General features: G+C 47.0%; 2 protein-coding genes across 5 annotated transcripts; both read left to right on the top strand.

The window, feature by feature from the left end:
* The first annotated feature begins 4537 nt into the window (after nt 1-4537).
* On the top strand, nt 4538-41913 carry LOC120994177 (neuroblastoma suppressor of tumorigenicity 1). 2 transcript variants are annotated; one of them, XM_040422622.1, is made up of 4 exons: nt 4538-4847; nt 35341-35522; nt 39373-39484; nt 40548-41913. In XM_040422622.1, the coding sequence occupies exons 2-4, from the start codon at nt 35353-35355 to the stop codon at nt 40788-40790; spliced, it is 525 nt and encodes a 174-aa protein (XP_040278556.1). In that variant the 5' UTR covers nt 4538-4847; nt 35341-35352; the 3' UTR covers nt 40791-41913. The 2 variants fall into 2 exon arrangements, with proteins under 2 accessions (XP_040278556.1, XP_040278566.1); XM_040422632.1 differs by lacking the exon at nt 4538-4847 and adding an exon at nt 9941-9963.
* Nucleotides 41914-51281: 9368 nt separating this feature from the next.
* On the top strand, nt 51282-77075 carry DNAJC16 (DnaJ heat shock protein family (Hsp40) member C16). Of its 3 annotated transcripts, none has more exons than XM_040422610.1 (15): nt 51282-51430; nt 56904-57086; nt 58691-58757; nt 58999-59332; nt 68280-68464; nt 68553-68657; nt 69048-69206; nt 69307-69437; nt 69574-69754; nt 70228-70410; nt 70955-71031; nt 71916-71996; nt 72071-72169; nt 72255-72422; nt 76483-76873. In XM_040422610.1, the coding sequence occupies exons 2-15, from the start codon at nt 56920-56922 to the stop codon at nt 76871-76873; spliced, it is 2328 nt and encodes a 775-aa protein (XP_040278544.1). In that variant the 5' UTR covers nt 51282-51430; nt 56904-56919. The 3 variants fall into 3 exon arrangements, with proteins under 3 accessions (XP_040278544.1, XP_040278550.1, XP_040278554.1); XM_040422616.1 differs by having other exon boundaries at nt 51282-51452; XM_040422620.1 differs by lacking the exon at nt 51282-51430 and having other exon boundaries at nt 56920-57086; nt 76483-77075.
* Nucleotides 77076-123949: the final 46874 nt, after the last annotated feature.

The raw sequence follows: 123949 nt of genomic DNA, 5'->3' as shown, positions 1-123949 counted from the left end.
ATTCTGCAGATTATTACACCACTGACCTCTCTAGAGATCTGCAGAACATTGCTCTGTCCTCTCTACCTCCTGACAGATACAGTGATATATTCTGCAGATTATTACACCACAGACCTCCCGATAGAACTGCAGAACATTGCTCTGTCCTCTCTACCTCCTGTAAAAAATAAAATGGTGCAACTAAAACTGCAGCAAGCCACGTGACACAACTGTGCAGCTTCTGTAGCTAAAGTCGGATACAATGGACTTTTTTTTGAAGAGTTTATTAATTACAATAATAATAAAAATGGCCCCCGGACGGCACGTTCCCTTCTGACCCATCACCGGCAATAGTCTCCTATTGGGAGCATTGGCTGCAAGTGAATACGTGTGCTGGCGCCATCTATTGGTGAGGGATGACAACCACATGGTCCAATAACCTGTGATTTCCTCTCCTTGGTCTGTTATGTAGGAGGTAAGTGGTGCAAGCTGAGACTTGTAGTTCTACACCAGCCAAGCAGTCACAATTATCTGCTAACACACGTCGGCTCCATCTCTGACGTTTTAACTCGTATATCGCCAGAGACGTGAGGACTGAATCCAGAAATGACAAGAATCCTAGTATGCGGTGACAGCACGCCCTCCCCAACTATCTGAAATCCTGTCCTAGAAGTCATCGGCCATAGCGGTCATGTCCCATGCATTTGGTGACGCTTTATTAAAGGAGACCTGTCTGCTCTCCTGATATGTCATTCCTAAATAATTCACACCAAAGAGCAATAGCTCCAACCACAGATTAGTAAGTGCCCAAAAAACACCCCAAAATCGATACATGGCAAGAATTGATATAAAATATATATTTTATCAATCACATCTTAAGTCAAATAAATACATTAAAAATGGTGGCATATACAGGCAAGAAATATGAGCTACAATTGTACGTCCTACATCAAAAAGTCCGGACCCCCAGACGTATGATACTGGTGCGGAATCTCCATACCCACAAAAAGAAATACATCTGATATACCGTAACTGGTCAAGAAATGACCTTAAAGGGGTTTTCCTCACCTGCAACCAGCTCTGCTGTTTACTTCCTGGATTCTTGCCTCTAAGGGTCCATTCACACGTCCGCAAAATGGGTCTGCATCCGTTCTGCAATTTTGCGGAACAGGTGCGGACCCATTCATTTTCAATGGGGCCGGAATGTGCTGTCCGCATCCGCACAAAAATAGAACGTCCTATTCTTGTCCGCAATTGCGGAAAAGAAAAAGCATTTTCTATGAGAGTGCCGGCGATGTGCGGTCCGCAATCTCACATCGTCGCTGTCCGTGTTTTTGCGGATCCGCAAAACGCATACGGACGTGTGATTGGACCCTTAGGCTGGGTGCGGGCTTAGGCAGTTTGAGGGAAGCCCTGCCACGCCTCTGTTTTTCTGACATCACACTCCTTGCGTGCTCGTTCATGTGTCTCCTATGGCCACCGCTTCTCTCCCGAATCCCTGGGCGCAGAAGACATTTTTTTTCCCCACCCAGCAGTTCTGAGAGCTCACGCTGCCGCGCATGCGCAAAGCTTATTTCTTTAGTGCTGCGTCTCATACAGAGCCGCGCTGCATACAGGGCATGCGCGGCTCTGTATGAGGTGCGACACTGAAGAAATAGGCCTTGCGCATGCGCAGCAGCGTGCGCGTTCAGGACTGCAATGAGTGGCCAGCTGGGTGATAATAAAGTGTCTTCTGCGCAAGCGCTGCTCTTGAATTCGGGAGGCGAGCGGTGGCCGTGTCATATGACAACAATGAGGTAGGAGGGAAAGAATTTTATCAAGAAGGGTGGGAATTTGCCAATACAATATATTTACAAAAATGATCACTGGCACATGATTAGCAGATTAAACAGTGATCATTGTGATGGGAATACCCCTTTAATATATGTAATAAACTCCGGATGGAGATGCAAACAAGTAGTGGGAATGGATCAAACTACCACATATAGTATAAATATAAAGTGCCCAGCACCTTCTACCAAGACCAATGAGGGAGTATATAAAGAAATAATACCAACCAGTATGGGTCCGACCACGGGGTCCATGCTAGACTGTGTAGGGGCACTTCCATTTAAATAGAGTGATAGTAACACCCAGTTGTAATTCTAGTAGGAATAATAGAGGAAATGTGCAATGCAGAGTTCTAACAATAGATGCTCCAGAATGCTCATTGCATTACAAGTAGTTACAAAAGCGGCGGCCTCCGCGCTTTTGACGCAGGTTTTTCAGCCAACGCTAGAAGTGGATGTCATCCTTGCGGGCATTCCGCAAATTATAGAGCACGTCCTATTCTTGTCCATTTTGCGAAAAAGAATGGATGTTTCCATTATAGGGACCGAGGAAAGTGCGGGACGCATATGGCCGGTATCCGTATTTTATGGATCCACAGTTTGCCCACCGCATGAGGCCTTCTCCTTCTTCCTGTTGAATCCACTTCTGACTCTGGCTGGAAAATGTGCCTCTAATCCTCCTCCAAAGAACTGTGTGAACCTACCCTCAAAATGCTAGCTCCTGTCAATTTAGACCCTCCTACGACATGGGGCCACTTTAGATTCCCAATGCACCCCTGCTAGCGCTGGGGGGGGTGAGGTGTGGGATCATCACCCCCTGGATATCATTGACCTAGCCTGAGGATAGACCATAAGTATCAGGAGCCTGGAAAACCCCTTTGTATTTGAAAGCCTCACTTCTTGCTTGCTGTCAGTGACTGTAAATCCCCTTTTGAAACCTCTAGATCAGGGGTGCACAACCTGCGGCCCCTGATATTATTCTGTGCGGCCCCCAACCATCTGGTAACAGACATGTATGCCTATGTCTTGTGGCTGCTCACATGCATTTTTCATGTATTCTCCCATTAGATGGGAGTCCTGGAGGTGTAACCAGACATTCACAGTATATACTGCATGTACAATATGCAATACATACAGTATATCAGCTGGTAATATCCCTTTAACTTTTATTTTCGGCCCTTGGGATTCCTTCAGTCTGACAATGTGGCCCCCAACCAGAAAAGGTTGTGCCCTCCCTGTTCTAGATGATAACCGGTAGAGCCTTCATACATCTCACAGCTTAGAATTTGCTACAATTGAATCGATATAAGTTTTACCTGATTGGATACATTGTAACAATCTTAGGCCTCTTTCACACTTGCGTTGTTGGGATCCGGCATGCACTTCCGTTGCCGGAGGTGCCTGCCGGATCCGTAACAACGCAAGTGTACTGAAAGCATTTGAAGACGGAACCGTCTTCCAAATGCTTTCAGTGTTACTATGGCACCCAGGACGCTATTAAAGTCCTGGTTGCCATAGTAGGAGCGGGGAGCGGGGGAGCGGTATACTTACAGTCCGTGCGGCTCCCCGGGCGCTCCAGAATGACGTCAGAGCGCCCCATGCGCATGGATGACGTGATCCATGTGATCACGTGATCCATGCGCTTGGGGCGCCCTGACGTCACTCTGGAGCGCCCGGGGAGCCGCACGGATGGTAAGTATGCTGCTCCCCTGCTCCCCGCTACACTTACCATGGCTGTCAGGACTTTAGCGTCCCGGTAGCCATGGTAACTATTCAGAAAAAGCTAAACGTCGGGTCCGGCAATGCGCCGAAACGACGTTTAGCTTAAGGCCGGATCCGGATCAATGCCTTTCAATGGGCATTGATCCCGGATCCGGCCTTGCGGCAAGTCTTCAGGATTTTTGGCCGGAGCAAAAAGCGCAGCATGCTGCGGTATTTTCTCCGGCCAAAAAACGTTCCGTACCGGAACTGAAGACATCCTGATGCATCCTGAACGGATTACTCTCCATTCAGAATGCATTAGGATAATCCTGATCAGTATTCTTCCGGCATAGAGTCCCGACGACGGAACTCTATGCCGGAAGACAATAACGCAAGTGTGAAAGAGCCCTAACAATAGTACGGTGCCCTGTCAGAGCTGATACAGTGTAACAAACACAGCTGGTTGAGACCTTTTATACACGGATTAGCCATAGACCTTACAGGGAAATTTCCCGGTGGGCCAATGCCCGGGGGGGCCGCCCAGTGGAAGTTTTTGGGGATGTATTTTGTGATGCACTGTGGTGTGGGGCGGTATAATGTGCCACAATACGGTATTGCTGGTCCTGCCTTCCATCAATTTGGACCCAACTACAAAACGGGGCCACTTTAAGTTCCCAGTCCGCCCCTGTCTCCTGGATGTAAACAAGAATGTTCCCATTCACTGACAGTAAGCAGTGAACTTGAAAATGAAAGTCAGCCTGTCATTTTAGAACTTTTCAGTAGACCATCAAGTAGGAAAACTGAATCCCTTTAAGTCCTGTGACTGCCCTTCACCCCCATACTGGCCACGCCGCTGCCTGTAGCCCCCCATTATAGGGGAAGGGCGAAGCTCTTGGAGCCAAAGTGTCCAGCCGGGAATTCCTCAGTTATTAGTTTGAGTTTGATGATGAAATTCCTGGAGACAAGAGACCACAAGCAGATCCCACCCCTGTGCTCCCTCCCCTCCAGTGTCAGCCAGTACCTGCACCCTGCAGTCCCAGGGCTGAGAGATGCTGGGACTGAGCTCTTGATGTTGGTCCCAAGGACTGTGCTCACAGCTGCCTGTCCCCCCTTCTCCTCCAGGAGTGGGCAGAGGAGGATTTTGGATGTCTTTTCCCTATTAGGAGAGGCGGGTTCAGTGCTGACTTGGGTTCTGCAGAGGAGACAGCTCTCTCCTTCCCTGCTCACTCCCTCTGTCTCTTTACTGGGGTCCTAGTTTTGCAGCCTGGTACAAGGACCCTGGATGGATTGCAAGCCTTAGGGAAGCACTGTATGGAATTCCCCCTGACTCTCCTTCTGGTAAGTGCCCTTTCCTCCTCCTTAGGATAAGGAGGGAGCAGCACAAGGTTAAAGGGGTCGTCTATAGGCTATGGAGCTGGAGGCTTTTAGATGGGAAGCTCTTGGGGCAAACAGCTATTGTTCCTCCGTAAGCAGATGAGTCCGAGATCCTTCCATGCTTCAACTGTTGCACTTGTCTAAATGTTAACCCTAGGATGACTGGTGATGAGATCCTTGGAGCAAGCCTTTCAAACTTCCAGGTGAACCCCCCCCCCCCCCCCCTTCCCCCTCCTCCTCCTTGCAGAACAACCCCCCCCCCCCCCTTCCCTTCCAAAGTAAGATTTAGGGCAGATCTTCAAACATATAATAATAGTGTCCATGTAACTATAGTCTGTGCCTTTAAGAAGATCCTTTGTTACGTTGTAGCACGGTTTTCTGTGCGTTCATAACAACGTAGGAAGAATTTGCAATAACACTTCATTCATGGGGTCAAACCAGAACAAAATGTTCCCAAAAAGCGTCCAGATGCTCCGCTATAGTGTCCGAGCGAGCGCCTTATAGAAACGGTCACATGGCGATAACTGAGCTGTAATACGTAATAATAATCCACAGTCACTGCTGGTGTCCTTCCTTTGCCTTTCGCCCCCCTTAAAACCCTAAATTTCTATCTTTTACAATTCGTACATGTGACCTCTCAAACTCAATTATCAATGACTCGTAGCGTGGTTACTACCCCAGAATAATCCGTACCCACTATGGCTGCTCCCCAGTAATACCATATTTTATTACCTGCCCCCAAAAAACAACTAAATGCTGCTGGGTCCCCCTTTAAATATTGAAACAATTCCTCCCCAAACTATTAAATGCAACGGCCAGCCCCCCCCCCCCAATATATATATATATAAAAACCCCTTCCCTTAAAAACATAAAAAGCACAGTCCACTTTAAATAGCAAAACCTTCTCCCCCAAAATACGGTATACAGCCCTCTGATGAAAAAGTAACCCCCCCCCCCCCCAAACCTTATATGAACCCTTAAATTTAGAAATATACCCCCATCTCCAGTCCATTCACCACCTTATCTGTGAACTAAGAAAGGAGATCCTGTGATCTCCAGAGGAACTGACAATCACCCCCCCCCCCCCTTAAAATTACCAGTTCATGAAATAAAGGCGTGAGATACCACGAAATACAGCCGACCCGACGCCCACATTGACAGGATCCCTCACTCAATACATTTATCCAATTTGTTAAAAAATTTTCCCCCGCCGATCAAATCGGAGAAGATCCACCACTTCACTGAAATTCCATAAGGGTACGGTCACACGGTCAGGTTTTCGGATGCAGTTTTTGAAGCCAAAACCAGGAGTGGATGAAAAGAAAAGAAAAGTCACATCTGTCCTTAATACTTTCTCACCTTTTGCGTCCCACTCCCGATCTTGGCTTAAAAAAACCTCATCCAAAAACCTGAACGTGTGGCGGCGCCCTAAGCGCATTCTTTATTGGCGGTGCCGATGAACACGGATCTACTAACGGCTTACGCGTTTCGCACGTTACACTTTCTCAGTCATTGCCATTTTCTCTTGGCTGCTGTAGAATTTCCCATTTGCGATCCGCTTCCGGAGGTTCTCATTTTTTTCTACACTCTGAATTATATATATATTTTTTTAAATATTGATAAAAATTTTTATCTTTTCGTAACAATATTATTTTATTCGGGGGTCAATGTTTGTGTCTGGCCCTTTAAAAAATTATCCTGATAAAACATGCGCCGTGATTATCAACTTTTTGCTCCGATTTTCTCGACACGTTTGTAAAATGTGCCATTTTTTTTTTAGGTCCTAGTGATGTATTGGGTTATTTATTTGAGCCCAAAGAATAAATGGTGCCTACAGACCTCAGCCTAGAGCTGTGTCACGGGCTCTCAAAATTGGTGGCATTGCAACGAAAACAGATGGACCTATAAATGTCACACATCTAAGATCAGTCAAAGACAGCAATGCAGGGGGGCACCGAGCCTTTCTGCTGCCTGAGGCGAAAACTGAAACGACGCCCCCCCCCAATGCCAATTTTTTAACCCAAACCCTTGGCCACAATGAGAGTGCTCATTCCCCATGGCCCTTCTGCTGCCTGAGGCGATCGCCTCACCTGGCCTCATTGGTGGTGCACCTCTGCAGCAATGTCATAAGCTCCACGCAGACATTGTCCTCTGGCAGTATCTAACAAGCTGGATGTAGCAGAGCTGAGTTTACTAGGCACTGCTGCCATAGTTAGACGTTCCTTCACCTAGGCGGGCAATGATTCAGTTGGTATCTTAGCCCTTTATCTTTATACACTGAGAAAGACAGAATAGCTCGTTGGCGCCCTGGCACCCATATGCTTTGCCAGGTCAACTTTCCATCTAGTCTGCTATGTTTTTATGGGTTTTCCAAAGTTGTGTTAAACAACCAATCACTTGTGATTTCATTTTTTTTTTCATCATATCTGTACCATATAGGCATCTGGAATAATTGTAGCCTTGTATGAATGAGGACAGTCATATAGCACTGGTAAAGGCTCAGGTCATACACTAGGATGCATTTTAGTGATTGCACGCTATCGCTATTCTTGGTATAAACGCCACTGACTTGCTCAGTGTAATCAGAACAGTTGTTTTTAACCTGCAGTTCTTAAACTACTACTCTCAGCATTCCCTAACGTCCTGTGCTATTTGCTTTTTTACTTACGGCATTTTAGAAAATTCACATTTTGAAATGAATATTAATGACATCTAAAACCTCACATTGTGCAGTCTTTACTGCCTTCAGCCGATCACAGATGTATCAGTATAACAACTCCATCATACGTCACGTAGTTATAACAATGTATTGTAGCTACAACAAAGTCTCCCCATGATTTAATATTGTATCACTGAGTGCATGGAAATATCTGACTCCGTCCTGTGCAGAATGTAAATTCCCAGAAACGTTTGGATGTTTTATACTGAAGGAAAACATGTATATCACCCCAAATATCAGCCTAACCAGAGGATAAACTAAACACTGTGACGCTGCCCTACATATAAGAATATAACTACTATAATACTGCTCCTATGTACAAGAATATAACTACTATAATACTGCTCCTATGTACAAGAATATAACTACTATAATACTGCCTCCTATGTACAAGAATATAACTACTATAATACTGCCTCCTATGTACAAGAATATAACTACTATAATACTGCTCCTATGCACAAGAATATAACTACTGTAATACTGCCTCCTATGTACAAGAATATAACTACTATAATACTGCTCCTATGTACAAGAATATAACTACTATAATACTGCTCCTATATACAAGAATATAACTACTATAACACCGCTCCTATGTACAAGAATATAACTACTATAATACTGCTCCTATGTACAAGAATATAACTACTATAATACTGCCTCCTATGTACAAGAATATAACTACTATAATACTGCTCCTATGCACAAGAATATAACTACTGTAATACTGCCTCCTATGTACAAGAATATAACTACTATAATACTGCTCCTATGTACAAGAATATAACTACTATAATACTGCTCCTATGTACAAGAATATAACTACTATAATACTGCTCCTATGTACAAGAATATAACTACTATAATACTGCCTCCTATGTACAAGAATATAACTACTATAATACTGCCTCCTATGTACAAGAATATAACTACTATAATACTGCTCCTATGTACAAGAATATAAGTACTATAATACTGCTCCTATGTACAAGAATATAACTACTATAATACTGCTCCTATGTACAAGAATATAACTGCTATAATACTGCCTCCTATGTACAAGAATATAACTACTATAATACTGCCTCCTATGTACAAGAATATAACTACTATAATACTGCCTCCTATGTACACGAATATAACTACTATAATACTGCTCCTATGTACAAGAATATAACTACTATAATACTGCTCCTATGTACAAGAATATAACTACTATAATAATGCTCCTATGTACAAGAATATAACTACTATAATACTGTTCCTATGTACAAGAATATAACTACTATAATACTGCTCCTATGTACAAGAATATAACTACTATAATACTGCTCCTATGTACAAGAATATAACTACTATAATACTGCTCCTATGTACAAGAATATAACTACTATAATACTGCTCCTATGTACAAGAATATAACTACTATAATACTGCCTCCTATGTACAAGAATATAACTACTATAATACTGCCTCCTGTGTACAAGAATATAACTACTATAATACTGCTCCTATGTACAAGAATATAACTACTATAATACTGCCTCCTATGTACAAGAATATAACTACTATAATACTGCCTCCTGTGTACAAGAATATAACTACTATAATACTGCTCCTATGTACAAGAATATAACTACTATAATACTGCCTCCTATGTACAAGAATATAACTACTATAATACTGCTCCTATGTACAAGAATATAACTACTATAATACTGCTCCTATGTACAAGAATACAACTGCTACGATATTGTCCCCTAATGGGGATCTGCGTGGCTGCAGGCTTATTATACTGTATACCGTATACTGTTTTGCTTTCAGTATAATTCTGACCTTTGACTTTAGACCAAAAATTCTCAAAAACAAAAAGCTCATAATTTCCATATTTTATTATTGGGGAAGTGACTGCAGGGAATTTCAGTCATGGGAAACAGGTTGAGACTGGAGAATGGGATGGGAAGCGACCAGCCGGGGGATGTAAGCTCAGCTTTGTGCTGCACATCTGTGCGGAGCGCGGTGGTTCCGGTGACTTCTGGGAGTGTGGAGTGTAATGGGGGACATCCTGTCAGATCCCACCACAGCAGACGGGATTAATGCAGCTAATAGATGGGAAGGAATGAAGCCGCGGCGGACATCTTGGATACGTCCCTGGTTTGCTCTGTGCAGACTCTTCATCCGTTATTTATAATGGTCAGTGAATTCAGCAGCTGTGATTGGTTATTATACGGTTCTTATAGGAACTGCGCAGTGATATATAGTACATACTATAAAGTCCCTTTTCCTGGACGTCCTGCGGCGGCACAGTTTCCATATGTACTTGTGCTGCCTGCGGACTACAGGAAACAAAAATTTCAGGTAGATGAATTTTCATGGCTCCCAGTGCTGTATCCATGGCGGTCATTTCCCAGTGTTATATAGCACCTAGTACCCATTACCAATGGACCACCTATGAGAGAAGACCACCAGAGCAGAATTCCTGTGACAGTTTTCAGCTCCAGCATATACTATGCATCCTGGCCATGTTCTTCAAGAAGACCACGTTTCTTTATAGTGTGGGGTGGTCATCTCAACGGGATTTCACTGTATATGTTCCCAATGGTATATACAGCGCTCAGTCCCCTGTTCCCAGTGGTATATACAGCGCCCAGTCCCCTGTTCCCGGTGGTATATACAGCGCTCAGTCCCCTCTTCCCGGTGGTATATACAGCGCTCAGTCCCCTCTTCCCGGTGGTATATACAGCGCTTAGTCCCCTCTTCCCAATGGTTCATACAGCGCTCAGTCCCATGTTCCCAGTGGTATATACAGCGCTCAGTCCCCTCTTCCCAATGGTTCATACAGCGCTCAGTCCCATGTTCCCAGTGGTATATACAGCGCCCAGTCCCCTGTTCCTGTGGTATATAGAGCGCTCAGTCCCATGTTCCCAGTGGTATATAGAGCGCTCAGTCCCCTGTTCCCAGTGGTATATAGAGCGCTCAGTCCCCTGTTACCAGTGGTATATACAGCGCTCAGTCCCATGTTCCCAGTGGTATATACAGCGCTCAGTCCCCTGTTCCCAATGGTATATACAGCGCCCAGTCCCCTGTTCCCAGTGGTATACACGGCGCTCAGTCCCCTGTTCCCAGTGGTATATACAGCGCTCAGTCCCCTGTTCCCAGTGGTATATACAGCGCTTAGTCCCATGTTCCCAGTGGTATACACGGCGCTCAGTCCCCTGTTCCCAGTGGTATATACAGCGCCCAGTCCCATGTTCCCGTGGTATATACAGCGCTCAGTCCCATATTCCTGGTGGTATATACAGCGCCCAGTCCCCTGTTTCCAGTGGTATATACAGCGCTTAGTCCCATGTTCCCAGTGGTATATACAGCGCTCAGTCCCCTGTTTCCAGTGGTATATACAGCGCTTAGTCCCATGTTCCCAGTGGTATATACAGCGCTCAGTCCCCTGTTCCCAGTGGTATATACAGCGCTTAGTCCCATGTTCCCAGTGGTATATACAGCGCTCAGTCCCCTGTTCCCAGTGGTATATACAGCGTTCAGTCCCATATTCCCGGTGGTATATACAGCGCTTAGTCCCATGTTCCCAGTGGTATATACAGCGCTCAGTCCCCTGTTCCCAGTGGTATATTCAGCGCCCAGTCCCCTGTTCCCGGTGGTATATACAGCGCTCAGTCCCCTCTTCCCGGTGGTATATACAGCGCTCAGTCCCCTCTTCCCAATGGTTCATACAGCGCTCAGTCCCATGTTCCTGTGGTATATACAACGCTCAGTCCCATGTTCCCAGTGGTATATACAGCGCTCAGTCCCCTGTTCCCAGTGGTATATACAGCGCTCAGTCCCCTGTTTCCAGTGGTATACACAGCGCTCAGTCCCCTCTTCCCAATGGTTCATACAGCGCTCAGTCCCCTGTTCCTGTGGTATATACAACGCTCAGTCCCATGTTCTCAGTGGTATATACAGCGCTTAGTCCCATGTTCCCAGTGGTATATACTGCGCTCGGTCCCCTGTTCCCAGTGGTATATACAGCGCCCAGTCCCATGTTCCCAGTGGTATATACAGCGCTTAGTCCCATGTTCCCAGTGGTATATACAGCGCTCAGTCCCATGTTCTCAGTGGTATATACAGTGCCCAGTCCCATGTTCCCAGTGGTATATACAGCGCTCAGTCCCCTGTTCCTGGTGGTATACACAGCGCTCAGTCCCATAATCCCGGGTATATACAACGCTCAGTCCCATGTTCCCAGTGGTATATACAGCGCTCAGTCCCCTGTTCCCAGTGGTATATACAGCGCTCAGTCCCCTGTTCCCAGTGGTATATACAGCGCTCAGTCCCCTGTTCCTGGTGGTATACACAACGCTCAGTCCCATAATCCCGGGTATATACAACGCTCAGTCCCATGTTCCCAGTGGTATATACAGCGCTCAGTCCCCTGTTCCCAGTGGTATATACAGCGCTCAGTCCCATGTTCCCAGTGGTATATACAGCGCTCAGTCCTATGTTCCCGGTGGTATATACAACGTTCAGTCCCATATTCCCAGTGGTATATACAGCGCTCAGTCCCATGTTCCCAATGGTATATACAGCGCTCAGTCCCATGTTCCCAGTGGTATACACAGTGCTCAGTCCCCTGTTCCCGGTGGTATACACAGCGCTCAGTCCCCTGTTCCCAGTGGTATACACGGCGCTCAGTCCCATGTTCCCAGTGGTATATACAACGCTCAGTCCCATAATCCCGGGTATATACAACGCTCAGTCCCATGTTCCCAGTGGTATATACAGCGCTCAGTCCCCTGTTCCCAGTGGTATATACAGCGCTCAGTCCCCTGTTCCCAGTGGTATATACAGCGCTCAGTCCCCTGTTCCCAGTGGTATACACGGCGCTCAGTCCCATGTTCCCAGTGGTATATACAGCGCTCAGTCCTATGTTCCCGGTGGTATATACAGCGTTCAGTCCCATATTCCCAGTGGTATATACAGCGCTTAGTCCCCTGTTCCCAGTGGTATATACAGCGCCCAGTCCCTTGTTCCCAGTGGTATATACAGCGCTCAGTCCCATGTTCCCGGTGGTATATACAGCGCTCAGTCCCATGTGCCCGGTGGTATATACAGCGTCCAGTCCCATGTGCCCGGTGGTATATACAGTGCCCAGTCCCATATTCCTGGTGGTATACACAGCGCCCAGTCCCATGTTCCTGGTGGTATATACAGCGCCCAGTCCCATGTTCCTGGTGGTATATACAGTGCCCAGTCCCATGTGCCCGGTGGTATATACAGCGCCCAGTCCCATATTCCTGGTGGTATACACAGCGCCCAGTCCTATATTCCTGGTGGTATACACAGCGCCCAGTCCAATGTTCCTGGTGGTATATACAGCGCTCAGTCCCATGTTCCTGGTGGTATATACAGCGCTCAGTCCCATGTTCCTGGTGGTATATACAGTGCCCAGTCCCATATTCCTGGTGGTATACACAGCGCCCAGTCCTATGTGCCCGGTGGTATATACAGCGCTCAGTCCCCGGTTTCCAGTGGTATACACAGCGCCCAGTCCCATGTTCCTGGTGGTATATACAGCGCTCAGTCCCATGTTCCTGGTGGTATATACAGCGCCCAGTCCCATGTGCCCGGTGGTATATACAGCGCCCAGTCCCATGTGCCCGGTGGTATATACAGCGCTCAGTCCCCTGTTCCTGGTGGTATATACAGCGCTCAGTCCCATGTTCCCAGTGGTATATACAGTGCCCAGTCCCATGTTCCTGGTGGTATATACAGCGCCCAGTCCCATGTGCCCGGTGGTATATACAGCGCTCAGTCCCATGTGCCCGGTGGTATACACAGCGCTCAGTCCCCTGTTTCCAGTGGTATATACAGTGCTCAGTCCCATGTACCCGGTGGTATATACAGCGCCCAGTCCCATATTCCTGGTGGTATATACAGCGCCCAGTCCCATGTTCCTGGTGGTATATACAGCGCTCAGTCCCATGTGCCCGGTGGTATATACAGCGCTCAGTCCCATGTACTCGGTGGTATATACAGCGCTCAGTCCCATGTGCCCGGTGGTATACACAGCGCTCAGTCCCCTGTTTCCAGTGGTATATACAGCGCTCAGTCCCATGTTCCCAGTGGTATGTACAGCGCCCAGTCCCTTGTTTCCGGTGGTATATACAGCGCTCAGTCCCATGTGCCCGGTGGTATATACAGCGCTCAGTCCCATGTGCCCGGTGGTATATACAGCGCTCAGTCCCATGTACTCGGTGGTATATACAGCGCTCAGTCCCATGTGCCCGGTGGTATACACAGCGCTCAGTCCCCTGTTTCCAGTGGTATATACAGCGCTCAGTCCCATGTTCCCAGTGGTATATACAGCGCCCAGTCCCATGTTCCTGGTGGTATATACAGCGCCCAGTCCCATGTTCCTGGTGGTATATACAGCGCTCAGTCCCATGTTCCCAGTGGTATATACAGCGCTTAGTCCTATGTGCCCGGTGGTATATACAGCGCCCAGTTCCAGGTTCCCAGTGGTATATACAGCGCTCAGTCCCATATTTCCAGTGGTAAATACAGCGCTCAGTCTCATGTTCCTGGTGGTATATACAGCGCCCAATCCCATGTTCCCAGTGGTATATACAGCGCCCAGTCCCCTGTTCCTGGTGGTATATACAGCGCTCAGTCCCATATTCCTGGTGGTATATACAGCGCTCAGTCCCATGTGCCCGGTGGTTATATACAGTGCTCAGTCCCATGTGCCCGGTGGTATATACAGCGTCCAGTCCCATATTCCTGGTGGTATATACAGCGCCCAGTCCCATGTGCCCGGTGGTATATACAGCGCCCAGTCTCATGTTCCTGGTGGTATATACAGCGCCCAGTCCCATGTTCCTGGTGGTATATACAGTGCCCAGTCCCATGTGCCCGGTGGTATATACAGCGCCCAGTCCCATATTCCTGGTGGTATACACAGCGCCCAGTCCTATATTCCTGGTGGTATATACAGCGCCCAGTCCCATATTCCTGGTGGTATACACAGCGCTCAGTCCCATGTTCCTGGTGGTATATACAGCGCTCAGTCCCATGTTCCTGGTGGTATATACAGTGCCCAGTCCCATATTCCTGGTGGTATACACAGCGCCCAGTCCTATGTGCCCGGTGGTATATACAGCGCTCAGTCCCCGGTTTCCAGTGGTATACACAGCGCCCAGTCCCATGTTCCTGGTGGTATATACAGCGCTCAGTCCCATGTTCCTGGTGGTATATACAGCGCCCAGTCCCATGTGCCCGGTGGTATATACAGCGCCCAGTCCCATGTGCCCGGTGGTATATACAGCGCTCAGTCCCCTGTTCCTGGTGGTATATACAGCGCTCAGTCCCATGTTCCCAGTGGTATATACAGTGCCCAGTCCCATGTTCCTGGTGGTATATACAGCGCCCAGTCCCATGTGCCCGGTGGTATATACAGCGCCCAGTCCTATGTGCCCAGTGGTATATACAGCGCTCAGTCCCATATTCCTGGTGGTATATACTGCGCTCAGTCCCATATTCCTGGTGGTATATACAGCGCTCAGTCCCATGTTCCTGGTGGTATATACAGCGCTTAGTCCCATGTGCCCGGTGGTTATATACAGCGCTCAGTCCCATGTGCCCGGTGGTATATACAGCGCTCAGTCCCATATTCCTGGTGGTATACACAGCGCCCAGTCCCATGTTCCTGGTGGTATATACAGTGCCCAGTCCCAGGTTCCTGGTGGTATATACAGCGCTCAGTCCCATGTACCCGGTGGTATATACAGCGCTTAGTCCCATGTGCCCGGTGGTATATACAGTGCCCAGTCCCATATTCCTGGTCGTATACACAGCGCCCAGTCCCATGTTCCTGGTGGTATATACAGCGCCCAGTCCAATGTTCCTGGTGGTATATACAGCGCCCAGTCCTATGTGCCCGGTGGTATATACAGCGCCCAGTCCTATGTGCCCGGTGGTATATACAGCGCCCAGTCCTATGTGCCCGGTGGTATATACAGCGCCCAGTCCCATGTGCCCGGTGGTATATACAGCGCCCAGTCCTATGTGCCCGGTGGTATATACAGCGCCCAGTCCTATGTGCCCGGTGGTATATACAGCACTCAGTCCCATGTTCTTAGTGGTATATACAGCGCTCAGTCCCATGTGCCCGGTGGTATACACAGCGCCCAGTCCCATGTGCCCGGTGGTATACACAGCGCCCAGTCCCATGTGCCCGGTGGTATATACGGCGCTCAGTCCCATGTGCCCGGTGGTATACACAGCGCCCAGTCCCATGTGCCCGGTGGTATATACGGCGCTCAGTCCCATGTGCCCGGTGGTATATACGGCGCTCAGTCCCATGTTCCTGGTGGTATATACAGCGCTCAGTCCCATGTGCCCGGTGGTATATACAGCGCCCAGTCCCATGTGCCCGGTGGTATATACAGCGCCCAGTTCTATGTGCCCGGTGGTATATACAGCACTCAGTCCCATGTTCTTAGTGGTATATACAGCGCCCAGTCCTATGTGCCCGGTGGTATATACAGCGCCCAGTTCTATGTGCCCGGTGGTATATACAGCACTCAGTCCCATGTTCTTAGTGGTATATACAGCGCTCAGTCCCATGTGCCCGGTGGTATACACAGCGCCCAGTCCCATGTGCCCGGTGGTATATACGGCGCTCAGTCCCATGTGCCCGGTGGTATACACAGCGCCCAGTCCCATGTGCCCGGTGGTATATACGGCGCTCAGTCCCATGTGCCCGGTGGTATATACGGCGCTCAGTCCCATGTTCCTGGTGGTATATACAGCGCTCAGTCCCATGTGCCCGGTGGTATATACAGCGCTCAGTCCCATGTTCCTGGTGGTATATACAGCGCTCAGTCCCATGTGCCCGGTGGTATACACAGCGCCCATTCCTATGTGCCCGGTGGTATATACAGCGCTCAGTCCCATGTGCCCGGTGGTATACACAGCGCCCAGTCCTATGTGCCCGGTGGTATATACAGCGCCGTCCCATGTGCCCGGTGGTATATACAGCGTCCAGTCCTATGTGCCCAGTGGTATATACGGCGCCCAGTCCCATGTGCCCGGTGGTATATACGGCGCCCAGTCCCCTGTCTTGTGGGTCAGTACCCTGCCTTCTAACAGGAAACTAAACATTACCAAAAGGTCAGAGATCAACCTGAGAACAGAGAGGAGAGTTACTGTCAGGATATTGGAGACAACTAATATGGCAGCCACTGCAGCCGCCCCCGGGCCAGCCAGATTTTTTAGGGTAGGACCACACGGTTCAGAACTACCGCTGAAGACTTTGGTGCAGAATCTGTTCAGATTTTACCCAGCGCCAGTATCATATGCCGCGGATGTAAAGTGCACACAGCAGGTCGGGATACGTGCACTTCGCTGGTATTATAATTTCTGTGCAAAATCTGCAGCATTGACGCCAAGGCAGACGTAACGCTGTATAACTGGTAGTCGGTGTCCGAGCTACTGGGGTGCAACCGGTATCCAAGGAAATGTTTGGGGATCCCAGTCCGATTTTGCATTGGGATCCAAGAACCTCAAGCTTTTACTTTCTCCTGCCGTAAGGTCCCCAATGGCAACCACCCAGCTTTCCCAGGAACAGATATCGCTCAGAAATCAAGGCTTTATACTTACTGGGATTTTTGTAACTGGTCCAGGGTCTGTTAATGGGTTTCGCCTTGAGCAGAAATCTCCTATAAGCGTCTATGGGAAAGTGCTGCTATTCTTCAGACTCCTCTGTAAATCTGGGGTTACGGGCTGGAATTTCGGGTCCTGTAATTGGTGCCCGAGGGACGATGACGTCAAGGTTTTCGGGCTCGTACCTCATCAGCGCGGACATCGAGCAAGAGTCGTCGTCGTCGCAGGGAATGGTTGACATTCTCCGGGATTACTGGCGGCTCAGCTCCATGTGCAAATAATTTACCGGTCAGGGGCCGTAACTACCAGAGTGCAGGGATGGGGGGCGAGCCAGATGGCTGGATACCAAGGCCGCCCGGTTCTATGTTCTATCTTTTTGCGAAACCGAAGTACTGGAGGAAACCCCACGGAAGCACTCCTAAGGCCTCATGCACACGACCGTTGTTGTATTCCGTGTCCGTTGTTCCGTTTTCCGTGATTTTCTGCGGACCCATTGACTTTAAATGGGTCTGTTGAAAACTCGGCTAATGCGCCGTTTGTCATCCGCGTCCGTGATCCGTGGTTCCAGTCTTTCAAAAAAATATAACCTGTCCTATTTTTTTCACGGAAAACGGTTCGCGGAGCCATTCAAGTCAATGGGACCGTGAAAAAATGCGGAGGCACACAAGATTGTCATCCGCGTCCGCGTCCGTTTTTTTCCTATCATTTGCATGGCAAACTTGACTTGACTTTTTTTTACTTTCCTTCATGTCTGGTGATCCTCCAAAAATAACGGAAGACACACGGAAACAAAAACGGAAAAGGATCACGGAACAACGGAACCCCATTGTGCGGAACGGAACACACCAACGGTTGTGTGCATGAGGCCTTAGTGCTTCTATAGGGTTCCGTTCCGTACTTCCATTCCGCATCTCGGGATTTGCGGACCCATTGAAGTGAATGGGTCCGCATCCGTGATGCGTAATGCCCCCAGAACGGCAGCCGTGTATTGCGGATCCGCAAATGCAGTCCGCAATACGGCAACGGGCAGCACACGTTCGTGTGCAGGAGGCCTAACAGAAAACCAGCGGCACTGTTTCCTCTGAGCAGAATTATGATGCTGCTCTGAATGTGACTAGAGCAACACACCATCCTTCTGGATCACACCCTTTCTCTGCCAGGAGGTTATCCCATGATTATCTAGTACATGACAATCTCTTTCTATGGCCTCATGCACACAGCCGTTGTGTGTTTTGCGGTCCGCAAACCGCGGATCCGCAAAACGCGGATGGCGTCCGTGTGCGTTCCGCAATTTGCGGAACGGCACGGACAGCCATTGATATAACTGCCTATTTTTGTCCGGAAAATGGACAAGAATAGGACAGGTTATATTTTTATTGCGGGGCCACGGAACGGAGCAACGGATGCGGACAGCACACGGAGTGCTGTCCGCATCTTTTGTGGTTTTGCAGCCCCATTGAAGTGAATGGGTCCGCATCAGAGCCGCAAAAACTGCGGCTCGGATGCGGACCAAAACAGCGGTCGTGTGCATGAGGCCTAAGGCCTCTTGCACACGACCGTATGTATTTAGCGGTCCGCAAAAAACTGATCCTTCAAAAATACGGATGACATCTGTGTGCATTCTGTATTTTGCAGAACGAAACAACTGTCCCCTAATAGGACAGTCCTACCCTTGTCCGTAATGGGACAATAATGGGGCATTTTCTATTTTTTTATGGAAGGGACATATGGAAACGGAATGCACACGGATTGACTACCGTATTTTTTGCGGACCCATTGAAATGAATGTTTCCGTATACGGTCCGCAAAAAAAACGGAACGGAAACGGAATAAAAATACATTCGTGCCTAAGGCCTCTTGCACACAAAGTTGTTTTTTTTTTCGTTTCTGTTCAGTTTTTGCAGATTCTGTTTGCGGTCTGTATGCATTCCGTTTCCGTATTTCCGTTCCTCTGAAAGATAGAACTTGTCCTATTATTCCCCGCAAATAACGATACGTGGCTCCATTCAAGTCAATGGGTCCGCAAAAAATACGGAATGCATATGCAACACATCCGTATGTCATCCGTTTTTTTTGCGGGTCCGTGCCCACTTTGCCCATGTGTATACTGTTAGAAAACATTACTGTACATTGCAGTAATGATTACAAATTATATGTTTCTGTTTGCGATCCGCAAACAACGGATCGCATACGGAAACCATACAGAGAATTTTTAGCGGAGTTACGGAACGGAAACAGAACGGGAGCGGAAACACGACGGAAACAAAAAACGGACAGCAAAATACAGAAAAATCCATACGGTCGTGTGCAAGAGGCCTAACAAACCTAGGACCAGCCCTGCACCTCACATGGATCCAGAGATCTCCACATTCATTACTCCAATTATTCTGCTAAATGTATTTCAAGCTGTCGGCTTAGGGGGTGTGTCCTTTCTCAGAGGGCGTGTCCTGGCCGCTGCAGCTTTATCTCAGGGGGCGTGTCCTGCCCGCTGCAGCTTTATCTCAGGGGGCGTGTCCTGGCCGCTGCAGCTTTATCTCAGGGGGTGTGTCCCTTCTAAGGGGTGTGTTCCTTCTGCTGAAGCTAGTGACAGCTAAAGGCTGAAACTGAGCGTGAGCAGAACAGAGAAATAAAAATAAAAAAACAAGAGCAAACAGCAGGTGGCGCTATACAGATACATTTTATTTAATAACTCACTGGCTATAATACATTTTTAATTACATGCAATTTAAGTATTCAGATCCAGGTGCTGGTTAGAAAACTGTCGAATATTATTTGTGGGACAACCCTTGCGGATCGGAGCAGTAGACGCGGTGATGTCACCGCATGGGATCCGCCTGCACAAAACTGCTGACAGCAGAGGTGGAGCAGGGAGCTGACGGCTCCTCTTTAGCATTGTGCTCGTGGATCAGGACATGAGGCACGTTTCCCAGGACAGGGCCGAAATCGAGGACTGTCCCTCTAGACCCTGTGCGGTCGGAAGGAATGGCGAATAGGCTATTGTTCTATGTTATCAGCCATTTGGTCGGAGCGGGGGTTACGCAGACTGAACGTTCAGGAACCTGGACTTATGCCCCCTCACCCCTGGCATCTCACAGGACCCCTGTGCACCTAGACTTTCTGCTGCCTGAAGCGTAAACTGAAACGGCGCCCCCCCCCCCCCATGCCAATTTCTTAACCTAACCCCTTTGCCACAATGAAAGCGCTCATTGCCCACGGCCCTTCCGCTGCCCCCCTCTTGCCCCTACCGGGTGCTGCCATCGCCTCACCTGGCCTCACTGGTGGTGCGCCCCTGCTGCAGACATTTAAATCCAGACATTTCCAATATGTAAAATGACAAAAGTCAGGTCAGGGGTCTTGGACCCCCTTCTCTACATGATCCCATTCTGCTGGGAGTTGTAGTCCCCGGAGGATTGGGGAGTGCTCCAGCACCTGCTGCGGATACTAGGGGGTTAAGGAGACATCAGTCTTGTAGATGGAGAGATACTGAAGTGCTTCATGTTCAGCCAAACTGAATTCCAGCCCCGGGCGGCGGGACATTCCTGCGCTCAGGGTGCTGGGGCCGTCTGTACTTGAAGGTGAAGCTCAACTACTGACACGTTCCTCTGTCTGCACAACAACTGCAAATTACTGCCAGGAACCGACATATTAGTGACCCCCGGGGGCCACAGTCTCCACATGCTCGGCACTGAGACCCATCACCACAACAGCGGCGTCTAATGCAACGGCGACTCATCCGCACCATTCACTGACGCACGTCATGTGCGATACTGTCACCTGAGCTGTGTATCTAATCCTATCATGTGTGATACTGTCTGCTGAGCTGTGTATCTAATCCTATCATGTGCGATACTGTCACCTGAGCTGTGTATCTAATCCTATCATGTGTGATACTGTCACCTGAGCTGTGTATCTAATCCTATCATGTGCGATACTGTCACCTGAGCTGTGTATCTAATCCTATCATGTGTGATACTGTCACCTGAGCTGTGTATCTAATCCTATCATGTGTGATACTGTCTGCTGAGCTGATGTATCTAATCCTATCATGTGTGATACTGTCTGCTGAGCTGTGTATCTAATCCTACCATGTGTGATACTGTCTGCTGAGCTGATGTATCTAATCCTATCATGTGTGATACTGTCACCTGAGCTGTGTATCTAATCCTATCATGTGCGATACTGTCACCTGAGCTGTGTATCTAATCCTATCATGTGCGATACTGTCACCTGAGCTGTGTATCTAATCCTATCATGTGTGATACTGTCACCTGAGCTGTGTATCTAATCCTATCATGTGCGATACTGTCACCTGAGCTGTGTATCTAATCCTATCATGTGCGATACTGTCACCGGAGCTGTGTATCTAATCCTATCATGTGCGATACTGTCACCTGAGCTGTGTATCTAATCCTATCATGTGTGATACTGTCACCGGAGCTGTGTATCTAATCCTATCATGTGCGATACTGTCACCTGAGCTGTGTATCTAATCCTATCATGTGTGATACTGTCACCTGAGCTGTGTATCTAATCCTATCATGTGCGATACTGTCACCTGAGCTGTGTATCTAATCCTATCATGTGCGATACTGTCACCTGAGCTGTGTATCTAATCCTATCATGTGCGATACTGTCACCTGAGCTGTGTATCTAATCCTATCATGTGCGATACTGTCACCGGAGCTGTGTATCTAATCCTATCATGTGCGATACTGTCACCTGAGCTGTGTATCTAATCCTATCATGTGTGATACTGTCACCTGAGCTGTGTATCTAATCCTATCATGTGCGATACTGTCACCTGAGCTGTGTATCTAAGCCTGTCATGTGTGATACTGTCACCTGAGCTGTGTATCTAATCCTATCATGTGCGATACTGTCACCTGAGCTGCTGTATCTAAGCCTGTCATGTGTGATACTGTCACCTGAGCTGTGTATCTAAGCCTGTCATGTGTGATACTGTCTGCTGAGCTGCTGTATCTAATCCTATCATGTGTGATACTGTCACCTGAGCTGTGTATCTAATCCTATCATGTGCGATACTGTCACCTGAGCTGCTGTATCTAATCCTATCATGTGCGATACTGTCACCTGAGCTGTGTATCTAATCCTATCATGTGTGATACTGTCACCTGAGCTGTGTATCTAATCCTATCATGTGCGATACTGTCACCTGAGCTGTGTATCTAATCCTATCATGTGCGATACTGTCACCTGAGCTGTGTATCTAATCCTATCATGTGTGATACTGTCACCTGAGCTGTGTATCTAATCCTATCATGTGCGATACTGTCACCTGAGCTGTGTATCTAAGCCTGTCATGTGTGATACTGTCACCTGAGCTGTGTATCTAATCCTATCATGTGCGATACTGTCACCTGAGCTGCTGTATCTAAGCCTGTCATGTGTGATACTGTCACCTGAGCTGCTGTATCTAATCCTATCATGTGTGATACTGTCACCTGAGCTGTGTATCTAATCCCATTATGTGCGATACTGTCACCTGAGCTGTGTATCTAATCCTATCATGTGTGATACTGTCACCTGAGCTGTGTATCTAATCCTATCATGTGCGATACTGTCACCTGAGCTGTGTATCTAATCCTATCATGTGTGATACTGTCACCTGAGCTGTGTATCTAATCCTATCATGTGCGATACTGTCACCTGAGCTGTGTATCTAATCCTATCATGTGCGATACTGTCACCTGAGCTGTGTATCTAATCCTATCATGTGCGATACTGTCACCTGAGCTGTGTATCTAATCCTATCATGTGTGATACTGTCACCTGAGCTGTGTATCTAATCCTATCATGTGCGATACTGTCACCTGAGCTGTGTATCTAAGCCTGTCATGTGTGATACTGTCACCTGAGCTGTGTATCTAATCCTATCATGTGCGATACTGTCACCTGAGCTGCTGTATCTAAGCCTGTCATGTGTGATACTGTCACCTGAGCTGTGTATCTAAGCCTGTCATGTGTGATACTGTCTGCTGAGCTGCTGTATCTAATCCTATCATGTGTGATACTGTCACCTGAGCTGTGTATCTAATCCTATCATGTGCGATACTGTCACCTGAGCTGTGTATCTAAGCCTGTCATGTGTGATACTGTCACCTGAGCTGCTGTATCTAATCCTATCATGTGCGATACTGTCACCTGAGCTGTGTATCTAATCCTATCATGTGTGATACTGTCACCTGAGCTGTGTATCTAATCCTATCATGTGTGATACTGTCACCTGAGCTGTGTATCTAATCCTATCATGTGCGATACTGTCACCTGAGCTGTGTATCTAATCCTATCATGTGCGATACTGTCACCTGAGCTGTGTATCTAATCCTATCATGTGTGATACTGTCACCTGAGCTGTGTATCTAATCCTATCATGTGTGATACTGTCACCTGAGCTGTGTATCTAATCCTATCATGTGCGATACTGTCACCTGAGCTGCTGTATCTAAGCCTGTCATGTGTGATACTGTCACCTGAGCTGCTGTATCTAATCCTATCATGTGTGATACTGTCACCTGAGCTGTGTATCTAATCCTATCATGTGCGATACTGTCACCTGAGCTGTGTATCTAAGCCTGTCATGTGTGATACTGTCACCTGAGCTGCTGTATCTAATCCTATCATGTGTGATACTGTCACCTGAGCTGTGTATCTAATCCTATCATGTGCGATACTGTCACCTGAGCTGTGTATCTAAGCCTGTCATGTGTGATACTGTCACCTGAGCTACTGTATCTAATCCTATCATGTGTGATACTGTCACCTGAGCTGTGTATCTAATCCTATCATGTGTGATACTTTCACCTGAGCTGTGTATCTAAGCCTGTCATGTGTGATACTGTCTGAGCTGCTGTATCTAAGCCTGTCATGTGTGATACTGTCACCTGAGCTGTGTATCTAAGCCTGTCATGTGTGATACTGTCATCTGAGCTGTGTATCTAATCCTATCATGTGCGATACTGTCACCTGAGCTGTGTATCTAATCCTATCATGTGTGATACTGTCACCTGAGCTGTGTATCTAATCCTATCATGTGCGATACTGTCACCTGAGCTGTGTATCTAAGCCTGTCATGTGTGATACTGTCACCTGAGCTGTGTATCTAATCCTATCATGTGCGATACTGTCACCTGAGCTGCTGTATCTAAGCCTGTCATGTGTGATACTGTCACCTGAGCTGCTGTATCTAATCCTATCATGTGTGATACTGTCACCTGAGCTGTGTATCTAATCCTATCATGTGCGATACTGTCACCTGAGCTGTGTATCTAAGCCTGTCATGTGTGATACTGTCACCTGAGCTGCTGTATCTAATCCTATCATGTGCGATACTGTCACCTGAGCTGTGTATCTAATCCTATCATGTGTGATACTGTCACCTGAGCTGTGTATCTAATCCTATCATGTGCGATACTGTCACCTGAGCTGTGTATCTAATCCTATCATGTGTGATACTGTCACCTGAGCTGTGTATCTAAGCCTGTCATGTGTGATACTGTCACCTGAGCTGTGTATCTAATCCTATCATGTGTGATACTGTCACCTGAGCTGTGTATCTAATCCTATCATGTGTGATACTGTCACCTGAGCTGTGTATCTAATCCTATCATGTGCGATACTGTCACCTGAGCTGTGTATCTAATCCTATCATGTGTGATACTGTCACCTGAGCTGCTGTATCTAATCCTATCATGTGTGATACTGTCACCTGAGCTGTGTATCTAATCCTATCATGTGTGATACTGTCACCTGAGCTGTGTATCTAATCCTATCATGTGCGATACTGTCACCTGAGCTGTGTATCTAATCCTATCATGTGTGATACTGTCACCTGAGCTGTGTATCTAATCCTATCATGTGTGATACTGTCTGCTGAGCTGATGTATCTAATCCTATCATGTGTGATACTGTCTGCTGAGCTGTGTATCTAATCCTATCATGTGTGATACTGTCTGCTGAGCTGATGTATCTAATCCTATCATGTGTGATACTGTCACCTGAGCTGTGTATCTAATCCTATCATGTGCGATACTGTCACCTGAGCTGTGTATCTAATCCTATCATGTGCGATACTGTCACCTGAGCTGTGTATCTAATCCTATCATGTGTGATACTGTCACCTGAGCTGTGTATCTAATCCTATCATGTGCGATACTGTCACCTGAGCTGTGTATCTAATCCTATCATGTGCGATACTGTCACCGGAGCTGTGTATCTAATCCTATCATGTGCGATACTGTCACCTGAGCTGTGTATCTAATCCTATCATGTGTGATACTGTCACCGGAGCTGTGTATCTAATCCTATCATGTGCGATACTGTCACCTGAGCTGTGTATCTAATCCTATCATGTGTGATACTGTCACCTGAGCTGTGTATCTAATCCTATCATGTGCGATACTGTCACCTGAGCTGTGTATCTAATCCTATCATGTGCGATACTGTCACCTGAGCTGTGTATCTAATCCTATCATGTGCGATACTGTCACCTGAGCTGTGTATCTAATCCTATCATGTGCGATACTGTCACCGGAGCTGTGTATCTAATCCTATCATGTGCGATACTGTCACCTGAGCTGTGTATCTAATCCTATCATGTGTGATACTGTCACCTGAGCTGTGTATCTAATCCTATCATGTGCGATACTGTCACCTGAGCTGTGTATCTAAGCCTGTCATGTGTGATACTGTCACCTGAGCTGTGTATCTAATCCTATCATGTGCGATACTGTCACCTGAGCTGCTGTATCTAAGCCTGTCATGTGTGATACTGTCACCTGAGCTGTGTATCTAAGCCTGTCATGTGTGATACTGTCTGCTGAGCTGCTGTATCTAATCCTATCATGTGTGATACTGTCACCTGAGCTGTGTATCTAATCCTATCATGTGCGATACTGTCACCTGAGCTGCTGTATCTAATCCTATCATGTGCGATACTGTCACCTGAGCTGTGTATCTAATCCTATCATGTGTGATACTGTCACCTGAGCTGTGTATCTAATCCTATCATGTGCGATACTGTCACCTGAGCTGTGTATCTAATCCTATCATGTGCGATACTGTCACCTGAGCTGTGTATCTAATCCTATCATGTGTGATACTGTCACCTGAGCTGTGTATCTAATCCTATCATGTGCGATACTGTCACCTGAGCTGTGTATCTAAGCCTGTCATGTGTGATACTGTCACCTGAGCTGTGTATCTAATCCTATCATGTGCGATACTGTCACCTGAGCTGCTGTATCTAAGCCTGTCATGTGTGATACTGTCACCTGAGCTGCTGTATCTAATCCTATCATGTGTGATACTGTCACCTGAGCTGTGTATCTAATCCCATTATGTGCGATACTGTCACCTGAGCTGTGTATCTAATCCTATCATGTGTGATACTGTCACCTGAGCTGTGTATCTAATCCTATCATGTGCGATACTGTCACCTGAGCTGTGTATCTAATCCTATCATGTGTGATACTGTCACCTGAGCTGTGTATCTAATCCTATCATGTGCGATACTGTCACCTGAGCTGTGTATCTAATCCTATCATGTGCGATACTGTCACCTGAGCTGTGTATCTAATCCTATCATGTGCGATACTGTCACCTGAGCTGTGTATCTAATCCTATCATGTGTGATACTGTCACCTGAGCTGTGTATCTAATCCTATCATGTGCGATACTGTCACCTGAGCTGTGTATCTAAGCCTGTCATGTGTGATACTGTCACCTGAGCTGTGTATCTAATCCTATCATGTGCGATACTGTCACCTGAGCTGCTGTATCTAAGCCTGTCATGTGTGATACTGTCACCTGAGCTGTGTATCTAAGCCTGTCATGTGTGATACTGTCACCTGAGCTGTGTATCTAATCCTATCATGTGCGATACTGTCACCTGAGCTGTGTATCTAATCCTATCATGTGCGATACTGTCACCTGAGCTGCTGTATCTAAGCCTGTCATGTGTGATACTGTCACCTGAGCTGCTGTATCTAATCCTATCATGTGTGATACTGTCACCTGAGCTGTGTATCTAATCCTATCATGTGCGATACTGTCACCTGAGCTGTGTATCTAAGCCTGTCATGTGTGATACTGTCATCTGAGCTGCTGTATCTAATCCTATCATGTGTGATACTGTCACCTGAGCTGTGTATCTAATCCTATCATGTGCGATACTGTCACCTGAGCTGTGTATCTAAGCCTGTCATGTGTGATACTGTCACCTGAGCTACTGTATCTAATCCTATCATGTGTGATACTGTCACCTGAGCTGTGTATCTAATCCTATCATGTGTGATACTTTCACCTGAGCTGTGTATCTAAGCCTGTCATGTGTGATACTGTCTGAGCTGCTGTATCTAAGCCTGTCATGTGTGATACTGTCACCTGAGCTGTGTATCTAAGCCTGTCATGTGTGATACTGTCATCTGAGCTGTGTATCTAATCCTATCATGTGCGATACTGTCACCTGAGCTGTGTATCTAATCCTATCATGTGTGATACTGTCACCTGAGCTGTGTATCTAATCCTATCATGTGCGATACTGTCACCTGAGCTGTGTATCTAAGCCTGTCATGTGTGATACTGTCACCTGAGCTGTGTATCTAATCCTATCATGTGCGATACTGTCACCTGAGCTGCTGTATCTAAGCCTGTCATGTGTGATACTGTCACCTGAGCTGCTGTATCTAATCCTATCATGTGTGATACTGTCACCTGAGCTGTGTATCTAACCCTTTCATGTGCGATACTGTCACCTGAGCTGTGTATCTAAGCCTGTCATGTGTGATACTGTCACCTGAGCTGCTGTATCTAATCCTATCATGTGCGATACTGTCACCTGAGCTGTGTATCTAATCCTATCATGTGTGATACTGTCACCTGAGCTGTGTATCTAATCCTATCATGTGCGATACTGTCACCTGAGCTGTGTATCTAATCCTATCATGTGTGATACTGTCACCTGAGCTGTGTATCTAAGCCTGTCATGTGTGATACTGTCACCTGAGCTGTGTATCTAATCCTATCATGTGTGATACTGTCACCTGAGCTGTGTATCTAATCCTATCATGTGCGATACTGTCACCTGAGCTGTGTATCTAAGCCTGTCATGTGTGATACTGTCACCTGAGCTGTGTATCTAATCCTATCATGTGCGATACTGTCACCTGAGCTGCTGTATCTAAGCCTGTCATGTGTGATACTGTCACCTGAGCTGCTGTATCTAATCCTATCATGTGTGATACTGTCACCTGAGCTGTGTATCTAATCCTATCATGTGCGATACTGTCACCTGAGCTGTGTATCTAAGCCTGTCATGCGTGATACTGTCACCTGAGCTGCTGTATCTAATCCTATCATGTGTGATACTGTCATCTGAGCTGTGTATCTAATCCTATCATGTGCGATACTGTCACCTGAGCTGTGTATCTAAGCCTGTCATGTGTGATACTGTCACCTGAGCTGCTGTATCTAATCCTATCATGTGTGATACTGTCACCTGAGCTGTGTATCTAATCCTGTCATGTGCGATACTGTCACCTGAGCTGTGTATCTAAGCCTGTCATGTGTGATACTGTCACCTGAGCTGCTGTATCTAATCCTATCATGTGTGATACTGTCACCTGAGCTGTGTATCTAATCCTATCATGTGCGATACTTTCACCTGAGCTGTGTATCTAAGCCTGTCATGTGTGATACTGTCTGAGCTGCTGTATCTAAGCCTGTCATGTGTGATACTGTCACCTGAGCTGTGTATCTAAGCCTGTCATGTGTGATACTGTCATCTGAGCTGTGTATCTAATCCTATCATGTGCGATACTGTCACCTGAGCTGTGTATCTAAGCCTGCCATGTGTGATACTGTCACCTGAGCTGTGTATCTAAGCCTGTCATGTCTGATACTGTCTGAGCTGTGTATCTAATCCTATCATGTGCGATACTGTCACCTGAGCTGTGTATCTAATCCTATCATGTGCGATACTGTCACCTGAGCTGTGTATCTAAGCCTGCCATGTGTGATACTGCCTGAGCTGCTGTATCTAAGCCTGTCATGTGTGATACTGTCACCTGAGCTGTGTATCTAAGCCTGTCGTGTGTGATACTGTCACCTGAGCTGTGTATCTAAGCCTGCCATGTGTGATACTGTCACCTGAGTTGTGTATCTAAGCCTGTCATGTGTGATACTGTCTGCTGAGTTGTGTATCTAAGCCTGTCATGTGTGATACTGTCACCTGAGCTGTGTATGTAAGCCTGTCATGTGTGATACTGTCACCTGAGCTGCTGTATCTAATCCTATCATGTGTGATACTGTACCCTGAGCTGTGTATCTAAGCGTGCCATGTGTGATACTGTACCCTGAGCAGTGTATCTAAGCCTGTCATGTGTGATACTGTCTGAGCTGCTGTATCTAATCCTATCATGTGCGATACTGTCACCTGAGTTGTGTATCTAAGCCTGCCATGTGTGATACTGTCACCTGAGTTGTGTATCTAAGCCTGTAATGTGTGATACTGTCACCTGAGTTGTGTATCTAAGCCTGTCATGTGTGATACTGTCTGAGCTGCTGTATCTAAGCCTGCCATGTGTGATACTGTCACCTGAGCTGTGTATCTAAGCCTGTCATGTGTGATACTGTCTGAGCTGCTGTATCTAAGCCTGCCATGTGTGATACTGTCACCTGAGCTGTGTATCTAAGCCTGTCATGTGTGATACTGTCTGAGCTGCTGTATCTAAGCCTGTCATGTGTGATACTGTCTGCACAGCTGTCGTATCCCTTTCATGTAATACTGTCTGCTGAGCTGTGTATCTAATCCTGTCATGGGCGATACTGTCTGCTGAGCTGCTGTATCTAAGCCTGCCATGTGTGATACTGTCTGAGCTGCTGTATCTAATCCTATCATGTGTGATACTGTCACCTGAGCTGCTGTATCTAATCCTATCATGTGTGATACTGTCACCTGAGCTGTGTATCTAAGCCTGCCATGTGTGATACTGTACCCTGAGCAGTGTATCTAAGCCTGTCATGTGTGATACTGTCTGAGCTGCTGTATCTAATCCTATCATGTGCTATACTGTCACCTGAGTTGTGTATCTAAGCCTGCCATGTGTGATACTGTCACCTGAGTTGTGTATCTAAGCCTGCCATGTGTGATACTGTCACCTGAGTTGTGTATCTAAGCCTGTAATGTGTGATACTGTCACCTGAGTTGTGTATCTAAGCCTGTCATGTGCGATACTGTCTGCTGAGCTGTGTATCTAAGCCTGTCATGTGTGATACTGTCTGAGCTGCTGTATCTAAGCCTGCCATGTGTGATACTGTCACCTGAGCTGTGTATCTAAGCCTGTCATGTGTGATACTGTCTGAGCTGCTGTATCTAAGCCTGCCATGTGTGATACTGTCACCTGAGCTGTGTATCTAAGCCTGTCATGTGTGATACTGTCTGAGCTGTGTATCTAAGCCTGTCATGTGTGATACTGTCTGCACAGCTGTTGTATCCCTTTCATGTGATACTGTCTGCTGAGCTGCTGTATCTAATCCTGTCATGGGCGATACTGTCTGCTGAGCTGCTGTATCTAATCCTATGGTGATACGGCACTTCGCTCCCCATCACTTCTGATGACTGTGCCCCTGTCTCCTCACAATGGCCGCCTGTGATGATTCGCGGCCGGCCGCGGCTCTATCTGCGCAGCACCTGGGACACGGAGGTTTGGAGACACAAACATCCGACATGGGCCACAGTCCAGGGTCACGGAGTCCGTCTGTGCAGGGAGACATCCCCCAGCTGCCGGGAACCTTCCTCCCAGTTATGTACACGTGTGAGGACTTCATGGCCGATCACTTCTCACATGAAGAGCCTGGGAAATGTCACCGCTGGGCCCTGTGCACACACCGCACATTTCTGCCACTGAAAATCAGTTCCATTTATCTGAACGGGATTGTCCTGACAGTGTGAACATACTCTAAGGCTGAGTTCACACGGGCGTGTCCGGATTAGGTCCGGATGCGTCCCGGTGCATTGCGGCAAACCCGCGCGAGTAGGAACGCAATTGCAGTCAGTTTTAAATGCGATTGCGTTCCGATGTTCAGTTTTTATCGCGCGGGTGCAATGTGTTTTGCACGCGCGTGATAAAAAACCGACTGTGGTACCCAGACCCAAACTTCACAGAGGTTCAGGTTTGGGTTAGTTGTAGTGTAGATTGTATTATTTCCCCTTATAACATGTTATAAGGGGAAATAATAGCATTCTGAATGCATAGTACAATAGCGCTGGAGGGGTTAAAAAAAAAAAAAATTAAACTCACCTTAATCCACTTCGCGGAGCCCGGCATCTCTTCTGTCTTGTTCTGTGAGGAATAAGACCTTTGATGACGGCACTACGCTCATCACATGGTCAATCACATGATCCATCACCATGGTAAAAGATCATGTGATGGACCATGTGATGAGCGCAGTGACGTCATCAAAGGTCCTATTGCTCACAGAACAAGACAGAAGAGATGCCGGGCTGCGCGAACAAGTGGATTAAGGCGAGTTAAATTATTATTTTATTTTTTTAACCCCTCCAGCCCTATTGTACTATGTATTCAGAATGCTATTATTTTCCCTTATAACCATGTTATAAGGGGAAATAATAATGATCAGGTCTCCATCCCGATCGTCTCCTAGCAACCGTGCGTGAAAATCGCACCGCATCCGCACTTGCTTGCGATTTTCACACAGCCACATTCACTTCTATGGGGCCAGCGTTGCGTGAAAAACGCAGAATAAAGAACATGCTGCGATTTTCACGCAACGCACAAGTGATGTGTGAAGATCACCGCTCATGTGCACAGCCCCATAGAAGTGAATGGGTCAGGATTCAGTGCGGGTGCAATGCATTCAACTCACGCATCGCATCCGCGCGGAATACTCGCCCGCGTGAAAGATGCCTAATAGTGTGGGGAACATTAGAGTGCAAGCTCTTCTGCAACTGTGCAGCCAATAGTAAATAATACATAAATGCTGGTCTGGTATGAGATGTACTGATATGGACCATGCTGGTATAACCTGGGCATCTCCTGTATATAATTATATATGTACAGCTGGTATAAGTTATACATCTTCTTGTATATAGTGATATGGACCATGCTGGTATAACCTGGGTATCTCCTGTATATAATTATATATGTACAGCTGGTATAAGTTATACATCTTCTTGTATATAGTGATATGGAGCATGCTGGTATAACCTGGGTATCTCCTGTATATAATTATATATGTACAGCTGGTATAAGTTATACATCTTCTTGTATATAGTGATATGGACCATGCTGGTATAACCTGGGCATCTCCTGTATATAATTATATATGTACAGCTGGTATAAGTTATACATCTTCTTGTATATAGTGATATGGACCATGCTGGTATAACCTGGGTATCTCCTGTATATAATTATATATGTACAGCTGGTATAAGTTATACATCTTCTTGTGTATAGTGATATGGACCATGCTGGTATAACCTGGGCATCTCCTGTATATAATTATATATGTACAGCTGGTTATATAGCATAATAACATCTATTCATGGCCATACAGATGAGGTGGTGATGTTCCTCTGCTCTCAGCGTCAGGGTGTCCGGTCCTGTTACACAGCGGAGTGCACAGGAACACTTTCGGGTCACCTGGGGTCAGTGGTTTTGCCAAAAATGTTACTTCCTACTAGAATAGAATGATGAAACAGAAATTAATATATAGTGACCTCTGGTGGGCAGTGTTGTAATTACCATTAAAGAGGACCTATTCTTCCAGACCATCTTTTTTTATGACTCTACCTACTGCTATTATTCCTCCTAGCAGTTTATGAATGAATGGACGGCTGGTTGTTTTCAGTTGGCGCACGTGCCTACACACTCGGACATTGTCCAGTTAGTACTGACAGCATCAGACTGTAGTGACACACACATAGTAATGGTCACACACAGTTGTCCATTTATTTATATATTTCTAATAGGAATAACAAAGAAGAAGCAAAATGCAGTATTATGAGAAAAGATGCCCTGGAATTGTTAAGTCATCAGGAAAAGGCGGCTCCATTTTATATTTGAGGGACTATTTGTGTTTTCGAAAACACACGTTAGCAGAGCCGACAGGTCCTCTAAATAGTTAAAAGCAAAATACTGCCTCCTATGTACAAGAATATAACTACTATAGTACCGCTCCTATGTACAAGAATATAACTACTATAATACCACTCCTATGTACAAGAATATAACTACTATAATACTGCTCCTATGTACAAGAATATAACTACTATAATACTGCTCCTATGTACAAGAATATAACTACTATAATACTGCTCCTATGTACAAGAATATAACTACTATAATACTGCCTCCTATGTACAAGAATATAACTATAATACTGCCTCCTATGTACAAGAATATAACTACTATAATACTGCTCCTATATACAAGAATATAACTACTATAATACTGCTCCTATGTACAAGAATATAACTACTATAATACTGCTCCTATGTACAAGTATATAACTACTATAATACTGCTCCTATGTACAAGAATATAACTACTATAATACTGCTCCTATGTACAAGAATATAACTACTATAATACTGCTCCTATGTACAAGGATATAACTACTATAATACTGCCTCCTATGTACAAGAATATAACTACTATAATACTGCCTCCTATGTACAAGAATATAACTACTATAATACTGCTCCTATGTACAAGAATATAACTACTATAATACTGCTCCTATGTACAAGAATATAACTACTATAATACTGCCTCCTATGTACAAGAATATAACTACTACTATAATACTGCTCCTATGTACAAGAATATAACTACTATAATACTGCCTCCTATGTACAAGAATATAACTATAATACTGCCTCCTATGTACAAGAATATAACTACTATAATACTGCTCCTATATACAAGAATATAACTACTATAATACTGCTCCTATGTACAAGAATATAACTACTATAATACTGCTCCTATATACAAGAATATAACTACTATAATACTGCTCCTATGTACGAGAATATAACTACTATAATACTGCTCCTATATACAAGAATATAACTACTATAATACTGCTCCTATGTACGAGAATATAACTACTATAATACTGCTCCTATATACAAGAATATAACTACTATAATACTGCTCCTATGTACAAGAATATAACTACTATAATACTGCCTCCTATGTACAAGAATATAACTACTATAATACTGCCTCCTATGTACAAGAATATAACTACTATAATACTGCCTCCTATGTACAAGAATATAACTATAATACTGCCTCCTATGTACAAGAATATAACTACTATAATACTGCTCCTATGTACAGGAATATAACTACTATAATACTGCTCCTATATACAAGAATATAACTACTATAATACTACTCCTATGTACAAGAATATAACTACTATAATACTGCTCCTATATACAAGAATATAACTACTATAATACTGCCTCCTATGTACAAGAATATAACTACTATAATACTGCCTCATATGTACAAGAATATAACTACTATAATACTGCTCCTATGTACAAGAATGTAACTACTATAATACTGCTCCTATGTACATGAATATAACTACTATAATACTGTCTCCTATGTACAAGAATATAACTACTATAATACTGCTCCTATGTACAAGAATATAACTACTATGATACTGCTCCTATGTACAAGAATATAACTACTATAATACTGCTCCTATGTACAAGAATATAACTGCTATAATACTGCTCCTATGTATAAGAATATAACTACTATAATACTGCTCCTATGTACAAGAATATAACTACTATAATACTGCTCCTATGTACAAGAATATAACTACTATAATACTGCCTCCTATGTGCAAGAATATAACTACTATAATACTGCCTCCTATGTACAAGAATATAACTACTATAATACTGCCTCCTATGTACAAGAATATAACTACTATAATACTGCCCTGTTCTGGTCACGTTGAGCTAGATGATGATTCTTCTTACGTTTCCTCCTCTTATTATTCCAGTTCTAGGTGTCGATGATGGTCCGGTTTCTGATCGGTTTATTGCTTCCGGTACTGGTCTTCGCCGCTTCGCCTCCCATTAATAGGTTGGCACTTTTTCCAGATAAAAGTGCCTGGTGCGAGGCTAAAATCATCACACAAATAGTGGGGCACAGCGGCTGTGAGTCCAAGTCTATCCAGAACAGGTAAGTGATCCTGAGGTGTAACGATTAGTGACTTTTAAATCCTGAACTTTTTTTCTTTTTTCTAGCTTTTACTTGTCTTGTTTTATGCTCTGGTTACATCCAGAGCTGCAGCGACTCACATCTCCCTCAGTCCTTGTTGAGCTTCAGCAGAAAGCAAGTGGTTTATTATATGGAAGGGCTTCACAGCATAATGTCGTTTGTTTGTTTTTTACTTCTATTTGGGATTTTCACATTGCTATCCACAGTGCCCCCATAGCAGTGCCAGTCCTAGCGTGGCCGTAGTAACATTTTGCCCCATTTCCTTATAACAGTATCAATCACAGAACTTTCATAAAAAAGCTAGCCACGGATCCCCCATAATAGTACCAGCCAACGTGCTGCTAGTGATACAGCTACAGTGCCCCCAAAACATAGTATCAGCCACAGTATTCTAATAACAGTACCAGACTCAGGACCCCCATGTCTATACAAGTGGTATTGTCCTCATAGTATCAGCCACAGGTTCCCAATAACAGTACCAGCTACAGTATTTTAATAACATTAGCAGCCAGTGTACCCTTAACAGTACCCCCATGACTATGCAATCAACAGTGTACTCATAGTATCAGACACGAGATCCCAATAACAGTACCATATACAGTACCCCCATGACTATACAGGGAGTGCAGAATTATTAGGCAAGTTGTATTTTTGAGGATTAATTTTATTATTGAACAACAACCATGTTCTCAATGAACCCAAAAAACTCATTAATATCAAAGCTGAATATTTTTGGAAGTAGTTTTTAGTTTGTTTTAGTTTTAGCTATTTTAGGGGGATATCTGTGTGTGCAGGTGACTATTACTGTGCATAATTATTAGGCAACTTAACAAAAAACAAATATATACCCATTTCAATTATTTATTTTTACCAGTGAAACCAATATAACATCTCAACATTCACAAATATACATTTCTGACATTCAAAAACAAAACAAAAACAAATCAGTGACCAATATAGCCACCTTTCTTTGCAAGGACACTCAAAAGCCTGCCATCCATGGATTCTGTCAGTGTTTTGATCTGTTCACCATCAACATTGCGTGCAGCAGCAACCACAGCCTCCCAGACACTGTTCAGAGAGGTGTACTGTTTTCCCTCCTTGTAAATCTCACATTTGATGATGGACCACAGGTTCTCAATGGGGTTCAGATCAGGTGAACAAGGAGGCCATGTCATTAGATTTTCTTCTTTTATACCCTTTCTTGCCAGCCACGCTGTGGAGTACTTGGACGCGAGTGATGGAGCATTGTCCTGCATGAAAATCATGTTTTTCTTGAAGGATGCAGACTTCTTCCTGTACCACTGCTTGAAGAAGGTGTCTTCCAGAAACTGGCAGTAGGACTGGGAGTTGAGCTTGACTCCATCCTCAACCCGAAAAGGCCCCACAAGCTCATCTTTGATGATACCAGCCCAAACCAGTACTCCACCTCCACCTTGCTGGCGTCTGAGTCGGACTGGAGCTCTCTGCCCTTTACCAATCCAGCCACGGGCCCATCCATCTGGCCCATCAAGACTCACTCTCATTTCATCAGTCCAAAAACCTTAGAAAAATCAGTCTTGAGATATTTCTTGACGTTTCAGCTTGTGTGTCTTGTTCAGTGGTGGTCGTCTTTCAGCCTTTCTTACCTTGGCCATGTCTCTGAGTATTGCACACCTTGTGCTTTTGGGCACTCCAGTGATGTTGCAGCTCTGAAATATGGCCAAACTGGTGGCAAGTGGCATCTTGGCAGCTGCACGCTTGACTTTTCTCAGTTCATGGGCAGTTATTTTGCGCCTTGGTTTTTCCACACGCTTCTTGCGACCCTGTTGACTATTTTGAATGAAACGCTTGATTGTACGATGATCACGCTTCAGAAGCTTTGCAATTTTAAGAGTGCTGCATCCCTCTGCAAGATATCTCACTATTTTTGACTTTTCTGAGCCTGTCAAGTCCTTCTTTTGACCCATTTTGCCTAAGGAAAGGAAGTTGCCTAATAATTATGCACACCTGATATATGGTGTTGATGTCATTAGACCACACCCCTTCTCATTACAGAGATGCACATCACCTAATATGCTTAATTGGTAGTAGGCTTTCGAGCCTATACAGCTTGGAGTAAGACAACATGCATAAAGAGGATGATGTGGTCAAAATACTCATTTGCCTAATAATTCTGCACGCAGTGTACAAGCACAAATGTCCTTTATAGTATCAGCCACAGTATCCCAATAACAGTACCAGTGAGAGTACCCCCATGACTATACAATCAACAGTGTACTCATAGTATCAGACACGAGATCCCAATAACAGTACCATATACAGTACCCCAATGACTATACAAGCGCCAGTGTCCTCACAGTATCAGCCACAGGATCCCAATAATAATATCAATCAGAGTATCTGAATAGCAGTACCTGCCAGTTTACCCATAACAATACCTGCCACAGCGCCCCATGTGTATACAAGTGCCATTGTCCTCATAGTATCAGCTGCAGTATTCCAATAACAGTACCAGCTACAGTATTTGAGTAACATTAGCAGCTAGTGTACCTTTAACAGTACTAGCCACAGCCATGACTACTCAAGCGCTATCAGACTCCCAATAACAGTACCATATACAGTACTTCCATGACTATACGAGCAGAAATGTCCTTTATAGTATCAACCACAGTATCCCAATAACAGTACCAGCGACAGTACCCCCATGACTATACAAGCGCCAGTGTCCCCATAGTATCAGCCACTGTATCTGAATAACAGTGCCAGCTACAGTACTTGAGTAACATTAGCAGCCAGTGTACCCTTAAGACCCCTTTCACACGAGCGAGCATTCCGCGCGGGTGCAATGCCTGACGTGAACGCTTTGCTCCCGCACTGAATCCTGACCCGTTCATTTACATGTGTCTGTGCACATGAGCGTTGTTTTTCACGCGTTGCGTGAAAATCTCAGCATGTTCTATATTCTGCGTTTTTCACACAGCCCTGGCCCCATAGAAGTGAATGGGGCTTCAGTGAAAAACGCAAGCAAGTGCGGATGCGGTGCGATTTTCACGGATGGTTGCTTATAGATGTTGTTAGTAAACATTCAGTTTTTTTATCACGCCCGTGCAAAACGCATTAAAGCGCATTGCACCCGCGCGGAAAAAAAACTGAACAACGGAACGCAATCGCAGACAATACTCACTGAACTTGCTTGCAGAATCGCGCATTTTTTTCGGAACGCATCCGGACCTAATCCGCGACAAGGGGCCTAACAGTACTAGCCGCAGTACCCCCATGACTTTACAAGCGCGCTCAGACACAGAATCCCAATAACACTACCATATACAGTATTTGAATAAGAGTACCAACAAGTGTTCTCAGAGCACTAGCCACAGTGCTACCATGACCGCGACACCCACTATGTCCTCATGGTACCAGCCACAGTACCCCAATAGCAGGGCAAGCCCGTTTGGCCAGAGCTAGCCGCAGTTTTCCCTTGGTGGTACCAGCTGATGCATCTATTGGCAGTAGCTGTGACAGTACCGCCATACCAATCCCATTGTCTCCATAAAATGATAAGACAGTACTAATCCCAGTGCCCCCGCCACTATACAGCCACTAATGTCCTTAGTCCCAGCCGCAGTGTCCTCATAACATTAACAGCCGTGGTATCCCAATAACAGTACCACCCTGACCGCCGGAAGGTAGCTTCACCTTCTTGCACTTGTTGGCACTGGGAAGTCTGTAAGTTATTTTGCACAGTAGCCTGGGGTTGTCCTGCTGCCTGGGGTTGTCCTGCTGACCCCCTCATGGATGTTGTCACCATCTTTGTCCTGTTTGGTTTCAGGGCCTGCCTCGGTCAGTGCTTCAGTTACAGCGTCCCAAACACCTTCCCTCAGTCGACGGAGTCTCTGGTGCACTGCGACTCGTGTATGCCGGCCAAGTCCATGTGGGATGTGGTGAGTGTCTGGTGCTGATGGTGGCCTGTGAACCCCTGCAGTCCATCTACGGGGGTAGGACCCAAAATCTACAAGACGAATGGAGAATATGAACATCCCCTTTTAAAGAGGCAGCTCTGAGATTTTATGGAAATATCTGATGTCAGAAAGTAATTATAGGGGAAATTGCCCTTTAAAGGGGTGACGCCATGACTGATATATCTGTATATATCACTATGCTGTTCTAACCAAGCTAGAACCAGCCCTGTACCTCACACGGATCCAGAGATCTCCCCATTCATTGCTCTGCTAGATTTATATCAAGCTGCCAGCTCAGGGGGCGTGTCTTTTCTCAGGTGGGCGTGTTCTTTCTGCTGCAGCTCTCTCCCTATGACAGCTCAGGGGGCGTGTCTTTTCTCAGGTGACCATGTTCTTTCTGCTGCAGCTCTCTCGCTATGACAGCTAAGGGGGCGTGTTTTTCTCAGGTGGGCGTGTTATTTCCGCTGCAGCTCTCTCCCTATGACAGCTCAGGGGGCGTGTCTTTTCTCAGGTGGGCGTGTTCTTTCTGCTGCAGCTCTCTCCCTATGACAGCTCAGGGGGCGTGTCTTTTCTCGGGTGGGCGTGTTCTTTCCGCTGCAGCTCTCTCCCTATGACAGCTCAGGGGGCGTGTCTTTTCTCAGAAGATGTGTCCTTTTGGCTGTGGCTGCCACATCTTCTAACAGTAGGTACAGTTGAAGATTTAAACTGAGCGCGTGCGACCACCAAAGTGAGATGGGACAAGAAATAAGGAACAGATCAAACAGCAGGTGGCGCTGTACAGATACATTTTATTGAATAGCTCAGTGGCTATGCTAAATTTTTAATTACATGTAATTACAAAAATATTCAGATCCAGAGCTGGTTTGAAAAATGTAAAACCCCTTTAAGTAGATTTCTTTTTTTCATCCATATTCTCTACATGGCTATAGGGAGGTAAGGGAGGGGGCTAGCAGTTGCATACTGGGGTCTCCAAGCAGCAAGACCCCCACCACAATTAGCTCTTCTCCGTTTCTGTTAATGGACTCTTTAATCTGTTTTGGGACAGGTCACGTTGGAGTGTCCAGGGAACGAGGAGGTCCCCCGGGTGGACAAGCTGGTGGAGAAGATCTTACGTTGCAGCTGTCAGGCATGTGGCAAGGAACTGAGCCAAGAAGGCGCTATGTTTAACGTCTACCTCAACACCGCCGAGGAGGCGCTGTCCCCTGCCGAGAACATCGGGCGACACCAGCACCAGCAGGAAGAGGACACCCCCCCTACCGCTCAGCGGGATGGAGAAAGTGAGGAATAAGCGGGTGTCCAGCCAAAAAGACTGCTGCGCCAAGACAATGCTGCGCCCCCATCCAGAGACTAAGCCTGGGACCACCACACGGACTAACCATCCATCTGACTCTTCCATGGTGCACGTCTATAGCCAGTGGTTTACAGTATACGGTCGATCTCTGAACCCAGTGACATCCGTATCCTGGACTGATCCTGAGTGTATGCCTCGTATACTCCAGTCACATCCAAAGCTGCATTCTTCTTCTGAGCTGTAGGATCTTAAAGGGCTTTTCCAGGAAAAAAAAAAAATTGGCCAGAAAGGGTGTAAAATGAAAAAGAATCATTCCTCACCTCACCGATCCACCCACCGCAGCAGTTCCCAGGTCTTCTCCATTCCCCTCTGCTCTCCACTTCCTGGAAATACCAGGAAAGGACCAATGACTGGCTGGGCCGGTTTACCACTACCACCAGTGATTGGCTGAGGAACAGGAAGTGAAGAGCAGCAGGAACCAGAGCAGCAGTGGAACTGAATGGTGGCGGGGGTCAGTAGAGGTGAGTGTGACCCTTTTTTTTAACCCTCAATGGCCTTTTTAAAAGAAAATTCTCTGGAAAACCCCTTTAAATCTCAAAGCTGGTCCAGTGTATGCCAAACAGCAGTGCATCACTGACAACCACTGCAACCATTGCAGCGTTCTTAGGAGTTGTCACCCAGCAATCCACAGACAGATTATTTTTTTACTTTTTGTCTATAACCGCTTATTCCTTCTCTACCACTGCTCTGCTTGCGCGAATGTCAGTCTTCACTGCCATTCCTTTGCATTCTATTCATGAAATGGGAATTTTCAGAGGAATAGTGCTGCTGCATGGCATTGTGGGAGAGCACATACCATAATAACTGGGAATGTAAATTGTAGGAAGAATACATTATTATGGTTGTCATCAGTATGGCGGTAAGTAGTCATCAAGGTGTCAGAAATCATCTTCACTAAATCATTTCCGTTCTTTTCAATGGTTTTGTATGAAAAGTGGGGCCTCCTGCTGGCGGTGCGTAAGAACTGCATACGCCTGCCTACTCCACTGTCGTCAGTGCGGGATCTGTTATAATCACACACCGACTGATTCGATTAAGGTGGCGTCATGGATTCATCCGTCGGGCACTAAAAAAATTCTACTTTGTACATAGGAACCAAGAGTTTATATTAAAGTTTTACACAAGGAACATCATCCATAGGGATATATTCCGATATTTCTGTCTTTGATACAATCTACATCAGATATTCAGTCACTTTGTAAATAGGATGATTTATCAATCTTGTACTGTTCCTGAATTACTTGTCTTCTGCTCCAATCACATCCAAAGCACATCCAAAACTCTTGTGGTTTCCTCTGAGCTTCCAGGATGATGTCTCTCTGCTGCCCCCTGCTGGTTTAAGCATGTCATAACAGAATGCATTATCAGGGCTCCTGCACATGAACGTATTTTCTTTCTGTGTCCGTTCCATTTTTTTGACGGACCTTATGCGGAGCCATTCATTTCAACGGGTCCGCAAAAAAAAACGGAAGTTACTCCGTGTGCATTCCGTTTCCGTATGTCCATTCCGCCAAAAAAATAGAACATGTCATATTATTCTTTTAGGGGCCGGCTGTTCCGTTCCGCAAAATACGGAATGCACACGAACGTCATCTGTATTTTTTTTTTTTTGCGGATCTGTGTTTTGCGGACCGCAAAATACATACGGTCGTGTGCATGAGTCCTAAGGCCTCTTTCACACGAGCGAGTTTTCCGCGCGGGTGCGATGCGTGAAGAGAACGCATAGCACCCGCACTGAATCCTGACCCATACTTTTTTTTTTTTCACGCATCAGTTCTGCGTCACGTGAAAATCGCAGCTTGTTCTATATTCTGCGTTTTTCACGCAGCCCTGGTCCCATAGAAGTGAATGGGGCTGCGTGAAAATCGCATTGCGTCCGGAAGCAAGTGCGGGTGCGATGCGTTTTTCACTGATGGTCGCTAAGAGATGTTGTTTGTAAACCTTCAGTTTTTTATCACGCGCATGAAAAACGCATCAAAACGCATTGCACCCGGGCGGAAAAAACTGAACAAGTGAACGCAATTGCAAAATGGTGCGAGTTTTCCTGAACGCATTCCGGAGCCAATCCGTCACGCTCGTGTGAAAGAGGCCTAATAGAAGGAGTCTGATATTAAAGCCTACACGACCCCGGCTGCATTTAGTATGCAGAGCTCTCACTGACGCCCCCTGCTGGTTCAGAGCATGTCCAGCGGGACTTCTATCAGCAGCTTTGTATGTAACCAGAGACTAAAACCTGAAAACTCAGGATCAGTTCAAAATAAGGATTTACAATATTTCTCAGCCTTCCATAGAGATTCAACCTGAGAAACGATGAAGTGGAGTCGTCCTTTCCACATGGGGGTCATCTGCAATATTCCCAGCTCTACACGCACGCATCAAGCAAGCAATGGGACATTCTCATACATAGGGTTCAGATTCAATTTGGAAATTCTGGCTTTTGTTCACATCATGTTCCTGTTCCGTTATAAATAAAGTTTGTTCTCGCACTCTCTCCGGCAGCTGTGTTATAATCTCTATTGTATTTTCAAATCAACACAGACTATAGTCACACCGCAGTCTGCACCAAATCCTCCAGAGAGCTTGGGCGGTATATATGATGGAATAAGCAATGCATACACAGCACAGAGTATTTCAGGAGAGGAGAATGTTGATTTTCGGTTTTGCGCTAAAACGGCAAACGCCAAAATCTGCAACTTTGTTTCTGCCAGGGAAAGTAAAATGATACATTTAAGGCCTCATGCACACGACCGTTGTTCGGGTCCGCACCCGAGCCGCAGTTTTTGCGGCTTGGGTGCGGACCCATTCACTTCAATGGGGCCGTAAAAGATGCGGACAGCACTCCGTGTGCTGTCCGCATCCGTTGCTCCGTTCGGTGGCCCCGCTAAAAACAAATATAGCATGTCCTATTCTTGTCCGTTTTGCGGACAAGAATAGGCATGTCTACAATGGGCCGCCCGTTCCGTTCTGCAAATTGCGGAAGGCACGCGGGCGGCTTCCGTTTTTTGCAGATCCGCGGTTTGCGGTCCACAAAAAACAGCACGGTTGTGTGCATGAGGCTTTACATAGTAGCAGGATATTACCAGCAGCACAGAGGGGGTCATTTACAAAGACGGACTTATTACACCCGTATTAGTTTCGCCCCTGCACTACCGGTGGATTCGCCCAGTTTATGAGGACGGGCGTTTAAAAAGCCTGAAAAAGGAGTCTTGCGACTTTTTTTTTTATGCCAAAATCTGGTGTAAAAAAATGTTTGTAAATGAGCCCCAGAATATTTCAAGAGTGGAGAGTCTGATCTTGTTGGCGGTCCCAGACTAAGGCCTCATGCACGCGACTGTATCCGTTTTGCGGTCTGAAAATTGTGGTTCCATTGACTTCCGTGGTCTGCATTTTGCGGACATATGTTAGCTCTTTGCGTTGCTGACAAATGGATGTGTGAAGCATGCGGATCATCCGTGCGCTTTCCGCAATCCGTATTTTCCGCAAAAAGATAGAACATGTCCAGTACTTGGCTGCAAAATCTGGACCATTGAAGTCAAGGGGTCCCCAAAAACAATGCGGATGCAACATGGATCATATTCATATTTTGCAGATCTACAGTTTACAGACCGCCAAACACATACGGCGGTGTGCACGGGGCCTTAGGGTAGTCATGCACCTTAGGTTCGCAGCCTGCCGGGGTTCACCGGATCCGGCCGAGCAGGATATTCACAGCCAGACCCTATTGAGTATAATGGGATCCGGCTGCTTTCCAGCATAAGGGCTCATGCACACGAACTTATTTTATTTTTCCGTTTCCGTTCCGTTTTTTTTAACAGGTCCATAGGCAGAACCATTCACTTCAATGGGGCTTAAAAAAAAAAACTGAAATTACATGTCTAATTGTTGTCCGTTTTGCGGATAAGGATAGGCACTGTTACAACGGATCCGCAAAAAAAAAAACGGATGCAACAAGGACGTCGTACGGATGTCATCTGTGGATCGTGCGGTCGTGTGCGTGAGCCCTAAGAGCCAGTTTTCGGCATCCCATTATAGACAGAGAAGCCCAGCAGTGAACGGCAGTATCCGGCAATGCCAGATCCGGTGATCCGTTAAATACAAATGTGACACTACCCATAAACAATCATTTGGCCTGCAGCTATTCCCCCAATTTCCCTGCACAGGTGCACACTTGGCCGAGCATGCAGGTGTTCTGCACAGGGTGCACACTTGGCCGAGCATGCAGGTGTTCTGCACAGGTGTACACTTGGCCGAGCATGCAGGTGTTCTGCACAGGCGCACACTTGGCCGAGCATGCAGGTGTTCTGCACAGGCGCACACTTGGCCGAGCATGCAGGTGTTCTGCACAGGTGTACACTTGGCCAAGCATGCAGGTGTTCTGCACAGGCGCACACTTGGCCGAGCATGCAGGTGTTCTGCACAGGTGCACACTTGGCCGAGCATGCAGGTGTTCTGCACAGGTGCACACTTGGCCAAGCATGCAGGTGTTCTGCACAGGTGCACACTTGGCCGAGCATGCAGGTGTTCTGCACAGGTGTACACTTGGCCGAGCATGCAGGTGTTCTGCACAGGTGCACACTTGGCCGAGCATGCAGGTGTTCTGCACAGGCGCACACTTGGCAGAGCATGCAGGTGTTCTGCACAGGTGCACACTTGGCCGAGCATGCAGGTGTTCTGCACAGGTGCACACTTGGCCAAGCATGCAGATGTTCTGCACAGGTGCACACTTGGCCAAGCATGCAGGTGTTCTGCACAGGCGCACACTTGGCCAAGCATGCAGGTGTTCTGCACAGGTGCACACTTGGCCGAGCATGCAGGTGCTCTGCACAGGTGCACACTTGGCCGAGCATGCAGGTGTTCTGCACAGGGTGCGCCCCTGCTTAGAACAAAAGCACTGGACATGTTGGAATCTATCGGCTCGATCCGTATCTTCCCCATCTGCTGTGAGTCAGGAGATCCCCCGTACACATTAGGTGAGGGATCACCAACCTCCGACGCTCCAGCTGTCAAGAAACCACAGCTTCCATGGGCGTTCCGAGGGGTGCCTGCTGGGAGTTGTAGTTTTTCAGCAGTTGGAGAGACGGTCTGACCAAAATCACCAGGTTTGGCAACATTAAAGGGGTTTTCCGGGATTTTCTTCAACCATCTGACCCCCGATCTGAGATTGATGATCCTGAGGATAAGGGCTCATTCACACGACCGTGTTTTGGTTCTGCATCCGAGGCCCATTTTTTGCGGCTCGGACCTATTCACTTCTATAGGGCCGCAAAAGATGCGGATAGCGCTCCGTGTGCTGTCCGCATCCGTTGCTCCGTTCCGTGGCCCCGCAAAAATTATAGATCATGTCCTGTTCTTGTCCGTTTTGAGGACAAGAATAGGCATTTCTATAAAGGGCTGTCAGTTTCGTTCCGCAAATTGCGGAAGGCACGCGGGCGGCATTCGTGTTTTACGGATCCCCAATTTGCAGACCGCAAAACACGGCACGGTCGTGTGAACAAGCCCTAAGTCATCAATATTAAAATCCCGGAAAACCCCTTTAATGTGTATGGCCTGCTGGAAGGAGCAGGGCATCCACAGCACAGAGTATTTCAGGACAGGAGCGTGTGAGTTACACAGTGGAAGAAGCAGGGTCACTACAGCACAGAGTATTTCAGCAGAGGTGTGCTGATCCTCCGGGACATATTGGCGATGCCACCTAACGAGCGCCAGTCGACGTGTTGTATCGTCAGTGGCGCCGTGGCTTTTTCACAGACCCATAGACTATAATGGGCATCCACAGGGTCCACAGAAGCACAGAGTGTTTCAGGAGAGATATGTGATGATGGGTAACTAGGAGGTTACAGACAGAGCAACTTAATGGAAGCAGCGAGGTGCACAGCAGCACAGAGTATTTCAGAAGAGTTGAGTGCTGCTAGGCTAGGAGGTTACAGACTGACAGTAAATTAATGGACTGAGCAAAGTCCACATCAGCACAGAGTATTTCAGGACAGGCGCAGCTCTACAAGGAGGTTACAGACTGAGAGTAACATAATCAAAGCAGCAAGGTGCACAGCAGCACAGAGTATTTCAGTTCAGTTCCGTTCTGCAAATTGCGGAAGGCACGCGGGCGGCTTCCGTTTTTTGCAGATCCGCGGTTTGCGGTCCACAAAAAACAGCACGGTTGTGTGCATGAGGCTTTACATAGTAGCAGGATATTACCAGCAGCACAGAGGGGGTCATTTACAAAGACGGACTTATTACACCCGTATTAGTTTCGCCCCTGCACTACCGGTGGATTCGCCCAGTTTATGAGGACGGGCGTTTAAAAAGCCTGAAAAAGGAGTCTTGCGACTTTTTTTTTTATGCCAAAATCTGGTGTAAAAAAATGTTTGTAAATGAGCCCCAGAATATTTCAAGAGTGGAGAGTCTGATCTTGTTGGCGGTCCCAGACTAAGGCCTCATGCACGCGACTGTATCCGTTTTGCGGTCTGAAAATTGTGGTTCCATTGACTTCCGTGGTCTGCATTTTGCGGACATATGTTAGCTCTTTGCGTTGCTGACAAATGGATGTGTGAAGCATGCGGATCATCCGTGCGCTTTCCGCAATCCGTATTTTCCGCAAAAAGATAGAACATGTCCAGTACTTGGCTGCAAAATCTGGACCATTGAAGTCAAGGGGTCCCCAAAAACAATGCGGATGCAACATGGATCATATTCATATTTTGCAGATCTACAGTTTACAGACCGCCAAACACATACGGCGGTGTGCACGGGGCCTTAGGGTAGTCATGCACCTTAGGTTCGCAGCCTGCCGGGGTTCACCGGATCCGGCCGAGCAGGATATTCACAGCCAGACCCTATTGAGTATAATGGGATCCGGCTGCTTTCCAGCATAAGGGCTCATGCACACGAACTTATTTTATTTTTCCGTTTCCGTTCCGTTTTTTTTAACAGGTCCATAGGCAGAACCATTCACTTCAATGGGGCTTAAAAAAAAAAACTGAAATTACATGTCTAATTGTTGTCCGTTTTGCGGATAAGGATAGGCACTGTTACAACGGATCCGCAAAAAAAAAAACGGATGCAACAAGGACGTCGTACGGATGTCATCTGTGGATCGTGCGGTCGTGTGCGTGAGCCCTAAGAGCCAGTTTTCGGCATCCCATTATAGACAGAGAAGCCCAGCAGTGAACGGCAGTATCCGGCAATGCCAGATCCGGTGATCCGTTAAATACAAATGTGACACTACCCATAAACAATCATTTGGCCTGCAGCTATTCCCCCAATTTCCCTGCACAGGTGCACACTTGGCCGAGCATGCAGGTGTTCTGCACAGGGTGCACACTTGGCCAAGCATGCAGGTGTTCTGCACAGGTGTACACTTGGCCGAGCATGCAGGTGTTCTGCACAGGCGCACACTTGGCCGAGCATGCAGGTGTTCTGCACAGGCGCACACTTGGCCGAGCATGCAGGTGTTCTGCACAGGTGTACACTTGGCCAAGCATGCAGGTGTTCTGCACAGGCGCACACTTGGCCGAGCATGCAGGTGTTCTGCACAGGTGCACACTTGGCCGAGCATGCAGGTGTTCTGCACAGGTGCACACTTGGCCAAGCATGCAGGTGTTCTGCACAGGTGCACACTTGGCCGAGCATGCAGGTGTTCTGCACAGGTGTACACTTGGCCGAGCATGCAGGTGTTCTGCACAGGTGCACACTTGGCCGAGCATGCAGGTGTTCTGCACAGGCGCACACTTGGCAGAGCATGCAGGTGTTCTGCACAGGTGCACACTTGGCCGAGCATGCAGGTGTTCTGCACAGGTGCACACTTGGCCAAGCATGCAGATGTTCTGCACAGGTGCACACTTGGCCAAGCATGCAGGTGTTCTGCACAGGCGCACACTTGGCCAAGCATGCAGGTGTTCTGCACAGGTGCACACTTGGCCGAGCATGCAGGTGCTCTGCACAGGTGCACACTTGGCCGAGCATGCAGGTGTTCTGCACAGGTGCACACTTGGCCGAGCATGCAGGTGTTCTGCACAGGGTGCGCCCCTGCTTAGAACAAAAGCACTGGACATGTTGGAATCTATCGGCTCGATCCGTATCTTCCCCATCTGCTGTGAGTCAGGAGATCCCCCGTACACATTAGGTGAGGGATCACCAACCTCCGACGCTCCAGCTGTCAAGAAACCACAGCTTCCATGGGCGTTCCGAGGGGTGCCTGCTGGGAGTTGTAGTTTTTCAGCAGTTGGAGAGACGGTCTGACCAAAATCACCAGGTTTGGCAACATTAAAGGGGTTTTCCGGGATTTTCTTCAACCATCTGACCCCCGATCTGAGATTGATGATCCTGAGGATAAGGGCTCATTCACACGACCGTGTTTTGGTTCTGCATCCGAGGCCCATTTTTTGCGGCTCGGACCTATTCACTTCTATAGGGCCGCAAAAGATGCGGATAGCGCTCCGTGTGCTGTCCGCATCCGTTGCTCCGTTCCGTGGCCCCGCAAAAATTATAGATCATGTCCTGTTCTTGTCCGTTTTGAGGACAAGAATAGGCATTTCTATAAAGGGCTGTCAGTTTCGTTCCGCAAATTGCGGAAGGCACGCGGGCGGCATTCGTGTTTTACGGATCCCCAATTTGCAGACCGCAAAACACGGCACGGTCGTGTGAACAAGCCCTAAGTCATCAATATTAAAATCCCGGAAAACCCCTTTAATGTGTATGGCCTGCTGGAAGGAGCAGGGCATCCACAGCACAGAGTATTTCAGGACAGGAGCGTGTGAGTTACACAGTGGAAGAAGCAGGGTCACTACAGCACAGAGTATTTCAGCAGAGGTGTGCTGATCCTCCGGGACATATTGGCGATGCCACCTAACGAGCGCCAGTCGACGTGTTGTATCGTCAGTGGCGCCGTGGCTTTTTCACAGACCCATAGACTATAATGGGCATCCACAGGGTCCACAGAAGCACAGAGTGTTTCAGGAGAGATATGTGATGATGGGTAACTAGGAGGTTACAGACAGAGCAACTTAATGGAAGCAGCGAGGTGCACAGCAGCACAGAGTATTTCAGAAGAGTTGAGTGCTGCTAGGCTAGGAGGTTACAGACTGACAGTAAATTAATGGACTGAGCAAAGTCCACATCAGCACAGAGTATTTCAGGACAGGCGCAGCTCTACAAGGAGGTTACAGACTGAGAGTAACATAATCAAAGCAGCAAGGTGCACAGCAGCACAGAGTATTTCAGGAAAGGCGTGCGCTGGTCAGCGAGGAGGTTACAGACGAATGGAAGTGGCAAGGTCCACCGCAGCACAGAGTATTTCAGGAGAGATACGTGATAGGCAACTAGGAGGTCATGGAATAAGAAGAAACGTAATCGTCAAGGTCCACAGCAGCACGGAGTATTTCAGGAGATATATGTGCTGGTCAGCGAGGAGGTTACAGACACAGAATAACATAATGGAAGCGGCAAGGTCCACAGCAGCACCGAATATTTCAGGAGAGGTGTGTGCTGGTCAGCTAGGAGGTTACAACCTGAGAGTAACACAATGAAGGGAGCAGGGTCCACAGCTGCACAGAGTAATTCAGGAAAGATATGTGACTGGCAACTAGAAGGTTACAGACAGAGTACATACTGGAAGGAGTAAGGTCCACTGCAGCACAGAATATTTAAGGAGCAGTGTGTGAATGGCAACTAGGAGGTTACAGACTGGCAGTAAAATAATGAAGGGAGCAAGGTCCACAGCAGCACATAGTATTTCAGGAGAGATATGTAATGGGCTACTAGCAATTTACAGACTAACAGTAACATCATGGAAGAGGTAACTTCCACAGCAGCACAGAGTATTTCAGGAGAGATATGAGATGGGCAACTAGGGGTTACAGACTGATAGTAACATAACGCAGGGAGCAGGGTCCACAGCAGCACAGAGTATTTCAGTAGAGATAAGAGAGGGCAGCTAGGAGGTTACAGGCTGATAGTGACATAACGCAGGGAGCAGGGTCCACAGCAGCACAGAGTGTTTCAGGAGAGATGATAGGGGGCAGCTAGGAGGTTACAGGCTGATTTTTTTCATTCTAGACATTTATGGTAAATCCAACACAGCAGCCCAGCAGTCGTAGCCCTCCGCATACAGCAGCCGGAGCTCAGCTTCCTACACTCCTGGAGGAAGGTAAGAAGGGGTTAAGATTGGGGACACGATAAAATAGAGACCTGGAGGGGGAGGAAGGGGTTAAGTTACAGCGCAGGTAACAAGGAAGAAACGAAGTGTCAGCTCCATTGCTATAGCAACCAGAGGGCGCTAGGGAAGGGATCACGTGGGACGTCAGGGGCGGGCTCCAGCGGGTATCCATAGCAATGCTGACAGGGAGACTGGGCTGCCTGTCAATGATGGCAGCCGCTGATTGGAGAAGACGGCTGTCAGTCACCCGATTCGGCGAAGGTTGGTGGGCGGGTCTTGCTGTCTGTCTTCCGTTTCCGTGTGTGAGCTGAGGTCCAGGCCGTAATGGGGCTGTGAGCCGGGAGCAACGGGCGAAACGGAGGGGAGCGGAGCCGGGACCAGGCCCTACACACGGGAGGACACCGCTTACTGCCGGGGACAGGAGGTGAGGAGCGGCCGCCGCCTGTGTGAGTGCCTGAGCCGTCAGCTGCCGCCGCCGCCGGGTTACATCATGTCCTGTTATGTCACCTGCAGCCGCCGGAGCCTTTCTCCTCCCTTCGTGTGTCACATCCATGACCGCACCGGGACCGCACCGGGACCATACCGGGACCATACCGGGACATGGCTGTATGTTTGTGCAGGCCTTCATAGAGTCCATGTGTATATAGTCTTATATATACCTCCACACTGGGGTCTGTATACACCGCCATATACCTCCACACTGATACCTGTATACACCGCCATATACCGCCACACTGATACCTGTATACACCGCCATATACCTCCACACTGGGGTCTGTATACACCGCCATATACCTCCACACTGATACCTGTATACACCGCCATATACCTCCACACTGATACCTGTATACACTGCCTTATACCTCCACACTGATACATGTATACACCGCCATATACCTCCACACTGATACCTGTATACACCGCCATATACCTCCACACTGATACCTGTATACACCGCCATATACCTCCACACTGATACCTGTATACACCGCCATATACCTCCACACTGATACCTGTATACACCGCCATATACCTCCACACTGATACCTGTATACACCGCCATATACCTCCACACTGATACCTGTATACACCGCCATATACCTCCACACTGGGGTCTGTATACACCGCCATATACCTCCACACTGATACCTGTATACACTGCCTTATACCTCCACACTGATACCTGTATACACCGCCATATACCTCCACACTGATACCTGTATACACCGCCATATACCTCCACACTGGGGTCTGTATACACCGCCATATACCTCCACACTGGGGTCTGTATACACCGCCATATACCTCCACACTGATACCTGTATACACTGCCATATACCTCCACACTGATACCTGTATACACTGCCATATACCTCCACACTGATACCTGTATACACTGCCATATACCTCCACACTGGTGCCTGTATACACCGCCATATACCTCCACACTGGTGCCTGTATACACCGCCATATACCTCCACACTGGTGCCTGTATACACCGCCATATACCTCCACACTGGTGCCTGTATACACCGCCATATACCTCCACACTGGTGCCTGTATACACCGCCATATACCTCCACACTGGTGCCTGTATACACCGCCATATACCTCCACACTGGTGCCTGTATACACCGCCATATACCTCCACACTGATACCTGTATACACTGCCATATACCTCCACACTGGTGCCTGTATACACTGCCATATACCTCCACACTGGTGCCTGTATACACTGCCATATACCTCCACACTGGTGCCTGTATACACTGCCATATACCTCCACACTGGTGCCTGTATACACTGCCATATACCTCCACACTGGTGCCTGTATACACTGCCATATACCTCCACACTGGTGCCTGTATACACTGCCATATACCTCCACACTGATACCTGTATACACCGCCATATACCTCCACACTGATACCTGTATACACCGCCATATACCTCCACACTGATACCTGTATACACCGCCATATACCTCCACACTGGTGCCTGTATACACTGCCATATACCTCCACACTGGTGCCTGTATACACCGCCATATACCTCCACACTGATGCCTGTATACACCGCCATATACCTCCACACTGGGGTCTGTATACACCGCCATATACCTCCACACTGGGGTCTGTATACACCGCCATATACCTCCACACTGATACCTGTATACACCGCCATATACCTCCACACTGATACCTGTATACACTGCCATATACCTCCACACTGATACCTGTATACACTGCTATATACCTCCACACTGGTGCCTGTATACACCGCCATATACCTCCACACTGGTGCCTGTATACACCGCCATATACCTCCATACTGGTGCCTGTATACAACGCCATACTGGTGCCTGTATACGCCGCCATATACCTCCATACTGGTGCCTGTATACGCCGCCATATACCTCCACACTGGTGCCTGTATACGCCGCCATATACCTCCACACTGGTGCCTGTATACGCCGCCATATACCTCCACACTGGAGCCTGTATACGCCGCCATATACCTCCACACTGGTGCCTGTATACGCCGCCATATACCTCCACACTGGTGCCTGTATACGCCGCCATATACCTCCACACTGGTGCCTGTATACGCCGCCATATACCTCCACACTGGTGCCTGTATACGCCGCCATATACCTCCACACTGGTGCCTGTATACGCCGCCATATACCTCCACACTGGTGACTGTATACGCCGCCATATACCTCCACACTGGTGCCTGTATACGCCGCCATATACCTCCACACTGGTGCCTGTATACGCCGCCATATACCTCCACACTGGTGCCTGTATACGCCGCCATATACCTCCACACTGGTGCCTGTATACGCCGCCATATACCTCCACACTGGTGCCTGTATACGCCGCCATATACCTCCACACTGGTGCCTGTATACGTGCACGGAGGCACGGATCGGAACCCCACGGAAGCACTACAGTGTTCTTTCGTGGCGTTTCTGGCCGTGCCTCCGCACAGCAAAAAAGTAGCGCATGCACTACTTCTTGCGGTGCGGATCGCGGACCCCATACAAGTGAATACCGTAGGTCCGTGATCCACATGCTGCTGCCCCGCGGTCTGTGCCCGTGCATTGCGGACCACAATTTGCAGTCCACTGCATGGGCACGGAGCCCTAACGTTCTTGTGCATGTAGTCTTATTATACGGGTTGCGGTGAACATGGCGGTGCCATATGCTGGTTACCACTTCTACAAAAATAAAGCCAAATTTCATAGAAAAATGGTTTTATTTAGTTTCATTAAACTTAACCTTTTAATTGTTTTTTTTTTTTTTTTTTTTTTTTTTATAGTCCTACAAGTAGACGCATGGCTTTTACAATGCACTGGTACACTTTGTCTGTTAGGGCTGATGCACACAACTGTATGTATTTTACGCTCCGCAAAAAAAAAACAACCTGTTCTCATCCATGTGACGTCCGTGTTACATCCGTTCTTTGGCAGATCCATTGTGACAATGCTTGTCTTTGTCCACAAAACAGACAAGAATAGGACATTTTTTCGTGGAACGGACCTGCGGACGTATGGATACAGAATGCACACAGAGTCATTTCTGTTTTTCCGCCTACAGCAGGGCATGTTGGGAGCCGCTGATTGGCCATCCCTGCCTTAGGCTCAGCCTGCGGCGCAGTCCAATAGGCACAGTCATGGCAGGCCTTGAGGGTCTTGGTTAGGACCCCGGCCTCCATGGCAGTGTGCCTTTACTGGGGGCAGTAGTGACAGAGGGAGCCCCCACGCTCTGTCTAACTGCCTAGATACCTCTGATGTAGTTGACCGTGGCATCTAAGGGGTTAAACTGTTGGGATCGGAGATGACGTCCACTTCCGTTCTCGCAGGGACCGAACAGACTCTACAGAGGCCGACGGGTAGAAAGACGCACGCGACTTCTTGTAAAGCATAAACTTGCTTGTACCGGGCGTCCGTCCCCACATTGTGATGTGGAGAGGGTCTGTGAAATGGCCGGTCTTGTTGGGTGTTCCCGGTACGCGGTGGTTGCGCGCTACCACAAGCGGTCGAATGAATGAGAGCCGGTAAACTGTTCATGGGCACCCGAGGCTCATTGATGTGCTCGCACACCTGGTCCTTTCCCACAGAAGACCTACCATGGAGAAGAGGACTGTAAGGCTAAATGCACATGATCACCATGGAAAATCCGCACTGTAGGTCATGTACATTTTATTCTATGAGAATTTGAAATTCTCAGTGCACACGTTGCAGATTTTTTCCACGCGGATTTTGACCTGCGGTGCGGATTGTCAATTTATTTTATTTTTCCTGACCGGATTTTGTTCATTCACTTAGTAAAATCCGCACCAAATCCGCATGCAAATCTGCACCAATTTGATGCGGATTGACCGCACAGATTTGCGGATTTCAGTGCGGAAGCTCCGCACATGAATCCTGAACGTGTGCATGTACCCTAACAGTTCCTGCTAGGTGTACAGGGCTCCATAGCCACAGACCACCGGTCAGAGCGCCCATACTGACGCCCATAAATTTTAGGTTCGCTGCTGGCCCATATCCTGATCTGCCCAGTAATCCCTGCCTAATTCTGCCGGGTACCTCCTAGATGGGCACATTGACATTGCGTAGTATTGAGTAGTGTTCCCCGTTCCTGGGTAATGACACCACTCCCTGTCACTCAGCATTTTGCAATGACCCCCTCCTCTCCCCTCCCATTTCCTTGATTGGATAATTTGCAAGGTTTGGAAAGTCTTGTGATGGCCCTCATGGTGGCTGTATCTACAGAACTACCACCTCTCCCCCCGAGCAATAGGCCTCATTTATCAAAACTGTCTAACCGGAAAACTCCCTCTTTTTTTTCCCCCAAAGCAACCAATCAGAGATCACCTTTAATTTTTTCAGCATGCATTAAGAAATGAAAGCTGAGCTCTGATTGGTTGCTATGAGCAAATAAGACGGTTCGCCAGTTTTGATAAATGAGCCTAGTCTGTCAGTGCGGACCATTTAAGGGGTTCACAGAGCATCCTTCTTAAGGGGCATCGACCCCTCTCATTGCTGCCAGCCGGCTGAGCAGGGCTCCTAGAGGGGCTCATGCACACGAACATATATTCTTTCCGTGTCTGTTCCGTGTTTTTTTTTTGCAGCCCGTATGCAGAACCATTCACTTCAGTGGGTCCCTCCAGAAAACAGAAATGTCTCAGTGTGCAGTGTGCACTCTTTCCGTACGTCCGCTGGTCCGTTCTGAAAAAAAAAAACAGAACATGTGCTATTCTTGTCCGTTTTGCGGACGAGGAATGGCATTGTTACAATGGATCTGCAAAACAAAAACGGATGCAACGTGGATGTCTTTTTTTTATTTTTTTTAAAACACGGATCCGTGTTTTGCTGACCACAAGATACATACGGTCACGTGCATGAGCCCTTATCTGTGCCTTTTAATAAAACTGTCCTGAATGCAGCTCTGTGTGTGATTGGAGTAGAGACATAGGGAGGAATTTATCATAAGGGCAGATTTGCTTGAGTCTGCGTTGGAGTACCTGATGCCACATTTATCAGATGTCACGTTTTGTTTGATAAATTTATCTTCGGTTTAGGAATAACACTTTTGTCTCGAAGTTTTCACACTCCACCCTCCTCCTGGGGGAAAAAAGTGTAAATCTGGAGTGCAACTCTATAACCTAGCTAACCACATCCGCTTTCCCACCCATATATCAAAACTGGAGTGAGTGGTGTAAAAAACATGCATTAAGTTGCAAAAATTCCAGTATGTCCAAAAAGCTGCAAAAGCCCCATTTTGTCACTTTTTGAAGCCAGAGTTCTGGAGTGGATGATAAATCGGGGCCTTGATGTTTGAGCTTCTACGTTGCAGCTTTGTCACCGATGTTGTCTTCTCTTTTTCAGTAAAACAGTGTCAGATATGGGCCACCGAAGACTGCGCCTCCTCTGGCGGTTTCTGGTATTTCTATTCCTCGCTCTCCAGATCCTCTCGGCAGCTGACTTTGACCCCTACCGGGTTCTAGGTGTGAGCCGGACGGCGAACCAAGCGGATATTAAAAAAGCCTACAAGAAACTCGCCAGAGAGTGGTGGGTACAGTGCACGAGGGGATCAGTAAATGGCGCCAATGTAGAAACGCTGAACGTTTGTCACTCCGGTTATATAAGGATTAGGGATGAGCAAATCGACTTCGGATGAAACATCTGAAGTCGATTCGCATAAAACTTTGTTCTAATACTGTACGGAGCAGGAGCTCCGTACAGTATTAGAATGTATTGGCTCCGATGAGCCGAAGTTATTGCATCAGAGACTTCGGGTAATAACTTCATAAATTTTGTACTGTAAAGAAACATTTTCCGAACTCTGGTTCGGTTATAAGCGGTACCTTGGAACCGAACCAGAGTTCGGGAAATGTTTTTTTTACAGTACAAATGAATTTATGAAGTTATTACCCGAAGTCTCGCGAAGCAATAACTTCGGCTCATCGGAGCCAATACATTCTAATACTGCTCCGTACAGTATTAGAACAAAGTTTTATGCAAATCAACTTTGGATGTTTAATCCGAAGTCGATTTGCTCATCCCTAATAAGGATGTAGTGATTTACACTACGGGGATTGCAGCCCCCCCATGTTTCGCGGGTGTAATGTGATGCTATGTATGACAATGTCGTGACTGATAGCTCCCCATGCTAGTTTTCTATCCTAATGATAGGACGTAGACACCAGACTCCCAGCACCGCTGACCATCAACTGTTTGCAGAGCGCACAGGGAATTAGACACGGCTCTGAGCAGCGGCCATGTCTGGTTACCACAGCTCTCTCCCCTTTCACTTACGTGGGACTGAGCTGCAGTAATCAGGCATGGCCACTATACAATGTATGGCGCTTTCCCGGAATCCTCATAGAAATGAATAGGAGCGCACCGTGCTTGTGTGGCCACCGCTTCCATTCACTTCTATGGAGTTAGCACTTGTATGTTTTTCGATGGCCCCTTAGAAACGAATGGAGGGCTGCTGTGCATATATGGTGCGCCCTCCTTCACGTTAACAGCTGCATTTATGAGCCCACCTCTGGGACCCGCACCTATCAGACAATGGAGGCATATCCTAGTGATATGCCCCAATTGTCTGAGATGTGAAAACCCCTTTAAAAGTCCTGTAAACCCTTTTAAGTAGAGGATGGTGAAAGTGGCACTACACTGTGGTAAATTCTAACACGGGTGCTGTGCTTAATGGGGTAATCTCCCTACCGCTGGCTCATGCCTTGCGCTAGCTTTAAAATGATCCGGCAGGCTGTTCAAGCAGAGGACAGCCTGCCAGAGTTCATCGCATCAGGCATAGCCAGAAACTGGAGCTGGAGCACCGCCAGGCCCCATTGACTATAATGGGAATCCGGCCTGTTTCCGGCATTAGTTCTGCGATTCGGCCTGACAACTACCTTGCAGCGGCTTCATTCTGGAACCAAGCCAGATCCCTGCCGGGTCCTATTGTAGTCAGTGGGCTCCGGCAGGGAACGATAGTAACTGGCTATGCCAGATATGATGAACTCTTGCAGGCCGTTCCTCTGCCGGATCATTTTTGCGCTAGTGTGTAACTATAGCCTTAGTTCCTTTGCTCTTTTTGTGTATTTTGGACATGGATATTGGAGAATGTAATGTCTCCCATGCTATAATAAATGTCTTGTTCATTTTAGGCATCCTGATAAAAACAAGAACCCGGGAGCAGAAGACAAATTTATCCAAGTCAGCAAAGCTTATGAGGTGTGAACTGGTCTGATCGGGGGCATTATTATTACAGCTGGTCGATGAGGACAACTCCTTTCAGTACAGCAGAGAGAGACACCCATGGTTCTTCATATCATGTTAACGGAGGGGGGGGGGGGGGTCCTCATTTAAAGTCACGAAAGCCTCAGGAGCGTAAATGTAGCTTACAAGTTGCGCAGTTTATATGGCCCATTTGAACTTGGTAGAATTAATCCTCTGTAACCTTTTGATCCTTTAGATTCTTTCAAACGAAGAGAAGAGGACAAACTATGACCGCTTCGGAGACGTAGGAGATAACCAGGGTTACTCCCAGCAGCAGCAGCATCACCACTTCCGTCACTTCCACGACAGCTTCTACTTCGACGAGTCGTTCTTCCACTTCCCCTTTAATTCCGAGCGCAGGGATTCCACTGATGAGAAGTACCTCCTGCAGTTCTCCCACTATATCAACGAGGTGGTCCCCGACAGCTTCCGCAAACCCTACCTCATCAAGATCACCTCCGACTGGTGCTTCAGCTGCATCCACATCGAACCTGTGTGGAAGGAGGTGGTGCAGGAGTTGGAGGGGTTAGGTATGTGCTCGCTCTTGGGTTCATTATCCTCCCTGCTCCTCTATTACTTTATCCCCTATGCAGATCTCAACGTACATGCATGTCATAGATGCAAAGGGAATGTACAGAAAGGGCTCCGAAGTTGAGCCCGCTCCATACACAGCAGCTGCCAGCTGGGTTACACAGCCGACTCCTGCCTGCAGCTGTTTATCCCCTTAAATGCTGCAGTCAGTAATGGCTGCAACATCTCACTGGCCAAACAAACAGTGCATTGGACAAGCAGTCAAGGGATGACATGTTGAAATCCCCTAGGGCAGTGATGGCTAACCTCCGGCACTCCAGCTGTGGTGAAACTATGACTCCCACCATGTTCCATTCATTTCTATGGAGTTCTGAGAACAGCCAAGCAAACGGGCATCATGGGAGTCGTAGTTTTACCACAGCGGGAGTGCCGGAGGTTAACTATCACAGGCCTAGAAGGACAAAAAATAGGAGTAAAAAACAGTTAAAGTTTTTAAAAGTATAAAAAAAAAAAAAAGAGAAAAAATGTAAAAAACTGCCTTTTTTCATTTATCATATAAAGGAAAGACATATTAAACCACTCACATAATTGGTATCATGGCATCTGTAAACATCTGAATATCATGTTATTTATTCTGCACAGGTGAACGCCGTAAAAAAAAAATCCCAATGTCAGAATTGCAGTTATTGGTCACCTCGCCTCCCCTCAAAAAATGGAAAAATGAACAAAATGTCATGTACCAATAAAAACGACAGCTCTGTCCGTGAAAAACAAGCCCTTACATAGTTCTGTTGATAATTTTTTTTTTTTAAATAGTTAAGTTTTCAAAATATGGCAAAACAGCAAATTTTTTATTATTTTAAAAAATATTTTCTATAAAAATAACTTGTTTAAAACATAGTAAAAGCTATAAAACAGTGGTATCACTGAAATTGTACTGACCTTCAGAATAAGGTCGTCATGTCATTTGTACCCAAAAAACAATGGCATGAATTTTTTTTGTTTTCCATTCCACAAATCTTTTTTTTTTTTTTTTTGTTCCCATTTCATTAAATGGTGACATTAACATAGTAACATAGTACATAAGGCCGAAAAAAGACACCTGTCCATCCAGTTCGGCCTGTTATCCTGCAAGTTGATTCAGAGGAAGGCAAAAAAAAACTATGAGGTAGAAGCCAATTTTCCTCACTTAAGGGGAAAAAAAATTCCTTCCCGACTCCAATCAGGCATCAGAATAACTCCCTGGATCAACGACCCCTCTCTAGTAGCTATAGCCTGTAATATTATTACACTCCAGAAATACATCCAGGCCCCTCTTGAATTCCTTTATTGTACTCACCATCACCACCTCCTCAGGCAGAGACCTCCATAGTCTCACTGCTCTTACCGTAAAGAATCCTCTTCTATGTTTGTGTACAAACCTTCTTTCCTCCAGACGCAGAGGATGTCCCCTCGTCACAGTCCTGGGGATAAATAGATGATGGGATAGATCTCTGTACTGACCCCTGATATATTTATACATAGTAATTAGATCTCCCCTCAGTTGTCTTTTTTCTAAAGTTGAATAACCCTAATATTGATAATCTCTCTGGGACCTGTAGTCCACCCATTCCAGTTATTACTTTAGTTGCCCTCCTCTGGACCCTCTCCAGCTCTGCTATGTCTGACTTGTTCACAGGAGCCCAGAACTGTACACAGTACTCCATGTGTGGTCTGACTAGCGATTTGTAAAGTGGTAGGACTATGTTCTCATCACGGGCATCTATGCCCCTTTTGATGCAACCCCTTATCTTATTGGCCTTGGCAGCAGCTGCCTGACACTGGTTTCTACAGCTTAGTTTACTGTTCACTAAAATTCCTAGGTCCTTTTCCATGTCAGTGTTACCGAGTGTTTTACCATTTAGTATGTACGGGTGACTTGCATTATTCCTTCCCATGTGCATAACTTTACATTTGTCAGTGTTAAACCTTATCTGCCCAAGCCTCCAATCTATCCAGATCCCTCTTTAGCAGTATACTGTCCTCTGTAGTGTGTGTGTATATATACAGTATACTGTCCTCTAGTGTGTGTGTGTGTGTGTGTGTATATATACAGTGACCCAATCTGAGTGTGTACCACTAATAACCACCCTCTGTTTTCTATCATTGAGCCAGTTACTTACCCACATACAGACTTTTTCTCCCAGTCCAAGCATTCTTATTTTATATACTAACCTTTTATGTGGTACGGTGTCAAATGCTTTGGAGAAGTCCAGATGCACGACATCCATTGATTCGCCGCGGTCAAGTCTAGAACTTACCTCCTCATAGAAACTGATTAAATTAGTTTGACATGACCGATCCCTCACGAAGCCATGCTGATATGGTGTTATTTGCTTATTTCCGTTAAGATGCTCTAACATAGCATCTCTCAGAAAACTTTCAAACAGTTTACCCACAACAGATGTTAAACTTACCGGCCTATAGTTTCCGGCCTCTGTTTTTGGACCCTTTTTGAATATTGGCACCACATTTGCCATGCGCCAATCCTGTGGAACATTCCCTGTCAGTATAGAGTCCGCAAATATCAGAAATAAGGGTCTGGCTATGACATTACTTAATTCCCTTAGGATACTGGGGTGTATGCCATCTGGTCCTGGCGATTTGTCTATTTTAATCTTTTTAAGACGGCGCTGTACTTCTTCCTGGGTCAGACAGGACACTTTTAATGGGGAATTTACTTTTACATTCAGCATTTCATCTGACAGTTTATTTTCCTCAGTGAATACATTGGAGAAAAAAATATTTAACAGCTTTGCTTTCTCCTCGTCGCTCTCTGCGACTCCCCCCTCATTACTCTGTAGAGGGCCGACACCTTCAGATTTATACTTTGTACCATTTATATAATTGAAGAACATTTTAGGGTTAGTTTTTACTCTTTGGCAATTAATCTCTCGGTCTCTAGTTTGGCCGCTTTTATTTGTCTTTTACATGTTCTATTTTTTTCCTTATAGTTTTTCAGTGCTTCCGTGCTGCCCTCCTGTTTTAGTGATTTATATGCTTTCTTTTTGTCATTTATTGCTTTCTTTACAGTTCTGTTTATCCACATTGTTTTTTTTTTTGTTCCTTAACCTTTTATTCCCATACGGTATGTACCTCTCACAATGAGATTTTAGGATACTTTTAAAAATATCCCATTTTGTGGCTGTATTTTTTTTTTTTGAGGACTTTGTCCCAGTTAGTTAGGCCTATGGCCTCTCTTAGTTAGCTAAATTTAGCTTTTTTGAAGTTTGGTATTTTTGTTCCTCCCTGTAGAAACGCTCTTTTGAATGATAATTGGAAGGTTATTACTTTATGGTCACTATTTCCCAGGTGTCCCCCGACCTGCACGTCTGTTGTTCTGTCAGGTCTATTGGTTAATACTAAGTCCAGTATGGCCGTCCCTCTAGTCGGGTCCTGAACCAGTTGGGAGAGATAATTGTCTTTAGTTATTGCCAAGAACCTGTTTCCTTTATGAGATATACAGGTTTCAGTTTCCCGGTCTATATCTGGGTAGTAGAAGTCCCCCATAATAACCACCTCATTAGGCTGGGTTCACACGGGCGTTGCAGGAAAAGGTGCGGGTGCGTTACGGGAACACCCGTGACTTTTCAGCCCGAGTGCAAAACGTTGTAATGCATTTTGCAATCGCGTGAGAAAAATCGCGCATGTTAGGTACCCATACACGAACTTCTTCACAGAAGTTCGGGCTTGGGATCGGTGTTCTGTAGGTTGCATTATTTCCCCTTATAACATGGTTATAATGGAAAATAATAGCATTCTGAATACAGAATGCATAGTACAATAGCGCTGGAGGGGTTAAAAAAAATAAAATACAATTTTTTTACTCACCTTTAATCCACTTGATCGTGAAGCCGGCATCTCCTTCTGTCTTCATCTTAGCTGTGCAGCAACAGGACCTGTGGTGACGTCACTCCGGTCATCACCTGATCATCACATGATCTTTTACCATGGTGATGGATCATGTGATGACCGGAGTGACGTCATCAAAGGTCCTATTGCTCACAGCACAGATGAAGACAGACAGAAGAGATGCCGGCAGCGTGAACAAGTGGATTAAGGTGAGTTAAATTATTATTATTTTTTATAACCCCTCCAGCGCTATTGTACTAAGCATTCTGTATTCAGAATTCTATTATTTTCCCTTATAACCATGTTATAAGGGAAAATAATAATGATCGGGTCTCCATCCCGATCGTCTCCTAGCAACCGTGCGTGAAAATCGCACCGCATCCGCACTTGCTTGCGGATGCTTGTGATTTTCACGCAACCCCATTCACTTCTATGGGGCCTGCGTTGCGTGAAAAACACAGAATATAGAGCGTGCTGCGATTTTCACGCAACGCACAAGTGATGCGTGAAAATCACAGTGAACAGCCCCATAGAAATGAATGGGTCGGTATTCAGTGCGGGTGCAATGCGTTCACCTCCCACATTGCACCCGCGCGGAATACTCGCCCGTGTGAAAGGGGCCTTATGATTTGTCGCCTCGTCTGTCTCGTTTAGTAGCAGATTTTCTGTGGACTCTGGTATATTCGGTGGTTTATAGTAAACTCCTATTAGTAATTTATTGTTGTTTTTAGCTCCATGTATTTCTACCCACAGTGACTCCACATGTTCATGTCCCTCACTTATATCTTCACGGAGTGTGGGCTTTAGACAGGACTTTACATGAAGGCAGACCCCCCCCCCTCCTCCTCTCCGGTTTTGACGATCCTTTCTAAACAGACCTTGTACATTAACAGCCCAGTCATAGCTATCATCCAGCCATGTCTCAGTTATTCCCACTATGTCATAGCTATCATCCAGCCATGTCTCAGTTATTCCCACTATAGTCATAGCTATCATCCAGCCATGTCTCAGTTATTCCCACTATAGTCATAGCTATCATCCAGCCATGTCTCAGTTATTCCCACTATAGTCATAGCTATCATCCAGCCATGTCTCAGTTATTCCCACTATGTCATAGCTATCATCCAGCCATGTCTCAGTTATTCCCACTGTCATAGCTATCATCCAGCCATGTCTCAGTTATTCCCACTATGTCATAGCTATCATCCAGCCATGTCTCAGTTATTCCCACTATGTCATAGCTATCATCCAGCCATGTCTCTGTTATTCCCACTATGTCATAGCTATCATCCAGCCATGTCTCAGTTATTCCCACTGTCATAGTTATCATCCAGCCATGTCTCAGTTATTCCCACTATCCCTCCTCACACATCACTAATTCCAGCTCCCCAGTTTTATTAGTCAGGCTTCTGGCATTAGTATACATACATTTGAGAGGTTTATGTATATTTTTTACCCTACACCTTTCCTTCTGAACTGTTCTAGTCCCTCCTTCCATTCCTCCCCCAGTCCCACTACCTCGCCCCCGGTCTCTATCTGCACTATCTTCTCCTCCTATAATGTAATTACCCTCCCCCCCCCCCCAGTCCCTAATTTAAACACTCCTCCAACCTTCTAGCCATCCTCTCCCCCAACACAGCTGCCCCTTCCCCATTGAGGTGCAGCCCGTCCCTACGATAGAGCCTGTAGGTGACAGAGAAGTCGGCCCAGTTCTCCAGGAACCCAAACCCCTCCTTCCTACACCAGTTCTTGAGCCACTTGTTCCCCTCCATAATCTCCCGCTGCCTTTCTTGTGTGGCTCATGGTACCGGTAGTATTTCGGAAAATACTACCTTTTGAGGTCCTTGCCCTAAGCTTGTGACCTAAATCCTAAATTTTAAGGACGCTCCACCTACCTCTAACTTTGTTATTGGTTCCGATATGGACCATGACCGCTGGGTCTTCTCCAGCCCCTCCCAGTAATCTGGCAACCCGATCCTGGCGCTCGAGTTCGACACATCGCGGAAGACAACACACCGTTTGACGATCCCGGTCTTTGTGACAGATTTCCCTATCTGTACCACTAATAGAGTCTCCCACTACCCGCACCTGTCTGCCCTGCTCTCCTGGTCCCCTGCTTACCGGAGCTGACATTCCCCTGACTGGCAGAGGTAGTGTCCGGCTGCAGCAGTGCTCTCCCTGGACTGACATTCCCCTCATCTGCCAACCATGCAAACTTGTTGGGGTGTGTCAGATCAGGGCTAGCCTCCCTGGCACTCTTCCCGCTACCCCGCTTTCTAACTGTTATCCAGCTACCTACCTGACTTTCCTGAGCCTCCTCGCTACCACCCTCCCCCACATCTACCCCATAGAGCGCCTGCTCAGTGAGCAGCAAACTTTTTTCCAACTTCTCAGTGTTGATACCTGCCCGGTTAGATACACGATATGCGACTCCAAACGGGCAATGTGCTCACATTTTGAACAAAGATATGCACCCTCAAATGGCTGTTCCTGGACTGCATACATCATGCAAGATGTGCACTGGACGGCGCTGTCAATAATGGAACACATACTAAATGGGGATTACGCAAGAAAAGAGAAAAAATACAATATGGTGCAGTGATAAGAATCTGACTTGAGCTACTTTCACACTCCTGTTTTAGCTTTCCGTTTGTGAGATCCGTCATAGGCTCTCCCAAGCGGTCCAAAATGGATCAGTTTTGCCCTAATGCATTCTAAATGAAAAAGGATCCGCTCAGAATGCATCAGTTTTCCTCCGATCAGTCTCTGTTCCACTCTGGAAGCGGACACCAAAACGCTGCCTGCAGTGCTTTGCTGTTTGCTTGACAAAACTGAGCAAAACTGATCAGTTTTCTATTGTGCCAGATTGTGTCAGAGAAAACGGATCCGTCCCCATTGACTTGCATTGGACGGATCCGTCTTGGCTATGTTACAGATAATACAAATGGATTCGTTCATGACGGATGCATGCGGTTGTATTATTGTAACGGATACGTTTTTGCAGATCCATGATGGATCCGCCCAAAAAGCGAGTGTGAAAGTAGCCTTACTGTAGTCCCCTCCTAAAGTCCCTGAATCTGAAGTCACGTACAAACACACACTTGAAATCAAACACGCGAATGCTCACAAACTCGCGTAGTTTGTCTGCTTGTATAAGTGCAGCTCTCAAACCAGACTGCTTTTTTTTCCCTCTGCATTCAAAGTCATTAATAATATATGGCTGTGTTGACCGAAAAAGAAAAGTTATGGCTCAGGAAGGAAGGGAGAAAAAAAACAACTAAAATGCTGGTGCCAAACTGGCCAACTGCTGAAAGGGGTAAAGTGTATGTTGATTAAAACCCATTTAACAGTTTAGAATCAGTCACTGTGTACATACATTACTTATCCTGTACTGATCCTGAATTACATCCTGTATTATACTCCAGAGCTGCACTCACTATTCTGCTGGTGCAGTCACTGTGTACATACATTACTTATCCTGTACTGATCCTGAATTAAGTCCTGTATTATACTTCAGAGCTGCACTCACTATTCTGCTGGTGCAGTCACTGTGTACATACATTACATTACTTATCCTGTACTGATCCTGAGTTACATCCTGTATTATACTTCAGAGCTGCACTCACTATTCTGCTGGTGCAGTCACTGTGTACATACATTACATTACTTATCCTGTACTGATCCAGAGTTACATCCTGTATTATACTCCAGAGCTGCACTCACTATTCTGCTGGTGCAGTCACTGTGTACATAGATTACATTACTTATCCTGTACTGACCCTGGGTTACATCCTGTATTATACTCCAGAGCTGCACTCACTATTCTGCTGGTGGAGTCACTGTGTACATACATTACATTACTTATCCTGTACTGATCCTGAGTTACATCCTGTATTATACTCCAGAGCTGCACTCACTATTCTGCTGGTGGAGTCACTGTGTACATACATTACATTACTTATCCTGTACTGATCCTGAGTTACATCCTGTATTATACTCCAGAGCTGCACTCACTATTCTGCTGGTGCAGTCACTGTGTACATACATTACATTACTTATCCTGTACTGATCCTGAGTTACATCCTGTATTATACTCCAGAGCTGCACTCACTATTCTGCTGGTGCAGTCACTGTGTACATACATTACTTATCCTGTACTGATCCTGAGTTACATCCTGTATTATACTGCAGAGCTGCACTCACTATTCTGCTGGTGCAGTCACTGTGTACATACATTACTTCTCCTGTACTGATCCTGAGTTACATCCTGTATTATACTCCAGAGCTGCACTCACTATTCTGCTGGTGCAGTCACTGTGTACATACATTACTTATCCTGTACTGATCCTGAGTTACATCCTGTATTATACTCCAGAGCTGCACTCACTATTCTGCTGGTGCAGTCACTGTGTACATACATTACTTATCCTGTACTGATCCTGAGTTACATCCTGTATTATACTCCAGAGCTGCACTCACTATTCTGCTGGTGCAGTCACTGTGTACATACATTACATTACTTATCCTGTACTGATCCTGAGTTACATCCTGTATTATACTCCAGAGCTGCACTCACTATTCTGCTGGTGCAGTCACTGTGTAGATACATTACATTACTTGTCCTGTACTGATCCTGAGTTACATCCTGTATTATACTCCAGAGCTGCACTCACTTTTCTGCTGGTGCAGTCACTGTGTACATACATTACTTATCCTGTACTGATCCTGAGTTACATCCTGTATTATACTGCAGAGCTGCACTCACTATTCTGCTGGTGCAGTCACTGTGTACATACATTACATTACTTATCCTGTACTGATCCTGAGTTACATCCTGTATTATACTCCAGAGCTGCACTCACTATTCTGCTGGTGCAGTCACTGTGTACATACATTACATATCCTGTACTGATCCTGAGTTACATCCTGTATTATACTGCAGAGCTGCACTCACTATTCTGCTGATGTCTGGCACTGGAGCAGAGATCAGATAAGCAGTTTCTGCTTCAGTCTTTCCAGTACCTTATGTGACTAATGTTAGATATGTCCTTCCAGGTGTGGGCATAGGAGTGGTGCATGCTGGGTATGAGAGGCGGCTGGCTCACCATCTCGGTGCACACAGCACTCCGTCCATTTTGGGAGTGATTAATGGGAAGATCTCCTTCTTTCACAATGCCGTCTTACGGGAAAATCTTCGACACTTTGTGGAAAGTTTACTGCCGGGAAATCTAGTGGACAAGGTGAGGCCCACTGCTCCCGGAGACCACTGGATGGGCTATAGCCGGGAGCCCCTCACATATTCCAACATCCACCTGTTGTCTCTTCCAGATCACAGATAAAAACTACATCCGGTTCTTATCCAATTGGCAGCAGGAGAATAAACCGCACGTGCTCCTGTTTGATCAGATGCCTCCTGTCCCACTGATCTACAAGGTAAGGGCCAATGCTCAGGAGTCGCTCACACGCTATCTATATTATAAGGTCTACTTCTAGTATATATGAGAATATTACAGGGGATGTATTCCCATCTTCTAGTGTTATGGCATATCACTAGGCTGTGCCCTAACATTCTGATTGGTGGGGTGTGACCTCTGGGACGCCTTCCTGTCTGGAGAATGTAGGAACTGCGCTCCGTTGGGCATCCCTCCCTGCGCAGAGAATTGCATCCAGATGAATTGGGCTGTGTTGCCTTTCCTTGCCTATCTGATGTCTTGTAGCGGAGCCTTGCAGGAAGGAGCCACCACTTGCTATGGTTGGAAAATCCCTTTTATTTCCCTGTTGGGTCCATACGGACTGTGGATTCACCCTTTCTGTTTCTGGCAGCTGACGGCGTTTGCCTATAAGGATTACCTGTCTTTCGGATACGTGGACCTTGGCCAGAGGGAGACGGAGCAGATGAGCAGCCAGTACAATATTAACATGTACGCCCCAACAATGCTGGTCTTCAAAGAGCACATTCACAAGCCAGCTGATGTTGTGCAGGTACGTTCTGGTGCCAGGCTACTATGTGGCACCAGGGTTGGGGTGGTGCACCCCTGACTGGAGTCTGGACTAAATGGAAGCTTCTTTTTATTTTTTCTAGGCACGAGGAATGAAGAAACAAGTGATTGATGACTTCATTTCTACCAACAAGTTCCTCCTAGCAGCCAGGCTGACTAATCAGAAGATATTTCAGGAGCTGTGTCCTGTGAGGAAATCGCACCGTCAGCGCAAGTACGTGTCACTGCTCGGGTCATACTGTAATAGTAAATAAAAGACAGTTTAGGGGTTACTTGACCCCCATAGAAGTGGTTAATGAACTTCACTCTCTGCTGTTGATGAAGTTGCTGTTATTTTATTTTCTTTGCAGATATTGTGTCGTCCTGCTAACTGGGGAGGGGGAACCCTTCAAGAAAACCTATGACTCCTTCCTGGCTTTTGCTTCGGCCAACACCAAGGACACTGTTCGATTTGTCCATGCTTTCAAGGAACGCCAACAAGAGCTCGCCATCTCACTGCTTGGAGAGGATATAAAGCCCGGAGAATCCTCTGTATGTACCGCCTGCTTAAAGGAGATTTTCCCCATCTCACTCAATGGGGGCATATTTCTAGGATATGCCCCCATTGTCTGATAGGTGCGGGTCCCACCTCTGGGACCAGCACAGAGAACTGAGCCCTGAAAATGGTGGAGGGCACACTGCGCATGTGCAGGCGCCCTCCATTTATTTCTATGGGACTGCCGAAAATAGCCAAACACTGGCTCAGATGTTTCCATCAGCCCCATAGAAATGAATGGAAGCGGTGGCCTTTCATGCGCGGTATGCTCTCATTCACTTCTATGGGGAGAGCGCTGGGTGGTGGCCGGACCTGGGGAAACCCCGGGTCCTCCGGGCCACCTCCTTCCCTGTAGAGATCAGTGGCCTGATGTAGCGCTGTAGTATCATAGTAGAAGGGTTGATGGCTGAATCTTCCTGTTGTCTGGGATGCTATTACACATTTATAATCTGATTTATACTCATGGCAGGTGGCAATACTTGAAAGACGGAACTCGGCTGGCAGAATAGTGCACAGGACCCTGGCCAGCGCCTGGAGTGGCAGTGAGGAGAACAAGTTTGCTCTCTTGGATTTCTTAGACCGCTTGAGGAAAGACCCCAGCATCTTGTCTTCTGAGACCATTCTGACTGATCTGAACGATGAGCTCGCACCGGTAGGTTTATGTGCACGGGATGAAGGTAGAAAAATCTTTCTCACCAGTTTTCAGTAACCCGCTTTTCAGTTAATTGGCGGGGGGAGGGGGTCAGTTGGCGGGGGATTGTCAGACCTGTGCGTAAATGGGCAGGGTACTGCATAAGATGTCTCCTCCTAAACATTACTTGGATAGCTCCTTGTTCATAGTGAACCTGCTGAATTGGACCAGCAAGTGCATTGATTCCTGTAAGGTGGCATTCAGGCAGCTGTATCCATTTTGCAAAATACGGATGCCTTCTCTGTGCATCCCTTGCTTTTCGCAGTCCCATTAAATTTTTTTTAAAAAAAGCCTATTCTTGTTTGCAATATGGACAAGCCTAGGCCATTCTATAACTTGTGGCTTGTATGCCTTTTTTGAGGTCCCATAGAAATAAATGCGATCGTCAAAAAATACGGATCCAAAACACCGGAAATATGGTTGTGTGATTGCAGTGGGAGGCAAGACTGATCCCTGTGGCCTCTGAATCCCTGATAATGGCTTTATATCTTATCATTGTTGTCAGGTGTTCTTCCTGCGCTGGGTCTACATTGCAGTTGACTACTGGTCGGATGTATGGGAGAGCGTCCTGCATAATAACTGGTAAGTCTTACCGGGTACTAAACCCTGAAAGGAGGCCATCAGAACAATCTGCTCCTCGGCACTTCAGAAACCATAACTTTATTTAACCCCTTAGACATGCAGCCTATTTTGACCTTCAAGAGCCGGCAATTTTCTTAGGTTTTTTTTTTCTTTTCATCCCTGCCTTTTTGTTATATTTTTCCAGCCATCTGAAAGTGTTTTTGCCGGGCAATTTGTATCTTTTAATTACACCATTTTAGGGTACGTGAAATGCTTGGACAACTTTTAGAAACCCGCCAATTCCGAATTAGTAACTTGTTAGTCTGTGTTTACATCTGATAATTTTTTATTTTTTTTTCCTAAATATATTGAAACATTTTAAAGCATATGCTGACTTGATAATATACTTGTAATACTTCTCTAGTAGTAACAATGAGAGGCATCCTATTGAGTGTGCTATTACAGAATTGGGGGGCCAGTGTTAGGTCGCTGGCTGCCATACGAAACTTTGGTACCATGCAATAGCCTTTTGAGAGGAGTGATAGGGTGGCAGGGAGCACCCTCGCTCTTTTTAACCACATAGATGCCGTGGTTAATGTTGACTGAAATGTAAGGGATTAATTGACTGGGATCAGAGATATCTACGTCACTGTATTATACACCCGACACCCACTGGCAGCGGTGCAGGCAGACCTCCTTGGTGGCAGCGCTGTCTATATACTGTGCATGTTGCCAAGGGGTTTTTCAGGTCTAAAACCTCCAAAGGCCTATCCTTTGGACATGCTTTTTCCATTTTGGTTGCCATGATGGACATGATGTCGCAGGTAAGGAAAGGAATCTGGGCAGTGTTCAGGGCCTGATAACATTTACAAACCCCCCAAACCTAAATGTGACCCTTTCTACAGGAGGGAGATGATGCCGCTGCTGTCTCTGATTTTCTCGGCTCTCTTTATCCTTTTTGGGACGGTCATAGTGCAGGCGTTCAGGTAAGTGTTGGCTTTCTGGGAGCCATGACTTCTCCCGTAGTATCAGGGATAACACTTTTATCTGTCTCCGTCAGTGACTCTAGCGATGATAGAGATTCTGTTCCATCTGATAAAGAAGAGCCAAGTGACAAGGAGAAGAGTAGCGAGACCAACTTCACCAAGGAGAATACCAGGTAAGCTGGTGGTGCCTGGCAGGGCTTAGAGATAGCGAATTAATACTTCTCCTCCATGACTGACGCCAACATTATTTCCTGGCAGGGTTCCTAAGAAAGGCTTCGTGGAGGTGACGGAATTAACAGATGTAAATTATATGAGTAACCTCGTCCGGCTGCGCCCGGGCCACATGAACGTTGTCCTCATCCTCTCCAGCTCCACCAAGGCTAGTCTGCTGCAGAGGTTTGCCCAAGAAGTATATACCTTTACTGGGTGAGTGCAGCACAGTGTGAACACGGGACAATTTCATGCATCAACTGGACAGTTAAGAAATTCTCCATGTGAAAGTTATTTCTGGTAACAATCTGGTTTACGGAGTAAGAGATTGTGAGGAGTTTGCTGTCGGTGTTGGCAGACCTCTTAACCAAGTCTTCACCCTCCGTTCAGTGCCATTTCAGCCTGGTTGCATTTGGCTCGTTGCCTGACAACCCTGCCTGGCTCAATTGCCCCCTTTATTAACAGCTGAGAAGGCGAGAAGCAGCCTGACAGAGGGCACATGATGCCAGCCATCTTAGGCTGCCATAGTAGGTCTCATGCATACGACCGTATCAGCTTTGCGATTCGCAAAATGTGGATGCAGTCCATGTGTCATCCTAATTTTTATTATTTGCGGGTTTATTGACTTCACTGGGTCCCTGGTCCGCGTTTTGCTCGCATATTGTTTTTTTTTTTGCAGTGTAGACCTACGGATGCGGAAAGCACATGGATCATCTGTGTACTTTCCGCATCCATATGTCTGCTCTGCAAAATGATAGAGCATGTCCTATACTTGGCCACAAAACGCAGACCACGGACCCATTGAAGTCAATGGGCCCGCAAAAAAAATGCTGATGCAGCACGGACGGTATCCGTACTTTGCAGCCCGTAAAAATGCATATGGTCGTGAGCATGAGGCCTTAAAGGGAACTTGTCACCTGGATTTTGTGTATAGAGCTGAGGACATGGGCTGCTAGATGGCCGCTAGCACATCCGCAATACCCAGTCCCCATAGCTCTGTGTGCTTTTATTGTGTATAAAAACCAATTTGATACATATGCAAATTAACCTGACATGAGTCAGAGCTTGAAAATATGACTCTTCTCTGGTCACACAAGTAAGATATGACTCTTTTATGTTAATTTGCATATGTATCAAATAGTTTTTTTACACAATAAAAGCACACAGAGCTATGGGGACTGGGTATTGCGGATGTGCTAGCGGCCATCTAGCAACCCATGTCCTCAGCTCTATACACAAAATCCCGGTGACAGGTTCCCTTTAATGTGATTTTTCTAGAAAACATTTAGGCCTCATGCACATGACAGTTGTGTGTTTTGCGGTCCGCAAAACACGGATGGCATCCGTGTGCGTTCCGCAATTTGCAGAACGGCACGGACAGCCTTTAATATAACTGCCTATTCTTGTCCGCAAAGCGCGGACAAGAATATAGGACATGTTTTTATGTGTTTTTTTTTTTTTGGCGGACCACAGAACGGAGCAACGTATGCGGACAGCACACAGTGCTGTCCACATCTTTTGCGGCCCCATTGAAGCGAATGGGTCCGCATCCGAGCTGCCAAAACTGCGGCTCGGATGCGGACCAAAACAACGGCCGTGTGCATGAGGCCTTAGGTGGAGAAAATCTTTAAAGAGGTTGTGCTAATATTTAAACATCCCCTATCCACAGAGTAGGCAATATGAGGAAGTCTTGTCCATATGAATGGAGCAGGGGCAGAGTACTCGTGCTACCACTGCATTCATCTCAATAGGACTGTGGAACAGAAGGCGGGTTTAGCGATCGGCCATAAAGGGGATTGTGGAGTGGCCTTATTGCAGGGCTCGACAAATCCCGGGCGCCAGGTCGCCATGGCGACCAGGAATTTGGTCCTGGCGCTTGGGTATTTGTCAGCCCGTTTTCAAAGATGCGCTCTCGGCGCGCACCATGGTTTCCTGAGCGGCACAGTGGAGGAGAGGAGTCCCTCCCTCCCCACTGTGCGCGGCTGCCGCTGGCCACTAAGAACAGGGTAGGAGAAGGAGGGGAGGGACTGTGGCCACTGTGCCACCAATGAATGTGCCGGCCATATCCCGGCCCCTATGACTGCACGCTGTGATCCGCGCGATTAACCCCTCAGTTGAGGGGTTATTCGCGCGGATCACAGCGTCCTGTCAGAGGTCGGGGGCCGGGTTCTTCAGTCTCGACTCTCTGCATTGGTGGCAGTGGGCAGTTCCGATCGGAGTCCCAGCAGTGTAATGCTGGGGCTCCGATCGGTTACCATGGCAGCCAGGAGTCACGCTACTGAAGTCCTGGCTGCGATGGTATGTTAGTGAGCAGCATTATACTCACGTGCGCCGTGGCCGCCGGGCGCTCTTTCTTCTGTCTGTGCGGCTCATTGCTATGCTTATAGCATTAGCAATGCGCCGCACAGACCTATGAGAAGAAGGAGCTCCCGGCGATCACGGCGCACGTGAGTATAATGCTGCTCACTAACATACCATCGCAGCCAGGACTTCAGTAGCGTGACTCCTGGCTGCCATGGTAACCGATCGGAGCCCCAGCATTACACTGCTGGGACTCCGATCAGAACTGCCCACTGCCAGTGCCACCAATGATGGGGGGAGGAGGAGGAGGGGGACCCTGTGGCCACTGCCACCAATGATTAATACTGGGGAGGGAGGCAGGGTGGGTTTGTTACCAGAGGGGGCTGATAAGAGGGGGGGAGGGGCTGATAAGAGGGAGGCTGGAGGGGCTGATAAGAGGGAGGCTGGAGGGGCTGATAAGAGGGAGGCTGGAGGGGCTGATAAGAGGGAGGCTGGAGGGGCTGATAAGAGGGAGGCTGGAGGGGCTGATAAGAGGGAGGCTGGAGGGGCTGATAAGAGGGAGGCTGGAGGGGCTGATAAGAGGGAGGCTGGAGGGGCTGATAAGAGGGAGGCTGGAGGGGCTGATAAGAGGGAGGCTGGAGGGGCTGATAAGAGGGAGGCTGGAGGGGCTGATAAGAGGGAGGCTGGAGGGGCTGATAAGAGGGAGGCTGGAGGGGCTGATAAGAGGGAGGCTGGAGGGGCTGATAAGAGGGAGGCTGGAGGGGCTGATAAGAGGGAGGCTGGAGGGGCTGATAATAGGGAGGCTGGAGGGGCTGATAAGAGGGAGGCTGAAGGGGCTGATAAGAGGGAGGCTGGAGGGGCTGATAAGAGGGAGGCTGGAGGGGGGCTAATCAGAGGCTGGGGGGGGGCTGATCAGAGGCTGGGGGGGGCTGATCAGAGGCTGGGGGGGGGCTGATCAGAGGCTGGAGGGGGGCTGATCAGAGGCTGGAGGGGGGCTGATCAGAGGCTGGAGGGGGGCTGATCAGAGGCTGGGGGGGGGGCTGATCAGAGGCTGGGGGGGGGGGGGCTGATCAGAGGCTGGGGGGGGGGGGCTGATCAGAGGCTGGGGGGGGGGGGCTGATCAGAGGCTGGGGGGGGGGGCTGATCAGAGGCTGGGGGGGGGGCTGATCAGAGGCTGGAGGGGCTGATCAGAGGCTGGGGGGGGCTGATCAGAGGCTGGGGGGGGCTGATCAGAGGCTGGCTGCCATGGTCAGCTCCCTGCTGTTGTGTGCACAAAGCACAGGACAGCAGGGAGAGTGTAAAGTCCTATTCACCCTAATAGAGCTCTATTAGGGTGAATATGACAAGGGTTCTAGCCCTTAAGGAGGCTAATAGTTATTAAATAAAGTAAAAAAAAAAAAAAGTTTGAACCCCCCCAAATATAGAAAACGATATATTGCGATATACATGCTTAAAATTATATCGCAATATAGATTTTATGACGCGGCTCCGCCTGGCTCCTAACTTTTTTAGCTGGCTCCTAGATTCCAAGGAAATTTGTCAAGCCCTGCCTTATTGCCTATCCTGTGGAAACGGGGACGAGTTGAAACCTTGGCACAACCCCTTTAAGTAATTGATGTTGACAACTTTGGTAATTTCAGACCTCTACAATCCAGGCTATGTTTGGCAAGGCCCCTACACCAGGCACCTGCTGTGACGCTGCTTCTGCCGGCAGTCATACCCTATATAACCATATACAGCAGAGCGGAGATTGTCATTTGGTTGGATGTTCTGGGATATCACAACAGGCTGTCTGCAGTTAGGATATCACAGGGCACTAATACTGTTCTAATGACAAGTTCAGCTCTTCTACACGTGTATATATCTTTCAGCAGACACATTCCAATGACACATGCGCGGCCTTTTGATGGGCTATGCTGTAAGCGTCTGTATAATGCACATCTATGTAGTAACACGCCCGTATCTGCCATCACAGGAGCAGCTCCCTTCACTTCTCCTTCTTGAACCTGGACAAGCACCGTGAGTGGCTGGAGTACTTGCTGGAGTTTGCTCAAGACGCAGCAACGATCGCCTATCAGTACGACGAGCATTTCCTGGAGCGCGACTACACCGGGTACGTGCTGGCTCTGAATGGACACAAAAAATACTTCTGTCTCTTTAAAGCGCAGTCCACGCTGGAAGACGAGAAGCTCTCGGACGAGGGAGAGGTCTGTTCTCCCAGCGGGGACTCGTTAAGGAAGATTTCTCTAGGCTCCGGGGCGGGCCACATCAAAAAGAAATTAAATAAGCTATCGCTGTGGATGGAGCGTCTATTAGAGGGCTCATTACAGAGATTCTACATCCCCTCCTGGCCTTTGCTGGACTGACACTACATGGTGGTGGGGGGGCGGCATCCAGTCCGATGAAACTGTGAACATTTTAGATGTTTGTCCTTGACGTCGGGATCCTACATGCTGTTATTGCGTCATCCAATCCTGCCTGGGGCAAGCATGAGTGGAAGCGGGGTGGGGGAAGCTCGCTTTTTTTTTTTTATTACATGAAGCGAGCGCTCCGTGATGACGCCATTGACTCTATCAGATACTGCCTGCTTATGTCTTAAGTACTCTTCTGCTACATCAAAGAGCTTTAAGCTGCCTCCAAGGATCCAGATATGAAAATCTGCAGTTCTGGAAAGCCTGAACTTTACTCTCTTGCCATCTCCTAACCCCACAGCGACGTCCAGCAGCTCATTTACCTTAACGACGACGACCACTAGAGATCCTTAGTGAGTAAACGCCGCTGTCGCCTCCATATGTGGCCGCTGTGTCCAATCCTGATTCTTTCTTTAGCTCTGAGGTCAACCGTGGACTTAGCAATAAGGCACCAAGTGGGCGGGAAGAGACTCACATCGATACATTATAGATGATTCTCCTCCGATCCTGGAGACGCCACGTAATCACAAAGCCATTATTTTTTTTTTATTATTATTTTTTTTTTATTATTATTTTTTTTAAGAAAGTTCCGTAGGTGTGTCATAGTTATTGACAACCGTGCAACGCCACCTTGTGGCCTCACCCAGAATCTCACTGCGACACAGAATTTTCTTTGTATCAAGGAACAATGGCCTGTGAATTAGAATATCCGTCCAGAGCTGCCACCCAATAACAATAGAAGAGCGTTATATTACAGACTAGCCGGTCGTTACATTTCTGTACACAGCCAGTGAATGTAGATTATTTTTTTTCCTGTCATTGGGGAAGGATGGGGGGGGGGGTACATATTTATCTGCAATCAGATTTTTTTTTTTTTGTGTATTTCATCTTCAATGCCAAAGTTTTTGTCACAGTGGAATGAAGCTGACAATATGAGATGCGCAGATTGTTAACCTATTCATTGCTGGGGTCCCTTTATGTCTCCGCAATAACATCAGAATTCTTAGAGGGCCTTTTTAAATCCAAAATTCTTTGACCTGAGTAAAAAGCTGCATATTATCATGTTGTGTTCTCTGTTATCAGCGGTCAGGTTGAGGTTAATGAAATCTGTGTTTCATGTATGGAGAGTCCGGGGAGCCATGGACTCGCTCCTCATGCCTGGATTAATCTTATTCTTGTAGATGTTTACCCATTTATTTTTCTAGTTTCTAGCAATATTAGGCTACTTGAATTTCACATGTATGGCTCCTTTAACCGGCGCACAATCAATAGCCGATGCTGGGAAACTGCACTTGTAGCGATTACTGCCACCAAGTGGACAGCTTGAGAACGGCAGTTAGTAATGCCTGCAGACATTTCATAGGGGCTGATATGTTTCCGGGGGGTTTCCAATGGGTTTGTTCACTTTCCTTTTAGTTTACGCCTACAGCCCTCCCCTTTTCTTCTTTCCGTCCCTGTGGCATAGCGCACGTCTGTCAGTCCTGCAAGGTCCATGGTATGAAGAGGTTGTCTGGAATTGCTGCATTGCACGATATTTTCCTACTCCTGAAGCACTGAAACTGCCCCCTGCCGAGATCTTTATTTACAGAATAAAAAGTGAAATATAGAAAAATCAATAAAATGCTGTAAAATTCTGTCTGGACGATCGGTTTGCACTTTTTTTTTTTTTCTAGGGAGAAAATAACTTATTTTAAATAGTGTTTTTTATATTATTTTAACTTATCGTCATTTGTATATTTTTTTTGTTTTAATATATTTACTGCATTGGAAACTGAAATAAACTATTTTACTGTGTGAAGTATATGCCATGTTGTGTTATGGAGGGTGGGGGGGGGGGGGGGGGTTAAATTTTAAAGGAACTGATGCGCTTGGTACAGGAACTGAGCCGGAAGCAGGGATCGCCTTTAGGTTTCCTTTCTGCACACTTTTTTTTTTTGTTGAGACTTTAAAGGGGTCCAACCCCTATAATGCCGCTTATACTTGTCATACTTACCCTTCACCTGCGTCGCTTCTGATGCCCTGCTCAGCCACCGCTACATCTCCCCGTCGCACGGATCAAAACATACGGGGAACAGCCTCCCTAGTGTCACCCGCAATGCTAGGGAGGCTTGTTCGCGTTGTGGCCTGCTATTGGGTTCCCTCTCCGTCACTGGATGTTTTGATCTGTGCGATGGGGAGATGCAGTGGTGGCTGTGCGGGCATCAGAAGTGACTCAGGGTAAGTATGACCAGTATGAGGGGCACAGGTATTTTAGGGGTTGGATAACCCCTTTAATACTGATGAACTATCCTCAGGATAGGTCATCAGTATCTGATCAGTGGGGTCCGACACCCGGCACCTCCGCCAATCGGCTGTGTGAGAAGGCTCCTGTGAGCGCTGCAGCCTCCGCTCCCCAAGCACAGCGCCATACAACGTATAGAAGCTGTGCTTGGTATCGCAGCTTACCCCGATTCTCTAGGCGATGTGACCGATGAATGTGTTGTCACTGGCCTACTGCGAGCCCACTGCCTTCTCAAACAGCTGATCAGCAGGGGTCCGACCCAGGCAGATCAGATACCGATGACCAATCTAAAGGACAGGTCCTCAGTATTAAAGTCTCAGAAAACCCCTTTAAATGAGACATTGATGGCATATCGGTAGGGCATTGGGGAGTGATCTGGACTCTTTATCTGCTGTACTACTCATGTTTTACAGCAGATAATAGTCCAAGATCAAGATTGGCTCTGGTGAATGCCTTGTGTATACCATTATACACATATGAACATATTCCAAATGTATGGATGTGACTGAGCTAGGGTGGACACAACTAGAATATTGCTGGTGTGGCGTGTGCACAGTGGCGCCCCTTGCTGGGTAATGCATTCTGCATGATCTTCCTGATGAATAGGTTGCCACACTTTTTGGCATTTCGTGCACATACATTTTGAAAAAATTTCCGCTGTCATAATTCCGTATTTTAAAAAAAAAAAAAAATTTTTAAGGGTCAGTGTATTCAGGTGAAAGAAGCTCTGGTTTCTGGTCAATAGCTGCAACTGAGACTCCTATAAATAGGATCCTGCGGAGAGCTCGTTAATACCTAAAAGCTGGACAAACCCTTTAAGACCTGTCCAGTGTTCTAGTACTCCCAGAACTGCAAGACATGTGGACTATGGCGAAGCCTGCCTTCTAGACTCTGCTATAGGAGTGAGCCACCTTTGTCTCTACTATAATACAGACAACCAACTATATTTTTAGCTAGCAAATAGGGTAATATGTGTGTTGATTAAATAGAAAACCCATAAAGTCTCACACATATATTATAACTCAATCTTTATTAGTTAAAAAGAGAAAACATAAATAGTACAATGATGCGATTACATATAGTGGTAATAATGCAGGAGGATAATGTGACAAGTACAAACAGAGCCACCATCAATCCTCAAACTGTAAATACAGATGGTAAAACTGGGCTGAGTAAAGAGGTTGCATATCTATACTGATGTGATGTAATAGTAACAATACATATAACCACACGGGGGATAATCAACCGTGTAACAAACCACATGTCACAATACAATCACATACATTGCGATAATGTTGCAGGGAGGTCAGCACAGTGTGCCGAAGCACTGACCCACATGCAACAAGCAAATCAAGGAGACAGTGGAACAGCCCATACTAACCAGGAGAGGAAATGGAGATGATGGCTCCTAGCCTGACGCGCGTTTCGCCTCGCTTCTTCAGGGGGCGTGTAATTGCTTCTCACCCGCAAGCCTATTATAAATACCCCCCCCCCTCTAGAACCAATGGACAGCCCAGAATCTAAGTGCCACACAGCTGTGTGTCAGCGCTCCACACCGATCGATGCGTGCCAGGTGTCCAAGCCAATCATGACGTAGCAAGGAGGAGTGACTGCCCATTCCCACCCAAAATCCTGCGAGAGTTCAACATGGTCGCGCTGCTGGAATCCACTCGACGTTCCTACAGCCACGGCGCATGCGCGCACTACGCTCAGCGGCTCATCATGGGTCACTCAGACGGGAGGAGAATCACATGACTCCAACATCGCAGCTAGGGTGGTAGGCCGTCACAGACAAGTCATGTGATCCGCCGGGTGAGGTCACCAACGCCATCTTAGATCGTGGCAATACCTCTCCCAACCGCATATCCAATTGGGTCAAATTAAACATTCACAGTGCAGGTGGAAAAAGTATGTGAACCCTTGGATTTAATAACGGGTTGAACCTCTTTTGGCAGCAATAATTTCAACCAAACGTTTCCTGTAGTTGCAGATCAGACGTGCACAACGGTCAGGAGTAATTCTTGACCATTCCTCTTTACAGAACTGTTTCAGTTCAGCAATATTCTTGGGATGTCTGGTGTGAATCGCTTTCTTGAGGTCATGCCACAGCATCTCAATCGGGTTGAGGTCAGGACTCTGACTGGGCTGCTCCAGAAGGCGTATTTTCTTCTGTTTAAGCCATTCTGTTGTTGATTTACTTCTATGCTTTGGGTCGTTGTCCCGTTACAACACCCATCTTCTGTTGAGCTTCAGCTGGTGGACAGATGGTCTTAAGTTCTCCTGCAAAATGTCTTGATAAACTTGGGAATTCATTTTTCCTTCGATGATAGCAATCCGTCCAGGTCCTGACGCAGCAGAGCAGCCCCAAACCATGATGCCCCCACCACCATACTTCACAGTTGGGGTGAGGTTTTGATGTTGGTGTGCTGTGCCTTTTTATCTCCACACATTGTGTTGTGTTTCTTCCAAACAACTCAACTTTGGTTTCATCTGTCCATAGAATATTTTGCCAGTACTGCTGTGGAACATCCAGGTGCTCTTGTGCAAACTGTAAACGTGCAGCAATGTTTTTTTTGGGCAGCAGTGGCTGCCTCTGTGGTATCCTCCCAGGAAATCCATTCTTGTTTAGTCTTGTTCCAGACGTGGGGGACCGCGATGGGGACCAGATTCGCACCGAGTTTTGCAAATTTATACATGGGCAGATGGGAGGAGCTTACCATCTTCCCCCAAGGGGAGCTCGGTGCGGGTCTGGTCCTCTGGAAACGGTTCATTGACGACATTGTTTTTATCTGGCAAGGGGACACTATATCCCTGGACAGTTTTTTAACCAACTTAAATAAAAAGGAATTTTACCTGCAATTCACGCCATCTTACGACAAAAATCATATTACCTTCCTCGATTTAAATATATCCATTGAGAATGGAAAATTATACACTAAAACATACCACAAACCCACAGATACTAATGGATTCATCCCCCTGGACAGTTGCCACTTGCCTATTTGGCTAAACAACATTCCCTACGGTCAATATATACGCGCACGGAGAAATTGTACCACCAACATCCACTATCAAGAGGAGGCTGAAATACTAAATGCAAAATTTATAGAAAAAGGATACCAATTAGAATCACCCATCCCAATCACTGGAGCAGTAAAAGACTTGGATCGGAACATCCTATTAAAGGACAAAATACCAAACACAAATGACCCGGAGGACCAAAATGTCATCAAAGTCCCTATCATCACCACTTACAGCGCAGGGGTGAACAGCTTCAAATGAATCATATACAAACATTGGGACATTCTAAAATATGACAAGACAATTGGCAACCAAATTCCCAATAACCCCACATTCATTTATAAAAAAGCCCCAAACTTGGGAAGTTTGGTGGCCCCCTCCATCAAGAAAGACAAAGCGGACTCCAAAACATGTACCAAAAAGGGCTTTTTCCCTTGCAGACTATGTAACAACTGCAAAACCCTGAGGTACCATGTCAAACCCACACTTGAAATAGAAACCAAACAAGGCAAATATATAATAAAGGATTATATTACCTGCCACACCAAAGGAGTCATTTATTATATTAAGTGCCCATGCGACAAAATATATGTGGGACGAACTAAAAGAGAACTTAGGGTGAGAATAAGGGAACATATCAACAACATAAATAAAAAATCAGAGAATCACCCATTGTCACGCCACTATACAGAATTCCACCAGGGAAAATTTTCGGGATCCAACTTTGGGGGTATAGAGAAAGTCAAGGTAGATAAGAGGGGTGGTGACTACATCAAAGCCATGTCAAGAACAGAAAGTAAATGGATATTTAGATGTAATAGTCTGGCCCCAATAGGACTAAACCAAGAAATAGAAATATTTGCATTCCAATAATAAACAACTAACAGTAATTAAATAATGTATTTACCATGCCCAAGGGACATTTAGTAAATTCAAGATATCATAGCCCCGCTCCCTTCTCTTTATCTCAATTCATCCACCATTATCTGATCTTATTCACATATACCTAAACAAACAACTGAAGAGCTAAAAAGATAAACCAGCTGAAAAATCGCATCTAAAATGTCTACCATATGTAAACATATTGATATCTCCACCTTTGTAAAACCTATGTTTGCTTGTTGCCATGGGAACCGGAGGAGCTATTTAAACCTCCTAGGTACAACTAATAGACTAACCCTGACGAAGGAGCCCGACAGGCCCCGAAACGCGTAGGTAGTTTTTTGTCCTACGGAGGCTCCTGTACTCTGAACGGTGACGTCACCGCAAGCGGTTTCCCGGGCAACAGACCAACAAGCTCCCTCGCGCTGCGCGTGCTTCCGGCCGGGGCCGCGCTGCTGCTGGTAGGTGAGCCAGGAGGACGCTGCGATTTAAAAGAACAGCATCACTAGAAGAACTCTACGGCAACCAACCCACAGTGATTGTTACATCGGACCACTAACTGAAGGACTAACTTCGGATGAATAATAAGGTAGTCACAGCAACATTACTATTTATATTATTTACACCAGTTTTTCTTCTTGTCTAAATACCAACAAATATATAAACTGACCCTCACAGCATTTACTTTCAGAGCCAGCCGTTCAGTTACTCAGGCTGGCACTGACTGACTACAATTTTCAGGATTAGCTGTCTTGACTGTGTACTCCAGCGCTGTCTGTCCCACATCACCCACGCATTCTTGTTTAGTGTTTTACGTATCGTAGATTCGCTAACAGGGATGTTACCATATGCCAGAGACTTTTGTAAGTCTTTAGCTGACACTCTAGGATTCTTATACAAACGGAAAATGCAAATGTGATCGCACACTACATCCAGCACTCTGCCCTGCCTCCATGCAGGATGAGACATTGGTGTACATTTTGGCCAAAGCGTAATAGGCCACTCACCGCGTCAAGGTCGTCTCATTTGAGTGGTCCCTAACACTTGTTCCTACCTGTTTATGGGCTATGACAGCCACATAAAGTCCAGGGAATGCAGGTCAGCATGCATGCCAGAGTGCTGGTTGCAGAGTGCGATCACATTTGCATTTTCCGTTTGTATATGTATTTCACCATAGTGATATGCACCTACATACGGGTTGTGCGGACTCAACCCCCCACACTCTAGGATTCTTCTTCACCTCATTGAGCAGCCTGCGCTGTGCTCTTACAGTCATCTTTACAGGACGGCCACTCCTAGGGAGAGTAGCAGCAGTGCTGAACTTTCTCCATTTATAGACAATTTGTCTTACCGTGGACTGATGAACAGCAAGGCTTTTGGAGATACTTTTATAACCCTTTCCAGCTTTATGCAAGTCAACAATTCTTAATCATAGGTCTTCTGAGAGCTCTTTTGTGCGAGGCATCATTCACATCAGGCAATGCTTCTTGTGAAAAGCAAACCCAGAACTGGTGTGTGTTTTTTATAGGGCAGGGCAGCTGTAACCAACACCTCCAATCTCATCTCATTGATTGGACTCCAGTTGGCTGACACCTCACTCCAATTAGCTCTAGGCGATGTCATGAGTCTAGGGGTTCACATACTTTTTCCACCTGCACTGTGAATGTTTACATGGTGTGTTCAATAAAAACATGGTAACATTTAATTCTTTGTGTGTTATTAGTTTAAGCAGACTGTGATTGTCTATTGTTGTGACTTAGATGAAGATCGGATCACATTTTATGACCAATTTGTGCAGAAATCCATATCATTCCAAAGGGTTCACATACTTTTTCTTGCAACCGGTAAATACCCAGTATCTCATGGGGGGCGGAGCCTAGCGGCGCATGGAGTAGGACGCACACCGCACTAGCTCCGGCAAGTATCCTGTCTATTATACCTATTACGGCGGCGATATATCTTTAAAACACCTGAAGGAGCGGGGGACATAGCCAGGAAGCGGTCCGGTGCAAGAAAATAGCATTATGCCTGCAAAAAGAGGCAGGACAGAGAGACACGAGAGACACGATCTCAAGATGGCGCTGACCAGCTCCCTGACCTGAGGGCGGCGGTGAGTCAGGGAGCTGCAGCGCGGCTAGAGCGCTTCGCTCACAAGTCACATCAGTCCCCCAGCCATGTATGGGGAGAAGGAGAGGACACCCTGGCACAAGTGGAGGAAGGCTTAGGGGAGCAAGATGGCCCCTGTAAAGATGACCAGCAATCCCCAGTTCAGCATGAGGGAGGGGGCGAGTTCTAGCCTGTGCAGCACTGAAAAGTGTCTGCCAGTGATCACTGCCCCTGAGCCCACCTTGAAAGACGTGATGGCAGCTATTGCTAGCTGTAACGTCACCCTTCAGAATATGAATATTAACATTGGAAGCCTAAAAGCGGACATATCCATTATCCGTCATGACCTGCATAAGGTGGCTGAACGCACCTCAGAAGTGGAGAGGAGGGTCTCGGATCTAGAAGATGGGGCTGTTACCCTACAGAGAGAGAGCCGGGCTGCGTCAAAGGATATAGCGGCGCTTTATGCAAAAACTGACGACCTTGAAAACCGCTCTCGCCGCAATAATATTAGGCTGGTGGGCATTCCTGAGAAGTCTGAGGGCCTGGAGGCTACTGAATTTATTGAGAAATGGCTTGCGGAAAAATTCAGTGATAGAGGACTCTCTGCACTTTACGCTGTCGAACGAGCACATAGGGTCCCCACCAGGCCCTTGCCGCCAGGACGTCCGCCACGTCCAATACTGGCTAAAATCCTGCACTATCGAGACAGAGACACTATACTGAGGGCTGCGAGGTCTCATCCTGATTTGAAAATTAATGGGGTTCAGGTGTCTCTGTTCCCAGATTATTCGTCAGATGTACAAAAGAAGAGGGCTCGCTTTGTGGAGATTAAACGGAGGCTGAGAGAATTGCAAGTACAGTACTCCATGATGTTCCCGGCAAGGCTCAGGGTGGTGGCGTTTGGATCCGCGGTGTTCTTTGAGGATTCGGATGCTGCGGTCAAATGGCTGGATCAAAATGAGCGTCGCCTTAGGATCCCATCAACGGACACCTGAGACTGATGGACATTCCTGCTCCTGAATGAAGTTTTGATGTCCCCTGGACTGTCCACCCACCGTTGTGGACATTTTACTTCTGTCTTTAGCCGGTTGCTGGAGACACTCTGTGGGTAGAGCATACGCCCTCGGTTGCTCCCCACTTTTTCAATGTGCCTGCGTACGGTATCTTGTTGGGTGCTGCGCTGCTTCAGGCGTTGTTGGGCCAGGTTCACAATGTTGGCCCCAGGTTCACTAATGAATCTAATTATGCTGCATATGTTTATTGTGTGGGGTGGGATAGTTATGTGGGGGGAGGGAGGGGGGAAGGGGTCAGTGGGGGCTAATACTGTCAAAGGTGCTATTGATAGCAATTCTAAAATGCTGAAACGTACAGTCCTTTTATACCTTGTCGTGGGAAATGGAGAAGGGATGGGAGACTGTATTCTGGTGATTAACACTGTTCTTCCCTGCAGCTGTTGGGAGGTGGAGATGTGTGGATCCCAATTGTACTTTTATATATGTAAGCATTCTTATGGGACCTGCTACGAGAATACTTAGCTGGAATGTGAGGGGAATGGCGGATGCTACGAAGAGACACGGTCTGTTCCGTTACCTTTCTAGATATCAGCCGGCAATAATATGCTTGCAAGAAACGCATATGACCAAACAATCTATACATGTCATGCAAAAGCCGTGGTTGGGTTATTCGGTGCATTCCGTCTTCTCCTCGCATTCCAGGGGGGTTAGTATCCTAGTTCATAAGAATATCATATTTGAATGCCTGAGGGTGTGTGTGGATGAGGAGGGAAGGTTTATAGGAGTGCATTGTGTGGTCCAAGGGATGAGAATGGTGTTGGCGACAATCTATATACCCCCACCATTTTCCTCGGTGCCTTTAAGGAAGCTTATGGAGTTTATGGCAGAATTTTCTGAACTTCCAATGTTAATAGTGCGAGATTTCAATAATGTACTAGATGCCAGATCACACCTAGCGGTAGTAATATGGGTGAAACCCTGTTTGCAAGAATACTGAGGGAAGTAGGTCTGATGGATGTATGGAGAGAGACCCACCCCCTGGACAGGAAATACTCGTGTTGCTCCTCGACTTATGGCTCCCTGTCGCGCATAGATCTGGGTCTGGTGAATGCTCATATGTTTCCGCTTGTACAGAACTCAGAGTATCTGGCCAGGACCTTATCAGACCACTCCATATTTAGTATCGCCCTTGATATTTCGGAGACAGCCAGGCCGGGGGTTAGATACTAGCGATTAAATGCCTTTTGGTTAACACTGATGGGTGACCCGTCCGATATGCTTCAATCCCTTAGGGAATATTTTCGTATAAATGAGGGGACTGCGTCTCCGATAGTCGTTTGGGAAGCGATGAAGGCCTTCCTCAGGGGCTCCCTTATCAAAACAGTCAGTCGGATTAAATCTAAATCTAGAGAGCTTGATCTGCAGAAACATGATAATATGAAGCTAGCGGAGGAAGCCTTTGTGTTGAATCCATCTAACCTAACAAGCAATGCCTTAAAGACTAGGCAGGAGGAGCTGAGAACATGTATACCATGCAGAATACTGAATACTGCGGGACACCCTCTTCTTTTAAAGAGGGCACAATTTACCTGGAAGGTAAGTCATCATAGCTTGTTAGGGGGCGATTCTTATATTGTATGCCCCACATTTATTTTTGACCTTGCTGGCACTTCTATACATTGCCATATTTTGACAGTATTGAAGGAGGAGGTGCCGTGTCTACACAAGAAAAACTATACAAATGTGTTATTGCTATAATCGTACTGACGCAGAGAAAGAAGGTACAAGATCAGTTTTACCACATAGTGAACACTAAAAAACAAAAAAACTGTAGCGAAATTGCTTTTTGTTTCCAGATTCCTGCTACATTTTATGCAATATTACCTGGTGGAATAAGAAAGTACAACTGGTCCTTCAACAAACAAGCCCTCATACAGATATGCGAACATAGGAACTAAAAAGTCATGGCTCTAGGAAAGCAGGAAGTAAACGGTGGAAACGCAAAAATGGAAAATTGCCATGTCAGGAAGGGGTTAAAGATGGCTTATGATAAGATAGATAACATTGATCAAGAACATTTAAACCCTCAATTGCTGCCGCCATGCTGATTCTAGGCCGCCTAAAAAAAAGTGGTGGCCTAGCATCCTAGCATAAAGGCCATTAATGACAGCCTTAAAATAACATATCGGTGGTCAATGAAGGGTTAACATTACATTTTGAATACAGTTTTCCGTGACTAAACTATAAAATAAAAACTATTAGTCAGTGAAAGGATGAAGTAAAAGCAGAAATGTTTTATTTGCTCTGAAGAATATTGGTATGATAGTCGGGAACGATGGTAAATCCAGTGATACTGCCGTCTTGGCCAAGAAGACGTATAAATGGAAAAAGGACGGCAGCACTGGAGGTTCAGCCTCATGAGCAGGCACTGCAGATGTCTATTCTGGTGGAGAATGTCCTGCTGATGGTAACAGGACATTTTTGGCGGCTCCTTAGATGGTTCTAGTCTTGGACCCTGAATTTAAAATACAACATATGAAACACATCAATAATCAGTAAAGTGAGTGAGAAAACATCAGACAGATGAAGATGCTAGAGAGGACTTCTTACCATAGGTTGTAGATGGAACGGGGAGCAGGGTCTTCCTTGATGGTGTCAGGTCAGTGGTGGTAAACTGAAGGGAGACAAATATAGAAATAAATCTTCAGTGGGTTAAAAGTGAAGCAAAACATGAAATAATTACTAGAAAGACTGATTTTATGACTACTATAAATGTGTTGTATGTATGGACCTCCTACCTGGGCCGCAATCCAAGCTACTTGATGTTATCGTTGTTGTTTCATCTGAAGCAATGGCTCCTACACAAGGGGCATCTCGGGTTGCAACTGAGCCAAAGGGATATGCAGTTGCGATGGTAAAGATGGGAGCAGGGAAGCGGTGTTACTGGCTCTCCGATGGTAAATTCCTCCATGCAGATGGTACAAGATGTTATAGCATCGACCTGGATAAAAGGGCGAGACTGGAGGTCTGCTATCCTGCATACCCTGCGCGGCACCCTTGTTTGTGGTGGTGGTTGGTGTTGTGGCACTGGCCGACTAGGGCCGGGCTCAGGAGCAGCTGGCACAGGAACAGAAGTTCTCCCTTCCAATAGATTGGTTGTGGTCTGGGAGGCTACACCAACCGTAGGCCTGCTGCTTGGCCCAGCAATGGCCACTCCTGATGGTCGGGAGGGTCCAGCTGGTGATCGCGATAATGGCGATCTACTCCGCTGCCTGGTTTCCTCCACTCTGCCACGCCGTGGAGGATCTTGGCGGCGGCGGCGGCCTCTTCTACCCTGGAGAGGCACTCGGGCTTCTTCATTCTGCCCTGTTTGGTGCCGTCTTCCTCTTTCTATAGTCCTGGATCTTAATCTCAGAGGAATAAGGTCATCGTCTAAAAGAAAATCATTGATGCAGTAATTACTAAGAGTTAAAGAAAGAAACCTTCAACTAAACCCAAAACTGTTCCTAAATGTGATTTTCTGCTGTAGATCCCATTACTGTCATCGACAAGCGATAAAGTGCAGGACGATGAAACCCCCAGTTATTAGATTCACCTCATGGAAACGCATCCCACTTTGTAGAACCTTACCTTGATTTAGTAGGTGACTCATGGTCCACTGTCAGCTGGAAAGAGGTGGACGCAAATGGGACAATAAGAAGCCCCAAAATAAAAACAGAGTCCAAGCACAGGTGGTAAAGTGAAAATATAGTTTAGAGAATCCGAAATTGTATCGGAGCCAATAAAAGTGTCAGCAGACGCGTCGACTCAAAATGGCAACGATATCAGCCTGAGCTGGGCAGAAATACCTTCAGAATGATGAAGTCACAATGAAGGACCGGAACACTGCATCACTGTGACATCACTGGATTCTAGAGGCCATGTGACTGGCACATGTCTGTGCCATGTGCTGCTCCTCAGACTGTGACATCACTGTATTCTAGAGGCCATGTTGGCTGCATAATCTGTGATATCTGTACATTATAGCTGCCATGTTGTTTTCTGGAGCACAGAAAGTGAATGGTCCTGATAATTCTCATTATATGGCACCACATATGCAAAACGCACACGGCGGGTATCCGTGTTTTACAGGTCCGTAATTTGTGCACCGCAAAACACTTACAGACGTCTAAATGGACTGATAGCTTCTAAGTGCCCGCAGCTTAAAATCTTGTTAATTGGCTGTGCTGCAGCATGTCCACAAGCTTTATTCAGCATCCGAGCACGGACTTCCGCGTCAAAGTCCGTGTTTGGGTTCAGGTGCCCGGACCCCGAGATGTTCGGTACAAACCCGAACATTCCAGTTCAAGTTCGCTCATCCCTTCTATAGAACATAGAAACTGCATTGCTGAGCATTGGTGTCAGTAAGGTAACCTCCTGCCAAAATCTGCTAAGACTTTACTGCAGTGAGGGACACTGCTCACCCTTGGACACATCCTGGCCAGACCTGCCTTCAAAACCCTGTTACGCACTGTGGACACTACATCCACCATTACAAGTACTATTACCTGCCATAGATTCTACTGGAAGAGACTTCAGACAGATTGATACAGAGGGAAGAAGACCATAACTGCCATCCTTGCTTATCTGTTACGCTGCAATAGATGCACCTTAATCCATGGGTGGCAGCACTGAATTGTAATATAATGATCTTTCTGTAAGGAGATGGATACAATTCTATTACTTTACACAAATAGTGATCTAATGATTGTATGTTGGGGTCCACTTGGGGGCCTAAAAAAAAATTAAAAAAGTTTTTACAAATATGTATATAAAAATATTCAAATTATTAACATTCAAATTATTTCAAATCACCACCTTTCCACAGAATTAAAATAAACAATAAAAAAATAAAAATTATAGGCTATTTAAAATCTAAAAAAAATTATCCCATATGGTGAACGATGTAACAGAAAAAAATATCAAAATGGCCGATTTAATGTTTTTTCATCACATCAAAAAATAAAATAAAATTGATTAAAAAAAAATCATACACACCCCAAAATGGTATCAGTAAAAAAAAAAAAGAGCCCTCACAAAGCTCTGTAGACATAACTATAAAAAAAATTATGGTGGTCAGAATATAGCAATGAAAAACAAAAAGTTTTTTTCCAGGTTTTTTTTTTCCAGTATTAAAAAACAAGAAAGACTATATAAATGTGTTATTGCTGTTATCGTACTGACGCAGAGAATGAAGGTAAAAGATCAGTTTTACCACACAGTAAACACTGTAGAAACAAAAAACTGTTGGAAATTGTATGCAATATTACATGGCGGAATAAGAAAGTACAACTTGTCCTGCAACAAACAAGCCCTCATACAGCTATGCGAACATAGAAACTAAAAAATCATGGCAATACATGGCATATAATGTCCCTTTTTTTCAATTTAAATAAAGCACCATGTAGACATAGACAATAATAAATACACAGACTGGAGAGTGGAGGTAAAAATTGGCCATGGCCTGTTTATTTAAAACCAAACTTTAACCATTACTTTAACCACTTACCGTCACGCTAACGCCGAAAGGCGTCATTTCTGCGGCGCTCCCAGGTCACACTAACGCCAATAGGCGTCATCTCGCGTGAGCCGAGATTTCCTGTGAAAGCGCGCACACAGGCGCGCGCGCTCACAGGAACGGAAGGTAAGAGAGTTGATCTCCAGCCTGCCAGCGGCGATCATTCGCTGGCAGGCTGGAGATGTGTTTTTTTTTAACCCCTAACAGGTATATTAGACGCTGTTTTGATAACAGCGTCTAATATACCTGCTACCTGGTCCTCTGGTGGTCCCCTTTGTTTGGATCGACCACCAGAGGACACAGGTGGCTCAGTAAAGTAGCACCAAGCACCACTACACTACACTACACCCCCCCCCCCCCCGTCACTTATTAACCCCTTATTAGCCCCTGATCACCCCATATAGACTCCCTGATCACCCCCCTGTCATTGATTACCCCCCTGTAAAGCTCCATTCAGATGTCCGCATGATTTTTACGGATCCACTGATAGATGGATCGGATCCGCAAAACGCATCCGGACGTCTGAATGAAGCCTTACAGGGGCGTGATCAATGACTGTGGTGATCACCCTATATAGACTCCCTGATCACCCCCCTGTCATTGATTACCCCCCTGTCATTGATCAACCCCCTGTAAAGCTCCATTCAGATGTCCGCATGATTTTTACGGATCCACTGATAGATGGATCGGATCCGCAAAACGCATCCGGACGTCTGAATGAAGCCTTACAGGGGCATGATCAATGACTGTGGTGATCACCCCATATAGACTCCCTGATCACCCCCCTGTAAAGCTCCATTCAGATGTCCGCATGATTTTTACGGATGCACTGATAGATGGATCGGATCCGCAAAACGCATCCGGACGTCTGAATGAAGCCTTACAGGGGCATGATCAATGACTGTGGTGATCACCCCATATAGACTCCCTGATCACCCCCCTGTAAAGCTCCATTCAGATGTCCGCATGATTTTTACGGATGCACTGATAGATGGATCGGATCCGCAAAACGCATCCGGACGTCTGAATGAAGCCTTACAGGGGCATGATCAATGACTGTGGTGATCACCCCATATAGACTCCCTGATCACCCCCCTGTAAAGCTCCATTCAGATGTCCGCATGATTTTTACGGATGCACTGATAGATGGATCGGATCCGCAAAACGCATCCGGACGTCTGAATGAAGCCTTACAGGGGCGTGATCAATGACTGTGGTGATCACCCCATATAGACTCCCTGATCACCCCCCTGTCATTGATCACCCCCCTGTAAGGCTGCATTCAGATGTCCATATGATTTTTACGGATGCACTGATAGATGGATCGGATCCGCAAAACGCATCCGGACGTCTGAATGAAGCCTTACAGGGGCGTGATCAATGACTGTGGTGATCACCCCATATAGACTCCCTGATCACCCCCCTGTCATTGATTACCCCCCTGTCATTGATTACCCCCCTGTCAAGCTCCATTCAGACGTCCCCATGATTTTTACGGATCCACTGATAGATGGATCGGATCTGCAAAACGCATCCGGACGTCTGAATGAAGCCTTACAGGGGCGTGATCAATGACTGTGGTGATCACCCCATATAGACTCCCTGATCACCCCCCTGTCATTGATTACCCCCCTGTAAAGCTCCATTCAGACGTCCGCATGATTTTTACGGATCCACTGATAGATGGATCGGATCCGCAAAACGCATCCGGACGTCTGAATGAAGCCTTACAGGGGCATGATCAATGACTGTGGTGATCACCCCATATAGACTCCCTGATCACCCCCCTGTCATTGATTACCCCCCTGTAAAGCTCCATTCAGATGTCCGCATGATTTTTACGGATGCACTGATAGATGGATCGGATCCGCAAAACGCATACGGACGTCTGAATGAAGCCTTACACGGGCGTGATCAATGACTGTGGTTATCACCCCATATAGACTCCCTGATCACCCCCCTGTCATTGATCACCCCCCCTGTCATTGATCACCCCCCCCTGTCATTGATCACCCCCCTGTCATTGATCACCCCCCTGTAAGGCTCCATTCAGACATTTTTTTGGCCCAAGTTAGCGGAATTATTATTTTTTTTTTCTTACAAAGTCTCATATTCCACTAACTTGTGTCAAAAAATAAAATCTCACATGAACTCACCATACCCCTCACGGAAACCAAATGCGTAAAATTTTTTAGACATTTATATTCCAGACTTCTTCTCACGCTTTAGGGCCCCTAGAATGCCAGGGCAGTATAAATACCCCACATGTGACCCCATTTCGGAAAGAAGACACCCCCAGGTATTCCGTGAGGGGCATATTGAGTCCATGAAAAATTGAAATTTTTGTCCCAAGTTAGCGGAACGGGAGACTTTGTGAGAAAAAAATTAAAAATATCAATTTCCGCTAACTTGTGCCAAAAAAAAAAAATTTCTATGAACTCGCCATGCCCCTCATTGAATACCTTGGGGTGTCTTCTTTCCAAAATGGGGTCACATGTGGGGTATTTATACTGCCCTGGCATTCTAGGGGCCCCAAAGCGTGAGAAGAAGTCTGGTATCCATATGTCTAAAAATGCTCTTCTAAAAGGAATTTGGGCACCTTTGCGCATCTAGGCTTCAAAAAAGTGTCACACATCTGGTATCGCCGTACTCAGGAGAAGTTGGGGAATGTGTTTTGGGGTGTCATTTTACATATACCCATGCTGGGTGAGAGAAATATCTTGGTCAAATGCCAACTTTGTATAAAAAAATGGGAAAAGTTGTCTTTTGCCAAGATATTTCTCTCACCCAGCAAGGGTATATGTAAAATGACACCCCAAACACATTCCCCAACTTCTCCTGAATACGGCGATACCACATGTGTGACACTTTTTTGCAGCCTAGGTGGGCAAAGGGGCCCATATTCCAAAGAGCACCTTTAGGATTTCACAGGTCATTTACCTACTTACCACACATTAGGGCCCCTGGAAAATGCCAGGGCAGTATAACTACCCCACAAGTGACCCCATTTTGGAAAGAAGACACCCCAAGGTATTCCTTGAGGGGCATGGCGAGTTCCTAGAATTTTTTATTTTTTGTCACAAGTTAGTGGAAAATGCTGATTTTTTTTTATTTATTTTTTTCATACAAAGTCTCATATTCCACTAACTTGTGACAAACAATAAAAACTTCCATGAACTCATTATGCCCATCAACGAATACCTTGGGGTCTCTTCTTTCCAAAATGGGGTCACTTGTGGGGTAGTTATACTGCCCTGGCATTCTAGGGGCCCAAATGTGTGGTAAGGAGTTTGAAATCAAATTCTGTAAAAAATGACCTGTGAAATCCGAAAGGTGCTCTTTGGAATATGGGCCCCTTTGCCCACCTAGGCTGCAAAAAAGTGTCACACATCTGGTATCCCCGTACTCAGGAGAAGGTGGGGAATGTGTTTTGGGGTGTCATTTTACATATACCCCTGCTGGGTGAGAGAAATATCTTGGCAAAAGACAACTTTTCCCATTTTTTTATACAAAGTTGGCATTTGACCAAGATATTTATCTCACCCAGCATGGGTATATGTAAAAAGACACCCCAAAACACATTCCTCAACTTCTCCTGAGTACGGCGATACCAGATGTGTGACACTTTTTTGCAGCCTAGGTGGGCAAAGGGGCCCATATTCCAAAGAGCACCTTTCGGATTTCACAGGTCATTTTTTACAGAATTTGATTTTAAACTCCTTACCACACATTCGGGCCCCTAGAATGCCAGGGCAGTATAACTACCCCACAAGTGACCCCATTTTGGAAAGAAGAGACCCCAAGGTATTCGCTGATGGGCATAGTGAGTTCATGGAAGTTTTTATTTTTTGTCACAAGTTAGTGAAATATGAGACTTTGTATGAAAAAAATAAAAAATAAAATAATCATCATTTTCCACTTGTGACAAAAAATAAAAAATTCTAGGAACTTGCCATGCCCCTCACGGAATACCTTGGGGTGTCTTCTTTCTAAAATGGGGTCACTTGTGGGGTAGTTATACTGCCCTGGCATTCTAGGGGCCCGAATGTGTGGTAAGGAGTTTGAAATCAAATTCTGTAAAAAATGACCTGTGAAATCCTAAAGGTGCTCTTTGGAATATGGGCCCCTTTGCCCACCTAGGCTGCAAAAAATTGTCACACATCTGGTATCGCCGTACTCAGGAGAAGGTGGGGAATGTGTTTTGGGGTGTCATTTTACATATACCCATGCTGGGTGAGAGAAATATCTTGGCAAAAGACAACTTTTCCCATTTTTTTTATACAAAGTTGGCATTTGACCAAGATATTTATCTCACCCAGCATGGGTATATGTAAAAAGACACCCCAAAACACATTCCTCAACTTCTCCTGAATACAGAGATACCAGATGTGTGACACTTTTTGCAGCCTAGGTGGGCAAAGGGGCCCATATTCCAAAGAGCACCTTTCGGATTTCACAGGTCATTTTTTACAGAATTTGATTTCAAACTCCTTACCACACATTTGGGCCCCTAGAATGCCAGGGCAGTATAACTACCCCACAAGTGACCCCATTTTGGAAAGAAGAGACCCCAAGGTATTTCGTGATGGGCATAGTGAGTTCATAGAAGTTTTTATTTTTTGTCACAAGTTAGTGGAATATGAGACTTTGTAAGAAAAAAAAAAAAAAAATCATCATTTTCCGCTAACTTGTGACAAAAAATAAAAAGTTCTATGAACTCAATATGCCCATCAGCGAATACCTTAGGGTGTCTACTTTCCGAAATGGGGTCATTTGTGGGGTGTTTGTACTGTCTGGCCATTGTAGAACCTCAGGAAACATGACAGGTGCTCAGAAAGTCAGAGCTGCTTCAAAAAGCGGAAATTCACATTTTTGTACCATAGTTTGTAAACGCTATAACTTTTACCCAAACCATTTTTTTTTTACCCAAACATTTTTTTTTTATCAAAGACATGTAGAACTATAAATTTAGAGCAAAATTTCTATATGGATCTCGTTTTTTTTGCAAAATTTTACAACTGAAAGTGAAAAATGTCATTTTTTTGCAAAAAAATCGTTAAATTTCGATTAATAACAAAAAAAGTAAAAATGTCAGCAGCAATGAAATACCACCAAATGAAAGCTCTATTAGTGAGAAGAAAAGGAGGTAAAATTCATTTGGGTGGTAAGTTGCATGACCGAGCAATAAACGGTGAAAGTAGTGTAGTGCAGAATTGTAAAAAAGGGCCTGGTCTTTAGGGGGGTATAAACCTGTGGTCCTTAAGTGGTTAATAAACCATATTATGAGCCTAGTCATAAACTCCGACTCAATTAAACCATAACCATACATAAGAGTCCATCCCATCACGGGATGACTATCCTTAACCACCCACCAGGCCGAAATTGCCTTTAACAAGGCGGCAACGGCCCCACCCCACCAACAGCTATTTCCACCATAGCCTGCAGGTTGAGATTAAAAATATCATAACCAATATCCGATAAATGAACACCATCCTTAAAAAACAGGCCTTTCTCTCCACTCTCCAAGTCAATGTGCCTAAAAGAAAACCCCCATAGCAATGGAATAAAATGTGACATTGCACGATTTATTCTTTTCCGGACCGTATCCTTAAATTTTGGGTCGGGGTAAACTCTCCAACACCACCTACAAATAATTTCAGAAAATATTAGCCTAGTGTCAGGAAAAAGTCGGCCAAGGTCCGTCATTGTCTTTCTCATCTGGAACTTAAAATCCATGGTGTCTCCACAGCCAGTGTCATTACCACCTAAAAGAATAATGATAATGTCCGGATTAGGGAAATCATTGTGTAAATGTAGAACAAGATCTATCAAACCTGACCAGCGAAGCCCTCAAACTCCAGCCCAGCAGATCCTGATGACCTCTGACGATAAGGTCAGATACAATCCATAACAGCGGTCTGCAGCCCTCCTATTAGCCCAATGGATAGAGGAATGGCCCAGAATCCAAACTGTATGACGTGTAAAGGCTAAGAAAAGATTAATTAATTAACAAATGGGGCCTCACGTAAAGCTGATACCTATTAGAAGACCACCTTCCAATACGTCTAATAACAGATTTGTGCAGGTCCGCCTGGGCGGCAGCCATCGCAGCCCCGATCCGAAACGAATGAAAAGAGAAAAACTGTGCACTTAAACCCAATTTAACTAGGCATTTAGATAAAACTGCTCTAAATTGAAATTGCAACAAAGGAGACAAATCCTGATGCACAAGAAAAAACTTGCTATTTCCCTGAGGCCGAATAGCTAAATATTGCAAAACAGCATTAACCTCTTAGATCCTCTTATCTGCAATAGCCCCAACCTTCAAATAACGACCTCTTCCAGCCTGATCGGTTTTGGATCTCTCAATGAAAATTGACACCAACGAATTCTGAACTGAAACATGATGCAAAGCTAAACCTGTCCTTCCCAAACGAGAACATGGCAATAATTCCCCAATCCGTAAAGCCCCAAAAAATAATACAATGGACGCTGTACAGAATAACGACGCATCAAACTGCGAAAAACAAACTGAAACTCCACACAACTTAACCATCAAATCCGGAGAGATAGGACACCGCCCATCAGGTAAGCATCCTATAGATTTATAACCCTTCATTAGCTGCTTAATCAAGAAAAACTCTGAAAAAGATTGGGATCGAAATAACTTAAGGAAGAAAGACATGCCAGGCAAAATTCTGCATACTGAACTGTGAGCCAGCTTCTCCTCGAACAGCTGCAGCAAAAAGCCAGTGCCAAAGATTCATTCACCAACGAAGGTGATACCGACAAACCAGAAGTAAACTTATCCCCTAAGTTACACGTAACCATGCCGACATATAGCCTTTCCATGTTGAAGCTGCAACTGAGCGACTCGGTATTTCCAAGGCTACGACCAAATCAGAACCCACAGATGTTCTGGACAATGAATCCCGCAAGCATCGGCCGACGGAGCCAAACTGCGAAAGCGGACCATCTGAAAACGTGACAAAGCATCAGCAATTTCATTACTCACTTCCGGAATATGCACTGCTTTAATCCAAACATTCAATTTTAAACAAAGCAAAACTAAATGCCTTAACAGCTTGACGACGACTTTACTCTTAGAGGATAAACAATTTACTGCAAACATAACTCCTTTGTTGTCAGTATGCAAGCGGATCCTTTTATTCTTAAAAAACGGACCCCAAAGCGCCAATGCCATCACAACAGGAAAAAGTTCTAACAGAACAAAGTTTGACAACACCAATTTGAAACCCATGACTCGTGCCATGCCTCAGCACACCAATGTCCATCCCAGAAAACACCGAAACTACTACTGCCTGCGGCATCTGTGAACAGATTTAATTGTGCAGCATCCACAAAATCCTCTTGCCATAAAGACCTACCATTAAAACTGAGCCACACCAGCAAATCATCCTTCAAGTACTTATTCAAAGAGACATGCAATTGAGGATTCCGCAACCCAGCTACCCTTAAAGCTAACTGCCTACAAAGAAAATCGCCCCTTTGGCATCACTCTACAACAAAACGCTAATAAACCCAACAACGACTGAACTTCCTTAACTGTAACGCTATACCAAGACAAAAAACCTTTGATTAACCAGGTCGCTTTCAACACTTTCTCTACAGGTAACCTAAACTCCCCCATACTAGAATCAATAACTATTCCCAAATATTCAATACAACTAGAAGGCAAAACTGTTTTCTCAGAAGAAAGAGGAACACCAAATTCTGCACACACTGAAACAAACAACGACAACAATTGACAACAAACCTGAGAATCCACCGACCCAACAAACAGAAAATCATCTAAATAATGAACAATTCCTCCTCTCATAGCACGTACTGAAACAACCCATTTAATAAACGTGGAAAAGGTCTCAAAATAAAAACAAGAAATAGAACATCCCATAGGAAGACATCTGTCAAAATAAAAAGAACCTTGAAAATGAAAACCCAAAGAGTAAAAAGCAGCTGGATGGATGGGAAGCAGTCGAAACGCCTATAAATTATCCTGAAAGAATTTAGTTCCTTTTTTGGAACCACCCCAAGAAGAGACAAATGGAAATTTTCAACGGGCGGCACCTCAAAAGGACCAGAAATTTTTAACCATTGCACAACCTTGACCCGCAAACGGAGGCAACACAAATCCTTCTGAAAAACCCGCCGTTAACAAATCAGCCATCTTCCGGTTTGGGAACCTACTTAGCCAAGAAAGAATTTTCAGTAAATTTACCGGCATCCATGCTTTCGAAAAGAAATTCCTTTGCCATAGGTTTGCGACAGCAAATTGGCTTTCTTAAAGCATCTGGACATTGGGTGATTTGCTCCACAAAACCCACACTCATGCTTGTACTTACAACTGGCAGGCCATTTGCACTGTGACTCATTATAAGCAAAGCAAAGGCCCCGCTTCATAAAATCTCCAGCAGTAAATATCTTCTGGCTGACAGCTGGAGGCTTCTGTGGGACCAGAAGATTGAGCCACAAGCCCACATCCTTCGTGCCCCACTACAATTGCGGATAAACCGCCAGTTTCTGCCGGAAGCTCTCATCATATTGGAACCAACCCAAGCCACCAAAACTTTTGTAAGCCTCCAAGACTATATCCACATCCTGGAACAATCCCAAGCATTTCTCAGGGTATTTTTCCCCTAAAACACTAGCGAAAATACAAAATGCTTGCAACCAATTAATAAAAGAGCGAGGAATAGGACAGCACCTGTCCTCCTCTGATCTCTCCTCCTTGCGTTCCAATTTAGACACAAAGTCCTTAGAAGTCGGGAGGAGAGATAAAAGATCCACTTATTCCCCACTCCAAATCTTCTCTGTAATCGAAGCAGACAAATGCAAACCTAAAGGGGAAACCGTGCATGGTAGAACCTCTTTAAAACAACTCTCAGCAATACCCTTGGATTTTTCCAACAAAGGAAAACATTGGGGAACCGATAATGGCTCCACTACACTGTTAGCCTCACTTCCCCCAGCCCCCCCAGCTGCAAGCCAAGCAGAAGCAACCTTAGAACACACAGGCTCAGGGACAGCAGTCTGAGGAGGAGGGGGGAGGCAACGACTGAGGGATCAAAGCTTCAAGGGACGACAAAACTTTTAACAAAGAGGACATCACAGGGGCAAGATGGACAGGAGACCATTTACCAGACTGTGGACCCGGTCCAGGTTGAGGAACTGCAGCCGTTGCATGGATGACATCTTCTTGGGATCCAGCCGAGACTCCTGCTCCTCCGCTTCCACGCTGCCCATCATAGATGGATCCTGCAGGCCCCTCTGCGCCCCGCAACCGTGCCCAAGATCTGCGGAGGGGAGTTAGAAGTCTGCTCGCTCCCGGAACCAGACAGCAACACTGAAGACGATGCTTGACACGCAGATATCAACCTCTTGCGCCATCCTCTCGCCGGCCCGAACGTCATCGCGCAGCCGGAGATGGTGAGAACCTCCTCTTCTGTCTTCTCTGTCATCAGCTCCTCTTGCAGGATCCTGACGCCATCCTCTGTTCGAGATCCACCACAGCTGGGGCTCCCACCGCAACACCACCAACGTTGTCCGCTGGATCCAGGGATGGCACGGCTGGGACATCGAACTCTAACGCTGGAGGGGCAGACGGCCCCTGCAGCCATAACAGACAGTCTTTAATACATGATGGGGCACCCACTTCGGAGGCATGGAAAGACAATTCAGCTAAAAGAGCGTCCATCTCAGGTAACGATCAGGATTTTCTTCACAGCAGATGCGGCAAAAAGGGTCCGGCTACACGAGCAGGTGCAGGAAAAAAGGTGAACGAGCCCACGGAGCTCAAACACTTATAGCCTGCACCCCAACCACCTCCACCAATTAGATCTTTGTTACCAGGGTCTGGGTAACCTTACCCGGATCCAGTGGCGGATTATAATTGGGGAATTTGGGTCTGTAGCCACGTGCCCAGCATCGCTGGGGGGCCCAATGCTGACCCAAACGCCAAAAAGCTATGGCGGGGCACGGAAGAGCATAGTTTCCTGCCCGACGCCAATTACCGCAATAAGCTTCAAGCCTAGTAGGCCTGAGGCCTATGTGGTGGTAAAAGCCCGGCGTGTGTGGTGAAGTCATCACGTGGCGTGTGTGATGACGTAACCTCGCGCCTATATAGGGGGGGCGCACACAGGGCTTTGCCGTACGCACGCCTGCCTTACCAGTCCAGCCTGCCTTACCATTCTTAGACTTTTTTTTTTTTTTTGTGTGTGTGTGCCAACTATGGGGGCAGAGGAGGACATATTACTACAGGGACAGTGGGGGTAAATGTTTCCATGGGGGCAAATTACTTAATTGGGGGCTGTGTGGGGGCAATTACTTAATGGATGGCAGTGTTGGAGCAAATTTCTTAATGGGGCATTGTGGGGGATTATTATTTGATGGGGCAGTGTGGGGGCAAATTACTTTGTGGGGGCAAACTACTACATGGGGATCAGTGTGGGGGAATTACTATATGGGGGCAGTGTGGGAGAATTACTATTTGGGAGCAGTGTGGAAAAAATTACTGTATGGGGCAGTGGGGGGGATTACTATATGGGGGCATTGTGGGGGAAATTACTAAGTGGGTGTAGTGTGGGAGAAATTATTATATGGGGCAGTGTGGGGGAAATTACTATATGGAGCAGTGTGGGGGAAATTACTATATGGAGCAGTGTGAGGGAAATTACTATATGGAGCAGTGTGGCGGAAATTACTATATGGAGCAGTGTGGCGGAAATTACTATATGGAGCAGTGTGGGGGAAATTTCTTTATGGGGGTAGTGTGGGGGTGTTACTATTAGGGGACATTATTTTTAGGGACACTATACAGGCATTATTACCCGGAGCACAATATAATTACTGAGGGGACCTCTAGTGGACATTATAATTGTGTAAGGGTACTTTCACACTTGCGGCAGGACGGATCCGACATGCTGTTCACCATGTCGGATCCGTCCTTCCGCCGGACTAAAAAGTCGGACATGCAGGACTTTTTAGTCCAGCGGCTTTCGCCGTGCACCGTTGTGCTGCGCCGGAGCTCCGCCCCTGTCCCCATTATAGTCAATGGGGACGGAGCGGCGGTCCGGCGGCACAGCGAAATAGCGGAAGGACGGATCCCCTATGGTGAACAGCCTGTCGGATCCATCCTGCCGCAAGTGTGAAAGTAGCCTTACAAACTCTGTAGAGACGAGATGCGGCTGAAGAATTTGTCATAGAGGTCTGGGTCAAACGGAGGAGAAGAGGAAAGAGAAGACCTACATGACAGGAGATGTCACTGGATGTAACAGGTATGTGGTGCTGTATTCCCCTATATGTAGAGCTGCTCACTACTGTGACCTGCATCTCATCTTCTCCTCTCCTTTTTTTATCATAATCATATGTATTTTAAATTTCGCAACAAAATTTTTAATTTGTCACCTGCAGTCCTATGTAACAGCCCAGATAACAGTGATAACTTTCTGTGTGCAGATAATGTAGTAGATGTTCCATGCAGTCCTATGTAACACCCCACATAACACAATAGTTCACTGTGTTATGTGGGGTGTTACATAGGACTGCAGGTAACATTTATAACCTCTGTACTCAGAGAGTTAAGAGATGGTGGGGGTCCGACTCCAGGCACCACCGCCAATCAGCTGTTTGAGGAGACCGCGATGTCCCAGTGAGCGCTGCAGCCTCTTTGCTCCTTACCAAGCACAGCGCTGTCCATTTGATAGCACTGTGCTTGGTGCTGCAGATCAGACCCAATCACTCAGATGGGACAGAGCTGCACCAGGACCACGTGAATGATGTCATATGGCCTAGGAAGAGACTGGGCGCTTACGAAGCAACGCAACCTCTTCATACAGAGTCCGGTAGACAGCCCCGGGCCTATCATGCATTTAATCCGCCCCTGCCCGGATCCCTGGGACACAATAGGTCATATAGTCTGACCAATAAAAGGGGGATCACTGGGCATAATCCAACTTCTGCCCAGTGACCCTAACAAAAGCGGGAAAAATTTTCCCTCCAAAACCTAGGCTAAAAATATCCTTCATATCACTGGGCAGAAAACCTATCATCTGTAGCCCAGTGATGAACCTTTATCATTAACCGGCAATGCCAGTATTGCCATGTGTACCCCTCCTAAATGTCCGGGGTTCTTCCATGGCTCTGGGAAAGCAGGAAGTAAAAAGTGGAAAAGCAAAAATAGAAAATTGCCATGTCAGGAAGGGGTTAAAGATGGCTTATGATAAGATAGATAACATTGATCAAGAACATTTAAACCCTCAATTGCCGCCATGCTGATTCTAGGCCGCCTAAAAAAAAAGTGGTGGCCTAGCATAAAGGTCATTAATGACAGCCTTAAAATAACATATCGGTGGTCAATAAGGGGCTAACATTACATTTTGAATACAGTTTTCAGTAACTAAACTATAAAATAAAAACTATTAGTCAGTGAAAGGATGAAGTAAAAGCAGAAATGTTTTATTTGCTCTGAAGAATATTGGTATGATAGTCGGGAACGATGGTAAATCCAGTGATACGGCCGTCTTGGCCAAGAAGACATAATTGCAAAAGGACGGCAGCACTGGAGGTTCAGCCTCATGAGCAGGCACTCCAGATGTCTATTCTGGTGGAGAATGTCCTGCTGATGGTAACAGGACATTTTTGGCGGCTCCTTAGATGGTTCTAGTCTTGGACCCTGAATTTAAAATACAACATATGAAACACATCAATAATCAGTAAAGTGAGTGAGAAAACATCAGAGACAGATGAAGATGCTAGAGAGGACTTCTTACCATAGGTTGTAGATGGAACGGGGAGCAGGGTCTTCCTTGATGGTGTCAGGTCAGTGGTGGTAAACTGATGGGAGACAAATATAGAAATAAATCTTCAGTGGGTTAAAAGTGAAGCAAAACATGAAATAATTACTAGAAAGACAGATTTTATGACTACTATAAATGTGTTGTATGTATGGACCTCCTACCTGGGCCGCAATCCAAGCTACTTGATGTTATCGTTGTTGTTTCATCTGAAGCAATGGCTCCTACACAAGGGGCATCTCGGGTTGCAACTGAGCCAAAGGGATATGCAGTCGCGATGGTATAGATGGGAGCAGGGAAGCAGTGTTACTGGCTCTCCGATGGTAAATTCCTCCATGCAGATGGTACAAGATGTTATATCATCGTCCTGGATAAAAGGGCGAGACTGGAGGTCTGCTATTCTGCGTACCCTGCTCTGCACCCTTGTTTGTGGTGGTGGTGGTTGGTGCTGTGGCACTGGCCGACTAGGGCCGGGCTCAGGAGCAGCTGGCAGAGGAACAGAAGCTCTCCCTTCCAATGGATTGGTTGTGGTCTTGGAGGCTACACCAACCGTAGGCCTGCTGCTTAGGCCGGCAATGGCCACTCCTGATGGTCGGGGGGTCCAGCCGGTGATCGCGATAATGGCGATCTACTCCGCTGCCAGGTTTCCTCCACTCTGCCACGCCGTTAAAGGGGTTATCCCACTTTGCGTTTTTATACTTGCCTGCTGCCACCGCGCGTTCACTTCCTGGATTCTGGCTGGGGGCGGGCTTCATCTTGATTGAAGTCTTCTCCCGGCCGGGCCGCGCACTGGACTGAACGCGCACGCCTTTGCGCATGCGCCATGGTGACTTATTTCTGGCCAGTATAGTACAGAGCCGGCGTGCGCGTTCGCAGCTCTGTACTATTCTGGCCGGGAAGAAGTCACCGTCGCGCATGCGCGGCAGCGTGCGCGTTCAGGACAGCAAGTGGCCCGGCCGGGAGAAAAGAAGGAGTCTTCTGGGCAAGCGCGACCATCGGGATTTTGCAGAAGAGCGGTGGTCGTAACCAGGGGAGACCGAGTCACAACAATAAGGTAAGTGGGGATGAATTTTATCCTAATCGGTGGGAATTTGTTAATAAAGTATATTTACAAAAATGATCACTGTCAAATCATTAACAGATTTAACAGTGATCATTATGATGGGATAACCCCTTTAAGGATCTTGGCGTCGGCATCGTCCACTTCTACCCTGGAGAGGCACTCAGGCTTCTTCATTCTGCCCTTTTAGGTACCATCTTCCTCTTTCTATAGTCCGAGACCTTTATCTCAGAGGAATAAGGTAATCGTCTAAAAGAAAATCATTGATGCAGTAATTTCTAAGAGTTAAAGAACGAAACCTTCAACTAAAAAACCAAAACTGTTCCTAAATGTGATTTTCTGCTGTAGATCCCATTACTGTCATCAAAAAGCGGCAAAGTGTAGGACGATGAAACCCCCAGTTATTAGATTCACCCCAGGGAAGTGCATCCTACTTTGTAGAACCTTACCTTGATTTAGTAGGTGACTCATGGTCCACTGTCAGCTAGAAAGAGGTGGACGCAAATGGGACAATAAGCCCATTTGTCACGGATCAGAGTGGGGGTAACTCTAATCCGTGTGATGTTAACTTAAATGGAAGCTGCTTGACCAGGACAACAGATTTAGGGAGCAGGTCACCTCCTATTGCATCCCTAATCTGACCCTGACTCCTAGCTGTATGAGCCGACCTTGATGGTAGGAGGGCTCATACTCAGGAACCTCGCTTCCCTACTAGCCCTGGACGGATCCCTGAGCTAGGAGCTGGATAAGACAACCTGTTCCTCCTGGATACGGACGAACAGGAGTCTAAACTGGCCAAGCTGCCTGAAACGAGAAACATAAACAGCCTATGGATATGGCAGGAGATTGAAAAGCACTTCCACACCTACCTGCCACAGAAACACTGACTGGATACCGTGCTAACAAGCTGATGTCCAACCCAAAAATAAAAGGACACAGCACACACATAAACACACAGGAACCCAGATCCATAGCTGCAATAATAACAGACACCACATAAACATAAAATAACATCAATACATAGGTTTATGACCACAAGGGTGGCCCTCACTGGAAGATGGTATTAGAGACCAGGAGGATGCCTCCAGCTTACTACAAGGCTGGAGTACCCCTCAGCTTCAGGTCTCCACAGAGGCTTTATTGCCCAAAGTGGCCACACCCACACAGACACACACTGGAGAGGGAATTAACCCTACCAACACCAACCAGGGAAGTGAAACCACTTAAAGGGGAATACACACACAATAAACACACTGGAGCTGTTACCGCCGGCAACGACATGCGTGGCAACCATGTCCTAGGGAACAGCCAGAAGGCCGAGACACTGCCACCACATGTACACAAATCCACACGTTGCCACGGACAACCGCAAGTGCAGGAAAGTCTCACAGTACACACATACAACAACCTCGTGCACAACAAACAGGGAAAGTGCACACAAACAAAGAGAGGTTGCCAGGTGTTACCGCATGCCCTTCACAGCAAGCTGCCTAGCAACAGCTCAGGCTGCTATACTGTGAATACAATGATGTTGCCAGCGGCAACCACATGTGAGGTAACATACCAGCAGTCCTCACCATGTGGTTGACAACAGACCAAACCGCAGGCAACTGCATGCGGGGAAGTCACGACCATGACCATGGTCGTGACACCATTGTATCACGCCCCCATGAAGCAACACCCCCACCCCATGAAGTCACACCCCCATGGGCCTTCACAGTAGTTATTAACCCTTTCAGCAGTCCTCCCTTCACATTAGTTATTAATCCCTTTCAGCAGTCCCCCCTTCAGTGAATGGAGGACTGCTGAAAGGGGTTAATAACTACTGTGAAGGGCCTAGCCGTCTGGGCCCCCTCTAACAGATCATCCCCTCAGTAATCCGTATCCTGCAGTAACTGAACTTTAACCTCTTCCGGACATAGGGCGTACAGGTACGCCCTTATGTCCTGGTACTTAAGGACACAGGGCGTACCTGTACGCACTGTGTATTTTCGAACACCGCCGAGCGGCGGGCGGTGATCGGAACCCGGTGCCTGCTCAAATCATTGAGCAGGCACCTGGGGCAAATGCGCCGAGGGGTCCTGTGACCCCCCGTGTATGCGATCGCAGAAAACCGCAGGTCAATTCAGACCTGCGGTTATCTGCGTTTCCGGATTATTCGGGTCTCTGAGGACCCGATAACCCGGAACAGGATGGCGATCGGTGGTGTGATTTTACCCCACCAATCACCATCCTGCGATCCTGAGTGGTGATGGTGACATCACCTCTCAGGATCGCTTCTGATTGGTAGGAGGGCGGGCCGGCGGCAGTTTCAAATGATAGCAGCGCTCCTCTCCTCCTCCTTTTGTGTCCGGAGCCCGAGGAGAGAGGAGCGTTGCTGTTGCACGTGTGATCTGTGCCCCAGCACCCATCCTTGCCCCCAGGACCCGATCTGTGCCCCAGCACCCCCATCTTTATCATCAGGTAATTAGGGAAAGGTTTTGCTAGGCAGGGATATAAAAGGGAAAGTTAGTGGTAAAAAAAAGTTTGGTTGCATCACCCTAAGTTGGGTGTCTGGGGTCCACAGCTGTGTGACCCTAGACCCCCCAGGGGTGCTGCTGCTTGCCCCCCTCCCCCCCACAACTTTTTTGGGGCGCAGGCATTTATTTTTTTATTTTTTTGTGCATACGCTGACTGTGGCCGGCACTCTTAGCGTCCGGCCACTGTTAGCGCATCGCACACCCCACTGCTGATCAACTTCGGACGGTTGATCAGCGGTTTTGATTTATTTATTTTTATCACATTTTTCCCCCTTTTTTTAGTTAGTCTTTTTTTTTGTTTTTTTTGTTTTAGGGATAAGTCCGCGAACACCCGTGCCCCCACACACACGCACACCAAATAAAGATTTACACGCACGCACATACACACGCAGACACACACTCCCCTATGGCCCGCCGGACGTTCTCGGCCGAGGAGGCATACGCCCAGCTTTCCTCCGACTCCGAGAGTCCCAGTGAGGACGAGGATGACCCCACTTTCCTGTTGTCATCCGCGTCCTCCTCATCATCTAGCGATGATGATGAGCCCCCAGGTCGGCGTAGACGCCGCCAGGCGGAGCCAGGGGACCGCCATGCTAGGGACCCTGTGGCCCACTCTAGTACGAGCAGCTCTGGGGCTCATACTAGTTTTCCAGCCCACCAGTTAAATCCACCGGAGCACCCTGCCGGTGAACCTGTCTGGTGTACCCCAGAGCGATATGAGCCCGTGATTCCTGATTTTGTAGGCCAATCAGGAATCCAGATTTCCACAGTGGGCTACACGGAATATGATTAACATGGGCCTAAAAAAAAAAATAAGGTGCAAAAAAATTACTTTTTTTGTCACCTTACATAACAAATATTTTAATAGCAAGCGATCAAAAAGTCATATAGCCCCCAAAATAGTGCCAATAAAACAGTCCTCTCATCCCGCAAAAAATGAGCCCCTACATAAGATAATCGGCTAAAAAACAAAAACATAAAGTGACACTGGTCAGATTTGCAAAAAATGGCCTGGTCCATAAGGTGAAATAAGGCCTTAAGGAGTTAAATCAGCGCCTTAAGGAGTTAAATCAGCGCTCATCTCATTACTCAGCTCCAGTAACAGGCAGTGAGGGCGGCGCTAACTCACTGACGTCACGCGCCTGCGCTGCCTAGTGGGAGGAGCAGGCGCGTGATGTCAGTGAGCGAGCGCCGCCCGCACTGCATGTTTCCGGAGCTGAGTGTGTAAGATAGTAATGAGATCATGAGCGCTGTTTTAAAGTTCAGTTACTGCAGGATATGGATTAGGATGGCGGTGCTGCGCAGCGCAGGAGAGTATACATTAACATATCATTTTTTTTTTATGGTGTCAGTCTGAGTCATCTGTTAACATATACATTTTATGTATACATTACCAGGGGTCAGCAACCTTCGGCACTCCAGCTGTTGCAAAACCACAATTCCCAGCATGTTCCATTAATTTCTATGGGAGTTATGAGAAGAGCAGAGCAATAATGCATGCTGGGAGTTGTAGTTTAACAACAGCTGGAGTGCCGTAGGTTGCCTACTCCTGCATTAGACGAATGGCAAAATGTGATGTGAAACCGGCCTTAGTGTGCCATGATAGTGCCAAGTGGCAAGCACTAGAGACAGAGAAGGGAGGCTGCAATGTACAGGGCACAGTATAGTATAGGAGGTACAGTACAGGGCAAAGGGGGGGGGACGCACAGTGCAGCATAGGGGGTACAATGCAGCATAGGGGGCACACTAAAGGGCAGGGGGACAGTACAGCATAGCGGGCACAATACAGGGCAGGGGGCACACACAGTGCAGCATAGGGGGCACAGTGCATTATAGGGGGTACAGTAAATGCCAGGAGGCACACACAGTGCAGCATAAGGGGCACAGTACAGGTCAGGAGCCACACACACAGGGCAGAACACAGCATGGGGGGCACAGTACAGGGCAGGGGGCAGAATACAGTGTGGCGAAACCAACCTCGCCACTGGGTTTTGGAGGGGCCTGGCTACTAGCCTCTTGCCCCAGGATTATGGGCCCTCTCATCAGCCAGGCCTCATTTGTTCACAAAGGACTTGGACTAACTTGAACCCTGGTCTAATTCGTGCCATTTTGGGATGTTAAATGTCTATGTGTATTGAAAAGGGGGGGACATTGTATACGTTGAGTAGGGAGGTCTGTTCCATTGTCTCTCTGTGTGTATTGGCGATGTCCTTTGTCCTGAGAGATAATTGAATTACTTCTCGGTTGTCTCCAGGACAGAGGATATTGTGTATTCGCCTGCCTGTGATGATTGCATCAACCCCGTGTGAGGTAATTCTATCACGGGCAGAGGGGAGGATTTTGTGTGGGAGTGTCTGAGTGTATTGTACGTGGTTATTGGCTGTTTTTACAAAACCCTGGGGTGGTAACTTTGTTGGAAGCTGTGTATAAAATGCTTGTGTGTTAAAATAAAGAGTTCCTGCTTTGCCCCTTTATGAAGTCTTGGCTCATGTTTGGGGGATGGGATAACTACACTCTTGGGGATTGCTATATCATATTACTCCCCTGAGTATAAGCTCTTGTAAGAGCTTGCTCCTGGTTCCTGTCTCTGCATTTAGGAGATGTTCACCCACTCGAGCCTGGAGCCTTGTCGTAGGTCCAGGGTGGGTAGGAGACGGCGAGACCTCCACCAAGCTTCGGCGGTTCGTGGGGTCTGCAGTGCTGACGGTGTCAAGTGGAGTGCTTGGAGTCCTCTGGAAGCACTAGGAGCATCTATCGACGGAGGTACCCGGTCGGGGTGCTAGGCGTTCCGTTACATACAGCATAGGGGGTATACACAGTGCAGCATGGGGGGTACAGTACAGGGCAGGGGGCAGAATACAGCATAGGGGGTAAACACAGTGCAGCATGGGGGGCACTGTACAGGGCAGGGGGCAGAATACAGCATGGGGGGTACAGTACAGGGCAGGGGGTATACACAGTGCAGCATAGGGGGTACAGTACAGGGCAGGGGGCAGAATACAGCCAAAACGTGCACCTCAGATAAAGTATCACTATTCACATGTCCTACCTCAGGAGATGATAGTTCCTAGTGGGCAAAAGCACCTTTCATGATGTCAGGAGCACATGATCAGGCACATGAGTGGGCGGAGTCAGGCTCCGGGCTGTGCAGGAGATTGTGTGGGCATGAAAAACTGCATTAGATAATCAAGAAACTTGGTGTCAGGCTGCCGGGCCCCTTGTTAGCCCGGGCCCCGAAGAAGCCACTTCCCTGGTAGTTACGCCACTGCTGCCAGCAAAACATTCGGGGCACTGGTCAAAACATTCGGGGCTCAAGCCCCGAATGTTTTGACCTAACGACGCCCCTGTGCCTGTGGCATCCGTGAACATATTTAATTGTGCAGCATCCACAAAATCCTCTTGCTATAAAGACCTACCATTAAATTCTTGCAAAAAACTGAGCCACACCAGCAAATCATCCTTCAAGTCCTTATTTAAAAAGACATGCAATTAAGGATTCTACAACCCAGCTACCCTTAAAGCTAACTGCCTACAAAACAGTCACCCCATTGGCATCACTCTACAACAAAACGCTAATAAACCCAACAACGACTGAACTTCCTTAACTGTAACGCTATACCGAGACAAAAAACCTTTGATTAACCAGGTCGCTTTCTACACTTTCTCTACAGGTAACTAGAGTTGAGCGAACACCTGGATGTTCGGGTTCGAGAAGTTCGGCCGAACTTCCCGGAAATGTTCGGGTTCGGGATCCGAACCCGACCCGAACTTCGTCCCGAACCCGAACCCCATTGAAGTCAATGGGGACCCGAACTTTTGGGCACTAAAAAGGCTGTAAAACAGCCCAGGAAAGAGCTAGAGGGCTGCAAAAGGCAGCAACATGTAGGTAAATCCCCTGCAAACAAATGTGGATAGGGAAATGAATTAAAATAAAAAATAAAAAAATAAAAATGACCCAATATCAATTGGACAGAGGTCCCATAGCAGAGAATCTGGCTTCACGTCAGCAGAGAATCAGTCTCTTCATGCCATAGCAAAGAATCTGGCTTCATGTCAGCACAGAATCAGTCTCTTCATGCCATAGCAGAGAATCTGGCTTCATGTCAGCACAGAATCAGTCTTCATGTCATAGAGAATCAGGCTTCACGTCACCCACCACTGGAACAGGCCACTGTCACACATTTAGGCCCAGGCACCCAGGCAGAGGAGAGAGGTCCCGTAACAGAGAATCTGGCCTTATGTTAGCACAGAATCTGTCTTCATGTCATAGCAGAGAATCAGGCATCACGTCACCCACCACTGGAACAGGCCACTGTCACACATTTAGGCCCAGGCACCCAGGCAGAGGAGAGAGGTCCCGTAACAGAGAATCTGGCCTTATGTCAGCGCAGAATCAGTCTTCATGTCATAGCAGAGAATCAGGCTTCACGTCACCCACCACTGGAACAGGCCACTGTCACACATTTAGGCCCCGGCACCCAGACAGAGGAGAGAGGTCCTGTAACAGAGAATCTGGCCTTATGTCAGCACAGAATCTGTCTTCATGTCATAGCAGAGAATCAGGCATCACGTCACCCACCACTGGAACAGGCCACTGTCACACATTTGGGCCCAGGCACCCAGGCAGAGGAGAGAGGTCCCGTAACAGAGAATCTGGCCTTATGTCAGCGCAAAATCAGTCTTCATGTCATAGCAGAGAATCAGGCTTCACGTCACCCACCACTGGAACAGGCCACTGTCACATATTTAGGCCCAGGCACCCAGGCAGAGGAGAGAGGTCGCGTAACAGAGAATCTGGCTTCATGTCAGCACAGAATAAGTCTTCATGTCATAGCAGAGAATCAGGCATCACGTCACCCACCACTGGAACAGGCCACTGTCACACATTTAGGCCCAGGCACCCAGGCAGAGGAGAGAGGTCCCGTAACAGAGAATCTGGCCTTATGTCAGCACAGAATCTGTCTTCATGTCATAGCAGAGAATCAGGCTTCACGTCACCCACCACTGGAACAGGCCACTGTCACACATTTAGGCCCAGGCACCCAGGCAGAGGAGAGAGGTCCCGTAACAGAGAATCTGGCCTTATGTCAGCGCAGAATCAGTCTTCATGTCATAGCAGAGAATCAGGCTTCACGTCACCCACCACTGGAACAGGCCACTGTCACACATTTAGGCCCCGGCACCCAGACAGAGGAGAGAGGACCTGTAACAGAGAATCTGGCCTTATGTCAGCGCAGAATCAGTCTTCATGTCATAGCATAGAATCAGGCTTCACGTCACCCACCACTGGAACAGGCCACTGTCACACATTTAGGCCCCGGCACCCAGACAGAGGAGAGAGGTCCTGTAACAGAGAATCTAGCCTTATGTCAGCACAGAATCTGTCTTCATGTCATAGCAGAGAATCAGGCATCACGTCACCCACCACTGGAACAGGCCACTGTCAGACATTTGGGCCCAGGCACCCAGGCAGAGGAGAGAGGTCCCGTAACAGAGAATCTGGCCTTATGTCAGCGCAAAATCAGTCTTCATGTCATAGCAGAGAATCAGGCATCACGTCACCCACCACTGGAACAGGCCACTGTCACACATTTAGGCCCCGGCACCCAGGCAGAGGAGAGAGGTCGCGTAACAGAGAATCTGGCTTCATGTCAGCACAGAATAAGTCTTCATGTCATAGCAGAGAATCAGGCATCACGTCACCCACCACTGGAACAGGCCACTGTCACACATTTGGGCCCAGGCACCCAGGCAGAGGAGAGAGGTCCCGTAACAGAGAATCTGGCCTTATGTCAGCGCAAAATCAGTCTTCATGTCATAGCAGAGAATCAGGCATCACGTCACCCACCACTGGAACAGGCCACTGTCACACATTTAGGCCCAGGCACCCAGGCAGAGGAGAGAGGTCCCGTAACAGAGAATCTGGCCTTATGTCAGCACAGAATCTGTCTTCATGTCATAGCAGAGAATCAGGCTTCACGTCACCCACCACTGGAACAGGCCACTGTCACACATTTAGGCCCAGGCACCCAGGCAGAGGAGAGAGGTCCTGTAACAGAGAATCTGGCCTTATGTCAGCGCAGAATCAGTCTTCATGTCATAGCAGAGAATCAGGCATCACGTCACCCATCACTGGAACAGGCCACTGTCACATATTTAGGCCCAGGCACCCAGGCAGAGGAGAGAGGTCGCGTAACAGAGAATCTGGCTTCATGTCAGCACAGAATAAGTCTTCATGTCATAGCAGAGAATCAGGCATCACGTCACCCACCACTGGAACAGGCCACTGTCACACATTTAGGCCCAGGCACCCAGGCAGAGGAGAGAGGTCCCGTAACAGAGAATCTGGCCTTATGTCAGCGCAGAATCAGTCTTCATGTCATAGCAGAGAATCAGGCTTCACGTCACCCACCACTGGAACAGGCCACTGTCACACATTTAGGCCCCGGCACCCAGGCAGAGGAGAGAGGTCCCGTAACAGAGAATCTGGCCTTATGTCAGCACAGAATCTGTCTTCATGTCATAGCAGAGAATCAGGCATCACGTCACCCACCACTGGAACAGGCCACTGTCACACATTTGGGCCCAGGCACCCAGGCAGAGGAGAAAGGTCCCGTAACAGAGAATCTGGCCTTATGTCAGCGCAAAATCAGTCTTCATGTCATAGCAGAGAATCAGGCATCACGTCACCCACCACTGGAACAGGCCACTGTCACACATTTGGGCCCAGACACCCAGGCAGAGGAGAGAGGTCCCGTAACAGAGAATCTGGCCTTATGTCAGCGCAAAATCAGTCTTCATGTCATAGCAGAGAATCAGGCATCACGTCACCCACCACTGGAACAGGCCACTGTCACACATTTAGGCCCCGGCACCCAGGCAGAGGAGAGAGGTCGCGTAACAGAGAATCTGGCTTCATGTCAGCACAGAATAAGTCTTCATGTCATAGCAGAGAATCAGGCATCACGTCACCCACCACTGGAACAGGCCACTGTCACACATTTGGGCCCAGGCACCCAGGCAGAGGAGAGAGGTCCCGTAACAGAGAATCTGGCCTTATGTCAGCGCAAAATCAGTCTTCATGTCATAGCAGAGAATCAGGCATCACGTCACCCACCACTGGAACAGGCCACTGTCACACATTTAGGCCCAGGCACCCAGGCAGAGGAGAGAGGTCGCGTAACAGAGAATCTGGCTTCATGTCAGCACAGAATAAGTCTTCATGTCATAGCAGAGAATCAGGCATCACGTCACCCACCACTGGAACAGGCCACTGTCACACATTTAGGCCCAGGCACCCAGGCAGAGGAGAGAGGTCCCGTAACAGAGAATCTGGCCTTATGTCAGCACAGAATCTGTCTTCATGTCATAGCAGAGAATCAGGCTTCACGTCACCCACCACTGGAACAGGCCACTGTCACACATTTAGGCCCAGGCACCCAGGCAGAGGAGAGAGGTCCTGTAACAGAGAATCTGGCCTTATGTCAGCGCAGAATCAGTCTTCATGTCACAGCAGAGAATCAGGCTTCACGTCACCCACCACTGGAACAGGCCACTGTCACACATTTAGGCCCCGGCACCCAGACAGAGGAGAGAGGTCCTGTAACAGAGAATCTGGCTTTATGTCAGCACAGAATCTGTCTTCATGTCATAGCAGAGAATCAGGCTTCACGTCACCCACCACTGGAACAGGCCACTGTCACACATTTAGGCCCCGGCACCCAGACAGAGGAGAGAGGTCCCGTAACAGAGAATCTGGCCTTATGTCAGCGCAGAATCTGTCTTCATGTCATAGCAGAGAATCAGGCATCACGTCACCCACCACTGGAACAGGCCACTGTCACACATTTAGGCCCAGGCACCCAGGCAGAGGAGAGAGGTCGCGTAACAGAGAATCTGGCTTCATGTCAGCACAGAATAAGTCTTCATGTCATAGCAGAGAATCAGGCATCACGTCACCCACCACTGGAACAGGCCACTGTCACACATTTAGGCCCAGGCACCCAGGCAGAGGAGAGAGGTCCCGTAACAGAGAATCTGGCCTTATGTCAGCACAGAATCTGTCTTCATGTCATAGCAGAGAATCAGGCTTCACGTCACCCACCACTGGAACAGGCCACTGTCACACATTTAGGCCCAGGCACCCAGGCAGAGGAGAGAGGTCCTGTAACAGAGAATCTGGCCTTATGTCAGCGCAGAATCAGTCTTCATGTCACAGCAGAGAATCAGGCTTCACGTCACCCACCACTGGAACAGGCCACTGTCACACATTTAGGCCCCGGCACCCAGACAGAGGAGAGAGGTCCTGTAACAGAGAATCTGGCTTTATGTCAGCACAGAATCTGTCTTCATGTCATAGCAGAGAATCAGGCTTCACGTCACCCACCACTGGAACAGGCCACTGTCACACATTTAGGCCCCGGCACCCAGACAGAGGAGAGAGGTCCCGTAACAGAGAATCTGGCCTTATGTCAGCGCAGAATCTGTCTTCATGTCATAGCAGAGAATCAAGCTTCACGTCACCCACCACTGGAACAGGCCACTGTCACACATTTAGGCCCAGGCACCCAGTCAGAGGAGAGAGGTCCCGTAACAGAGAATCTGGCTTGATGTCAGCACAGAATCTGTCTTCATGTCATAGCAGAGAATCAGGCTTCATGTCACCCACCACTGGAACAGGCCACTGTCTCACATTTAGGCCCAGGCACCCAGGCAGAGGAGAGAGGTCCCGTAACAGAGAATCTGGCCTTATGTCAGCGCAGAATCAGTCTTCATGTCATAGCAGAGAATCAGGCTTCACGTCACCCACCACTGGAACAGGCCACTGTCACACATTTAGGCCCCGGCACCCAGACAGAGGAGAGCGGTCCCGTAACAGAGAATCTGGCCTTATGTCAGCGCAGAATCTGTATTCATGTCATAGCAGAGAATCAGGCTTCACGTCACCCACCACTGGAACAGGCCACTGTCACACATTTAGGCCCAGGCACCCAGGCAGAGGAGAGAGGTCCCGTAACAGAGAATCTGGCCTTATGTCAGCACAGAATCTGTCTTCATGTCATAGCAGAGAATCAGGCTTCAAGTCACCCACCACTGGAACAAGCCACTGTCACATATTTAGGCCCCGGCACCCAGACAGAGGAGAGAGGTCCCGTAACAGAGAATCTGGCCTTATGTCAGCGCAGAATCTGTATTCATGTCATAGCAGAGAATCAGGCTTCACGTCACCCACCACTGGAACAGGCCACTGTCACACATTTAGGCCCAGGTACCCAGGCAGAGGAGAGAGGTCCCGTAACAGAGAATCTGGCCTTATGTCAGCGCAGAATCTGTCTTCATGTCATAGCAGAGAATCAGGCTTCACGTCACCCACCACTGGAACAGGCCACTGTCACACATTTAGGCCCCGGCACCTAGACAGAGGAGAGCGGTCCCGTAACAGAGAATCTGGCCTTATGTCAGTGCAGAATCTGTATTCATGTCATAGCAGAGAATCAGGCTTCACGTCACCCACCACTGGAACAGGCCACTGTCACACATTTAGGCCCAGGTACCCAGGCAGAGGAGAGAGGTCCCGTAACAGAGAATCTGGCCTGATGTCAGCACAGAATCTGTCTTCATGTCATAGCAGAGAATCAGGCTTCACGTCACCCACCACTGGAACAGGCCACTGTCACACATTTAGGCCCAGGCACCCAGGCAGAGGAGAGAGGTCCCGTAACAGAGAATCTGGCCTGATGTCAGCACAGAATCTGTCTTCATGTCATAGCAGAGAATCAGGCTTCACGTCACCCACCACTGGAACAGGCCACTGTCACATATTTAGGCCCAGGCACCCAGGCAGAGGAGAGAGGTTGCGTAACAGAGAATCTGGCTTCATGTCAGCACAGAATAAGTCTTCATGTCATAGCAGAGAATCAGGCTTCATGTCACCCACCACTGGAACAGGCCACTGTCACACATTTAGGCCCCGGCACCCAGACAGAGGAGAGGTTCATTCAACTTTGGGTTGCCCAGCAATATAATGGTAAAATGAAATTAAAAATAGTATTGAATGAGGAAGTGCCCTGGAGTAGAATAATATATTGTTAAGGGGAGGTAGTTAATATCTAATCTGCACAAGGGATGGACAGGTCCTGTGGGATCCATGCCTGGTTCAGTTTTATGAACGTCAGCTTGTCCACATTGGCTGTAGACAGGCGGCTGCGTTTGTCTGTAATGACGCCCCCTGCCGTGCTGAATACACGTTCAGACAAAACGCTGGCCGCCGGGCAGGCCAGCACCTCCAAGGCATAAAAGGCTAGCTCTGGCCACGTGGACAATTTGGAGACCCAGAAGTTGAATGGGGCCGAACCATCAGTCAGTACGTGGAGGGGTGTGCACAGGTACTGTTCCACCATGTTAGTGAAATATTGCCTCCTGCTAACACGTTCCGTATCAGGTGGTGGTGCACTTAGCTGTGGCGTGGTGACAAAACTTTTCCACATCTCTGCCATGCTAACCCTGCCCTCAGAGGAGCTGGCCGTGACACAGCTGCGTTGGCGACCTCTTGCTCCTCCTCTGCCTTCGCCTTGGGCTTCCACTTGTTCCCCTGTGACATTTGGGAATGCTCTCAGTAGCGCGTCTACCAACGTGCGTTTGTACTCGCGCATCTTCCTATCACGCTCCAGTGTAGGAAGTAAGGTGGGCACATTGTCTTTGTACGGGGATCCAGCAAGGTGGCAACCCAGTAGTCCGCACACGTTAAAATGTGGGCAACTCTGCTGTCGTTGCGCAGGCACTGCAGCATGTAGTCGCTCATGTGTGCCAGGCTGCCCAGAGGTAAGGACAAGCTGTCCTCTGTGGGAGGCGTATCGTCATCGTCCTGTGTTTCCCCCCAGCCACGCACCAGTGATGGGCCCGAGCTGCTTTGGGTGCCACCCCGCTGTGAACATGCTTCATCCTCATCCTCCTCCACCTCCTCCTCATCCTCGTCCTCCTTGTCTTCCAGTAGTGGGCCCTGTCTGGCCACATTTGTACCTGGCCTCTGGTGTTGCAAAAAACCTCCCTCTGAGTCACTTTGAAGAGACTGGCCTAAAAGTGCTAAAAATGACCCCTCTTCCTCCTCTTCCTCCTGGGCCACCTCCTCTTCCATCATCGCCCTGTTTTCTCAAGGAGACATAGAAGTGGTATTGTAACGCTGATAACGGCGTCATCGCCACTGGCCATGTTGGTGGAGTACTCGAAACAGCGCAACAGGGCACACAGGTCTCGCATGGAGGCACAGTCATTGGTGGTGAAGTGTGTCTGATCCGCAGTGCGACTGACCCGTGCGTGCTGCAGCTGAAACTCCACTATGGCCTGCTGCTGCTCGCACAGTCTGTCCAGCATATGCAAGGTGGAGTTCCACCTGGTGGGTACGTCGCATATGAGGCGGTGAGCGGGAAGGCCGAAGTTACGCTGTAGCGCAGACAGGCGAGCAGCGGCAGGGTGTGAACGCCGGAAGCGCGAACAGACGGCCCGCACTTTATGCAGCAGCTCTGACATGTCGGGGTAGTTGCGAATGAACTTCTGCACCACCAAATTCAGCACATGCGCCAGGCAAGGGATGTGCGTCAAACCGGCTAGTCCCAGAGCTGCAACGAGATTTCGCCCATTATCGCACACCACCAGGCCAGGCTTGAGGCTCACCGGCAGCAACCACTCGTCGGTCTGTTGTTCTATACCCCGCCACAACTCCTGTGCGGTGTGGGGCCTGTCCCCCAAACATATGAGTTTCAGAATGGCCTGCTGACGTTTACCCCGTGCTGTGCTGAAGTTGGTGGTGAAGGTGTGTGGCTGACTGGATGAGCAGGTGGAAGAAGAGGAGGAGGAAGCTGAGTAGGAGGAGGAGGAGACAGGAGGCAAAGAATGTTGCCCTGCGATCCTTGGTGGCGGAAGGACGTGCGCCAAACATCTCTCCGCCTGGGGCCCAGCCGCCACTACATTTACCCAGTGTGCAGTTAGGGAGATATAGCGTCCCTGGCCGTGCTTACTGGTCCACGTATCTGTGGTTAGGTGGACCTTGCCACAGATGGCGTTGCGCAGTGCACACTTGATTTTATCGGACACTTGGTTGTGCAGGGAAGGCACGGCTCTTTTGGAGAAGTAGTGGCGGCTGGAAACAACATACTGTGGGACAGCAAGCGACATGAGCTGTTTGAAGCCGTCTGTGTCCACCAGCCTAAATGACAGCATTTCATAGGCCAGTAGTTTAGAAATGCTGGCATTCAGGGCCAGGGATCGAGGGTGGCTAGGTGGGAATTTACGCTTTCTCTCAAATGTTTGTGAGATGGAGAGCTGAACGCTGCCGTGTGACATGGTTGAGATGCTTGGTGACGCAGGTGGTGGTGTTGGTGGTACATCCCATGTTTGCTGGGCGGCAGGTGCCAACGTTCCTCCAGAGGCAGAGGAAGAGGCCGAGGCGGCGGCAGCAGCAGCAGAAGAGGCCGAGGCAGCAGCAGAAGAGGCCGAGGCGGCAGCAGCAGAAGAGGCAGCAGGGGGAGCCTGAGTGACTTCCTTGTTTTTAAGGTGTTTACTCCACTGCAGTTCATGCTTTGCATGCAGGTGCCTGGTCATGCAGGTTGTGCTAAGGTTCAGAACGTTAATGCCTCGCTTCAGGCTCTGATGGCACAGCGTGCAAACCACTCGGGTCTTGTCGTCAGCACATTGTTTGAAGAAGTGCCATGCCAGGGAACTCCTTGAAGCTGCCTTTGGGGTGCTCGGTCCCAGATGGCGGCGGTCAGTAGCAGGCGAAGTCTCTTGGCGGCGGGTGTTCTGATTTTGCCCACTGCTCCCTCTTTTGCTACGCTGTTGGCTCGGTCTCACCACTGCCTCTTCCTCCGAACTGTGAAAGTCAGTGGCACTACCTTCATTCCATGTGGGGTCTAGGACCTCATCGTCCCCTGCATCGTCTTCCACCCAGTCTTGACCCCTGACCTCCTGTTCAGTCTGCACACTGCAGAAAGACGCAGCAGTTGGCACCTGTGTTTTGTCATCATCAGAGACGTGCTGAGGTGGTATTCCCATGTCCTCATCATCAGGAAAAATAAGTGGTTGTGCGTTAGTGCATTCTATCTCTTCTACCCCTGGGGAAGGGCTAGGTGGATGCCCTTGGGAAACCCTGGCAGCAGAGTCTTCAAACAGCATAAGAGACTGCTGCATAACTTGAGGCTCAGACAGTTTCCCTGATATGCATGGGGGTGATGTGACAGACCGATGGGCTTGGTTTTCATGTGCCATCTGTGCGCTTTCTGCAGAAGACTGGGTGGGAGATAATGTGAACGTGCTGGATCCACTGTCGGCCACCCAATTGACTAATGCCTGCACCTGCTCAGGCCTTACCATCCTTAGAACGGCATTGGGCCCCACCAAATATCGCTGTAAATTCTGCTGGCTACTGGGACCTGAGGTAGTTGGTTCACTAGGACGTGTGGCTGTGGCAGAACGGCCACGTCCTCTCCCAGCACCAGAGGGTACACTAACACCACCACGACCATGTCCACGTCCGCGTCCCTTATTAGATGTTTTCCTTATTGTTCCCGTTCACAACAATTTTGAGAATGGCAAATTTGGGAATGCTTTTTCAACCCAGAAGAAAAAGTCTGCTTTTACGGTCACTACAAATAACTTGACCAGCTAAAACTGTGCAGATTTGGTTGAATAGAGATGTGAGACCTGTTTTTTTTTGCGCTGTGTGACAGTTATAGGTTTAATCACAGAATGACACTTCTATCAGCACGCTAGCGTGTGTCTTAGGTTTTTCTGAATGACACTATCAATACCTTCAATGTAAGATTTTCTTTTTGGGATAGATTTCAAGTAGGCCTCAAATACCACAAAGTAGTTATTTTCAGAATGGCAAATTTGGGAATGCTTTTTCAACCCAGAACAAAAAGTCTGCTTTTACGGTCACTACAAATAACTTGACCAGCTAAAACTGTGCAGATTTGGTTGAATAGAGATGTGAGACCAGTTTTTTTTTGCGCTGTGTGACAGTTATAGGTTTAATCACAGAATGACACTTCTATCAGCACGCTAGCGTGTGTCTTAGGTTTTTCTGAATCACACTATCAATACCTTCAATGTAAGATTTTATTTTTAGGATAGATTTCAAGTAGGCCTCAAATACCACAAACTAGTAATTTTGAGAATGGCAAATTTGGGAATGCTTTTTCAACCCAGAACAAAAAGTCTGCTTTTACGGTCACTACAAATAACTTGACCAGCTAAAACTGTGCAGATTTGGTTGAATAGAAATGTCAGGTCTATTTTTTAGGCGCTGGGTGACAGGCTCAACTTGCCCCTGATGTAATATATGGCCAAAAAATAACCACACTGTTGATGGTTAAATGCACTTGGATGACACAGGCTCAGCCTGCAGCTGATGTAGTATATGGCCAAAAAATAATCAGACTGTTGATGGTTAAATGCACTTGGGTGACACAGGCTCAGCCTGCAGCTGATGTAGGATATAGCACAAAATAACCACACTATCGATGGTTAAATACACTTGGTGATAGCTCGTGCTGGCGCACCACAAGTCACAAAATGGCCGCCGATCACCCCAGAAAAAAAGTGATCTAAAAACGCTCTGGGCAGCCTCAAAAAAGTGAGCAAGTCAATAATAGCACTTCAATGATCCACAGCTGCAGATCGATCACAGAATCAAGTCTTTTGGAGGAGTTAATCTGCCTAATCTCGCCCTAACGTCGCAGCTGCAACCTCTCCCTATAGTGATCATAGCAGAGTGACGTGCGGCGCTACGTGACTCCAGCTTAAATAGAGGCTGGGTCACATGGTGCACTGGCCAATCACAGCCATGCCAATAGTAGGCATGGCTGTGATGGCCTCTTGGGCCAAGTAGTATGACGCTTGTTGATTGGCTGCTTTGCAGCCTTTCAAAAAGCGCCAAGAAAGCGCCGAACACCGAACCCGAACCCAGACTTTTACAAAAATGTTCGGGTTCGGGTCCGTGTCACGGACACCCCAAAATTCGGTACGAACCCGAACTATACAGTTCGGGTTCGCTCATCCCTACTTCCAACCAATCCAAGTTCAATCCAACCAAATTGATTATTTAAAAGAAAAATGGGTTCAAAGTTTTGCAGTCATGAAGATACAACATTAGACATTCTTTTTATTCTATTTTCTCTTCTTCTGCCATCTGGGGAATCAGGTTGGGATGTGGATGGGGAAAGCTTATTAAGTAATCATGTATAATATAGTGTGTTTTGTCTTACAATAGAATTTGAAAATGAATAAAAGACAATAAGAAAACATTGCAACAAACTGCAGACTTGTGAGGCACAATGGACTTTTTAGCTTTTGATTTTAAACATTGCTTCCGTTCACTGACAGCAAGCTGAGCTTTAATTTATCTGATAAAAGTTAGCATTTTATATGTATGATTTAGTATATATCAAAATGTTGATTCAAATTGGATTTCTATATGATAATGTCTGCTATGTGTGATTTTATTTCTGTCCTCCGTCATGGACGCCTAGAAGTATGTGCCACAGATTCATACCCCACCCTAACCCCACCACTTATCATCTTAGGCACACCTCCAAAATCAACCCGAGTCACAATCTCAAGACAATCCTGCAATCTCAGACTGGGAGTCTAGTGGTCAGGGCCGGAGTGTGAGTGATACCCACAGGCCCATATACACGTAGACTAGGACTAGTCTATTGTCCTGTGCTGCTCTCTGATCCTTCAGAGCTGCAATATTGCAGTTGAGGTTATTCTGTTTAGGAA

This window comes from Bufo bufo, chromosome 1 (genome assembly GCF_905171765.1).
Source record: "Bufo bufo chromosome 1, aBufBuf1.1, whole genome shotgun sequence".
Classification (NCBI taxonomy): Eukaryota; Metazoa; Chordata; class Amphibia; order Anura; family Bufonidae; genus Bufo; species Bufo bufo.
Note: the sequence above shows the minus strand (reverse complement) of the source record. Positions and strands in the feature narration are given on the sequence as shown.

Excerpts from the sequence above, each read along its gene's own strand:
- LOC120994177 (XM_040422622.1), top strand. The coding sequence starts at position 35,353 with ATGATGGTCCGGTTTCTGATCGGTTTATTGCTTCCGGTACTGGTCTTC. Across the intron at positions 35,523-39,372 it reads TCCAAGTCTATCCAGAACAG|GGCCTGCCTCGGTCAGTGCT; the intron begins GTAAGTGATCCT and ends GTTTGGTTTCAG. Across the intron at positions 39,485-40,547 it reads CCAAGTCCATGTGGGATGTG|GTCACGTTGGAGTGTCCAGG; the intron begins GTGAGTGTCTGG and ends GTTTTGGGACAG.
- DNAJC16 (XM_040422620.1), top strand. The coding sequence starts at position 56,920 with ATGGGCCACCGAAGACTGCGCCTCCTCTGGCGGTTTCTGGTATTTCTA. Across the intron at positions 69,755-70,227 it reads TAAAGCCCGGAGAATCCTCT|GTGGCAATACTTGAAAGACG; the intron begins GTATGTACCGCC and ends TACTCATGGCAG. Across the intron at positions 72,423-76,482 it reads GAAGTATATACCTTTACTGG|GAGCAGCTCCCTTCACTTCT; the intron begins GTGAGTGCAGCA and ends CTGCCATCACAG.